This window comes from Populus trichocarpa, chromosome 11 (assembly GCF_000002775.5).
Source record: "Populus trichocarpa isolate Nisqually-1 chromosome 11, P.trichocarpa_v4.1, whole genome shotgun sequence".
In the NCBI taxonomy this organism is placed as follows: domain Eukaryota; kingdom Viridiplantae; phylum Streptophyta; class Magnoliopsida; order Malpighiales; family Salicaceae; genus Populus; species Populus trichocarpa.
The window spans coordinates 2,501,272-2,641,699 of record NC_037295.2 but is presented as its reverse complement, the minus strand read 5'-3'; the positions used below and the strand labels follow the sequence as shown (position 1 = coordinate 2,641,699).

General features: G+C 32.2%; 20 protein-coding genes and 1 pseudogene across 25 annotated transcripts in view; 10 read left to right on the top strand and 11 right to left on the bottom strand.

The window, feature by feature from the left end:
• The first annotated feature begins 1,588 nt into the window (after positions 1–1,588).
• Positions 1,589–3,233, top strand: LOC7495289 (uncharacterized). Its single transcript, XM_002316663.4, has one exon. It carries the CDS (start codon positions 1,876–1,878, stop codon positions 2,938–2,940), a length of 1,065 nt encoding a protein of 354 aa, XP_002316699.2. The 5' UTR covers positions 1,589–1,875; the 3' UTR covers positions 2,941–3,233.
• A 3,221-nt stretch (positions 3,234–6,454) lies between these two features.
• Positions 6,455–7,831, top strand: LOC7497034 (uncharacterized). The gene is made up of 2 exons (XM_002316664.4): positions 6,455–7,068; positions 7,550–7,831. Exons 1-2 carry the CDS (start codon positions 6,636–6,638, stop codon positions 7,603–7,605), a joined length of 489 nt encoding a protein of 162 aa, XP_002316700.1. The 5' UTR covers positions 6,455–6,635; the 3' UTR covers positions 7,606–7,831.
• A 4,039-nt stretch (positions 7,832–11,870) lies between these two features.
• Positions 11,871–16,124, top strand: LOC18102944 (pentatricopeptide repeat-containing protein At3g13160, mitochondrial). Its single transcript, XM_006377208.3, has 3 exons — positions 11,871–13,215; positions 15,152–15,548; positions 15,839–16,124. Exon 1 carries the CDS (start codon positions 11,922–11,924, stop codon positions 13,092–13,094), a length of 1,173 nt encoding a protein of 390 aa, XP_006377270.2. The 5' UTR covers positions 11,871–11,921; the 3' UTR covers positions 13,095–13,215; positions 15,152–15,548; positions 15,839–16,124.
• Positions 16,125–16,625: 501 nt separating this feature from the next.
• Positions 16,626–18,131, top strand: LOC7497035 (pentatricopeptide repeat-containing protein At3g13160, mitochondrial). Its single transcript, XM_024581371.2, has one exon. The coding sequence runs from the start codon at positions 16,721–16,723 to the stop codon at positions 17,864–17,866; it is 1,146 nt and encodes a 381-aa protein (XP_024437139.2). The 5' UTR covers positions 16,626–16,720; the 3' UTR covers positions 17,867–18,131.
• Positions 18,132–21,222: 3,091 nt separating this feature from the next.
• Positions 21,223–22,793, top strand: LOC18109029 (pentatricopeptide repeat-containing protein At3g13160, mitochondrial). The gene has a single exon (XM_024593561.1). It carries the CDS (start codon positions 21,270–21,272, stop codon positions 22,458–22,460), a length of 1,191 nt encoding a protein of 396 aa, XP_024449329.1. The 5' UTR covers positions 21,223–21,269; the 3' UTR covers positions 22,461–22,793.
• A 1,205-nt stretch (positions 22,794–23,998) lies between these two features.
• Positions 23,999–26,624, bottom strand: LOC18102943 ((3S,6E)-nerolidol synthase 1). The gene is given in 8 exon segments (XM_006377207.3): positions 23,999–24,437; positions 24,550–24,677; positions 24,680–24,797; positions 24,903–25,041; positions 25,142–25,360; positions 25,453–25,819; positions 25,921–26,182; positions 26,341–26,624. Coding segments are annotated over 8 exon segments (1,719 nt in total). The 5' UTR covers positions 26,536–26,624; the 3' UTR covers positions 23,999–24,146.
• Positions 26,625–32,695: 6,071 nt separating this feature from the next.
• Positions 32,696–38,220, bottom strand: LOC7495290 (uncharacterized). The gene is made up of 3 exons (XM_002317229.4): positions 37,875–38,220; positions 37,252–37,420; positions 32,696–36,644 (listed from the first exon to the last, which is right to left on the bottom strand). Exons 1-3 carry the CDS (start codon positions 37,986–37,988, stop codon positions 32,923–32,925), a joined length of 4,005 nt encoding a protein of 1,334 aa, XP_002317265.4. The 5' UTR covers positions 37,989–38,220; the 3' UTR covers positions 32,696–32,922.
• An 11,393-nt stretch (positions 38,221–49,613) lies between these two features.
• LOC7495291 (BTB/POZ domain-containing protein At3g22104) lies at positions 49,614–52,516 on the bottom strand. Of its 2 annotated transcripts, none has more exons than XM_024611771.2 (3): positions 52,043–52,516; positions 50,294–51,394; positions 49,614–50,173 (listed from the first exon to the last, which is right to left on the bottom strand). In XM_024611771.2, exons 1-3 carry the CDS (start codon positions 52,103–52,105, stop codon positions 49,727–49,729), a joined length of 1,611 nt encoding a protein of 536 aa, XP_024467539.2. In that variant the 5' UTR covers positions 52,106–52,516; the 3' UTR covers positions 49,614–49,726. The 2 variants fall into 2 exon arrangements, with proteins under 2 accessions (XP_024467539.2, XP_024467538.2); XM_024611770.2 differs by lacking the exon at positions 52,043–52,516 and adding an exon at positions 51,497–51,741.
• Positions 52,517–53,907: 1,391 nt separating this feature from the next.
• On the bottom strand, positions 53,908–57,448 carry LOC7495293 (uncharacterized). 3 transcript variants are annotated; one of them, XM_024581494.2, is made up of 6 exons: positions 57,009–57,448; positions 55,777–56,767; positions 55,504–55,697; positions 55,117–55,153; positions 54,761–54,828; positions 53,908–54,616 (listed from the first exon to the last, which is right to left on the bottom strand). In XM_024581494.2, the coding sequence occupies exons 1-6, from the start codon at positions 57,107–57,109 to the stop codon at positions 54,136–54,138; spliced, it is 1,872 nt and encodes a 623-aa protein (XP_024437262.2). In that variant the 5' UTR covers positions 57,110–57,448; the 3' UTR covers positions 53,908–54,135. The 3 variants fall into 3 exon arrangements, with proteins under 3 accessions (XP_024437262.2, XP_024437263.2, XP_024437264.2); XM_024581495.2 differs by having other exon boundaries at positions 55,777–56,758; XM_024581496.2 differs by having other exon boundaries at positions 57,013–57,448.
• A 7,388-nt stretch (positions 57,449–64,836) lies between these two features.
• LOC7495294 (alpha-farnesene synthase) lies at positions 64,837–68,074 on the bottom strand. The gene is made up of 7 exons (XM_024580863.2): positions 67,811–68,074; positions 67,349–67,616; positions 66,787–67,156; positions 66,143–66,361; positions 65,912–66,053; positions 65,521–65,772; positions 64,837–65,313 (listed from the first exon to the last, which is right to left on the bottom strand). The coding sequence occupies exons 1-7, from the start codon at positions 67,964–67,966 to the stop codon at positions 64,996–64,998; spliced, it is 1,725 nt and encodes a 574-aa protein (XP_024436631.1). The 5' UTR covers positions 67,967–68,074; the 3' UTR covers positions 64,837–64,995.
• Positions 68,075–78,179: 10,105 nt separating this feature from the next.
• LOC7495295 (anthocyanidin reductase ((2S)-flavan-3-ol-forming)) lies at positions 78,180–80,662 on the bottom strand. 2 transcript variants are annotated; one of them, XM_024580866.2, is made up of 6 exons: positions 80,390–80,662; positions 79,534–79,727; positions 79,228–79,428; positions 78,970–79,129; positions 78,642–78,855; positions 78,180–78,538 (listed from the first exon to the last, which is right to left on the bottom strand). In XM_024580866.2, the coding sequence occupies exons 1-6, from the start codon at positions 80,604–80,606 to the stop codon at positions 78,397–78,399; spliced, it is 1,128 nt and encodes a 375-aa protein (XP_024436634.2). In that variant the 5' UTR covers positions 80,607–80,662; the 3' UTR covers positions 78,180–78,396. The 2 variants fall into 2 exon arrangements, with proteins under 2 accessions (XP_024436634.2, XP_002317270.3); XM_002317234.4 differs by having other exon boundaries at positions 79,534–79,700; positions 80,390–80,655.
• Positions 80,663–82,511: 1,849 nt separating this feature from the next.
• LOC7495296 (protein HEAT-STRESS-ASSOCIATED 32) lies at positions 82,512–85,502 on the bottom strand. The gene is made up of 5 exons (XM_002317235.4): positions 85,209–85,502; positions 84,330–84,521; positions 84,005–84,215; positions 82,924–83,147; positions 82,512–82,832 (listed from the first exon to the last, which is right to left on the bottom strand). The coding sequence occupies exons 1-5, from the start codon at positions 85,341–85,343 to the stop codon at positions 82,719–82,721; spliced, it is 876 nt and encodes a 291-aa protein (XP_002317271.2). The 5' UTR covers positions 85,344–85,502; the 3' UTR covers positions 82,512–82,718.
• Positions 85,503–87,105: 1,603 nt separating this feature from the next.
• LOC7495297 (protein DESIGUAL 2) lies at positions 87,106–88,067 on the top strand. The gene is made up of 3 exons (XM_002316667.4): positions 87,106–87,314; positions 87,410–87,615; positions 87,706–88,067. The coding sequence occupies exons 1-3, from the start codon at positions 87,216–87,218 to the stop codon at positions 87,920–87,922; spliced, it is 522 nt and encodes a 173-aa protein (XP_002316703.2). The 5' UTR covers positions 87,106–87,215; the 3' UTR covers positions 87,923–88,067.
• A 4,580-nt stretch (positions 88,068–92,647) lies between these two features.
• Positions 92,648–94,610, bottom strand: LOC127904041 (disease resistance protein RPM1-like; annotated as a pseudogene).
• A 142-nt stretch (positions 94,611–94,752) lies between these two features.
• Positions 94,753–95,917, bottom strand: LOC7495298 (oxygen-evolving enhancer protein 3-2, chloroplastic). Its single transcript, XM_002317237.4, has 3 exons — positions 95,491–95,917; positions 95,102–95,397; positions 94,753–94,977 (listed from the first exon to the last, which is right to left on the bottom strand). The coding sequence occupies exons 1-3, from the start codon at positions 95,798–95,800 to the stop codon at positions 94,879–94,881; spliced, it is 705 nt and encodes a 234-aa protein (XP_002317273.3). The 5' UTR covers positions 95,801–95,917; the 3' UTR covers positions 94,753–94,878.
• Positions 95,918–97,336: 1,419 nt separating this feature from the next.
• On the top strand, positions 97,337–103,122 carry LOC7495299 (kinesin-like protein KIN-14C). 2 transcript variants are annotated; one of them, XM_024611802.2, is made up of 17 exons: positions 97,337–97,578; positions 98,044–98,289; positions 98,378–98,522; positions 99,045–99,154; positions 99,237–99,356; positions 99,482–99,685; positions 99,773–99,982; positions 100,061–100,135; positions 100,213–100,359; positions 100,446–100,584; positions 100,723–100,832; positions 101,253–101,414; positions 101,496–101,701; positions 101,896–101,977; positions 102,070–102,174; positions 102,257–102,361; positions 102,547–103,122. In XM_024611802.2, exons 1-17 carry the CDS (start codon positions 97,534–97,536, stop codon positions 102,736–102,738), a joined length of 2,403 nt encoding a protein of 800 aa, XP_024467570.1. In that variant the 5' UTR covers positions 97,337–97,533; the 3' UTR covers positions 102,739–103,122. The 2 variants fall into 2 exon arrangements, with proteins under 2 accessions (XP_024467570.1, XP_002316704.1); XM_002316668.4 differs by having other exon boundaries at positions 100,720–100,832.
• Positions 103,123–104,120: 998 nt separating this feature from the next.
• LOC7497039 (thioredoxin-like protein CXXS1) lies at positions 104,121–104,994 on the top strand. Its single transcript, XM_052456936.1, has 2 exons — positions 104,121–104,351; positions 104,658–104,994. The coding sequence occupies exons 1-2, from the start codon at positions 104,253–104,255 to the stop codon at positions 104,820–104,822; spliced, it is 264 nt and encodes an 87-aa protein (XP_052312896.1). The 5' UTR covers positions 104,121–104,252; the 3' UTR covers positions 104,823–104,994.
• Positions 104,995–107,320: 2,326 nt separating this feature from the next.
• Positions 107,321–109,658, top strand: LOC7497040 (transcription factor ILR3). The gene is made up of 5 exons (XM_002316670.4): positions 107,321–107,660; positions 108,464–108,526; positions 108,639–108,716; positions 108,796–108,958; positions 109,132–109,658. The coding sequence occupies exons 1-5, from the start codon at positions 107,500–107,502 to the stop codon at positions 109,396–109,398; spliced, it is 732 nt and encodes a 243-aa protein (XP_002316706.4). The 5' UTR covers positions 107,321–107,499; the 3' UTR covers positions 109,399–109,658.
• Positions 109,659–109,725: 67 nt separating this feature from the next.
• Positions 109,726–112,866, bottom strand: LOC7497041 (sulfite exporter TauE/SafE family protein 2). Its single transcript, XM_024581558.2, has 4 exons — positions 111,891–112,866; positions 110,656–110,790; positions 110,389–110,538; positions 109,726–110,293 (listed from the first exon to the last, which is right to left on the bottom strand). The coding sequence occupies exons 1-4, from the start codon at positions 112,704–112,706 to the stop codon at positions 109,985–109,987; spliced, it is 1,410 nt and encodes a 469-aa protein (XP_024437326.1). The 5' UTR covers positions 112,707–112,866; the 3' UTR covers positions 109,726–109,984.
• Positions 112,867–129,459: 16,593 nt separating this feature from the next.
• Positions 129,460–130,623, top strand: LOC18102942 (cysteine-rich repeat secretory protein 38). Its single transcript, XM_006377205.3, has 2 exons — positions 129,460–130,245; positions 130,433–130,623. The coding sequence occupies exons 1-2, from the start codon at positions 129,489–129,491 to the stop codon at positions 130,507–130,509; spliced, it is 834 nt and encodes a 277-aa protein (XP_006377267.3). The 5' UTR covers positions 129,460–129,488; the 3' UTR covers positions 130,510–130,623.
• An 8,767-nt stretch (positions 130,624–139,390) lies between these two features.
• LOC7495300 (cysteine-rich receptor-like protein kinase 25) overlaps positions 139,391–140,428 on the bottom strand; it is a 7,184-nt gene continuing 6,146 nt past the window's right edge. The window contains exons 5-7 of the mRNA XM_002317239.3: positions 140,292–140,428; positions 140,028–140,178; positions 139,391–139,936 (exon numbers count right to left, since the gene is read on the bottom strand). The exon at positions 140,292–140,428 is cut by the window's right edge and continues 101 nt beyond it. Coding sequence (XP_002317275.3) covers positions 139,622–139,936; positions 140,028–140,178; positions 140,292–140,428 — 603 coding nt within the window. The 3' untranslated portion in view covers positions 139,391–139,621. The remainder of the gene's footprint in view (positions 139,937–140,027; positions 140,179–140,291) is intronic.

Below are 140,428 nucleotides of genomic sequence, written 5' to 3'. Positions count from 1 at the left end.
TTCACATTCATAGCAAGGACCTATGGCCAATGCTTGACATGCTTTAAGAATCTAGGCAGTCCTTTCAGCGTCTGATTTTCTTTAAACATTATCTCCATAGAAGTCTGCATGGAAACCAATAGCCTCAAGAAGGTTGAGAGCTATGGAGGAGCGAAAGTCAAACCATTCTCGTGGTTTTGTCATACTTTCCGCTGAGGACCAAACCAAGTCCTTTCGGCCCATCTCCATCTAGATAATTGATCAATAATTAAAACAAGAATACAAAATATTTAAAATGGGTGGAAGTAACCTGTAAATGTTAGCTTTAAATTTATAAGTTAATTCTCTCTAAAAAAAATAATGATAATAAAGCTTGCATGAGGTTTATAAAGTTTCAAATAGGTAGAATTCTACCTCAACTAGAAAATAAAAACTAAAATTTAAGATTACAAAGAAAAGAAATAAAAATCCAAAATAAACAACAAATTTGAAAATAAGAAGAAAAGTTACAAAAATTATCAAAACCTGGAGCGTTGGTGAGATTTTTTATATTTAAAGATCCAACGATTCATATAATGACGTCGTGAAAACTATATGAAAAACAATTTTTAAAAACTCATGTAAAAAGTTAAATACAATGCAATTGTGAATAAAAAATTATGATCATTTTAAGCTGTTATTCAGACTTGTCATGACTATAACTTCTTTTAGGTCTTGACCTGTTCCAATAATTCATAAATACATCGGTTATGTCATATATATAATCTGTTTTGAATAAATCTTCATCTAGTTATAACAGACCTACATAAAACAGCTCAGAATCACCTATTAACACAGACCCGACTGCATCATTATTCTGGAAGCCACAAGAATGCAGCTGTTGCTGCTGAGTATGGAGAAAAAGATCATGAGCGAGGCATCATGTTCTCGGGCTATCTCCACCACTCAATGAGCTACAACATCAGCTATTATCCAGTCTGGTGATTGATTGCATACGAATTGCTTGCTTAGAGGAGGTTGCAGGATATTGATGCAACTTTCAAGTGCTGAATTTCTAAGCTGGTAAAATCTGTGGTGTCCTGTATGGATGCAGCCTGTATATAAATTTGGAATTATTATTGAAATGGAGATCTACACATTGCTCTGAACCAGGAAACATGGCCCATATAAGATCAGTTGATGACAGATGCACAACTAGTTATCTAGTATCAGCTCTCAAGACTGCTGAAATGTAAGAAAAAGAGGATCCATCCTTTATCAAAGGCAGGTGGCTTCACCATATAATGTCCTGCTAGGCTTACAACAAGGATGATATAGTGTTTTGTATTTAAAAAAACTTTTTAAAAAATATATTTTACACAAAGTGGAATAGACACTTAACCACAAGAAAATAAAGTTACTCCTTATAAATTTCCTAACCTAATAAATTAGATTCTTTTTCTGTCACATCCATCTCTAACTTTCACGTTTGTGTTAAAAAATTCTTGCAAAGCAAACTCACAATCATACGACCTTGAATTGCTTGTCTTTTTCCATGGACTAAACGCAAAGGCACATGCTTCTTGTCTCGAGATGGCTTGGTGGTTGGCGCATATCTGAATTGTTTCCGTATCTGACAAACACAAAGGACAAATTCCATGATGTGGGCTTTTAATCCATAGCAATTATAAACTCTTATCAGATAGGGATTGTATGGTTCTTGTACATAGGCAATTGCTAGGTCTTGTGAATTGATCAGTTCAGATGTGCTGATAAGATTGGTTTCTCTCTTGTTGATGTTCTTATAGAGAGCTTTAAGTTCAGGTCATTTACTTTTATGTGGAAAATGATTGCTGCAAACACCATAGTATAACTATGCTTTAGTTGCTGAAGAGATTACTTGAGGTAGATTCATCAATGGCCTACTATAGTTACAGCTATGAAGATGATTATCAAGGTGAGTACTATACTGGAGAGTACTCGATAACCCCTTATAATAGCAGCTATGATCCTTCCCCAGATCATGATTCAGTGGCTTATTCCAGCTACAACTACAATGAGCACCAAGTTCTTGCCTATGATCCACCTTCTTATTATGCTGCTTATGATCCTGTCTCAAGTTACTCAAGAACTGCTTACTCTGCATCTACTTTCAGTGAGCCTGTGTGTATTGAGTATGATCCGGGTCATTACTATAATGAACAGACGCGATTCATTGTCTCGTATAATGTCTCAGAGTTTAATGAGCCTGCGTACGAAGAATATGATCCAACTCCTTACGATGGTGGCTATGATCTCGCTGCAACTTATGGAAAACCTCTTCCTCACTCGGCCGAAACTTGCTATCCTCGTTCAACGCCGGATCCGAATGTCTCATCACTGAATGGTTTCTCTTATGGATCGATTATAGCACCTTATGGAAAAGATGAAGTCAATGAACCTGCTGCAAAACCGCAAAATGAAAGCAAACCAATTAGCCCTCCTGCTATTGAAGCAGCGCCGGTGCCCGTGCCCCTTGAACTTAGCAACGGCCGTGGAAATTCTCAAGAGAAGTTGCAGAAAGGTGAAGAAAGTGAGGAAAAAGGAGTTGATCATCCTGATCCCTCGCCTGGCTATGATACCGGAATTGCCAATGGATCATGTGGAGAATTTGGTTATGAGTATGGCATGCCAGGGCCACAAATTCCACCAGGTTATGGCTTGGAAGCAATGGACCTTTGTGAAAGTTTATTTGGTTACTGGCCTTGTCTATCTCGGTATGCTAGGAATGTCAATGACTGTCAAGAAGCTGCTGATTGTGGAAGCCGTGGGAATCAATGGAAAGGGACTGCTGATTATCTCTTCGGAAGCTCAAATCCTTATGGTGAAAGGGATGATGGAGGCAACAGCTACGGGAACGCTATATATGGCTATGAAAGGCATTATCAGGAGGAACCTCTCTCCTATCAGGTTAAGTATGTTGAAGATTCATGGTCATCGTAATCATGTCGGGCATTCGTCTGTATATATATCTTCTTGAATCATTCATCAATTCCGTCCAAAAAGGTGGCTACAAAAATGGGTCTTAAACAATGGACCTTGATGATTTGCAAAAGCATCATCATTGATCATCACATCTTCAAAATCCAACAGTGGAAAAGTTGAGGTTGCTGTATGCATTTTCTTTGCTGGCTTCTGTAATTATTGCTGTGGTGATTGCTGTTTAGGCATAGGCCAACCAATTTTCCATGGATCACGAGAATTGTTATAATGGAAGCATTCATCATTAGAAGTAATCGATGGAAGCATTCATCATCATAAGTAATAGATGGTTCGACACATAGTTGTCATTCCAGGATTTACTTACAAAAAGTTCTGGCTTGTTAGGTAATTGGCTTAATTTGTATTAAAACACAGTTTTTTTCTTTTTTTTCCCATTTGAATCAGATTAATCAATTCACTGAAAACTTGGCCGAATCAGTAGTTGTCTTTCTCACCCAACAACCTCCAAAAAAGAATTTCCAATTGAAATTTGGAGATTATACTGTTCATAGTTCAACCTACATGGTCTTAATTGACGAAAAACAACTAATATAATGATAAAATTGGCTAAATATTTTCAGAAGTGAATCATTTGTCGAATTGATACAAATACAAGGATTAAACTATAAGTTTTTCCACAAACCTTATTTGACATGCAAGGAAAAAGCATGGCAGACAAAAGATAACCTCGTAATATCCACCATGGTCTAAGCAGCAGTTTCTCTCCATCTCCTTCTTTTTCTTGGCATTGCTGGCCGTCTGCCAAGTGTAAGCTTTGAGGTTGGATTCTTCTGCCTCTTCTGTTGTCATGCACACCAAAAAACTCTTTGGTCTCAACCTCACTTGACCAGTTACCAAATTAGCTAACTCTGCATTTACCACATCACCCCTTCTTTTTTCTTTATTAGTTATGTTGCAATTCATCTCCTGCTTTGTTTTCTTGACCTATTTACCCTTCTAATGCCGTATATTAGCGTTAGTATAACAATTTAATCTGAATTCGAAAAATGTTAACTCATATAATCTGAATAAATAAGTTTGTTTTAGATAGTTATCTTATTTGATGAGTAATGAATAATAAAGTATAGATATTTAATAGAATATAGATATTATTAAACCGACTTGTAATTAAATAATATATATATAATTATATCTTTTATTAAATAATAAATAATCATTGGAGTTAATAAATATCCAAAACTTGATAAATAGAGTATAAATATTTAAATTTTTTATTTCATAATTAATAAGTATGATATAAATATAGAAAAATCCAACCCGAATATTTATTGCAATCTCTACTTAACATGTCTCCAATTATTATTTTACTAAATGAGAAAAATACTATGTCCATGTATTTCATTCCCAGATACTCACCATGTGTAGTTTTATTCTTTCCAAATTTTTTATCTAAACTAAAACTAAAATCATTATAGATATATTAATAAATAAAGAGAGTTGGATTTTTTTCTCTAATTTTATAATTATTATACAAAAAACTAAAACACTTGGGATTTTAATTGTAAAGCTGTTACTCTTCGTCCATACCCAAAACACTATGGATGGCACTATGTATTTTTTTATAATTCATTTCGATCCTCAACGTTTTATTTTATACGATTTGATCCTAATTGAAGGTCAATTACTTCTAATTTTTTAGTCAAGAGTGAAATTAAAAGAACGGAGACCAGAATGAAAAGGACGTCAAACATGGATAGCGTGCCAAAAGTTTTGGGAAAGATACACCTTGGTCCTCAAACTTTAAAAATAACACAAATTATACCATTTCGGTACCTTAATAGTTTCCAATTCAATTTAGGTACCAAAGTTCATTTTTGTTCTTTTTTAGTTCCTGGTTGAGGAGAGAGAAAAAAAATATTGTTGACACCGATTTAGGCCACAAAAATAGTCGATATTTGTGTCAAATGTTTACATTTGATGGAGGGTTCGTATTGGGTGTTTTTTTACCTTTAAAGTTCATAAAAAATATATTTTTTGATTTCGGGTTGATTTCAATTTTTAAGATGGTTTTTTGAGGCCATGGATAGATTTATCATAGTTCATAAGGTGTTTTGAGTCAAAATGGGTTGGAAAACATTAAATCCTGATTTTTTAGTCTCTATAAATGACTGAAATTTGAGCAGACACATCGTTTGCATCAGCTGATGACATGATGCAACAAAAAAGGAACCTAATTGCACAGGCATGTTAGGAAAGGCTTGCTTAGGCCTTAACAAAATAAAATGGGCTAGACCCAACAATATCTGGCTTTTTTTTTCTAATTTTTTTAATTAAAGCTTCTTTTTATATTTTTTAAATTTATATTGAGATTAATACTCATTCTTTCTTTTATTTTTATTTAGAGAGTCTCTTTTAAATGACAATTATTTTTTGGTTATGCATGTAGTTTTTGAAGAGGTTTTTATGATTCATCTATAATTTTTCTTAATCTTTTATATAGATGAACTTTATTTTTTAATATAATTTTTTTATTTAATATTTTTAATATGTGCAACCATGCATAATATTTTTCTCCTTCTATTTTATTCAATTAATTTAACGTGTGTGTCTATTTCTATTATTATTTGTTGAATAAAAAAATTTAGCCACACACAACTAAGTAAATGTCCCGTCTTACGAGATTAAATATCTTGATTTACACGTCTCTTGAGTTTTCCAGTTTTTTTTAGTTATTGTTTGTGATTTTTTTTATTTATTAACACATGTAGCTCTCAATTTATTTAATTATATGTAAGCATAGACTTTTTGATTTTTACTTAGAACTTTTGTAACTACAAAAATGCTTTGAAAAAGCCCATGTATAAAAATTTTTATTGAAAAAAATATCTAACTCGTGGCAAAACACGGGTCAAGTATTTAATTTAGACTAATATGGATCATATTAATAATGTATAACCCAGTCAAATTCAAACCTTTATAAAACTCCCTCAACACTATTAGGTTTTTCTACCACCGATAATATTTCTTTTATATTTTTATGTAAGCTAAAAATTATTATATCTAATAAAATTTAACAACTTAATGCATGTGTGTATGCATATATATGATAAAAATAATACTATTCTAACTGGGGTGCAAAAACTAAATCTTGTCCTATCTCTTATAGAGTAAGAGTATGCCTGTTTTTGCATTGATAAAGTATTTTTAATTTTTTTTGTTTTAAATAATTTTTTTTATGATTTTAAATAGTTTTATTGTGTTGATTCACAAATAAATTTTTAAAAATAAAAAAAATATTATTTTAATATATTTTTAAATAAAAAATATTTTAAAAAACAACGATGTAACAATCTTAAATATTACCTAAAACTCAAGTTGTTCTTCGAACCGAATCATAACGATAATAAAAAATTAAGGTCATTTAAGTAATTTCTTACAATTATCATTTATTAATCCACTAAAACTAGGTTTATCAATCAGGGGCAATTTGGACAACAGATTTTTCCAGGGCCTCAATTTGTACTGGTCCTGCGAACCCTTCACTCGCTCATCATCACCTCAAAGGCGCACTGCCCCGTAAAACACAAACTGAAACGAAAGTTCTGAAACCTTAAAAACCTCAAACAACATCCATCTATTTATCTGTCTGTGTCTCTGAAACTCTGTCCTTCAGGTATAGCCATAAACCTTAAACAATGTCTCTGACCCAAAAATCTTTCCTCCCTTTCTTTCTCTCGCTTATTTTCCTCCTCTCCACCATCACCACAACCACTTCCACTTTACAAAACCTCCTTCGAAGCCAAGGCTTACCAGGTGGTCTGTTTCCAAACAATGTCAAGTCCTACAATCTTGATCAAAATGGTCGCTTAGAAGTGCAGTTAGATGGTCCATGCATGACTAAGTATGAGGCAAGAGTGGTATTTGACAGCGTGGTTAGAGCTAATCTTAGTTATGGTGGACTTATGGGGCTGGAAGGACTTATTCAAGAAGAGCTTTTTCTTTGGTTTCCTGTTAAAGGTTTTTTAGTGAATGATCCATCTTCTGGGTTGATCTTGGTTGATATTGGTCTTGCTCATAAGCAGCTTTCTCGTTCTCTCTTTGAAGTTCCTCCTGTTTGCAAGCCTCGAGGTAATTAGTTGGTTAATTAATTAAACAATTTATCTTTGATTTCTCTTAATGGGTTTTGCTTAATTTATTTTAGTTTTGAGTGGATTGATTTTGATTCTGACGGGATTTGATTTTGAAGAATATTTTCCTTCCATTCTGCAGTTTTTGTCTCAATTTTTTTTATCATGATTTGGTGGCTCGAGGAGAAAGATGAAGAATAGTAAAAAAAAAATAAACAAATTATAACCCTCTAATTCTGGATCATTAAAAATGAAGTATACATTTAACTTAATGTAATCAAGCAATTAATTGTTCATTTAATGAAAAATAAAAGAGGAAAATATTTTATTTTTATACATGGGATTTTTTTTAGGGGGCAAAATGCAGCATTTTTGTTTATTTTGAAGGAATAAAAGAAAATTTTCATTATTATTCTTCTAAAAAACATTTTTTCAGATGAATATTGGGAATCAAAATTGAGAAATATTGTGAAATATTGCAGAGGCTGATCTGTTGGAGAATCTTGGAAGGAAGATGGGATTTCAAGCTCAGAGATGAGAGCAAATTCAACTCCATCAAATTGAGACAGAAGTTTTCCATTTTTGTTTCTTGTTTTTTTTTTTTTTTTGCCTGTATGGATGGATGTTATATAGAGGGCTGTAAAAAGAAAGAAGGAAACTTGGGGGATGAAATCAAGGAATCAAATGACAAACTTGCGGGATTTATAGAATCTTATCTGTTAAATATTTAATTATTAATGAAAAGATATTAAAGGATTGTGATAGTCTGTTGTCTTCCTATCTTTTGTTCAATTTGAAAGGAAAGGTTGTTGTCGACTGAAGAGAGGGAAGCCGATTGAATATATAGGTTAAATTTGGTGCCCTATATACCTAAATGCATTTACTTCTTCGTATGATAAGGAAGAAATCTTGCTTCGTTAATTCAGCCGGATATCCAGAGAATGTTTGGCAGTATGATTATAATTGCTTTTTAAATAATTTTTCGTGCTGAAATATATATTAATGATTTTTTTTAATTATTTTTAACATCAGCACATCAAAACGATCCAAAACATATTAAATTTTAACCAAAAAAAAAAACAATTTGGCATAAAAAAATTTTGACATCCCAAACAGTTTCATAGTCTGCTTCTCTCTCTCTTTAATTTTTTTTAATTTTTTAGGTAAATTTTAATTATTATCTTGAAATAAAAAAAATGAAACAATGTAGATTTATACATGTTTTCATGTACCTCTAGTTATGAAAATAAAATAATTCATTTAAAAACCATCTTAATTACAAATTAACAAATTCATTTTATATTTGAATTTTTCTAACCAAACACTTTTTTATTATTTATGTATCTATTTTTTTAATCATGAAATATTACCTAAACACAATCTTAATAAATTTTAAACTATAAAATTAGAGTATACGCTCTTCATTTATAGATTTCTACTTTATTATTTTTATTATTGATTTTATTTAAAACATGGCTATTCGGACAGTAGCCATAAAAAAGAAAACAAAAAAACTTACATTGAGATATAAGAAAAAAAACAGATAAAACAAATCAAAACATCAATAAATCCTATGTTGGATTGTCCGAAACTTAATACCATCTGCGCTGGTTAGAAAATCAAATCCCAAACATAGAAATTGATGATTATAGAACTCCAGCCATTAAAAAAAACAGTAAATAAACAAGCTAAAGCAGGAATCAAGATCTGCAATTCCCTCTTGAAAGAAGACAATATTATTCCAACATTTCTACTTTAAGATTTGGTATTTATTGAGAGTTTTAGAATAAAAAACCTAATTTTGATTTGGAATATGAACGGCAGCAATGAAAATTGAGTTACAGTATGGTGAATTTAAAATAGGTACAAGGTTTTGCCAGTTTATGGCAGAAAAGTAGGCATGGAGTTGTCGAATTTCAACAAATGAAATGATTGTTAAAGGAAAATAAATAATAAATACAATTAATTAATTAGAAGAACAATTGTCCTCGATCCAAGTGTGCTCTTGCTCTTATTTTTTTGTGATTATAAAGTGTTAACCAGCTTGGTTGAGCTAGAACTTCCAAAACCATTTCACATGCATAGGGCTAAAGAAATATTTTATTAATGCGAAATATTTTTATATTGAAATAAATTATATGGAGTCCATAACGTACGGTTGTTGCAGTCTTGTTTTGTCTTATATTTTGAACTTAGTGCCTTTGGGCTTTTTTGGATTGTTATTGCATTATTATGGTGGATTTTTGTTCTTGGTTTTCAATAAAATATGTTAGTGTTTGAGAACATGATGTATGTTTAAAAATTTTAATTTTTTTTTGTTAAAAAATAATTTTTTTATATATTTTGGATCGTTTTGATGCACTGATCTCAAAAATAATTTTTTTAAATAAAAAAAATATCATTTTGATTTATTTCAGCATAAAAAATACTTTGAAAAACACTTTGAAAAACAACTAAAACCACAGTCCCAAAGAGTCCTCTCAATCTTTACATTCTATATTCCTCTTCAGTCAAGTCTTTTCCTCATATTTTTATAATATATTTATTTGGGATCGGGGTAATTTTTAATTTTTATTTTTTTAGAAACACATTTACGTTGAAAAATTATTGAATTAATATTTTGTAGTCTTTTCGATAATTTTAAAATATTAATGTAAAAAATAAAAAAAATTATTCAAATATATTTTAAAAAGAAAAACATATTACTCCATAATATTAAACACATACTTAGTTTTTATTTCAAAATTTATTTAGCTTTGTTGCTGCATATGGTTACCGACAATGAAAGAACCATTTTAACAAAAATAAAATAAAAAACTTAAGTGATTGAGCCAAATCTTAAAAATATTTTTATATTATTCTTTTAAGACATCAACTCAAATAAAAAAAAAAGTAATCGTGTTCAAGCAGTAAATACTTACAATATATAAAAGAAATAAATATCAAGATGAGATATATAGAAACTTATATCCAAATCCATCAAAAAAAAATAAAAAATTCTCTCCTATTAAAAAATATTTTTTAAAATTTCTTAACCGCGACCTTAAACTTATTTTTTCATTAATTTAACTAGATAGAATAAATTTGATGATATGCAAAAACCACACTTGGTTGTTTCCCTTGCCCTCAATTTGGGTAACTAAACTAATTATAATTTTCGACATTCATAGAGATCAAATGCAGATTTAAATTTTATTTTCTTATAAATAGAACGAAGTTTTCATAAATAATAAAAAAAAAACAAAGCATTTTACTGCAGATAGATTGACAACATTCACATCATCATGGTATCAGGTTCTCAAAAGTTTCCAGGGAAACTTTTTCCAAAACCCTATACTTCAGTTTTTGCTGAATCTAACTACCCAATAGATACTTCCCGACTTCCAAATCCTTTAAAGATAGAGAATAATTCAGCTACCATGGAATTGATTTCGTCACAACTTAACTTTTGTTAAGATTTTTAAATAAAATAGATTTGAGAAATATATTAGACTCAAGATACTTGTGTTTGATAATTAACCAAGTTTAATATAACGTGAGTTTGACAAACATATTAGATTCTAAAAAATTAAACTGATCAGTCAATCAAATTCAAAAAAATATAGGTATGGAGAACATGCTAAATTCAAAAAACTTGAACTTGATAGTCAGTCAAGTCTAAAAAAACATGAATTTGGTGAACATGTCAGACCCAAAAAAATCAGACATTACCAAGTTCTAAGTTTATATGCATGATCTTGAATAATCTTTTACAATATAAGTATTAAGAACATGATAAACTGTCATGCCTCTCCTTCTAGAATAATCATTCATATTAAAGTAATGATTTTTCTATAATAATAGGTGCATAAAAAGTTTTTTTAAGAAACTTACTATTCTTACTATTTTATTAATGATATATAAAAAATGTTTGTCTTACTCTCTCTCTCTCTCTCTCTCTCTCTCTTTCTCTCTCTCTCTCTCTCTCTCTCTCTCTCTATATATATATATATATATATATATATATATATATATATATATATATATTACATGTAGTTCACCTCCATGTCCCTTGCAGCATGGTTGAAGAGAAGAGACGAAGTCATAAAATGAATATATCTATGAAACAGTTTTTAAATTAATTTTTATATTTTTAAAATAAAAAATATATGGCGACATATCTCCATTATTTTTTTCTCTTATATTCTAAAACAGTAACCAGACAATTCTTTATCAAATTACTTTTGTACTTCTCCTAGAGATTATTCATAAGAAGTAAGCCAATTCTTAGACTAAAAACTTTCTGCTTAAAGCTTAAATTTTAATTTTTCTTTTATAATTACCTTTTTTTTTTTTGTGAAATACGCTCATTATCTAAATGTTTTCAATAATAATAATAAAAAAAAATGGTTGACGCAATCTAAATCTACTAAGAAAAAAAAATTATTATCTTATGAATACATTGATAAGTAGAAACTAGAAAGTAGATGCTTTTTGAGAAAAAGATAATATCAATGTTTTTATACAAATTATATGTACCAAAATAATAATAATAATAATAATAAATAAATAAATAATTGGTAATAATTTATTATTTAGTGGATTTATTTCGTATTTAATTATTTAATATTTAGATTTAATTCAGAAAGACATTAAAAACTATGCTGGTTAATATAAAAAGATTGGTGTGAGCTCAGTGAAGTTTAAGCTCAAATTAGAGAATCAAGCCAAAGTCCCAAAGGATCAAACGACATGCTTTCAGTGAAAGATGAAGCGACAAGTCGTCTATGTCTTTAAGGGTCAGCCAGAGATACTCTACAATCCCCCCACTCCCGACTGCACTGTCCAAAAACACCCCCAAAACAAAAGAAAGGGATGTCGTCTCTTTCCCGCCTTCTCCGCCGCGCATTCTCCACCGTTGCTACTGCTGCCACAACCATCACCTCCGACGCAGCCCCTGACACCGCCAAATCACTCTCTTATCTAATCTACAAAGAACGTAACCACAAGAAACTCGTCAAGAAATTCAAAAATGCCTCCGTAAACGAGCACTTTCGCACCAAAGTTGCCATTTACAAAGAAACCATTCGCCGTCTCTCAGTTTCGAGGAAATTTGACTACGTAGAAGAAATTCTAGAGGACCAAAAGCAATACAAGGACATGTCAAAAGAGGGTTTCAATGCTCGTTTGATTTCTCTTTATGGTTCGGTGGGCATGTTCGATCACGCACGCAAGGTGTTTGATGAAATGCGTGAAAGACAATGCGCTCGGACGGTCATGTCTTTTAATGCGCTGTTGGGAGCTTGTCTTAGTTCGAAGAATTTCGATGAAGTAGAAGGCTTGTTTAGAGGGTTATCGAAGGAGATAAAGATTGAACCAGATTTGATTTCGTATAATACGGTCATCAAGGCATTCTGCGAGATGGGTTCATTGGATTCGGCAGTTTCGTTGCTGGATGAAATGAAAAGGAAGGGTCTTGAGCCTGATTTGATTACTTTTAATACACTTTTACATGGGTTTTATGCGAATGGAAGGTTTGTTGATGGGGAGAGGATTTGGGACCAAATGAAGGAGAGGAATGTTGAACCAAACATAAGGAGTTATAGCGCCAAGTTGTTTAGAATGGCATCAGAGAAGAGAATGAAAGATGTGGCTAGGGTTGTTGAAGAAATGAATAGCAAGGGGATTAAACATGATCCCTTTAGTTACCATGCTTTGATTAGAGGGTTTGTTAATGAAGATGATTTTGACGAAGCTAAGCGTTGGTATGGCGAGATGTTGAAAAATGGGTGTAAACCGCATCGTTTGGTTTTCGAGACACTAATTCCTTTTTCTGTTGAGAAGGGTGATTTAGCTTTCGCTTTTAAGCTTTGCATGGATCTTATCCATAGCAAGTTGGTTGTTCAGGAGGCGTTGATACAAAGTGTCGTGGATGCATTGGCTAAGGAATCAAGGATAGCAGAAGCAAAGGAGCTTGTTGGTCACGGGGAATCAGGTCGTGCCCATTCTTATAAGTTGAAATTGCCAACGCCAACTTGCAATGCATAGACCTCTCTGGTTTCTGTTTTTCGTCGGGTATAGCTGCAGATGTCGAGGAAAGGAGGGTTTTTTGGAGCTAGGAGTTAGAAAACTCACAAACTCGTAGCTTGGTGATGCTTTTTGATCAGTGGTACTCCCCACTACTTTCTTAGTTTGGTCTTTTCTTTTTTCTTTTTTCTAGCTGCAGTGCTAGTCAATCTGTGTCCTCACTTCTGATCTGCATATGCATGCTTCGTTTTCATTTTATGTCAAGTTTGTAACCCTTATGTGTGAAAAGGCTCCCATTTTATAATTAAAGGGATATTACATTTACAAGGAAAAAAGTGATAAAATCAACAACAAGAACTAGACTCTTTGTCAATTCGGAATTATTATTAGAATTCATTTATGATCGCGTGCCCTCTAATGCATGATTGTGATTGTACTTATTTATAATAAGAAAGTTATAGCTTTTTATTTTTAAAAAACATCATTTTTTCATTCATTGTATTAACTTAAGAATTTCTATACATGGTGTTTTAGGTTTCATCCTCAATTTTAGAGAGTAGTTATGTGTAAAAGATAATATCAATGCATTGGACAGTCATTATTGGACTTTTTTTTTGTCACAATTTTTATAAATTAGATATTCATATGAAATTAATAATAATAATAATAATAATAATAGAATGTCCTAGAGATAATTACTAAAAATATTTAAAGATTTGAGGTGAAAAACAGGTGTTTACACTGTTCATACAGTAAAGCACTTAACCCTCTTTTTTTTTCATTTCTTTTCATTTAATTTAATCCTCTTGTAGCTTTATTAGATAAAACTAGTTTTGAAATTATTGTAAAACTATCAAATTAAAAAAATAGGATTTGAATGTAAAACTCAAAAAAATATATGCCTAATTTTAAATTCTTAATAGTTTTTATTTTTATTCAAAAATTTATTTTATTTATTTTCCAGTTTTTAGTTTTAAAAAAGAATAAAAAAAGTTTGAAAATAGAAAGGGAAAATAATCAATTCCTTACAATTTATTTATTTATTATTTATGAAATGACTATATTATCTTTATATAAAATATAACACTATAGAAATTTGGTTATCTTTTTCTCATTTCTCTATGTAGAAGAAGATCGAGATGTACTCATAGGCTTTTTTCTTCCGTCCTTTGTAAATGACTACCACGCCTGCGATGGTGACTCCTCCGTTGTAGCCTCTGGAGATGGAGCGAGAGACGAGTTGGGTTTCTTTTTATGATAGTTCAAAAATGTTTTCATTTTGTTGAATTATTGATATATTTTTTCTTAAAGTTGTTTTTTTTTTGTTTGATTCTTCTTGTAGAATTGGGGTAGTTAGGTTTTTGATTCGGTGAAATTTAGGAATTAAGGTTTTTGGGCTAACAAGGGATTTTTTTCTTTATTAAGTTAGGGTTTGTTTGTTACAGTGAGTTAAAATTTGTAATTAACGATGCTTACTAAAATTAGATTTTTTTTCCTGAGATTTTCTCTAAATTTATGAGCAGATTAAAGAAAATGTGGTTATATAGAGGTGTATATTTCCTTTATTTTGTCTTGATTTATTACTGGTGATACTTAAGAGGGGGGGTTGTGTGGAAAAGAATGTCTTGCATGGGGATTTACAGCAGGAGTAAAGAGGAAAATTCACAGAAAAAAGGCTTTGGTAATTATTAGGAATGGAAGGAAGAAAAGAGGGAAAATGAGTGTTTCTTAAGATAAGATTCTCTAATGGAAGATGACATATGCTAGGATGCTGAGAGAGGAAAAGGGAAGAGAAACTTTTGGTTTGTATGATTATGCAGCAGAGGGATATAAAAAAGATGCAGTATTTTTTAGTAGGCAAATGGTAGTAGAGATATTAGAGTTTTATTTGTGCTTGTCTTTGAAGTTGATGTTTCGCAAGTGCTTTCATTGTAACTTCTTTAATACATAGAAGACCTGGAAATTGGGTAGTGAGTTGTGTCTTTCATTTTGCTAGTTAAGACTAAAAGGTTGCCTTTCAGGTATTTCAATATCTACCGTAATTAATATACGTATTGAAATTTAATTTTTTCACGCAGGTCTTCGTGATCCACAAAACAGAGCAGTATATGACCAATATGGTGAAGAGGGTTTAAAGGATCAAGTACCACCACCTGGTGCTGGTAGTGCTGGAGCTTCATTCTTTTCTGCTGCAGATGGGCCCACATCATTTAGGTTCAATCCTTGAAATGATGATGACATTTTTGCTGAATTTCTCAAGTTCTCAAGTCCATTTTGTGGGATGAGAGGTGGCAGTAGAGGGATGAGAGGGACAAGGTTCCCAGGTGGGATGTTTGGTGATGAAATCTTTATTTCTTATGGTGAAAGTGGAAGGTCAGTGCATCAAAGTGCTCCTAGAAAAGCTGCTCCAATTGAGAATAAGCTGCATTGTAGTCTTGAAGAGCTTTACAAGGGAGACTTTTCATGCTAGTGGGTGTGAGTACTAAGAATTTCCTTTTATGTTAATTACCTTTCTCCTTGGTTTCTATCTGAAGTATAGTCCCTTCTAGTTTGAATTTCTCCAAGGGGTTTCTGTTTTTTTATATCAAATTGAGCATCAACCTCCCATTTGATTTTCAATAATCCATTGCCTACTGGGATTTACTTGGTAGATTAAAGAATCAAATGCATGTTAAGAAATGTTCTTTTAATGTTTTTTTTTTTCCAAATCTCTAGTTGCTGCTGCTAGATAATTTCACCGAACTTGTACTTTTCTTGTTTTGCAGCAAGCTCGTGCCGGTGGAGGAGATTCTAATCGTTGACATGAACCCAGGTTGAAGAAAGGCACAAAGATCACCTTCCCTGAGAAAGGGAATGAATAGCAGCAACATGTTATACCAGCAGATCTAGTCTTCGTTATTGATGAAAAACCCCATCCCCATGTTCTTCCATGATGTTAATGACTTTATCTGATGCTAACTTCAGAGTAGAAGGATTGAATCAAATCTCTCATGGGACCTTGAGATCAATGTCAGAATGTGGTGCACCTACCTTGAGATCACTTGTTATTTATGGCGTCAGCTTTTGATAGTTTATTCATTATATTAAAAACAAAATAAATTAAATTTTTGGATTAAAATATATATTACCGTCCACATTTCAAAATATTAGACAAGATAAAAACTATTATTATGTTGTTCATTTTTATTTAATATCTACCATAAATAACTACCATAAACTATGACAAATTATTCCGTTCAATACACTTCAAATATTCATCAAACATATTAAACATTACCTTAATGTTTATATATATATATATATATAAAAATTACAATTTAATATTTTTAGAAAATCTTTAAATGTTTATGCCACATCGATAAAAGATTAATATAAACAATTTAAGTATAAATAATAAAAAAATTGAAAAGTATAATATAAAAATAATGTTATGTTATATTTATCAGCAATAGTTTATAATAATAATAATAAGAAGAAGAAGAAGAAGAAGACATGGAAAAGGTTTTTTTAGATGAATATTAAAAAGGTTAAACGACAAAACATTTTAAAAAGAAAACGATGGGTCGTGTATTTCTTTTTTGGAGCCCCTTAAAACCCTCCATAAACCTCTACAGCGAACTCTCCAACACCACACCCGCAAAATAGAGATGTCGTCTCTTCGCCGGCTTCTCCGCCGTACATTATCGACCGCCACCTCTGCCACCGCCACCGACAGCACCAAAGCCAAATCTTTCTGTAAAGAAATATATAAAGAACGCAATCTTGAGCAACTCGTCGAGAAATTCAAAATTGCATCTGTAGACGAGGATTTCCGCACAAAACCTTCCGTTTACAAAGAAGCCGTTCGCCGCCTCGCAGCCGCCAGGAAATTTAACTATGTAGAAGAAATTTTAGAGGACCAGAAGCAATATAAGGATATATCTAAAGAGGGTTTTAATGCTCATTTGATTTCTCTGTACGGTTCAGCGGGCATGTTCGATAATGCACGCAAGGTGTTCGACGAAATGCTTGAAAGAAAATGCGCTCAGACGGTCGTGTCTTTTAATGCGTTGTTGGGGGCTTGCGTTAACTCGAAGAAGTTTGATGAAGCAGAAGGGTTGTTTAAAGGGCTATCCAAGGAGTTAGAGATTGAACCAGATTTGGTTTCGTATAATACAGTCCTCAAGGCTTTTTGCGAGATGGGCTCAATGGATTCGGCTGCTACATTGCTAGATGAGATGGAGAAGAAAGGCTTGGAGCCTGATTTGATTACTTTTAATACGCTTTTACATGGGTTTTATGCGAAAGGAAGGTTTGTTGACGGGGAGAGGATTTGGGAGCAAATGAAGGAGAAGAATGTTGAACCAGATGTACGAAGTTATAATGCGAAGTTGCTTGGATTGACATTGGAGAAGAGAATGGAAGATGTGGTTAAGGTTGTTGAAGAAATGAAGAGTGAGGGGATTCAACTTGATACCTTTAGTTACAGCACTTTGATTAGAGGGTTTGTTAATGAAGGGGATTTGAAGAAAGCTAAGCATTGGTATCATGAAATAGGGAGAAGTGGTTGTAAACGGGATAAATTGACTTTGGAGGGCTTGATTCCTTTTGCCCTTCAGAAGGGTGATTTTATGTTTGCTTATGGTATTTGCAAGGATGTTCTCTGTAGCAAGTTGCTTGTTCAAAATGCTTTGATACAAAGCGTGGTGGATGCATTGGCTAAGGAGTCAAGGATGGAAGCAGCAAAGGAGCTTGTGAATCTTGGGGATGCACATCATACCTATTCTTATAAGTTGAATTTGCCTTCTATTTAGCTATGTGTTGTCCTTTATGGTTTTGACTTTTTATCTGGTAAAGCTGCAAATGTTTAGAAAATAAGTAGTTTACTAAGCATTTGGAGTTAAATAATTCCAAACATTTTAGCTTGGAGATGCTTTTCAATAAGTAGTACTCCAGAATTTTCTGTTTGTTTGGTTTTGTATTTTATGGTCGTGGTAGTCAATCTATCTTTTAACTTGTCAATGACATTTGCAAGCTCTGCTTTTATTTTATATCAATTTTATATTGTTAGATTTGCTAGATTTTGTTTTCATGTTGTTACGCATCATTTCACAGTTGAGTGCCTGTTATGAATGCACCAATGAAGTCCTAAACTATTTCACAGTTGAAATTGCTTTGAGATGCAATTTCTTGTATTGTACAGTTCCTCTATCTGTCTGAAAATTCATCTTTCAGCAATGAAGGCTTTGGATGGTTGTCGCCTTTGTATATGAGCCCCTTAGTACTCAATCTACATGATTGTTAAATATTTAGTTAAATGTTGTTCTTTATCACTATGTTAGCCACAGATCATGGAGCAGATTTAGAGTGTTTACTTGCTTGCATCGAGATGAAGCTGAACATTGAAGTCTTAAAAGATTTATGATGCAGTAACACACACATGCAGTGCGTTTGAAGCATATATTAGAAAGTTCAAATACAGGGGAGTGAATAGCCTTGAGGAATACTGAAATCTACCCCACACTCCCTGTATTCTATCCTTTCTAGGATATGAAATTTAAGATCCATTGGAAGGGCAGGTGAGTATGATCATCTGTGCATTCTTAGGCATATAATATGTGTTCCAAATATGTTTCAAATGCAGATGTTAACTACTAGTTTAACGAAGTTGGAAGCTTGGTAACTTCAAAGATATTGTTTAGAACTGATAAAGGGAATCAAATGAGAATGTGGTGTTAGTTGGCTTTATCTGTTTCTCTGGAAATTCACTGTTCTCAAATCTGAAGTGTTCCAATTTGACTAAACCCCGGAGCAAGAATGTGATTTTATGATTGTTGTTTTAGTTAGGACCCTTGAGAAATACTCAACAGCTAAAATCAAACAAAATAAATCCGATGGAAATGTGCATGGACTGGAGTTTCCTCTTTATCCTGTTGGCATGACTTAATTTCACTTGTTGGAAATTTCAGTGTATTACTTCATCGATTACATCTTGAGTTGCTTCTAATTGCACTGGCTGTTTTTGTGAGAAATATAGGAACAGAAAATGTTGTGCCTCTCTGAATGTAAAGTTACATTCAATTAAATATTAGATCAAGTTCTATGAAATGAAGTTTATGGACCGTTTGTGTTCTTCTTTTGTTTAGTAGCCAAAAAAGTTTGAGTCTGACAATGGTGTGTGGACAGCATATGCAAGAGATTGTTTTACTCTTTCTTCCTTGTGTGCATGGGTGCGCAACTCTGTATTAGGATTGCTATGTAGAACTGCCTTCTTCTTCTTCTTCCTTGTGCTCATGTGTGCGCTTGTCTGCGGGTGTATTTGGATGGATGTAATGAACAGGGTCGCAGTTTGCAACAATGGAACAAGTTGGATGGATGAAAGTACCCAATATATTGTGTGCATTCTGCAGGAAATTCATTGAATCCATACTTGATTTAGGATTTTGAACTTGTGATTAATTGTTTTTGGGTGTTAGAACTTTCAAGGAGGCTCACTGCACAAAAACTAGTCCCTCCTCCCTCCATCCCTTGTCTGAATATTTACTCGAGTCCAAGTCACTTGAAGAACATGGAAAATGACTTCACACTTGTTGGCTCATATGCTAAGGTGATTGGTTCCCACACCATTATCAAGGTTGGAATTCAAGGGAGATTACTGCCTTTTTCATTTTCTTTTAGGCATAAGCAAACAGGTGTGAGTGTGTACAATCTGTTTCAAACTTGATTAGAAAATCTGATCATCATATGGGGAGACTGGCTCGCTAATACTCTCGCCATTAAAACCTAAATACACTAATCATGGACAATTTGTTTAAGAGTATGATGCTTATCTCAAGTAGATTATGCCCTGTTCTACCATTAACAATCAAGGTAGGCATTTTAGGCCACTATTCTAGTGAATTTTTGGCACAAAATTTGAGCTCCTAAATTTTTTTCACTCTAAAAGCTCATATCTAGGTGTAAGGAGACTTGATGCAAAGTCTCAAATGTATCCATTTGTTGTCAACAATTTGTGCATTAAGATTGATCAAAATTTGAATAGATGGGGACTTAGTTGATCCAATTAATATATATGAGGGCAAATTTATTCTTTCCCTTTTCAAATTTGTATTGAGTTATATATATATAAAAGCACTTTTTAGCAATGTAAAAGTTTAAAATTATTATTTTTTATTTAGTTAGTTTCATAAATTTGATTTTTATTATAAACCTAATATAAATATTTTTTTTGAGTTAACAATATAACTTTTTATGATGATTTTTAATTTAATTTAAATAAAATTAATATTCTACAATTAGATTATAAAAAATACAAGATATTAAGATGATTATTATAAATTATGATTTTGATTTTTTTTAATGAAAAATAGTTGTAATTTTGATGTATTTCTTATTTTTGTGAATTCCTTTTCATTTTCAACAAATAAACATATTTTTCAATCTTTTATTGAAAAAAAAGAAAAAACAAACTATTTTCTGTTATCAAACACACCTTAAACTCTATGTTAATTCAAGATTATTAAAGTTCATTAATGATTGTGTCCTCTAATAAATGATTATGATTATATTTATTTATAATACAAAGTTATATCTTTTTAATTATAAAAATCATCATTTTTTTCAATAACGGTATATAATGAATTTATATACTTTGTATTTTTAGTTTTATCCCTAATTTTAAAATTTAGTTAGTACATGTAAGATAAAATTAATGTATTTAATAATCATTGTTTTACTTTAATTTTTTTTTGTCATGGTTTCTACAAATTAGATATTCATCAAGATGATATTATTATAAATCTCAAATTAATAATAAAAGAGTATGCTAGAGATACTTGATGTTTATCGCTATATGGTATGATTTTTATTTTGGATTGTAATATATATATATATATTACAATCCAAAATAAAAACAATTCTCTAAGTAAACATGCCACATCACTTCGATCAAAATTCAGTAAAAACATTTAAGTATAAATAATAATAAATTGAAAAATTTAATATATTAAATTTATATGAAATAGTTTATAATTAGAAAAGACAATAATAATAATAATAAAAGACATTAAAAAGGGTGTTTTTATGAATATTAAAAGAGTTAAACGACAAAGCATTTAAAAAAGAAAACGACGTGTCGTGTATTTCTTTTTTGGAGCCCCTTAAAACCCTCTGTAAACCCCCACAGCGAACTCTCCAGCCACAACCCATAAAATCGGGATGTCGTCTCTTCTCCGCCTTCTCGGCCGTGCATTACCCGCCTCCACCTCTGCCGCGGCTTCCGACACCATCAAAGCCAAATCTTACTGGACAGAAATCATTAAAGAACGCAACCTTGAGCATCTCGTTGAGAAATTCAAAAATGCATCTGTAGACGAGGATTTCCGCACAAAAACTTTTGTTTACAAAAACTCCATTCACCGTCTTGCAGCCGCCCGGAAATTTAACTACGTAGAAGAGATTTTAGAGGACCAGAAGCAATATGAGGATATATATAAAGAGGGTTTTAATGCTCGTTTGATTTCTCTTTATGGTGTAGCGGGCATGTTCGATAATGCACGCAAGGTGTTCGACGAAATGTTCGAAAGAAAATGTGCTCGGACGGTCGTGTCTTTTAATGCGTTGTTGGGGGCTTGTGTTAATTCGAAGAAGTTTGATGAAGCAGAAGGGTTGTTTAAAGGGTTATCCAAGGAGTTAGAGATTGAACCAGATTTGGTTTCGTATAATACAGTCCTCAAGGCTTTTTGCGTGACGGGCTCAATGGATTCGGCTGCTACATTGCTAGATGAGATGGAGAAGAAAGGCTTGGAGCCTGATTTGATTACTTTTAATACGCTTTTACATGGGTTTTATGCGAAAGGAAGGTTTGTTGACGGGGAGAGGATTTGGGAGCAAATGAAGGAGAAGAATGTTGAACCAGATAAACGGAGTTATAACTTGAAATTGCTTGGATTGACATTGGAGAAGAGAATGGGAGATGCGGTTAAGGTTGTTGAAGAAATGAAGAGTGAGGGGATTCAACTTGATACCTTTAGTTACAGCGCTTTGATTAGAGGGTTTGTTAATGAGGGGGATTTGAAGAATGCTAAGCATTGGTATCTTGAGATAGGAAGAAGTGGGTGTAAACGGGATAAATTGACTTTGGAGGGCTTGATTCCTTTTGCCCTTCAGAAGGGTGATTTTATGTTTGCTTATGGTATTTGCAAGTATGTTCTCTGTAGCAAGTTGCCTGTTCAAAATGATTTGATACAAAGTGTGGTGGATGCATTGGCTAAGGATTCAAGGCTCGAAGAAGCAAAGAAGCTTGTTGGTCTCGGGGAATCGTGTCGTGCTCATTCATATAAGTTGGAATTGCCAAAGCCACCTAGCAATCCAATGACTTCTCTGGTTTCTGTTTTTCACCGGGTATAGCTGCAAATGTCGAGTAAAGGAGGGTTTTGTGGAGCTAGGAGTTAGATAACTCGCATTTATCTGTTTGGTAATGCTTTTTGATCTGTGGTGCTCCCCACTTCTTAGTTCGGTATTGTTTTTTAGCTGCAGTGGTATTGCATCTGTCCTAAATAGATGATGCGCCTCATGTATTTTATTTGTTCTTCACAAGATAAGCACATAGATTCTTCACAAACAATTGATTGCTTCCTGAATGTCTCCAACACATTTCTTAGATGACTAAGGTGTAATTCTAGTGTTAAGCTGTACATTAAGATGTTATCAAAGGAAACCAACACAAACCTCCTCATAAAAGGTTCCGGTATGTGATTCATCGAAGCCTGAAAAGTTACAGGAGCATTAGTCAAAGTTAAATGGCATCACTCTGAATATGGAATGCCTTTAGTGAGTTTGAATGGTGTTTTTTACACGTTGTTGTCATGCATCCTTATTTGATGGTATTCAAACTTCGATAATAGTAAAAAAATTAATTTGAGGTAAAAAAAAAAAAAAACTTCTGAGGAAAAAAACAAACAGTGCCATATTATAAGGTGTTAATGTTAGAGTTATATTTCTTTGTTATTTTTGTGTTTTAAAAATGTTTTTAAAAAAATTAAAAAAAATATATTTGTTTTAAATTAATATTTTTTAATGTTTTTAAATTATTTTGATATACTAATATTAAATAATTTTTTTAAATAAAAATATTTTTTTAATATATTTTTAAATAAAAAATACTTTAAAAAATAATCAAAAGGTATTAAAACGGTTGTTAATTTTTTTTTTGATACACTAAAATTAAAAATAATTCTTTTAAAATAAAAATATTATTTAAATATATTTTTAAATAAAAAATAATCATATCTATAATTTCAAATGCATCTCTTGACTTTTAGTGTTCATGATTAAAACATTTTCCACCACATATGCAAAAATATCACGCCTACATTTTTATTTTGAAATAAATTCCTGGGAATGTCAACGTCAAATCATTTTTTATCAGAGAAAGAGACGTGGAAGAGATTACATAAAAACCTCGGAAACTAATATACCAACAAAATATGAAGAAGAGAGGTGGAAATTAAATTGATTATTAATACTCTCGTGAAAAGAATATTGAAAGGAATTTATTCTGCTGTAATGTCTTTTGTTTCCATTTTTCGTACTATATTTAATAAAACCAGGCAGCTCATAGGTTGCAGCACAACCATATCCATGGTCCCTTCACTAGAAATTAAAGATCCGTTTATTTTACATAAAATATTTTATAAATAAAAAGTATTTTATATAAAAAATATTTTCTTGTAAATATTTTTAACTTGAAAAATATTTTTCTGCTAAATATTTTTTTTATATTCTATTAATGATTATGGTAGAGGAGAGAGAGAGAGAGAGAGAGAGAGAGAGAGAGAAGGTGATTGTAACTGGTCATGATAATAATAAAAGATAAGGTGATGGAAGAGGAGGAAGTGGTGGTGGAGTTTAATTTCATTATTAATACTCTCGTAGTAAACAGAATATGAAAAGGGCAGCAAAAGCAAGTTACTTTTTATTTATATTTTTTGTACTGTACATATTAGTGAAAGCAGCTAGCACACAGGCTGCCTAACCATGTCCATGGTCCCTCTGGAACTATAATATGGAGTCGTGGGCTTTTTTTTTCTTTTTTCACGGAGACACATTTTCATAGAGGAGAGATTTCATATGCTCCTCAAGACTCGGAAGGCGATGGTTGTCATCTTAATCGTACATCAAGGGGACCATTCTTGCAATATTTAGAGAAGCCTTAGAAAAAGTTGATGAAAATGGATTTGGAGAGAGGCATTCCTGGTTGAGTTGTTTCCACGCATCAGAAATCATGTGCAGAACCTGCTTTCGTGCGTCTTCGAACGATGATCCTTCGTTTTCTCTCAGATAGCATTCGACGTATGATCCATCATGGCCATCTTGATTCTCGTCCTGCAGTTTTGCTCACACACGCTAATTCAAAGAGACTTTCGATTGCCATGGTCCCGACTTGGCCCAAAAAAGAGAGACATTAAAATAGGAAGATGATAGACTTTGATGTTACCTTGGCGCTTCCCAAGTCATCCCACAGGCGCAGAATTGTGGCTGTGGATGATATGATGGGTGGAAAATTGCTAATAAGTTCTACATTGTCCTTGCTTATACTTTGGCCCAGTAGAAAGAAGATGTGACCAGAACTACATGTACACCAGAACTAACAATCCCATTCTTCAAGTACTCTTCACCGCTCGGCAACTTCCCAGAAGCAAACCATCTTGCTTCCACAAGAAACGCCCTGCACAAACTAGCCCACTGCAGAAAAATCAACCAAACAATCATTAGGTGTGTTAGAAAATTAAATTCTTATCATAGCTTAATTTTAGATTTTTGCACGAAAATTGTTGTGGGATATCGTACTGCTTTTCGGAGAGAGTCAACTGGGTTCCACCCGTGTTCCTTGTAGATCTTGTAGCTGATTTCGTTTGTAATATTGTTCAGAGCCTTGAAACATATCTTCATGTAGTCCGGTAATTGTTCAGCGGCAGCAATGTCCCATCTAAAACGATGATGGGAGAGAGTGAGAATTAAGAAATCAACTACGTACGTACGTTCAAACTTGATGCATGTGAATAATAAATCCTAAAACTGATGATGACCTGTTGATAACTTCTGTGAAGCAAACGAGCTCATCGAGAGTGCCATGAACATCGAAAATATCGTCTATTATGTATATCATAGAGACGGGTTTAGTGAGCTCAATCCTTTGTTCTGAAAGACTTGGATCCGTGAGGCATGACATTGAGCACATATACCATTTAAGCGGTTGATCTCTAGCAAATCTCAATTCCGTAGACAATCCGAGGTCTTTCCACCATCTAAATGAGCACATTAATGTAAGAAAATACGTGAAAAGGATTCTGTGAATGATAGCATGGATATAAAATCAGTTACTCACAATCAAACTCACTTCAAGATCTCAACAATTTCGTGTTGATGTTGGGATTGGACCCTCTGAAACTCGGTCTTTGCAAGTTCTTGTAGCTCACTAATCCATCCATTTGGGTCATCATTAAAATAGTATTTGGCCGTGAAACTCGCCAGGCTTTTGTGATGTGGATGGTCCAAAGAATTCCTAACTAATCTAGCTTGATTATAGTCTAGATGTGTCAAACTTGAATGTAGAAGCTGATAACTATAATCTCCAGCTTCATCCAGCACATCTTCACCTCTTATACTTAGCTGTGAAGCTTCATATAAACTCACTAGGCCCATGATGTCACTACTTAGTTGTTGCTTGAATCTTCCCTCATTGTCCTTGAAGGTGTCAAATACTCCTACCACATGTAAATTTCGAGATAAACAAGCAATCGTAAGGATCATAACCTCACATAGATAGCATGAAAAGAAGATGGGATAAACATTAAAAATTAACAACCTGCGGATACGTGGTAACCTTGTTGTCTCAACAATCGAAAGCGAAGCGCAACCTCATAGAGATTGTTATCACTATGAATGGTGCTTAATAGCATAGATTGCCTTGTTAGAATCGAATCAATCTCCTCTTGGAAATGATAGTCAATGCTAAGGCGTTGGATAGCATCAATCATGGCCAGGCCTTGAATTGGCTCCTCTCCTTCTTTCCTCAAAATATGCTTGAATGTCTGCAACTTTTCTGCATACCCAGTGTCAGAATCATCCTGCAAGAGTAAAAAAGCAGTTCCAATGACATTAAGTTTTCATAAAGCAATAAAGGCCAATAATTATTATTATTATTTTAAAAAATGACAAACATCTCGTTAAAAATTCCTTGATAAACACAGTTACAAGTGCAAAATCCATATACAAATATAATTACATTATTAATAGTTATGGGGTACTGTTTTGTGGGACCAAAAGCCAATGTCTGTTTCTGTGAAACGCTCCATTTTTTAGTGCTCGGAAGGGTAGGCTTAAATTCTTTGAGGATGGGCTTCACTCTTTCTGAATTTCGGTTTTGAGGAAATGGCCAGCCAGAAGCAGCTGTCAAGGAAACACTGCAAGACAATGCCATTGAGAGAGAGAGAGTGAGAGAGAGAGAGAGAGGAGATCAGAGAGAGATTTTTCTTGAGGGAGTGATTGTGTTTGAGTACACTACGAGATTTCAAGCTGCCACAACTTATAAGATATGGTCGAATAGCAAGCGGCCCTCACGAGTCTCACAAACAGTAGACTCAACACGTTTTGCACATAAAAGACATTCAATGATTAATTAGATGAGATTTCCATGTAACCCTTTACATTTTTATGTATATTATATTTTTTAAAAGCTAAATGAATATCATATTTATTTTTTTAAAATTATTTTTGATATTAGTATATTAAAATGATCTAAAAATACTAAAAAAATAATTTAAAATAAAAATAAAATAAAATTTTATTCTTTTAAAAAATATTTTTGAAACGCAGGTTTTATAATGAACCTAATGATATAATAATTAAATTGTGTTTGCATAACAGAAGTATTCATTTCCTTCACCCAACAACAAAAATTATCAAAAGAAATATCAAGAACAGCAATTCAACGACTATGGAACTATTTTTGTCATTGTAGATTTGTACAACCTCGTAGGGTCTCCCTGGGCTGGACGTACGCTTGGATTTGTTGATACTCTACCAACTCTTTAATTTCCTTTCAATCCTATAAAATCAATTTCCCTTTCGGTGGACAAGGTCAATTTTCAAATTCGTTTGTATCATTTAATTTGCATTCTCTGAAATAAAAAATAAAAAAATTGGGTTAATAATTATAAGAACTTATTACTTTTTTAAGAAAAATATTAATTCTTTGAAAGTTACGAAGACAAAACAAACATTAAGAGAGGTTGGCAAGTGTTTTTGTTTACTCAAGGAGTAATTTGCATAATTAAAAACTTCTAGGACTAGAATATGCTGGTCCCTTTGTGTGAGATGCATGCAAGTGAGGTGAGGGGATCACTTGTGTTTTTGTTTGCACTTGAATTTGTTTTTTAAATTATTTTTTAGTTAAAATAAAAATAAAATATAAAATTTTTATTTTAATATATATTTAATTAAAAAATATTTTTATAAAAAGATACCGCATCACCCACACGCAATGAACACGAAGTGGAATCTTACATGAGATTCACGTAAAGTCTCTGTCCTGTCTAAATGGAGACCAAAATATTGTGGTAGGCCATGAAAAAAAAAAAATCGTGAATTGCATGTGTATAAACAGAGAACGACGTACATGTTAGTTGACGTTATTTGATCATTCTGCTTTAAGATATATGGCTTTTTGGATGTTTTAATATCTCTACTTTATTTTTATTTTTTTATAAAATCCGGTTTATTTTTGTATTTTAAAAGAATTTTTAAAAAAATTTAAATTTTTTTTATTTTTTTCTTTACTTTAAATTAATATTTTTTAGTGTTTTGAGATCATTTTGATGCACTAATATCAAAAATAATATTTTTTTTAAAAAAAATATTATTTTGATACATTTCTAAGTGAAAAGCACTTTAAAAAACAACCATAACCACACTTCTAAACAGGCTTTAAGGCCTCTCTCATATGTAGGTTATTTTTTCAACTATAGAGTTCATTTTTAATGGAAATAAATTTATCAATTAGATCTCAAATTTTAGCCTTACCAATATCGTTGGTCTTTCTCAACCTTTTCTTTTTCATCACAGGGAGATTTTTAAATAATATGTGAAAAAATATTTTAACTACTGAAACAGTTATGAACAATATAGAAAACAAATATTACATTGAATATCATGAAATTAGAAATATAGCTCCTTGAATGATTTATATTTTTCAATAATTTATTTTATATGAAAATATATATTTTTTAACTTAATGTTTATAATTAAATAAACAATGGTAAGGATTGTCGTACCCTCCTCGTAGGGTGCGACATCGCGACGATCCTTTCTACAACAAACAAATCCTAGTTTTGTAAGTGAAGAACTTGGTCTGAAATGGTGAAATATTCTCAATTATCATTGAGGTTTTTTTCGAGATAAACTTAGAATTTTTGGCAATTGCGTTATTCCAAATAATATTTTGGATAAAATCCCTTGTGATTTTTTTATTTTTATAATATAAATAAATGAATTGTATTATTCTCAATCATATTTTGGATATTGATCTCGTATATGTTTTTTTATCTTTATATTAAAAGTGAATAATATTAAATTATTATTTCTAATAATATTTTAGATATTAATTTTTTTATAGGTTTTTTATCCTTTTATTAAAAATAAATATTATTTATATATATATATATAAATAAATTTTTAACAATTTTAAAATATAAATCAAAATCCTTTAAAATTTTACAAATTAATTGTAAAGGCTGGACACATTGCCCACCTCGCATGAAAACACATTGTAACCACCAATTGATTGCAAGAGACATGAAAATATATTCTGTTTAGGAATGCGTGTAAATTATATTTTTTAAAATTTAAAATTTATTTTTGTTTAAAATAATTATATATATATTTTTAGATCGTTTTAATATATTAATATTAAAAATAATTTTTAAAAAATAAAAAAAAAATATTTTAATATAATTTTAAACAAATTATATTTTTAAACCATCATCACCGTCACATTCTTGAAGAATCATGTTTCCCACCAGTCCATTTTCTGCTTGGCAGCTTGTGGTGTCGTACGCCCTCAGGAAGCCACGTCATCTTTTCTTTCCTTTTGTTTTTTTCCCTTACCACAAGAGTTTTCAAACCGATATTAAATACTCCCATTGAATCATCTTAAAATTATATATATATAATTTTTTTGCAATGAGTAAAAATTAGCTTTAATCCCAAGAAGTTGGTTTTCTAATAAAACAAATCTTTTTTATTAGAAAACCAACTTCTTGGGATTAAAGCTAATTTTTACTCATTGCAAAAAAATTGTTTCTTATTTTATGGATTGTATAAACTTAAGAAATTGAGAGAGAATAAACATTTCTTCAATTCTTTGGATTTAAAGTTTTTTTTATTATTAATATTAGTGTCTGAGTCAGCTTGCGCGCACCTCGACTAATCCAACAGACCCTGAAGTTAAAAATCATGTAAGTCTCCAATGGCTTTCAAGGAACTCGAACTTGTGATCATTGAGGAACAAACTCAAGACCTGACCAGTTGAGCTACCCCTTAGAGTTTAAAGTTGTTTTTTCTTCATAAAATACGACATGTAAAATGGACATTAATGATTAAAAGATTAAATATTCAATGAAACTCCAAAAATAATTTCATATTAATTCCTCAACTTTCTACCTTTCAAAGTAATTATTGGTCCTTCACACAATTAACCAGCATATTCCATGTTTTACTTTCTTTTATAAATAAAATCTTTGTTATTTTTACTAATTAATATATGTAAAATCTACTATTTAGTTCTATCTCTACCATTAGATTTATAATACTTTTTTTTCTCATTAAGAAGGTTTTTTTTTAGTTTTAGCATATTTATTAATTAATAAAAGTTTATGTGAAAACATAATACAGCTAGCAATGAAATCCTAAAAATTGACTTTTTATATGTATATTTACAGTAATATTCGACATAAATAAACTCACCGTTTTCAAATAAAATATAAGGAAATGACTGGAAAATATACTAGTATGTATATCATACTAGTTTCATATCGAATTTCAAAATTGGCTCCTAGTGAAATTGACAATTGGAAACTCCTTGAAATTTCTAACTCTTCATGTTAAATGAAAAACTATATCTCCATATGATATTAATGAAACTAAACTTTACAATATTTTCCATTTGTTATGTAAGAACGCTGACTAGTATAAGATAATAAATGTAATTTATAATACAAAGAACATGTTTAATCATATAAAAAATAGATAGGTAGGTCGGTAGATTTCACACATATCGTGTTTGAGAATGTGGTTGTGGTTGTTTTTCAAAGTGTTTTTTACTCGAAAATATATCAAAATAATATATTTTTTTTTAAAAAAAAATTACTTTTGACATCAGCGCATCAAAATGATTTAAAAATAAAAAAAATATTAATTTGAAGTAAAGAAAAAAATAAAAAATTTTAATTTTTTTTAAAAATGATTTTAGTAGTTGAAATCTAAAATCAATTTTTTTGTCAAAAAAAAAAAAACAAAAACTTTGTGTTCATATGAAGCTGTTTTGGCAAACGTTTTACACAACATGAGAGACAGTATTATAGGGGAAAGAATTCAAAGCTGTTTTGGAAAAAATAGTAAATCTTTTTTTTTACCAAACTTGTTGTAAAAGGATACGTAATTTGATCATGTCTGGCATCGTAGTCAATATACCTTAAATTTGACCACATTTATTGTTCTACTAACTATGCTTTGTTGCGTGTTTTAATTTTTTTTAAAAAAATTATTAGGTATGCAAGTTATTTTAATGATTGTGTGTTGTAATTTTAAAAAACAATACTCGGTATGCTGACTATTTTGATGTGTTTTTTTACATAAAATTTTTTTAAGTATAAATCAAAAAGTTTATGCAAGTATCTAATTAAATAAATTGATAATCATTTATGTAAATAAATAGAAAAAAGTAGTTAATAATAAATAAAAAAGAATTGAAAAAATAAAAGATTGATGTAAATCAAGATATTTATTGAAACAAAATGAGACATTTACCTCATTATGTTTACTGAACTTGTTTATTTAAATCAATAAAAAATAAATTCATATATTAAAAATCTCATGACCTAAAATATAGTTACAAATGAGACTAATTGAATAAACACACGCCTTTAAAAAATTTTCACGCAAGGCCCACCACATCAACAATATTATTTAAAATAAATATTTTTTTATTTTTAGAAATAATATCTTGAAAAATCAAACACAAACAAAACAATTCTAAAAAAACTTGTATTTAAAAATAGCATGCAAAACTCGTGACCTAAGTTATAAGACCGTGATAAACCTATTGGAAAAATAGGTCACTAAAATAATAAATGTATTTTTTTTATTTATTTAAAATTCTTTGGAAAAGATATTGAAAATGATGCAAATATGTTAATAATTTATTTTTTGGTTTTTTTTTGTTTTTTTTTAGCAATTTTTTATTTTTTCAAGAATTTTTTAAAAATGAGGTTAAAAATTGAGTAGCAACAAAATTAAAAATATTTAAATTAGAAAGAATTAAAATAATAATATTCATATTGTTTAGTTATTAAATTTTTGATAGCCTGATAAACAATTATTTTAATCTAAAAAGTTTAAATTATTTAATGAAATTCAATCAATAACCTTTTATTAATTTTTAACAACAGCAAGCAATAAGATTTGTAGATGAACAACAATAAAAAGATTCTTGAAAGTTCTGCGAAGAGGCAAAACCATCATCAACTTTACCATAAAATTAAGTAATTTAAACATTTTGAAAAATCTAACGTTAAATCCTGGTATGGAGACTGGATTAACTTAGGTTAATTATTTTTATTAAAATTATATGTTTTTCTTTTAAGAATTAACTCAAATTAATCTAGTCAACTAGATTACTAAAAACATAATTAAGTCCATCAAATTTTATTGAATTAATATTTTTTTATTTAAAAAAATATACAGAAACAAAATAATGGAAGATCTTGACTGTTGCTTGCAATCCATTAGTGGAGGAGGATAGTAATCTCTGCTTCTTATAGCAAAGAGAACTAGTCTGACATGGTGCATAAAAAAATATTGAGATTACAACTGCGGTTTATTGGGATTATAAGCTCAAAGATATTATCAATTTTCGTGAACTAGAACTCTTGTTCTTCTGCATGAAGCTTGAATTCTTCTATAGAAAGACATGAAGATGAAGACTATATGGAGATGAAAAATATTAAGCCTGGGAACAAATATCGGAAAAGATTGAGCCACTGGAAAACGCAGAAAAGCGACCAGCATAAAGTTCATGCATTGAAACTGAAGTTAATAATATAAACTCGTTTGTCATTTCTACAGGTGCTCAAAGATTCTCCAGGACTTCAAAAAGTCTCTCATTTTCCACACAATTCATTGTCTGGCAACAGTTTGTCAACATGAAAATCATTGGTTGCTAGTGATAGAATGATCAAATCTGCAATATTGTTTGAGGTTTTGAGCAAATAGCCATCATGCAAACAACTAGAGATGAAGGCTCAGACTTTGTTTTCCTTTCAAAATAAATAAATCACAGACAATACAGTAAAGAGAGGAGAACCTGCTTTCGAACCATTTGAGAACTCTCTTTCACTCAGTCTCATACCATAAAGTAAACAAATTCATGTGGTACAATGTCACTGTAGTTTCTATAATACAACTTAGTATGGATGTAATGGGGGAAAGGAATTTTATTTATCTCTAATTAAAATGTGTTCCATTGACCTCACACAAACAATATTACTTGAAATATAGTAGGGAGATTCTCTCAAACCTTTATTTATCAAATTCATGCCAAGGAATTTAGTTTCTTTTCAAACAATTTGGATCGTCGGAGAGCATCCAAAGCTTCAGCTTGCTTCCCTGCACGTTTCAAATTTACTGCCTTTACCTTCTCTGCCTTGATCCGTTCTTCCAACTGAATTCTTTCCTGGCTATTGCTTTCACTCTTGGTAGGACTAACTTTCACAGGCCCTGGTCTCTCTGAACCTTGTGATATAGTACTGGTATCTTCAATTCCGATTGCTTTCAAGGCAGATAGAAGTTGAGGATCGAGAAGATCTTCAACAACTACATCATCTACTGGTTCTGCTACGTTGGCAGAAGACATCTCATCCAACTGGGCTTCAAGAGCCTTGGCCAATTCAAACTCAGCTTCTGCTTCTTCCACCCGGCCTTCTCTTCGCAGCTTTAGGGCCTGACGTTTGTGACTCAGTGACTCCTGTTGCAATTTAAATCGATCACGCCCAGACAATGGTTTTGGAGCCAAATTTGGGGCACTAGGATCCTTTTGTTGAGCAGATGGAGCATTTGACGCAGATGTTGACCCATCATGGCTATCACCTACAGGTCCAGGTGTCTCTACCTCAAGACTCTTCTCCAACAGCTTTGCCTGCCGAAGTTCCTCTCGAGCTTCTCCCAGTTTTCCTTCTCTCTTTAAAGCAACTGCCTTCCTCTTACGAGCCAAAACTTCTTGTTGAAGGGAAATTTTGTTGTCCTGAGAAACCAATCCTTGGACAGAATCTGTTTCATCTACATGTGGTTTCTTGCCTACATTAACTGTTTCTTCGCTCAGTTCTGTTCTAGCATTTTCTTTGCTTCCAAAATTTTTGGGTGCATGCACATGACCATGGGGCTCAGAAGAAAGGGAAATATCTGAAACAGAACTGATTTCTTCATCCTTGCCTCTGACTGTGTGACTTCCCAAGGAGCCAACATGAACATGATGCTCAGGCAGACAGGATGCATCGGAACCAAAATTGACTTTATCTTCTAGTTTTCCAGCTGGTATTTGAGGACTGTTCCAATCATCTCCTGTCAGCAAATCCATTACATTCACAGACTGATGGGCAGGAGGAATGAAATCATTTCCATGATTTATTCCTGAGTTGCTTAGGGATCTGATTTCACCCATGAGATCCAATTGTCCTACAGATGGATGCTTGCCTTTGTTGAGCTCAAAGGACACTGAATTGAAAATATCAGGACTCCGTAAAAGAGGAGCAATTGTATCACTTTCCTTTCTTCCTGAACAAACAAATGACTCCACAACTTTTTCATTGGGATCCCCTGCTGCTGATGCAAACTTTTCACTAGTTCCCAACGCAATTTTCACATTATTCTGCTTTTCATGGTTAATTAATGATCCAGAACAATGAGGTTTTTTGTCCTCAGAATCATCAATGAGAAGCTCCTTTGGACCTTCCGGTTCTTCCATTTGGGACTCCAGTACATTGGCCATCTTCAACAATTCCTCAGCTTCTTCAGTTTCTCCTTTACGCCTAAGTGCAAGGGCCTTTCTTTTCAAACCCAAGAGCTCTCTCTGGATTTCACCTTTGCTTCTTTGTCTGGCAGCTGAAATGCTGGACGAGAATGGAATTGTGGATGGGTTAGTAGAATTCACAGAACTATCTGAAACTTGTTTAGATGGCTTTGCTTGTGCAGTTACAGCTTCATCTTCATCATCCTTCCACCCTAAATTCGTTAGCATAGAGATAAGTGATGGGTCATGCATATCTTTTTCTGTAATATCATCCATATCTCCTTCATCCGCTGCACTGATAACAGGTCTGATAATTTTGTCCTTGAGTCTGCTAGACTCGGTCTGAATTTCTTTTTTGGGTGTTTCCATCTCTTCCATCTCAGCTTCTAATGATTTTGCTGCTGTAAGAACTTCCTCTGCCTCATTAGTCTTTCCTTCACGTCTTAAAGTAAGAGCCTTTCTTTTCAGGCCTATGAGTTCCCTCTGTATTTCAGCTTTACTTCTCCTTGGTATCTTCATCGAGATATTGGATGTAGAATGAGTGACCAAGATATTGGTGTTATCATCTTCCTTGGGAGGGTTAAATGAAGAGTTTGGATGCTCATCATCATCATCTTTCCAACCCAAGTTACTTAGAAGGGAAAGGTATGCTGGGTCATGCATATCTTGATCTGTTACATCCTCCTCCTCCTCTCTAATCAGTGGACCTCCAGAAATAACAGGATGTTCATATTCCAAATCTGGGTTCTTAACTCCACCACGGGCCTGTTTCTCCTTGACAATTGAAGCATTTTCCATCTCTTCAAGTTGTTGTTCAAGAACCTTGCCTTTCTTCAGCTCTTCATCTGCCTCATCCAATCTACCTTCTCTTCTTAAAGCAAGAGCCTTCTTTTTCAAAGCCAAGAGCTCTTTCTGAATCATTAATCTACTCTTTGGTGCGGGTTTAGAACTCACATTGTTCTTTTCCTTGGTATTTTGAGAAGGTGAACCTTTCTTCATTATTGTGGGATCATGTGCAATTAAGCTGCTTACTTCACCCCCCAAGCTTTCCAAGTCTCTCTCAAGTAACTTTGCCTTCTTTAGATGTGCCATAGCCTCTGTGACATTACCTGCTCGTTTGTGATTAAGTGCTTCTCTTTTGAGCGAAAGAATTTCACTTTGTAGTGTTTCCCTGTCAATAGGGACAGACTGAGTAGCAGTGGTTTCTGAACTACCAGAATCATCAGTCCAGCCTAACGATTTAAGTGTGGCAGATAATTCTGGATCCACCAGATCCTCGTCAGTCACTTCAAAGTTACTATCCACACCAAGATCATCAGATGTGCCCACAAGGTGATCAAAATTAAAACCATGATCTGGCACTCCCTCAGCTAATAGTTTGTCTTCTGGATCATTGTCCATACTACGGATTAAAGCAGATATCTCATCATCAGATTCTTCATCCACACCCAACAGCTCCTGTTCTTCAAGCTGCTTTTCTAAAACTTTCGCTTTCTTCAATTCTTCCTTGGCTTCACCAAGCTTTCCTTCACGTTTCAAAGCTAGCGCCTTTCTTTTAAGTTCAACAACCTGGGTTTTGTCAATGCCACTGTTTCCCATGTCCTTATTAGTTCTACCCGAGATTTCTCCAAGAAGAGAAGATAGTTCACCCTCTAAACTCATTTTCACTGGATTTTTGTCTTTCTCATGGAGATCCATGTCAGACCACCCCAGTCCTCTGAGTTCAGCAGTTAGGTCATCCTTTTCATTGACATGAGCAAGGCATTTACTTTTTCTGACAGATTCTTTGATGCCATCTTCATTCTGAATCTCAACTGTGTTGCCAGAAGACAAACCCTTCCTACGATTTTTTCTAATGGACAATTCCAAAGCGTCAGCCTGCCTCTCAAGTTCCTTTCCTCTCTTAAAGGCTTTCAGAGCCTCCTTGGACTTCCCCTCTCCTTTCAAAATTTTATACCTCTTCTTTTCATCCAAAGCTTGTTGACGTAGTTCCTCAGGAGTGGCTGATCCCACCTCACTATTTACATGATTGTGCTCATCAACAGAATGACTTCTACTTATATCTCCTCCACCATCCAGAGCAGTAACTTGTTTAGTGTTTGAGTATGAAGCACTGCTACTTGCCCTTTGAATGCTAGAAACCAGGTCAGTGTTGAACTGTTGTCCTGATGAAGAAGATTCCTTTCCATCATTGTCTAGAATCTGGTTTAAAATGTCATCCTCGTTCTTTGATGTCATTCTTGAACTTCCTACAAAAAAATATATCTAGGTTTAGACAGAGTATCATTTCACATGAAGATACCTTATATCTCACCGTGTACATATTCATGAACATCAGATAATGTGTAAATGCATGTGTCTACATGTCCAAACACCATTGCAAGCACAGAATGGACAGACATTGAAACTACAAAAGCCCATGTGACAACACAATATTCTTAAGCATTCCAACAAACTACTCATATATCTGAGATCCAACAATTTCATGAGCTAGAGAAACAAACTTCAAAACAAAATAGCAGATTTTCCACAGATTATAAAGGCAAGGAAAAGAAGGAACAAGGGGGAAAAAGCTCAAAACAAAATAACAGATTTTCCAAGAGATTCAAGGAAGGAATGAGGAGAAGAAAATTAACATTTCTACAAACTTGAGTAGCCTACCAACAATCTTTATACATGTATATATATATATACATATACATATATATATATATATATATATATATATATATTGAATGAATGAATGAACTAGAACAACAGTGAGAATTTTGCTGTGAGGCAACGAGGGAAACAGTAAATGATCGCCCATGTAATGTAAAAAACATTAATAATCAAAATAAAAAACGAAAAAAATACCTTTTGCAGCTCTATTCTTGTGTCCATACCGCATCTCAAAACGTGCAGCTTCTTCTAACGTCTTACATGGATCACAAATACGCACAGGTGAATCACCTTGACCACGCAAAACCATTCTTTGCTGAGTGCAATTTCCGCAAAACAATCCCCCACATCTTCGGCAATGATGCTGAAAATCCAATTACACATCAATAACTTGTAAAGTCTAAGCAAGATAATCCCATATTGAAATCAACAAGCATCCCATTACAAAATCCTCCAAACAAACTTACATACGCACTAAGAACCAATAATAAACTTACAATAGATCTTTAACGTACAATTAAGTCAAGTGCTAAAACTGATTACAGTTGACAATCTACGACTAGAACAAGTCCAAGAACTACCGAGTAAATTCAAATTATGATCCGAGTTATCACTAACTAACCATAAGTGATCATTAATACTTAAAAAATAAAGAAATAAACGATCATCATCGAGTGAATATAAAAATATAGAACAAAAAAGAAAGGATTTTGAGACATGGATATCGAAGAAAAATCAAAAAACAGTGAAAAGATTCAATTTTCACTTGAATAAAAAAAAAACTAGCAGATTAAAAAAAAAAAAAAAAAGAAACCCACCTTGCGATTGATGAAGGTGAACTGAGAAGAACATCCTTGACAATGTGACGCATCAACAACCCAATTGTTCCCTCTTATTGATGGCTTTGCTGGTAATCCAATCTTCTCCAACATCTCTCTCTACAAGTACAAATACAAAATACAGATCAATCTCTCTTCCTCTCTCTCTTTCTCCGTTCTCGTTAATGGTTAAGAAAACATCAAAGGCAAAAGCGACCAAAAGGGCTATCTGGGTCTTGTTTATCTGTGGTTTTAATGGAGAAGTAAAGGAGATAATGGAAGTTTTACGTGTGTGTGACTTTTCTTTTCTACGTTTTGGACATTGATGAATTGAGGAAGATGACGAGAAAAAGACTCTGTTCTGTTAAAGCAACCACCAATATGAACGACTTGTCGTGCATACGGATTAATGACATCATGTAGGTTTTTCATTTAGTTTATTGGTGATTAATTATTGAGTAAACTTTTTATCATATTTTGATAAATAGGTAAAAAAAATTATCCTATGAAGATAATAACATTTATGTAGACTCAATTTAGAGTTTGAGCTCACAAGAATCATAAATCGAGTGAGTTGATCAATCCAAACCGTATTTTTTCTATAAAAAAAACATCAAATAATATTATTTTAATAAAAATAAATTAGATTAATATCAAAATAGTAAGTCATTAGGTTAATGAAATGAGCTGGTCTTATAATAACGGTTTTTATTTTTAAAAGATTTCAAATATCTTTTCTAATAAAAAAAATTAAGAAAGAAGATTTCAGTATCATCCTTAATTAAGACCTCGTTTGTTTGACAAAAAATGATTTTTTGAAAACTACTTTTTAAATTTTTCTGTGTTTGTTTATCATTAAAAAAATTAATCAATAGAAAACACTTTTCAGTCAAAGGAAAATTTGGTTTGGTTTCCAAGAAAGTGTTTTCCTTTTATTTTGGACGGAAAACACTTTCCAGAAGTTGTGAAAATTTTAGAAATATCATATTATCTGCTGATTATAACAAATTTGATCTTCAAACTTTTGATTGCTATATATTTTGTTTTGAATCTTTTTTTTTTCAATTTCACCCCTTAGAATTTGATATAATATGATTTTTATATTAACTTTGGTCCTTATTTTTTATTATTGTTATTTTCTTTTCTCTTATTATTTTTTTAATTGAAATTTTTTATCTATCAAATTTGGTCCTCATTCTTTTAATTATTAGTTATTTTATTTGAAATCATTTATGAAATTATAATTATTATTATTTTAATTTCATCATCTTTCAATTTTTTTATCTATTAGATTTGATCTTTATTATTTTGATTGTTATTTATTTTATTTGAGATAATTTATGAAATTAGATTTTTCTTTTCAATTTCATTCTCATTCAACTTTTTAATTTGTAAGATTTGTTCCTCCTTATTTTAATAAACTTGAAAAAAAATATTAATAAGTTATTTTCCAACTCATTTTCCATGACATAACCAAACACTGGAAAGTGTTTTCCAACTTATTTTCCATGACACTACCAAACATCGGAAAATAATTCACTTTCCAGAAATTCACTTTTCAAAAAAAAAAAAATACTTCCCAGCAAACAAACAGGACCTAATTGTTTTATTATTTTTCCTTTCCTTCTCCTCCTCTTTTTCCTTTCAAATTTCTAAATATTTGGGGTGGTTTAATCAATGACGTAGGTTTTGTATTGTTTTAGTAATATTTGAGAATTTTTTGATATCTTTTAGTATAGAATAAAAAAAACAATATTAACACTTTATATTGAGAATTTTATGATGCAATAGTCAATAATTCAATACATTAATTATCATGTTAAGACATATATTAACATAACAATTGATTTGCTAATCTACATTGCTCTAGATATTTTCGCAATTATAATGTGGTATTATGAATTTATGATATTTGTATAAAAATATTAAAAACAATACTTGAGAATATATAAAAGTGGATTCATCATTATATAAATATCTTGTTTGTGAAAATTATGAGTATACTTTTAGAAATTTTGGAACATTAAAATTTTTTCAATTTACAATGGTAAAAAAAAAAAAGATATAGTTTAACTTTTTGACGATTGGTGAAGGTTAACATTGTGGTAGTTTTTGTTTTTTAAATTGTTTTTTATTTGAAAAAAATATTAAATTGATGTTTTTTTAGGTATTTTTTATGGTTTTGATATACTGATATCAAAAATAAAAAAATAAAAAAATTATTTTAAAGTATTTTTAATTAAAAAAATATTTTAAAAAAACATTATACATCACAATATCAAACACACTAAACCCGTAATATTGTAATCTTAAAGCCCAATAGGTCCTAATAATTTTAAGAAGAAATGGGTTTGAATTTCCAAATTAGGCTCCTTATGATTAGCCATAGAACTTTGTTGGCAGCACTTCACCACAAGCATGGCAAAAAAAATAAAAGATTTGACATAAAAAAACAAAGTTAGGTTAAACAAAATCCAAGACTTGAGTCACTTTTCAATTGGTAATTTAAATAATACAATAAATAAACAAGAATAATAAATAAACTGAAAAAAAATGATAATGAAAAAAAAAGATAAAAAGAACATGACCTGAGCTTATCTAGATTATTAAGCAATTCAATGTTGAAAGGTAAAATTATTAAAAAAAACTTGTTAAACTAGGTAAACCCATAAACTTCGCAACCATGGACATAAGATTTGGATAATCTAATAAAAAGAAAAGCATGAAAAAAAAGTTTGAATAATGAAATTGAAATAAATCAAATTTAAAAAATAAGAGAAAAATAAAAGTCAACTCGTGTTAACCTTTGAAACCAGCAATTCTGGTCATGAACTCGGGGCTAACCCCATAAAAGGCAAGTTGTAAAAAATAACTAAGAAAAACTAAAAACAAAAACAATTAAAAAAAACAAGCAACCATGGGCGAACCTCCTAAACATTGTCTAATCTCTAAAACTCACGACACATAAAATTTTGGATCCAAGTTCAATTAAGAAGGTTAATTCTCAACTAATTTAATTTTCAAGGATGAAATCATGAAAAAAATACTAATAAAAAAAACTTGTGAAAGCAAAACACATGGCAACATAAAAATGGGGATGAAATTTGATAGAAAAAAAACCATGGAGGATGAAATCGTAAAAACATTAATTTTAAAAATTATTACAAACAAAATAAATAGCAATAAAAAGAATGAAAGACCAGATTTGAAAGATTAAAAAATCATAAAGGGGTGAAATTGAAAAACATTTATAATTTGATAGGTTATTTATAGATTAACAAATGGTGGGGGGCGAAATTGAAAAATATTTTTAATTTTATAGATTATTCAAAATTAAAAATATAATAATTAAAATTATAGAGACCAAATTTGAAGCAGAAATAAATTGGAGGGGTTAGTATGAATTGTTTAAGGGGAAGGGGGGGACCGATCCGCATTACCAAACTTTATGCGTGTTAGGGGCATGTGCCATCTCATTGTGTTGGCGGCACCAAGATCTTCCAAATACTGCCCCTGAAGGCGGTGTTTGGTGGTCGCATGGCCTCACATGCGCTGCCTATACGGTGCGATGGTCATCTACATGTTAATGCATGCTGCACACGCCCCAATAGCTTCTTTTTTAATAATATTTTATATATGTCAATTACAATAATGCTCTTGATTAACCTTTAAATTTACAATAAAACCAATGTAAAATGATATAAAAGCTCTTGTGAGAGAGTTATGCTAATTTTATCTATAAGAGCATCAAAATAATTACATTGTTTTGAAAAACATAAAAGACCAAAACATCCCTTAATAAAAGTCATTATGCTTTTTATTCAATGGTTAAATTAGTAATTTTAGTGTGAAAGAATAAAATGATCAATCTAATCTCATATAGCTTGTAAAAGACAATTATGTTATAGTGAAAAGATCATCTTGCCCCAATATTTTGTTAAAAGGCTTAGGGTGTGTTTGGTATTGCGGTAGCTGTTGTGGTTGTGGTTTGAAAAAAATTGTTTTTGTAAAAAGTACTTTTAGTTGAGGTTGGGTTGGAAAAATATATGTCTGGTTAAAATTGTGGTTGAAATTGAGGTTGAACAAAAAGTAGTTTAATTTGTTTGGTTAAGAGCTTGTTTGGCAGTGTGGTTGCGGGTTCTTTTCAAATAACTTTTCGTGCCAAAATGCATGCCAATGATGTTTTTTGATTTTTTAAAAATTATTTTTGACATCAGCACATCAAAACGATCCAAAACGTACAAACAATATTAAATTTTAGCAAAAAACAAAAATTCAAATTTTTTGGGAATGTAAGTTGAACCGCGTTCCCAAACGCTTCCTAATAATGCTTTTGAAATTGAGGTTATAAAATAATTTTAAAAAATATATATTAATATTTATGGTTTTTAATTTAAATATTATAGATTTAACTATTGCTATTACATCATGAAATAAATCATACTTGATATAGATTTTTTTTATTGTTCCATTAAACTATCTACAATTCCATTACATACAAAATTCATCCGACAAGAACTACAAAATTATGTAAAATATTATCAGGAATAAAATTGAGATTACAGTACGAGTAAATTTAATTCACCTTAAACTATTTTTAAAAAAAAACAAAAAAAAATTGTTGTTCACGTTCACGTGAACAGTGCGAGTGAAATCAATTAACTGCACTAGTTTTTCAAAAAAAAAAAATGTTCACGTGAACAGTGTGACAGTGGAGCCATGCTCCACTGTTCATTGGTAATCACCATGAGAAGCAGCAAATGCTGCTTCTCCAAACCTGCGGCACGCCAGTGAAAGTTGGTGGGTCCTACCAAGAAAAATCACATTTTGTTTTGTTACCAAACGCTAATATGTGTGGCTGTGGGTGAACCTCACCCGCAGCCACATTACCAAACATCATCTTAATAACTAAGGTGTTAATTTCATCATTACACTGTTACTATTATAATAAATAGAATTTGAGTCTCGGTGAAAAGTAATGAAGGTGAAGAGCAACTTCATTAAAAGAATTAGGTTTTTTTTAATAGTTTTACCCTAATAATCATGGGTTTTCAATGAAACTTAACCGCAGTAGAAATAAAAGAGGATGCTCACCATATTGAATTGATGTATCAAGCAATCTGAAGTTGTCATCTGTGTGATTTAAATTAAAGAAAAAAGTGCTAGAGTTTTAAAGTTTTGAATTTTTATATTTTATAATTATTTTTTACTAAATTTAAAAGCAAAGTGAAATTGTTTGTTTATGTGATATCACCAAATTAAATCTTGTGTTTCTTTGTTAATGGAACAATTTTAAGCAAGTATTATTGATAAGTAGATAGTATTAAGTACTTTAATATTTTGGAATATTATTCTTCCACTAATATGAAATTGAAATTCATTATGATAACTATACCTTTGTTATTATGAGTGGAGAAATGTATAGTTCTTAAAATAAATTAAAAAACACTAAGAGGATTCAATGTTTTACTATACATATACTCAACATTGTGAATTGTTATAATATAATGAATCTTTTTCCCTTTGCAAAAAAATTATGAAAAAAAAACTAAGAGGACTTAGTGTTTCATTGTATACACATACTTAAAACATTGTAAATTGTTATAGTGTAATGATGTTTTTTCACTTTGTATAAAAAAATCACTAAATTGCCTATTGGGGATAGTAAGGTATTTTTTCAAGGTTTATAGTCAATATCATATTGATTGGGAGTAAATCGATTTTTTACTATTTTTAAAGTATGATGAAATGATTAAATTATTTTTAAAAGCAATTTTTTTTAAATGGAGTCCATGGGCTTTTTTTTTTTGTATTTTCATTTTAATTTTTTAATAATGAAGTTGATTGGAGGCAATTTGAGATTTTAATAAATATAAAATATAATAAAAAATAGTGGCCGGTGAGTGTGATACACGCACCAGCATGTGGAGAGCTTCTGTTGTCTTTCGTACGACACATTAGGTTATTGGAGCTTGAGCTTCATGATTGTTTTCACTTTCCTTTCTATGAGGTAATCTTAATCTTATATCCTAAGTTGTGGGTTAATCGAGTTAACCCAAGTTTATTCGAGTTTTTTTTATATTTTTTTTGTTGATTTATTTTCAATTTCGCTTTTATCATTTAGTTTGCTTAAGAGTTGAGCTCTATTATTTTATTTAATTTCTTTTGTACAAGGTTATCCTAGTCTCATGACACAGTTACAAATTTGGCATGCTAACTCGAGTTATGTTTTTTTATTTTTATTTTTTTTTAAATTGATTTTTTCCAGTTCATAATTCAACATTTGATTTGCTAGTTATTGAGCTTCAAATTTTTCTCGATTTTCTATTTGTGAGGTTATTTTGTTCACTTTCAATTTTTTCTTTATTATTAAATAACATTGTTGAGAACTTTAAAGAATATTTAGAAAATATTTTTTTTATAACATAGGTAAGTGTTTAATTTTTTCATTATATTATTAAATTATTCAAGCTTATTGAACCCATTCCAATCAATGACCCAGGTCTCAAGTTTTTCTTGCTCCTTTAAAGACGTTGTCATTGCTTGGGTATTGAAAAAACATCTTATGGCCTCATTTTTATTCAGATTAACCAGGCCCATTAATTGTTTCACTTGATTAGAGAATTATTAGGTAACTAAAGAAACCTAGCAATTTATCTATCAATCATTGTCCAAAAATGTTAGATGTCTAGAGCTCTAAAATGGTTAGAAAATGAGAGCTAAAATCAATTACAAAAGTCCCAAGAGCAGAATCCCCCGAGGAAGAGCCTCTTCACCCCTCATTAATGCTCACTACTTCCAACAAATTGGTAAGCTGAAAAGTGAAAATTTACCATCTTCAAAGATGTTTTCATGTTACAAAGATACAGTGATGGTTTCAAGAATGGTGGCCTCAAGAGCTCATGGCAAGGTCATAATAAATGCGTATTTTGATATTTTCTAACCTTCACCTCTAATCTGTGTCCTTGCCACATTGGTAATCATTAAATCATTATTTTTCACACCCTGCAGAAGTAGAGTTTGAAAAGTATGTAGTTAATTACAGAGACATTTTTGTCAAAATTATTAAATCCAGCATGTCAAGTACTATTCATGGGTTAATTTAGGTCAATTCAAAACTATATTATTTTATTTTTTAAAATTAAAATAATATTATTTTTAAAATAAAAATAAAAAGTTAATTTGAATTTTAATTCAACCATGTATTAACTCGTGAAATCAACTTTTATCGAGTTTAATTTGAATTAACCGAAGAGTTATCAAGTTAACAGTGTTGTGGAAGCTGAGTTTAATTACATTATTGATTTTTGTTTTTACATTTGTCTTTTACAAGAAAAACATGCTTTGGGTTCTGGAACTCCATTACTATAACTTGGTACTTCGGGGTAAGTGAAACGAGCCTCTCAATTAGGGTTCTATAAGCCGGATAGGTCGCTGATGAAGTCCATTGTGAAAATTCTTTAGAAACATCCATTGATTTTCTTAATGCTCATTTATGGTTCTTGGTTTAAGCAAGGGATGCAGAGATGCCTACATCATCTTGGTTTGTTCAATAAATTCAAAATAGAATATTGTCCTCATTTGACATAACTATGATGATATTTGAGCATTGAATTTTGCAATGGCAACCCTTTTCTAAATCTTGAACATGGTAATCAATGCTACTCTAGGGTTTTCTCCATCTCTTCTCTATTTTTTTTTCTTTGTTTTTACCCGTAATGTGATATTCTTCTTTGGCCAATTTTTATATACAAAGATTATGTTAATATTTCTTATATAGTCAAAATAAAGTCATTCTATTTATAAAAAAAAAATTAAAAAAATTGCCCTCCAGCCGATCATTATAGTTATTGGATTGAATTGCTAAACTTATGTTTGGCCGAACTAAATTCAATTGATTATAGCGAGAAAAATAAACAAAATTAAATCAAATTCGCAAGAAATACTATCGTGATTTTAGGAAGCAATTCACATATGCTGCTTTGAGTGTTGAGAGTGCGGTAGTTTTTGTATTTGAACATGTTTTAAGAGTGTATTTCATTTAAAAATATTAAATTGATGATTTTTTAGTGTTTTTTGATAATTTTGATGTGTTGATGTAAAAAATAAAAAAAAAATATTTTAATATATTTTCAAATGAAAACACTTTTAAAAAAACACTCTACGTCATAATACCAAACAACAACCTACTAGATTTTTTGTGTTGTTTTTGATAACAAGGAATGCAATAGTTAAATTTTCTTTCTTTAAATGGTATATTATTTATATTTATTATATATTAACTACTTTTATAACCATCACTAAAAGTGGTGATAACTTTTTTTTTCAAAAATATATATTATTATTATTATTTCACTACCATTTTTTCACCACCTCCTGTACTCGTCACAATAATTCTTTCTGAAATATATATATTCAACATAACTTAAAAATAGGGATATTTTGTTATTAACGAACTAGAGAGTTCGTTTCTCATAAAGAAGGCTAAGGTTAAACCTCTCCCTAAAATAAGATGGTGGGAGCAAATTCAACTTGGCATGGACTCGGCTAAGCGGTGAGCCCAAATGCCAAGAGGACCTGTCTCGGGTGAACCCATCTTTGCTTAAGCTTGGCTTAGCGTTGAGCTCAGGTGCTAAGAGAGGCCCCTGACAGATGCCAGTTAGGAATGGTTCATTTTTATCTTCAGAGATCCTCAAAGGACGAGAAGAAATTCTAATATCTTTTCTCTTGATAGACCGCCATGAAAGATAAAGTCAGAGATATTTGTTCCTCGTTAATATTGATGTCAAGGATATTTATCTCTTATTAACGATAATGTTATAGATATTTATAACTCATTAAATGTCTATATATATCAGGGACGTTTAAAATTAATATTATAGTGAAAATATACACTTCTACTCTTCCCCGGAAGAGGGGATTAATGTATCTAAAAATTATAAATACTCCTCGGATCATTCAAGTAAGAGGTTGAGAACTTCTATTCTAAAAAGATAAATACTTTTGAGTATTAGAATATGTATTACATCAAAACAAGAACAAATATTTTTGTCCTTGAAATTTAATACTCTTTACTTTATTTATTACTTCTTCTCTTTTAAAAATTACTAATTTTACTATTAAAAAATCCTTAATTTTTTTTTAAATGACTTTTTATAGGTTTTAGAAAACACTCATCATCGAATCATTTTTATATTGTGGAGAATATGAACTTTTGAACAACAATATTTAATTAATCTATAATCTAACCATAATTTTTTTTTTATTCCCAAGCATATTAAATTTTGAAGCTTCTTCAGTTATTATTCAATGAATAGATTATTTTTTTTATAAATATCAAGAAATAAAAACAATACTTTTTGGATAAAATATTAGTAATGTCATGAGTGAAGATTTTTAATAAAAAAGAAAAAGTCAATTTTTAAGTGGAACGGAAAGACCGGTGAAACACCTTGGACATCTCAATTCGTTTCAGCTCGTTTCAAACGGTATAAATTGAGATTTTAAATTAAATTAAATAGTTGAATTTGAATATCTTTTTTCCTTTTTTAAGTGGTATAAATCATCAAACACAGAGTCCCATCATAATAAATGTCCCAGATTCCAACAAATTGGAAATATGGAAAGTGAAAAATTACCATCTTCATGGATGTTTGTTCAGATAAACCCATGTTTTATGCAGCATAGAAGCAATGGTGATATCAAGAATGTTGGTCCAAGGAGAGCTCTAATGGCAGAAGAGAAGAAGCAATGGTGATATCAAGAATGTTGGTCCAAGGAGCTCTAATGGCAGAAGAAGAGAAGTCACACTCCTCACTAGAAAAGAAAAATACTATTGCTTAGCATTTAATGCGCAACTAGCTCTCACATTTTCCAAACAAAAAAGACATCCAACTTTCTTGAGTACCTCGTAGTTTTTCCAAAATTGACTTCTGCTACTAACTTCTGCACTTGCTATTTGTTTATTCTTTCTTCTTCTTCTTTTTAACCACTGGTTAGTGAGTATCTATGAGTGCGGAAATCTCTGTTTTTAATGAATTTTAAAAATGTATTTTGCTTGATAGATTTTTTTATGGTTTTAACTCGTTGAAGTCAAATTTTGAAAAATTAATTATTTTGATGTATTTTTAAATAAAAAAACTTTTAAAAAAATCATGTACCATGATATAACACACATTAGTTGTCGTCGTCGTTGTTATGGTTAAAATATTATTAGGAAAAAATATCAACATTAAGTTGATATTTATGATATATATTGTAAGGTGAGCATATTTTAATTCAACTATTAAAATAGATTGATAAACAATTAAATTACTTTTACAAACAGTATATCATCCAATAAAATCATATAAAAAGATGATCATAAAGAGATTTTTTCCTACTTTTCTAGTAATTCACTAAAACTATCATTTTACATGTAAGTACATTAATGTTAGTTATATACCTTATAGTCAATCAGTTGATTACATGTACTATTATTATATTCATGTAAATACATACGTATTATTAATAAAGGTTTAATTTATCTTTAATATTCATATAATATTAGATTAATAAATCTAATATTTGATTTATGAATATAGAGTAAAGATAAAGTTTATGAGACAAAAATGCTTTGCAAAGAAAATCTTAAAGTTATTATAATTATCAAATTCTTATTGCATCTAAACATTCTTTCTAAAATGTTCATAATCAATACTCTCTTAAATACTAGATATTTATTAAAGTCGTAGAGACCAATACATATCATGTTTTTTTTTTATATATATATAAAAGGAATCAATTGTTCTCATAAACTGATGTATAAGAGATACATGAAACTAATATGTAAGTACTTGTTATAAGACATGTATATTGAACTAACTCGTATAAGAATTTCATATGGACAAATCACCTACATTCATGGAAAGGTTCACGTAACAGTTGTGTGAATGATCCTTATATTTGAGATCATAAAGTTATCACATATAGAGAATGTTATGCTTTGATCCTATTACATGTTATCTTAATCGAGGTTATAAAGGAGTAGATATTGGGTATAATATGAACTATATGAAGGTACTTGAATGACCAAGAGAAGATTCATCACCCTAAGTGAATTAGAAAAAAAAATATTTTATCTATTCTCAAATAGTATTGACTAAGAAATATAAGAACCCAACATTTAAATAATTATTCAAAGTCAAATAAGATCAGATCTTTAGGTAATAAATTCATAGATAACTCTAGATCTGTCTAATGAGATTCTAGGGACTCCCAAATAATTTTATTGTATTGTTTATGCAGAGTGTATGATATTCAAAAATCCAACAATTTGTACCACATAGGCTCTTAATGTTGATCAAATTTTATATTAGTTATTCATCTTCATGTAGGTACATAAAAAAGATTTTCTTAAACCTGAAAGTAAAAAAAAAATGAGAATAAAAAAAAATAAGAAGGAAAGCTTAATTTATAATGAAGGGTGTAGATATATAAAATAAAAGCATGGGACATTTTTTATTTATACATTTGTCTCGTACAAGAACAAAAATGTATGGTAAAACATGCTTTAGTTTTTGGGAACTCCATTAATATGTCTTTATGTTTCTTCGGGGCTCTCAAATTATTGTTAAATGCAGTGAGCCCCTCAACTCGCATGCTGTAAGCCGTAGAGGTCGCTGATGCAGTCTACTCTCAATATTCTTTAGAAACATCCATTGATTTTCTTAATGTTCAAAGCGATAATGTCCCATGCAATTGAGAACGAAAGAAAGAAATGTCGTATATACATCAACCCATGTTTCAAACTATGCACATAATTGGCCGAGGCAATAAGAGATAAGCATAAGAATTTTGAGGCCTCATTCGTATCATGAGCAGAGTTTTGGCAATGATCTAGCCTTTCCAAGGCCATGCAAACTTGGTTTTGTCACAATTCTCTTCTCTGAACACATCATTGTACAAACTTTCTCCCATTCAGCCACCCTTTTCTGCATTCCTTGCAATTCTGTTTCAAGATTGTCAATCTTCTTTGAATGTCCATGCCTTCTTGCATAAATAAGGATTTGTTCAAGGGCCTCTTGCTCTCCCTTCGCATCACTATGAAAGGTAGACTGACTCGAGTTTTTGAGATAAGAGAAGTGATCATGGATTGAGATATTGATCTTGGATTGTTGAGTAATGAAACTTCGGAGTGTTTCTCTTGATGGAAAGTTTGAGTTTTGAGCAAGGTGTTCCAAAGCTTCGGCCGAGAGCTTGTCGCGGTTGACTACGGAGCAGAGTCTCATCTTTTCCTCTTCAGATAATTGGACATGGACCTGTGTTAAGCCAAAGTCAATTCAAGCATTCCAAATTTGAAAAAAAAAAACACATAGATTAGCTCAGAAAAAATTTAGATAACTTTATGCTTTTTAAAAGCCATAATCTAACTAGCATACCTGGAGATACGTGTCAATGGCTTGATAGAGTCTGTCACTGGATTCTCTAGCAGAATCTGGCAGAACCATTACTAATGCTGCAAACTTGGCAGGTTTCAGAAGGAAATCTGGAGCCACTTCTATAAGGTATGAGTCCATCAAGCTAGCAACCTTACTCCATTGATTTCGAGACATCTTTGAACCTTCAAGGAGAAAGGCTTTTGCAAGCCTCAAAACTAAATTCACATCATACACATGATGGTTCCTTTGTGGAGATGGAACAAGTAGACGATCCAAAGTTGATTGATCCAGCATTGAACCTATCAGATGCTCTAACTTGAGTTTATAGAACTTGCTTAAATTTTTCAACCTTGCTGCCAGTAGAATATCAAATAAGCCTTTGCAAGAAAGAGAACTCCTATCGAACAAGGAAAGCAGATTGATTGAAACCGCTGTGATTCTGCACTCCTCAGCTGGTCTGACCCTGATATATATCGATTTTAGGCGAAAAACAATGAACCTAAAAATGGTAGCATGCTCTAGTTTCTGGGACACCATCATCCTGATCACCTTCTCAAATGAATTGGCATTCAAAACCAAAAGATCTTCAAACCACCAAGTTGTTTGAGACCAGTTGTTCCTCATACTACACGTGCTGCTTGTATCACAGGATAACTGAGAACTTGAATTGTTTGACGAACATGTAAATGGGCTTGCCAGAGTAGGCAAAGTAAGCCTTCCTACAAGGCAATCCAAAACTTTCTCAAGCAAAAATGATGAATTCGTTGCAGGAAGTAAATCTTGGCACTGTTTCAGAGCTTGTAGGAGCTCAGACCAAGTCCAGTAATTGATCCCTTCAAGAAATTTCTCAGTCTGATCTCCTAAGTTAAGCTTTTCTGAGCTATTACTGCCAATCTCCATGTAATGAGCAGCACAGTTTAGCAGGACAACGTTAGAAGGAGTAATTTCAATGGTGCCATTGTTATAACAAAACCTTGCCATGAGCTCAAAAACATGTGAACCTCCTGGAAAGTTGTCAAATATTACTTTCAGTTTTCTTGAACTACTAGCCAAATTACCAAATAATTTGCCGAGTCTAGCAGAGAAAGATGAAAGAATTTTCTGCAAAAAATTACACAGTATTAATCACATGGTTAAAACATAATATTTGTAAAATTCAGCAACAAATTTCAATGAGAAAAGGAACGTTGTAAGCAAATCAACCAGAAGATATTGAAACTTTCTTTGACCAGAGCAGGCAAAAAACAAGAAAAATTGACAGCAAAACACTTCGTTCATTGGATCCTTCTAATCCCATGTAGCTACCATCAAGAGAAAAAAGCATTAAATGCATCAAACAGAACTATAAAATCCTATACGACGACACTGTGGATTCCTTTATTTATCAGAAATTATGGTAAGAAGTTTCTGTCAACAATTAATGATGAAGACCCTATTACAATTTGTGGAAGGAAACGAAAGCATGGGTGAAATAATCATTAATGGAGACTTGAAATATCATGAAAAGCCCCACACCACTGTACAATAGTTTCAAAGTAGATGACAGGCAGCAGAAATATTTATTGAGAATAAGTACAGGAGTAGTTGTATGTGACCCCATATATTGTTTTCAATAAAATTATCCCAAGAATTGGTAGTAGGATCAAGCATTGAAAATTGCCACTATTCAGTGCAGAAACCACCATGAATATGGAGAGAGAGACCTTAATAAACATGAAAGGTAGGCAAAGGGCAGTAGAGTGTTCTTACCTTGTCCACTATGAAAATTTCTTCTCCATTGACATCCACTTCAAGACTGTTAACAACTTCCATTGTTGGCTATAAAACAATAATAAGAACCTCCTCCAATCAGACTGACATGCAACTGAAAAGGCCTTTTGCCAGAAAAGAACTTTTCTGCATAACTCAAAAGGGATAGTCGAGATATGATTATGAAGAGCTCATTCTCTGAGAAGGGAAAGAGGAAAAAGTAGAATGGGTGGTCAATGGGCACGTAGACAAATTATTTATAAAGTAATTAGACAGTAAAGGTACTTTAAAAAAGAAGAAAATCAACTAAGAATTAGAGGTGACAGCAGACAATTTCAAGAAAATAGGAATTGTCTAGTTTGCTATAAAAGCTCTCACAACTTTGCATACGCCATGGCAGCAAGCATTCATCACTGTAGTGACTATTCTCATGTTCTTTTTTATGTGACTATGTCAACTTCATTTAAGACATGATATAAATAACTAGGGATAGCTGGTAAAAAGAAAAGAAAAGAAGACTCTAAATTATAGGTATATTTAAACCTACTTTAAATTATATATATAAAAAAACATTTGGTAACGTTGGCTTACTTTTTCGAGATAAAAAAACATAGAAAAAAAAAACAATATAAATAAATAGGATAGTCTCAAGTACTTCTTATTTTAAAATAAAAAAAAAATATAAATTAATTTCAAAACCGTAAAAAAATCATGTCTATTCAACTAAAAATATATATATTTTTTTTTTCAAGAATTACCTGAAATGGGGCCATACCCAAGAATGAGTTATGACTTGTAAGAGTTTGGAAGAGTTGGGGTTTTACTCGCTCACCTGGACCCATAAAATACGCTTTCTGGAAATGAAGTTTCCTTGAATAAAAAAAATAAAGTATTGTACAAATTATTTTTTTTTATATGAATTTAATTGGACTAGAGCTGCGTATACTTTCGCATTAAATTCATAATAATAATAATAAACCCTTCTTGCATTGCATCAAACAGCAATGTTTAGGACCAGTGAATGAAACTTGAGGGGGGGGGGGGGGGGGCGGGGCGGGGTGTCCAAGAACATGAAGAAGCTCGAAATCCGAAATTATTTATCCCGAGTCTTTATTGGCTTTCCTCAAGATCCATGATGTTGTCTTTATTGGCTTTTCCCATATGAAAACTTCACTTGACCTAATCGCTGCCTTTTCCGTCACTTATGCCGCCTGTTCTTGTAGTGGCTTGACTCCAAGAACTCCATTTCTTGAAGGATATTGGATCCACCAAAAAGAATGGAAGAAGAAGCTGACCAGGATCCAAAAATTCAACTGTAAGTGCAGCATACACGTTTTTGGATCCTACCAACAAGAACAGAAGAGGAAGCTGACCAGTATCGACCAATTCAACTGTAAGTGCAGCACACACGTTTTCTCTAGTTCCATACCCATTGCTTGAGAAGCGAATTAAACTGGGCGAAGTAGAAGCTGTGAGCTCCTCCTGGACAAACCTTCACTACAAATATCAGTTTATCCAAATTTTGATAAACCTTCCTTATTGGGCCTGGTTTTCCCAAATTTTCATTAGGGATTTTTAGTACATGAGACAGTGTTGTCCTGTCTAGTGCCATCCTGTCTCATCCAATCTAGTCATGTCCACAGTTACATCTGCTTACCAAACCCATAGTATGATTTTTATAGCTTAAGTTTCTATTATAAATGAAACTCCATGCTAATAACCACTTGTGCTGAATATGAAAGTAATGATCATAGATAGTCAGCAATAAACAGCAAACTATTATTTTGTCAACCATGCATTTTTTTGTTATCCGATGATTTGCACAACAGCCCCCCCACTCGTATACTGGATATGCAAATGAACCATGTCACAGAACACCTTTTCCTCTCAGAAAAAAATGAAGAATACAGATGTCAATAAAATAAACAAAAGGGTGACGAAGTTAAGGATATGGACCCAACACATTCTATGAAATTGCAATCAATTTTGAATAGTCATCAATATTCATTCCTCGGGAATGTTGAAATATCAACAGCAAGGACTAATCCATTGACACTATCTTCTTCCTGCAAACCGATAATATCAGTCGCAAATTAGTAGCCATTTATCTGAGGCCTAGGAGTTGGGGCCATCAGTCGGGAAAAAGGCATCCTCACATTGCCAGGGAGGTTCCTTTGGCCAGAACATCGATCAGCTAATTTTCGATCAGAAAATGATCTTGAGAATGCTTGGGCAAGCTCCAGAGCTGAAGCTATTTTCCCAAAGCGCAAACCTGTATCAGGGGAGGCAGGTTTTGGTTGCTCAACATGTTTGCGCCAGGTCTCTGGTGAAGGCTGTCTTTCCTTCTGCTGCTGATTCTGCTGCCTCCTCCCAGTCTCCCTATTGTTCCTCCAGTTCTCATTATGCCAGTTTCTTCTCTGGTCATCCACTCTCTCAGTGTCTACCTGCTGATCCTTCCGCTCAAATTTCTTTACAATCCTTTGATCCGGAGGAAGAGTGTCTGTTCTTTGACCATTACGTGTAGGAGTTGCATGCTCAGTAACTCTCAGAGTCTTAACAACATCATGCTTGGTCCTTCATGCATAACATGAATAATTGAGGAAACAAATGAAACTTACACTATTGTTAGACAAAATAATAAAACCTAACCACATGAGAAAAGTAAAGCTGCTACCCAACATAATCACATTATAACACTGAGAAAGGTAATGCTGCTACCTGTCTAAATGCCGAACCAAATCATGGTTGATCATGGCAGCATCATCTATTCCTCGCTCTTTCAAAACCTGAAAAGTGTATTGGCAATGTCATCAAGCTCAACATGAGAACTAGAGAGGCAAAACAAAATTAAAGGCTTTAACAAATAAATTGGCTGAAGAAAGAAAGGGTTTCTTTAGGCTTTTCCCCTTTATCTTTCCTGTGTAATGAAGGTAGTAAGTGCAACCCAAAAATCTTTTCAGGGCAACATTTGAGTCGAGAATAAACAGATCAACTATCTCTGTAAATAACAATGTTAAAATCGATCATGAATTTCGATCCTGAACTCCCAGCATGGAGAAAACAAATCAACTCACCACTTCACGTGGCCGAGCACCACCAAATAACAGTTTCCTGCATCAATCAAAGAATCTGTTATTGCTTATAAACAGAAAGCACCAACCACATTATGAAAGATACTAAAAAGCCATGGAAAAAAAAGAATTGCATCAAATTTCTGTGAAATGGAGATGCATATGGGACAGCGAATGAGTTCAACCAAACCAAGTATTGGGATCATCACATTCAGATTGCACACACTAAGATGGGATTCAAGCCCTGCTCACGTTTGAGTTGAGCTCAAGGAAATCATAAGCTCTACTTCTACTAAGAATAAAATTATCATTCAAAACAGTTTGAACATTTAGTCTTTTCAATAACAGACAGAGCAGCAATAATACAACAAAACAAAATGAAATCCCTACCTTTCCCTTTCAATGTTCCCATCTAACTGTTCAAGAGGCTGTGACCGTGGCTTCAAATTCAATTTTCGCCGCTCTACCATTTGATTCTCAGTCTCAACACCAACTGAAGGAAGTTTTGCAGCATTAACATTTGGGTGCAACTCTTCACTAGTAATAGCATAACCATGAGCCGGGTTGCTTGGCAGTTGGTTCTCCTATATTCAACAGCTTCACAGAAGTTACCAGAGTGAACTTAAAAGTAAACCCACCATGGCTAGGATGTTATGAATCTACCTGCATATGATGGGGGACAGGAAGTTCTGAAACCTCCAATGGCTTTATTCTTGGAAGCAACTTCACCTTAGGTCGCTCTGATGCTTCAAGGCGCACAGGGGGCTGCACTATAGACCCACCAAATTTGGCATCCGAACATGGCAGTTGAACCCTGTCAACATGAGTTAATGGGTTTCTCTCTTTCAATTCCGAAGGCAAAGGAGCCCTGTCCCTGTCACGATCAGCAAACTCCTTTCTATGACCCGGGATCCTATCCTCAACAGTCAGACCCCTTTCCACATGCCTTGACAACATTGCAGCAGAAATTTCTGTCTCACCTGCCACGTTCATCCTATTATATGAATAACCATCAGAACCCATGTTCCCTATATCTTTCTCCGTTTCCAGATGTTCAACAACCTCAGCATTTGTCTGATTATGCATTGAATGATTTGTCTGCCATCTTCCTGAAGAAACCTTTTCCAATGCACTTGCATGAGCCAACTTCGACATGGCACTTGTTTCTGACCAGGTCGACTGCAGTGGCTCATTAATGCCCATGACCAACTCCTTCCTAACTGTCCATGCATTTGCATATGACCCACCAACTCTCAAACCAACAGTATCTCCTACATTCTGCGAATGCACCTCCACATGAGCTCTCTCATGAACCCTCCTTGCATTTGACTCTGCAGTTGAAGCTGCCATATATGAAGCAGTTACCTCCCCACTCAAAGCAGCCTCTGGCATCAACTCTACCTTACTTGGTGCAACTCGAAAACTCTCATCACTGAAAGTCCGGCGTGGACCTGAAAAACCATCCAAGGGTTTCCTTTCCTCCTCGTCAAAGTGACGACCAATGCATACATTGCGACTAAGAAACGGAGTTTTATCATCCCAATGCCTCGTGGCTGGGGATGAATGGGGCCTAACCCAGTGATCAGGACGATTCATTCGACCTCCCCATGAATTCAGCCGGTCATGACCAGGCCAATCATTAGACCTAACAATTCTTATCAAAGACAAACCAAAATCAATATAAAGATTGCAACTTTCACATCCAGCACTTACAATTAGTGACAACTAACAATAAAGACTCGACATTTATGTGAATGCAACATCAAATAACTAAAGATCCCATCTGGGTTCACCTCAAGACTTCAATAACATAATTACAATGGTGACAATAAAAATAAAAAAAACAAAGCAATAATGAAATTAAAAATAAGAAAGAAGCAAGAATTGGGACTTACACACCAGGAGCAGAAGGCAAAGGGAGATTGGTAGGGATAGAGCCACCATGAAAGTCCTTAAGACTCATTGTATGGCCACTAAAAGCTTTCTTCTTTGACATTATCTCTCTGTTCCTTTCTCTCCCAATTATATGTTTTTGTTTATGTAAAGATTTCAAGGCTTTCTACCAAAATTTGAATGATATCTTTAACAATTTATGGGGAAAAAAAAAAGGGTGCAGCAAAGAATAAGAAGAGAAACCCACGATTCTTAAGGCAAGAAATTGTGAGAAAAGCAGCAGGATTTCGAAGGTTGCCTTTGCCTGCCCTCTATCGACGAACCTCGTGGTTGCTTGCTTTTAAGCTTCTTTCTGCTGCTTCTCTCTAGATTTGGTTTTGCTTCTACCCTCTGCCCGTACAGTTTTGTGGGATCTGATTCCACGTTTACACACACACACACACACGGACACACATATACATTCAAGAATTTTGACATTTCAATACAAGAAATTAAAAAAAAAAACATATCCTTGATATATTATTAAATTCGGCTCAATTTATTATCAAATTAAAGTTTAGATTACGGTTGAATAGATTAATTTATTTTAACTTTTTCAGATAATTACAAAACCTTCTTGATCTGAGTTTTATTTTTTTATTTTTATAAATTATATATTTTATTAAATATATTATATATTAATAATATTTTAAATCTTCAATAATAAATTATTTGATTCAGGATATAAAATATAATTTATATAAAAAAAAGTTATATCAAACTAAATGATTTTGCCAATTATTCCTAAATTTTTTTAAATAAAACTATACTATTTTAAAAAATATAAAATTAAATTAAATTTTAATTATTATTTTTTCTCCTGCCCTTCATCATCCTTCTGGAAATTTGTTTTCTATTGTTTTAATCCTTTATGAATTTGTTTTTACAAACATCAGGAATTTGTAGTTTGTAAAAATTGAAGCCCATTTACATATTTAAAAATGGAAGCCCAATAAGTAATAACAAAAAGAAAGTAGAACCAGCCCACGCAAATGCAACCTCTATATACTAGGGCCTGGCTCACTGAACCTATAAGAATGCGAATCCCTAAGAATATCCATGATTAAAGTCCATAGTCGAAGATTTAATTGTCAGTCTTCCACCTCCCAAACATGCACTACCATATTCTATATTAATAAATAAGTAAAATAAAATTATCAAAATCATTGTTATTAAAAGTGTAGTAGATCAACCCAAGACTTAATTGACTCACTCGTTAGCCTAAATTAAGTGTCAAAAACAAATTAACACAAAGTTGATCTGGATAACCTAATAAATCAACTTGAGATCCGTTTAAAATCCAGTTTGTTTTTATTTTTAAATCAAAACAATGTTATTTTTACTCTTTAAAAAAATTGATTGGCCTAATTGTAGGGAACTTAAGATATATTTTTTTTTTCAGATTTTAAAACTTGATTTGATGTAAATTTAATGAGTTGTATTTTGAATTAGTAGTTGAGGATATAAATAAAAAAAAATGATCAAACTAAAACACAGGAGAAAATCATGTTGCCAATTGTCATAATCCTTTTTTAGTTTTTTTTCAAATTCATTTCCTTTCCTTAAAAAAAGAAGAAAAACCAAAACAATGTCGTTTTGGATGACATTATTTTCCTTCTTTCCCTGCGTACGTAGAGGCAAGGAAGAAGAAGATTTTAAATCATTTTTCCCGCTTTCTCTCTTCCCTTGCCTTGACCACTCACCCGACACAACCCATACCCCCACATATCCTGCCACCACGCTGAAAAAAAGACAGGGGTGTCACGCCCTACAAACGTGCTCTGGGGCGGCTGCACATAAGCCTCCCCATGCCACCATGACCTGTACCATGACGAGACAGGGCAAGGTGACCCTCTCTCCCCTTGCTTATAAATACTGAGAGGCAGAGGAGAGAAAAAAAAAGGGGAGGGGAGGAAGATTTTGGGAAGGATAAAGACTAAAAACGAGGGAGGGGTGGTTGGAGAGAAGATTTAGGATGAACGAGAGAGATTGAAAGAAGAAACAAAGGGAGAAATAGAGAGAAAGAAGAGAGGGGAGAAACGAAGAAAAAAAACAAAACATAGAGAGAAGAGACGAGACTTAGGGGAAGAGAAACCAGAGTTGAAAAACAAAGGAGGGAACGAAGGAGAGGTAGAGAAATTTTGGGTGAAAGAAGCAGAGACGAACAAAGGCAGGGGAGAAAAAAAAAAGAACCAAAGAGGAAAGGGGGAAGAACAAAAAAACAGAGAGGGAGAGATTGTTTTTTAAACCAGAAAGAGAGCACAAAAACAGGAAAAAAAGAGAGAAAGAAAAGCAGGGGAGTAACAGGAGTGGCAAAAGTGAACAGGGGAAAAGCCATCGCGAACTGTCATTTGCCACTGCGAAGCCACCACTGTGAACCACCGAGAATAGCAGCACCGCCACGGAGCCACTACAGAGAGGGTTGAACATTGTTGATAGATAGAAGAGAAATAGAAGCAAAACAAAGAATAAAAAGGAAGAACAAAGAGGGAAGAAGCAAGAACAGAAATAGAGGATAAGGAAAATGCAGGAAAAAAAAAAGAACCACTGTTTGCGCCAGCACCACTCCGCCATCAGCACCGCCGCCACAACCACCACCACCACCGTGAGGACAGCTCCTCTCCTCCTTCATCTTCATATTCTCTTTCGGGCGCCTTCCACTGTTCACATTACATGTGAACAGTAGGGAGCTACTCCATTATTCCCTAGGCCGGACAGCACCGGCCCAGACCTAAATACATTGGGCCGGGTCCAACTCAGTAAAAATAATTCAAACAATCCTTTCAAAAAAATTTGTGATTTTCTGCGTATTTTTCTACTGAATTTTGCTTAATATTGGTTTGTATTTTTATACCATAAAGATACAAATCCAGTATTGAAATACCCGGTTTTCATCAAAATATTGCAAAAGTTAAACAAAAAAATTTCTTATTTTCATGCATACGACCAAGTCTCTAAAAAAAAGGCATCATAACGTATTTTCATACAACAAAGAAAATCTAAAAAATATATATTAGCATGCATTTTGGCTTTAATAACCAGTTTATTAAAGTCACAAGAACTTAGCTAATATTTCAAAAATTTCAAAAAAAATATTTTGTTTTCTTTTAATATTCAGAATTACGAACTTGCATGTAAGACATATTTCTAATATTAAAAAGGTAGTTCTTTTATGATAGATTTTAGAGTGGTTAAGTTTTACTCGATAAGATATTGATCTCCTTATCGAGGAGAACTTCTCTTAAACCATAGATGAATCAACAATTAGAAATACAATAACACCTTAGTATATATATCAGACAATCAAACAATACAATTTACCTTAGGTAGGGTGTATTTGGGGTGCTAATACCTTCCTTTTATGCAATTAGTCCCCGTGCTCAATCTCTGAGACCAGTTAGGGTTCCTAATGACCAAAATACTAGGTGGCAACTTTCATTTTTGTTTTCCACTGATAAAAGAAAAGAATTCCTTGTCTCCTCATATTTGCCAGATATACATTCACATGAGAGTGAACGATTCGCCACAACACCGCACGCGTGCGACACCAATGATAATTTGGCGTGAAAATTACTCTTTTGTTCATATACTTTACTTTGACTGGTTTTTTGTCTCTTTAGTTTTTGAACTTTTAGTTTTGATATGAAACTTTTATTTTATTTATTTTTATGCTCATGAATTTGAGAGAGAAGAGAGAAAGTTGATGAAAAATGAGTAAAGAAAAAGAAAGTTATCAATTGATCATATTTTAGTGACAAAAGAAACCAATCTTGGTGTTAATGGATTTCATTCAATAAGAGGAGTTCTATTGAAGTATTTTTTATCCTTCATCAAGTAAAAAAAAAGTAGATTGAAACTCAGGAAACTTTTTTATTTCGGGTTGATTTTTAAAGTATTTATCAACTCAATGTTGATTTAAGACTAGAAATGAGTTTATTAAAATGTATTTACCAACTCAATGTATTTACCAGTTTCTATGATGTTTCTTAGATATTTTCAGATGAAAAAAGGATTGAAACTAATTTCTTTTAGTCCTAGAAGTTGGAAGCCTAACCTTTTTCAGACGCCTTAGGTGGGCAAAGTTGAACTAGTAGATGGCAAGTTATCTCTCACTACAGATGACATGTCGTATGTTATGTTCTTTTTAAAAAATACATAATGCGATTGACATGTAGCCTAACCAATTTCTTTAAAAAATAATAGAGGGCTAGAAATGCGAGCCTTGACTTGAAAGTTCACGCACGCCTTGCCTTATCTGTTTTGGGCTAGGGGATGGCCTATTCAGGCTTATGCGCATTGGTTGATCTTATGAATGCTTTGTTTTTTTTAATATTTAATATCAATTAAAATAAAATAACTTTAATAATATTTAGGAAATTATTCCTTTAAATACCTTTTAGTTTTTCATTTGTTTTCAAATAAGATTATAATATTTTTTTTGTAATATTAGCAAACATTTTTGTTTTGCAGCCATTTATAATTTTTGTTTTAAAGTTTAATCACAATCAATTATAATTAAATAAATAAGATTGTATTTAAAATATTATTTATTAGATATCATTTAATTTGATATTTATTTTCAAATAAGATTATAGCTTTTTATAATGTACTCTATCATTTCGTTATTTATTATATATGATCTAGCTATGTAGACTTTTTTTTTTTTTTTTATGTTTGTTATTGTAATCTAATTTTTTACCCCATTTTTATATATTTTTTGAAAAAAATCCAAAAAATAACTGAAAAAGATAATTTGAGATTAGGAGTCAATTTGGTTTAAAAATAAAGACTAGGCCTAACTGAAAAGGCAATTTGAGATTGGGAGTCAATTTGGTTTAAAAATGAAGACTGAAAGAACCAGGATGATTTTGCAACAAATAATTAAATCTGGAGGAATAAATTGATTCAATTAAGGATACAATCAAAAAGGAAAATGAGATTAAAGGTTTTTGAAATACTAAAGGCTAAATTGAAATTAGAAAGATCAATTATTTTAATTTAGGATTTAAATTAAAAAATATTCAAGATTAAATATCTTAAACTAAATGAGTAGGGAGTTTTACTATACTCCTCCTCTAAAGCACTATTAATTAAAATAGTGTTTTGATTATTTTTTTAATTAATATTTTTTTAATTTTATTTTTTAATATTACATTTTTTATTGAGCTATCACACTTTCGTGATATGGATCATGGGTTTAGCAAGATAACTCGATTGACTCAATTATTTTTCTTAATTAACTTTTTTTCAATTTTATTCTTTAATATTGTATTGATTAATAATTAGACTTTATGATTTGTTTTGTTTGCTTTCTATTATGTTATTTTGGCCACATGACTCAGGAATAGTATTTCAAATGTTAACTTGAGTGGACTCGAGTTGTTTTTTGTGTCTTATTTTTAATTGTTTTTTTCTTCAATTTCATTCTTCAATATTGATTCGATTGATAATTATGTTTCATAATTTATTTTGAATTGCTTTCTATAGGGTTATTATAGTCTCATAACCCGGTTAAGAGATTTAACATTTTAAACCTAGGTTGATCCAATTCAATCCAATATATTGTTATGTTAATATTAAAAAAAGATGTCATCTTGAATTTTTTTTTTTAATTAAACTATACTTTTACGAATTGTATGTATTGCTTTTGAACTAGCAGATTCGACCATATTATATTGGGTTAACCATCACATAATTAAAAAAATTTCTGCTAGAAAAAAAATATTAGTAACAATTAAATTTTTTTTTGATATGGTCCATAGCTTACCGCGGTTCAAAAATGCAGTCTATTCTAATAGTAAATTATGCTTGGACAAGTGAACAAGACATTTATTTAGCTAAGTAGCATTATTTCCCAAATTCCACTTTACGTCACACCAACATCTCATCCTCTTACCTTCATTACCACAAGGCATTGATCACCCACTTGTTTCTCTTAAAAAATCTCTAGAGTTTATGTCAATAACTTTAAAGAATTCACAACGATTAAACTTTCACACAATTTAAATATTTTTTTCACTAAAAAATATTAGCAATATTGCAATCATAGATTTAGTAATGATAAAAATCAGGCATTCTCTAAGCATATAAACCACAAATCATTTCTAAATTTCTATCCCTGACCTTGCAATAACTAAAGACGTGACCTGAGGCATTTTTTTTCTGGGAATAGAGCCACCCACCATGCATCAACGTACGAAGAAATTGACAAAAAAACCATTCAATTCCAAGTTTGATGTATTAATTCGACAGGTTCAAATCAAACAAAAGCATGGCAACATGTCAGATATCAATCAATTTTACAAGCTAACAATGCAGATGCAAAGTAAAACACTCAAATTCATAATAAAATCATATCGAGATCAACAATGACGTCTCATATAACACAAAATAGACCACATCTCCTCCTCTTACCTTACCTTCATCACCACAAGGCATTGATCACCCACTTCTTTCTCTTCATAAATCTCTAGAGTCTAGGGAGTGAACTTAATGAATCAATGCTTACACTATTTAAATATTTTTTTTTGTTAATAAAATATTAACAACAAAAAAAACATTAGAAACATTTAAATATATTTTTACATAAGACGGATAAATTATTTAGTCTAATATTCTAATATTGATAAATTATGCTTGGACAAGTGTATCAAGACATTTATTTAGCTCGATCAGCAACCTTCTCTCCCAATTTCCACTTCACGTCACACCAACTTAATTGGCTTTCTTTTTCATCTGCCCCATTCTTTTCCGAACTACGTAAGTTTTCTTTCGTTTTCCTCTCCTCCTCGTTGATCAACATGTTTAGAGCACTAGCTAGCAAAACACGTAATGGCCTACGACTGTTCTTAATGAAGGCAAGTGGCGAAGAAATATGCACAACAAATGTTATGCTCTTTATATTTTGTGGTCCTTCAGAAGAAAAATTAATCTCTTCTCGTGTAACAATGTACATTCCTAAGGGTGACCCACTCTTCTTGTCACTTGGTCCAGTATGTTTCCTTGCTTGCTTAGACATTTAGAGCACACATGAGCCGATGTTGGCTGGTCGCGGAAGGTAAGCTTTGATGATAATTATTTTTGTTTTTATATTAACTTGGTTTAATGGTTCAAGAGTCTGTCTTAGTTGTGAACCGTGTCTTGTTCTAAGTCAATATTCAAATTGAATTTTAAAAATATAATAATTATTATTTTTATTCTTACATTGATTTAAGTTAACCTAACCTGTGACTTAGATTTTATCCCAGATCGACCTCCGAGTTAAAATTTAAAATTAGGATAATAATTATTTTTATTCTAACATTTTTTAGTTAAACAATCTTATAATTTAGAGTTTTTCTTACAAGAATTTTTTTAGAATAACAAATAAAAAATATTGTTTATAGAGATATATCCCCTTTTATAGCTCCTGTTTTGAAAATATATAAATTTAGTCTAAAATTATTTCAAAAATAAAAATTTATTTTTATGTTTTTGTTTGTCTTTTTAATTAAATATGTTTCTGCTCTTCTATCTCTATCTTTTTATTCTAGTTACAATAACCAATGGCTATCATAATGTCTCCATCTACATCTTATAATTCTGAATTGAATATTTATATATATGATAAGGCACTTGAACGATTGAATTGCTCGAGGTTTTTAATTCAAGTCTGATTTGGTTTTTGATATCATATATGAACATAAAATTTATGCAACATGTCATACATATGTAGTCAGTAAAATTAAAAAGATTATTAGATGGATTTGTCCTTCAAAATCTATTAACTATGGTGAATGGATAGTAACTACATTGTGAAAAACTACCAATAATTGCACTCTTAAAAAAAGGGAAAGTAAATTACAATCACTTCATTTAAAGGATACATATTTGGCTCATCAATAATGATATTGTTGATGAGTTCACTTCTAGGTTCTAAGCTATATAAACCATCTAGGTATACACTCTACTTTAGAAGGAAAATTCTGGTAAATCGAGCTTGAAAGGTTCAACAAGGAGGGTGAGGATCTGCTTTTTATTCTCATGGCGATCTTGAACACCAAACCCATCTCCATGTTGGTAGAGGTTATGGACCACCCGTGCCATATTGGTGTTGATATTAACAAGCAATTGCAGCGTAGGAGATTTTGCGAAGCAGTGTCCATTTATTTTCTTCCATGTTTTCTTTACTATGTTATTTATATGATTCCTTGCAACTTCCTCCGAAACATTCACTTCTCGCATATAGCACACTACTGATGAAGCAGCATCTCCTCTCTCTTGCTCCGCCTGTAGCAAGACATTGTATATTTTAATGATTAGTCCCTTTCCTGCTTGTGTAATTTTTGTTTTTCAAAATTTCCCATGGTGGGAATTATTGAATAGCTATATAATTAAACCAGGGTCTGCATTTGTAACTCGCCCAAAATTTGAAAGGATAAAAAAATGAATTCTAGTATAGCCTTTAATTGGAATTAATTAGGAAATAATGATTACCACAGAAGTCCCAAGATCATTGCAAAGCCGAATTATGAGAGAAATGTTGTACACCAAATCTTGATTTTTCTCGAGAAAATTCGATATCTCTCCTGTCTCTAGCTCAGTCATTACAGAGAAAAATGAATGAACTGAAATCACAGTGCCTGATGATGAAACCCATGCATTGCTCAAATACTCTTGCAAGGAAGGTGTGTATCCTTCATTGAACCATTTTGCCTCCATGAACATTGCTTTGCAAAAATCTGCCCACTAAAAAACCATAAAGGAATCAAATGGTGCCGATAGACATGGAAATGATATGAAAGCTTACATTCCGTTTGTTTTTGTGTAAAATATTCCACTCATCGAAAATATTTTATGCAAAACATTATGTTAGTGAGATAATTACCACTTTCTTTAGGTGAGGTAGAGCTTGACTCCCATCTTTCTCCCTTTGCATTTCGAGAGCCATTTCATTAGTTATATCATAGAGGGTTTGGAAACAAATCTTCATACATTCTGGCAGTTCTTGAACTTCTCCGGTATCCCACCTAATCAATTTATAATGAATGATTAGAATTTGGAGAGAACCATAAACATCATCTATAAGTTCTAATTCTGTGATGATGTCAATACTAACCTGCTAACAGCTTTGGTGAATTGCTGCAGCTCGTGCAGAGAACCATAAACATCATAGACATCATCTATGATTAGTATCATGATTATGACTTTAGTGAGCCACTTCCTAAAGCTGCTGTACTTAGGCTCAAATACAAGTCCCACTGTGCACAAGAAGCTCTCAACCAGTCGGTCCCTTGTGAAGCTTAGATTCTCTATTATACCCAAATTCCTCCACCACCTACAAATGCAACAAGAACAACGAAAACCTTAATTTTATTGCGTTGTTGTAATCACAAAGGTCCATTGTGTTAATTTTGTACATCAGCCGTTCTTGCATGTCTGCCCTTGCGAGATTTGCATGCACTTGGACTCTTTTTTTTCTTCCTCTGGGGTTATCCATTGAGTCTAAGTTATGACGTAACCATTTTCTAATTTTGCTAAATATCACTTCATCAAATTAGAGATAATATAAAACCCTTTTTAGGAGTTCATCGTACACTTAATTAGTTTTGGGTAGAAAAAAAAAGTTATGGATATGATATAGATTCCATTTTTTAGCTTTTACTTGGAGGGTCCCATGTATATATGTATGGACATTAATAATTCTACTCCTTGATATAAAAAAAGAAGTGAAAAAAGTGAGGTGCTTTTGTAGAAGTCTACCTGGAAACATCCCTCAGATCTTTTTGGAGCGTGGCTTGGACCATGTTGAAGTTCACTTTAGCCAAGGCAAGTAAATGCCTATTTGTTTGCTTGTCATTCTCGTACGCGTTGATGTGCCATTTGACATCAAACCACATCACTCTCCAGTGGGAAGGAAGTTCTAAGACATGCACCACATGTTTTGCAAGGTCGCTTTCAATGGCACTACAATTTATACCGGTTAAAATTCTAGTTGAAAAGGCTTTAGCGTCATCCAGCGTAGCTTCACCCTCGTAAGCTAAATGTGAGGCCTCGAATAGCTCGATCAAGCCCCTAACATCTGTGCATTTGCTTTTGTCAAAAGTGCCGTCGAAAAAGCCATTGAAGACACCTGAATTCCAGATAATCAAATTCAAGTTAGCATAATTGAATAATTTCTGCATGTTAATTAATATAATAAGACTATATTATGATGACGTGAAGGGTTCATAGATACCCCACTAGTCTTTTGAATACATAAAAAAAGAAATAGATATCTATGGTCAGTTTTGAGAACAAAAGGAACCTCTCCCAGTATTTTCACCTTGTGAAACTTCATATCCGTGCAGCCTGAGGAGCTTGAAGCGTAAGGCAGTGACATAAAGATTCTCTTCCACTTTGAGATTTTTATTCTTGATCGAAGCTGCTATGATGTCTAGAGATTGTTTGATTTCTTCCTCAAAGTAACTCCCCAGGCCGAGCTTTATGACGCTATCAACAAGCTTCAACTTAGCCAATAAGTCCACTGCTTCCACAAAAATGCTCTTAACTTCCTCCCTCAGCTTCTCAGTCACCCTTCGGTATTGCTCTTCCTGCAAAAACATCACATTCTGAAGCTTAGTCTTAACCATTATTTGATTTAATTACAGTCATAGTCTTTAATCATTTAAGACATTAAGCTCAAGTAAATGCACATTAAGTATATATAGAGGCACCAAGAATTCTTTCTTTTTTTAAGGTAACGTTTTTCAAATATTTTAAAGGAGAAAAGGGATTAAGATCTCACATCATATTTGCTAGAAAGAGATTGCAGGAAATCATATTTCCAAATATTTGGTTTATAATTGGCAGACCGCCTTTCTTGTCTCATATCAATGTCTTCAGAATTGTTCTGGCATTGCAAAGAATTTTGCTCAACTTGCACTTGTTGCTTGTATTCCATGATTGTTGGAAAGAGTGTGGGAGGAATCAAAGGATACGAGAAAAAAAGTTTACATAAAAAATGGCTGGATTTTGGGAGAAAGAGTGGTTGGCTTGAGATACTTCAATCTTCGGACGAGTATATATAGGCAGTAAAGGACCCGCAGTGACGAAACTGAACTTTGCGTCACTTCATGCAGTTTGAGGCTGCTAATATTTTCATTTTCCATGTATACAAAAAAAAAAAAAATCGTAGATCTTTTCTCTCTGTTTTTTTTTAACACGTATATATATCCTTTTATATTCAACACGTGAAGGCGAAGTTGGACTTGTATTTGACAATAAATATTTTTATTATTATTTTTAGTTGATTAGAGACAATAGAGAACGTACAAATTGCAAAAAGTTTATTTTGTAATTTTTAAAACAGTTTATTTTGTAATATTTAAAACAATAAATTAATAGAAATTATAATTAATCATTATTAATTTTCACTTTAGTTTATAATGAAGATTGATTTTTTAAAACTGATTTAAAATTATGACTTATCAACTGATTAAAATCATATTAAAAAGGATTTGTAATTATTGTAAAAACATATTCACTTCTAAAAAGATAATATAATTAAATTATGATTTATTCAATCATTCAATTATTTCTTCAAATAAATTTAATAGTAAAATAAAAAAATTAAACCAATTATATGTCAAACAAAATATTATACATGCTTTAATCATTATATTAATTTTCAATAAAAATATTCATTTTCTTTTATAATGTTAAAAAAACCCATTCGTTGAATAAAAAGAATTCTTCTTAATTTTTTTCAATAAAAATAACTCTTTGATTAATTAGTTTTATAGAAAAAATAATATAATCTAATTCATAATTTTAATTGTTATAGATCATTAAAAAGTTGACTAAAAATCATATAATCTAATTCTAATTAATTTTAATTGTTATTTTAATTTTGAGTCCTTCGTTCCCGTTGTTCCTTCCTCTTTTTAGAGGGATAAAGAGTTGGCTAAAAATTGTCACACAAATCAATATCTCTAGAACTTGTATCCTATTGTTATGACGTCAATGTTATGACCTCATTCTCGTGTTGCTCATGAATATTGGAAGAGCGACAGTTTTTGTTTTGTATGATGATATTTTTTAGAAATATTTTTTATTTAAAAATATATTAAAATATTATTTTTTTTATTTTTTTAATTATTAAAAAAATAAAACAAATACTAAAAAAGTTTATTTGGTGTTTTTTAAATAAAATATACTTTTAAAACACACTAAAAATTAAAAGTTACTGTTCTTCTAAACACTAATAAAATCGTCTACATATAAAAAAAAAACAAAATTTTAATAAAAGAAAATGAATAAATAAGAGACAAAAAGGATATTTTTAAAAAGTAATTTAAATAACATAAATTTTTTCTTATTTGTTAAAGTAATTATCTTTAGAATTTGATTGGAATTAAATTTGGAGAGAAACAAAAAACCATCCTTCTGTTGTTGAGTTTTATAACTTAAAAGTGTGTTTAGTTATAGGAAACACTTTTTCATTTTCATTCTCAGTTTTTCTTTCCTTTTTTCCTTTTTTGTTAGTAAAAAATTAAAAACTATGTTCATTTATTGAAAACAAAGATAAGTTCTTTCACAAAAAAAAAAAAAAAGAATTACATCAAAATCACAACTATGTTTCATAAAAAAATAGAATCATAATTTATAATAGTTATCTTAATATTTTGTATTTGTGATAATCTAACTATAAAATATTAGTTTTATATCATTCAAATTAGAAACTATATAAAAACATTATATTGTTAACAAAAAAATCTTTATATTAGATTTATAATAAAAATTAACTTTATGACACTTATTAAATAGGAAAATATAAAATAAATAAATTTAATATTTTATATTGTTAAAAAGTACTTGTATATAAAAGGAAAAAAAAAAAGCCTAGTTCACGTTTTTTTTTTCATTTGAAAAACAGTGTTTTTCAAAATCACTATAAATTTGAAAAACTAAAAAACTAATTTTCTAGTTTTTTGAATGAAAAAAATATTGTGTTTTAAGAGAACGTTCAGTTTTTCTTTTTCTAACTTCAATTTTCTATAAAACTGGATTCTTACTATGTTTTTAAGTAGCTAATAAGTGCATGTTTGATTTGTAAAAATACATTTACATTGAAAAACATCGAATTAATTTATTTTTTTAATGATTTCTGATGATTATGATATATTAATGTCAAAATACAAATCCTAAAAAAATTATTTTAACATATTTTTAAGTAAAATATATTTTAAAAAACATATTATACTACAATATTAACACACACTAAGCCATCCATAATGATAATGTTTTTTAGATGGTTAGACGGTTTCGACGATCATCTTTGTCTAAGAGCACCTCAAAGAGGAGAAGCTATTTAGAAAAATCAAATTGGTAATATAATTTTTTTAAATAGTGTATATATAGCATTTTTTTCATACATGCACTTCAATGTAAAAAAATCATTTAGAAAAATCAATTATATTTTAATATATTTGATACTGAAACAATAATTTATTAATTATAACTAATTAATACAACTTTTGGCTCTTTTTTTATAAAAATATATTAAACAAACTTATAAAATATATAAGAGAAATGCTATTTTAGCTCTTCAACATAGAAATCCTTAGAGCTATAAAAATAAAGGATGGAAGCCGAACTTCCTTTTCTTTTGATTTTTTTTTTGGAGATGCCCTAACACGTGACATGGGTCCCTCGAAGGACCCATTTAACAAAGGATGAAAGCTAAACTTTTTTGTTTTTTTTTTTGGATCCTTTTCTTGAAAATGCCCTAACACGTAAGCATTGTCCCTCCCATGGCCCATTTAACTTTCCAATGACATGGCATTGGGACCATCATGAAAGCATTAAAGAATGTCATCCACAGCATCAAATCAATATAAAACATCCTGTAGGGTTTACTGCCCTTAGACAGGGTCGGTTTTATTTGGTGGGGAGGAAGACATCGATGAAGATTTCGAATATTGATATGGTATTGCAGCCACAACACGGAAAGGGAGACGAACGTAGTAGGCCAAGCTTATTGATAATGATAAAAATCAGGCATTCTCTAAGCATATGAACCACAAATCATTTTAGCATTCAATAACTAGAGACGTGACCTGAGGCATTTTTTCTGGGAATAGAGCCATCCACCATGAACGTACGTAGAAATTGACAAAAAAACCATTCAATTCCAAGTTTGATGTATTAATTCGACAGGTTCAAATCAAACAAAAGCATGGCAACATGTCAGATATCAATCAATTTTACAAGCTAACAATGCAGATGCAAAGTAAAACACTCAAATTCATAATAAAATCATATCGAGATCAACAATGACGTCTCATATAACACAAAATAGACCACATCTCATCCTCTTACCTTACCTTCATCACCACAAGGCATTGATCACCCACTTCTTTCTCTTCATAAATCTCTAGAGTCTAGGGAGTGAACTTAATGAATCAATGCTTACACTATTTAAATATATTTTTTTGTTAATAAAATATTAACAACAAAAAAAACATTAGAAACATTTAAATATATTTACATAAGACGGAAAAATTATTTAGTCTATTCTAATATTGATAAATTATGCTTGGACAAGTGTATCAAGACATTTATTTAGCTCAGCAACCTTCTCTCCCAATTTCCACTTCACGTCACACCAACTTAATTGGCTTTCTTTTTCATCTGCCCCATTCTTTTCCGAACTACGTAAGTTTTCTTTCTTTTTCCTCTCCTCCTCGTTGATCAACATGTTTAGAGCACTAGCTAGCAAAACACGTAATGGCCTACGACTGTTATTAATGAAGGCAAGTGGCGAAGAAATATGAACAACAAATGTTATGCTCTTTATATTTTGTGGTGCTGCCCAAAAATCAAATATAATCTTAAATTCCTCCAGAAAAAAAAAATTAATATCTTCTCGTGTAACACATTCCTAAGGGTGACCCACTCTTCTTGTCACTTGGTCCAGTATGTTTCCTTGCTTGCTTAGACATTTAAGAAGGCAAGCCCCAGATACGTAGAGCTAGGAGATACCTTTTCTTCTAAAGAGCTTACAACCGCATGTATCTTCTTAGTTCTTAACCTATACCTATCCATTCAAATATAAATCCAATTTCTTTTAACTTCAATAAATATTGGTAGTGTTAAAAGAAACAAAAACACTAGCAAAAAGATTTAAAAAAAAAAGAGATAAAATTTGTATTTGGTAGTGATATATAAGAAAAAAAAATTATTATCTCTATATCATGTTTGGTTATGATGCACAAGACAAAATAAAATATATTTTACCTTTAATATGTATTGTTATCAAACTTACATATTTAAAAAAATAATTAGATAATTTTTTTTTACTTTAGTTATGTTAAGTGTTGAAATTAATAATATTATAATTATCTTATTTATAAAACCAGGATTGACTTAACGGGTTAACCTGAGGCCTAAACTGGTCCAAGTTTAAAAATAAATAGAAAAATAATTGACTCGACCTGACCCAGTCAAAAACTCAAGTCAACCTAAGATAAAACACAGGTCAAGAACCTATTAATTTTTTTTTGTTAAAACAAGGTTGCTTTTATTATTTTTTTAAAAAATTGGGTTAGCCACGTTGATCCTCCCGACCAATGACCTTAACCTTGCATTGGGTCGACTCCCGATTTAAAATTTAAAACTATGATAATAACCACTTTTATTCATACGTTGACCCTCGTGACCCGTGACTAGGCCTTGCCCTAGTCGATTCCTAAATTAAATTTTAAAACTATGGTAATAACAACTTTTATTCTTATATTGACCCTCTTGATCAGTTACACAGGCCTTGTCTTAGGTTGACCTTCAAATCAAGTTTTTAAATTATGATAATAACCATTTTTATTTTATGTTGAACCGGGTTAACCCAATTTGACCCTCCTGACACGTGACTCGAGCCTTACCCTAGATTGATTCTCGAGTCGGGTTTTAAAACTATGATAATAACTATTTTTCTTCTTATATTAACCCGGGTCAATGGTTAACCCCACTCTTGACTCAAGCCTTGACTCAGGTCGATCCTTAAATTAAGTTTTAAAACTATAATAATAACTATTTTTATTCTTATGCTTATTCAAGTTAACCGGACTCATGACCGTTATTTGATTTAATTATAGTCATGGTATTTAATCATTTAAGACATTAAACTTAAGAAAATGCAAATTAATTAAGTATAAATCGAGGCAACAAGAATTCTTTTTTATTTTTAAGGTAACGTTTTTCAAATATTTTAAAGGAGAAAAGGGATTAAGATCTCACATCATATTTGCTAGAAAGAGATTGTAGGAAATCATATTTCCAAATAATTGGTTTATAATTGGCAGACCGCCTTTCTTGTGTCATATCAATGTCTTCAGAGTTGTTCTGGCATTGCAAAGAATTTTGCTCAACTTGCACTTGTTGGCTTGTATTCCATGATTGTTGGAAAGAGTGTGGGAGGAATCAAAGGAAACGAGAAAAAGTTTATATAAACAATGGCTGAATTTTGGTAGTTAATTAACTAACAGGGTTGGCTTGAGATACTTCAATCTTCAGACGAGTATATATAGGCAGAAAAGGACCCGCGGTGAAGAAAGTTTGATTTGATCAAGGAAAAATAGAAGAAGTTGCGTAATTTAATTCAGTCACGAATCCTCGTTTAATTTCTGCAAATGCATTGAAAAGAAGGGTAAGCGATGATCACTTGTGGCTGTTACTATTGTTGACTAATATAACATCAATCTTTACATTTAACTCATCTCACCTGCGACCCGATTATTACAAAATTAAACATTAGAAAAAATGCATTCGGGTCCATGAAAACCTTAAAAAAAACGTGAAATTAATGTATGCACAGCGTCAAATCAATGCAAAGCAGCCTGTAGGGTTTATAGCCCTTAATTACACGTACGGGGTCAGTTCTGGTGGTGGGATGGGCGACATTGATGAAGATTTCTAAATTTAATAATTGTTTTTTAAAAAAATATTAATATATTAAAAAAAATATTTTTAATATTAATATATATATTAAAATCATCTAAAAATATAAAACAATTATTTTAAAATAAAAAAAATATTTTTCAAATATACAAAAACAAAAAGGTACGAATTTGATGTAGTGTTGCAGCCATAGCATGGAAATGGAAACGAATGTCGATTCGTCATCAAACTTATTAATCATGCTAGTGCAACATGAACCATGGTCCCAAATTTTGGTTGTCATAGGCCAAGATCTAGATGCAGCTTTCTGCATAGGCTCGCAAGCATAGATTTAATAATGATAAAAATTACTATTTAATTAAAAACTAATGGATTCCATTCTTAAGAAATTAACTTGTTTACATAAAAGAGGTGATCAAAATCAACACTTCGATCATCACGGTGAGTATAACATTAGTAATTACAAAGTAGAGTTGTAGTTCATTGATCACATCATACTGATTGGAACTTTCATCGTGCGGGCCGTGAGCAGCCTGTAAGCTTGCAAGAGTTGTCTTCGAGATGAACTATTTGATTCTAGCTACTAGTGTTGTAGTAATTCGAGATGAACTATTTGATTCTAGCTACTAGTGTTGTAGTAATTCGGGATGAACTATTTGATTCTACTAGTGTTGTAGTAATTTTTATTTGATCACTTTCCTTTGTGTTTCTATTTCTAGAACGAAATATGGTGAGATATATCGCAATTGTTTAGGTCTTTTTTCCATGTGAATGTAGTAATAAAGGCTTAAATGATCTGTTATTTGAACTTCCATGCATGGCGTTGTTGTTATGATGTCAATCTCAAATGTTTAGGTCAATCTCGTGTTGCACATGACTATTGTCCCTCTCACGATCGGCAGAGAGTCTTTGGTCGTCGTCTTATTGTTCCCAAAAAAAAAAAAAAAAACCCAGTAAAGGATAGAGAATAAAATAAGTGAAGAAAAATTTAATATATATAAAAGTTTTCTTATCTTTTCTTATCATAAAAGAAATTAACTTTAAAATTTATTTTTTATTAAATACAACCTCATTATTTGAGTGATTAAATCCTTATTTGGAAGAGTAGTAAATGTTGTTTTTTAAAATGTTTTTTTATTTAGAAATACATGATGATAATATTTTTTATTTTTTAAAAATTATTTTTAATATAGCATATTGAAACAATTTAAAAATACTAAATAAATTAATTTATAACTAAATAAATTTTAAAAATATAATTAAACCACGTCAATAAACACCAACTAAATACTCACTCATCCTTGTCAATAGAAAAAAACAAATCATCATTTTTAATATAGCATATTGAAACAATTTAAAAATACTAAATAAATTAATTTATAACTAAATAAATTTTAAAAATATAATTAAACCATTAATTTATAACTAAATAAATTTTAAAAATATAATTAAACCACGTCAATAAACACCAACTAAATACTCACTCATCCTTGTCAATAGAAAAAAACAAATCATTCTTCTATTATTGAGTTTTGACTTATGGTTACCAGGAATTCAATGATTGCTTGAAACATAGAAGTAATCATTGCATCTTAATTTTTTATTTTACATTTCTAGCAAAAACCAATATTTTATATTGAGTTTGGAGTATTTATTGTAAAAAATAATAAAATCATCCTTCTATTATTGAGTTTTTTACATTAGAAAAAAAAAATAAGAGACACAATTTAAAAATTAAATTTGTTGGAAACTCACCCCTGAGATCTTGCAGTCGAAGACACGGTAAGCCTATGTATTATGTACTTGTCAGCTAGCTCGCTCACAGTTTCCTGCGCCATAAAACAAATTCCAAAAGTAATAGCTACGTATTTAATATTTTTTTTTATTTAATGTGGGTGTCCGGATCAGTTTGCGCGTATCTTGACTAATCTCACGGGCCCTGAAGTTAACGACCATATAGGTCTCTAGTGGCCATCATATAAACAACCACGGAGCTTGAACAACTTCTATAGTCCCAAACTCCAACACGTAACCTCCAGTGACTACGTATTTAATATTAATACGTTGATATGTTGATTCATCTGACAACTAAAATGAATGGATTATAGTATTAAAGCAACACACGACCATGATTAATTATTCCAAGCAAATTTTCTCCTCCAGCCATCTTAAGTTCAATAATGTTCATACCTTTACTCGAGCGAATCTTCTCTATCTGGTGCCATGGTCAACAAGTTAACATCATCCAAGCTTTGGTCATGGGAACATCGGCGGTGGTGGCTTTAACTACTGAAGGTTTCTTCTGGCTATAAAAACTTCTGTGGTCCTTGTAGGCTCAGTTTCTGGTGTCTTTCGTAAATGTTGTTTTCTCGATTAATATTGACCTTGACTACTCCAACGTGTTGCACCCTGTAGGCACCTAGGATTCAATTCAGGTCTCTTTCAGCAATGTTGGTTTCTCAATTCATTTGTCTACGTGCTAATTTGGCTTGAAAAAAGATAAATGATTGTTATTATAACCTCGTAAATGAATTCTTGAACCCAAGAAGTATGTGGATAACAAGTTTTTCATTAACTAAAAAAAATAACCAAAGAAACAAATTATATTTATCGTGAATAGCAAAATCAGATGGATACAATTCGTGTTGATCATCTTGATGAATTGGATCGGTTTTTTATGGATTCTGATACGAAACTTTTAGAGATGTATTTAAAAGTATTTTTTTTATTATTTCGTCCAACAAGAAGAGTTACTTGAACTCTATTAGTTTTTCTAGAACATTCTTTTTCTTGAATATCATTTAAATTTTTTTTGAATTTATTAGTACTTCACCAATTAATAATCCAAGATCCCAGAGCTTTATTAAAGGAGACCAACAATATTTTGAATTTAAACTTTTGTTATAATTTTCACTGACACTTAAATTAGAACTATCAATCTGATTTGAGAACAAAGATAATATTTGTTTGATATAAATATTTCATCTATATTTAGTATCATATAAAGAATAATCGTAGTGGGAATCGTAACTTCTAAATCCCTTATTTACATAATTAGAATTCTAGTTACTAGAAAATTCTTTTTTCTAATTCACTAAAAAAACAAATAATTATTATTAATCCAAAAAAGTAGATTTTTAATATCAAATATATGAAATAACCATCTTTTTTTTCATCCCTACCTAAAACTAAAAAAGTGGTATCCATGTTTAAATTATGAATGTCCAAATTGGATAACATCAAATTGAACCAATAATTTTTCATAGAGCTTTATTATCTTTATTTACATCAAAATAAATAGATGTAAATTCATGTGATAAAAAATCATTTTAATATTTTATTTCCTCTAAGAATAAGTATATAATCCAATCACTACGATTATTCTTCTTCTTCAATAATCAGAAGGCCAATTATCTATGGATTTCAAATAAGAGAATCTCCCAACATTGTTGCTTTTGCTCCTTCCTCTTTCTCGACCATCTTTCTGTGATGTGGAAAACTGATTATTAGATGAAGCTCATAAAGCTTTCTCCTCCTCGTCTTACCGATTCATTTTCTACTCTTGAACCAACAAGAACTCTGTAATCCATAAATGAAGAATTAATTAATATCCTTAATAATTCATGAAAGATAATTTAATGACCCTTTCAAATTCATCTTAATAAATTTGAATTCCATATGAAGTGCTTGAAAAGGTTACCGCTTTTTCCTAGTTGTTCCATGGTACTTCTTTTTAATGGAGCCCCAAATATCCTTGGTGCTGTCCTTACAAATAATGATTTTCATGATTGATCGCACATTTGATTCAAAATGGTCGATCTCTTCCTTCAAATCCTTCAATCACTTCCCTTTGATCTCTGTTTTTATGCATTTTTTTTATTATTGTTCCAATTGTTGGTTTTGCTATCCCATCAGAGATAACTTGCCAATACTTCCTAGATCCTAAGAAGTTCTCCATTAGCATGCTCTAGTGATCGTAATAATCATCAAAGCGAGGAATGGCTGGTTGCACAAAGTTTTTAGAAGCCATGGATTAATTTATTACAGCAGCAGCAGCAGCAGTGGTGGAAGTTGATGTTGTCGCTGCGATTGGAGGCTGTTATTGTTGCTGTTGTCATATAAAAATTGTTGTTCTTGCTGCTTCTGCGTGGAAGAGAGAACCAAGGAGGTAATTAAATTAGAGGCTTATTAAGGTTGCTGCTTCTGCGAATTCTTGAGTGTTGCTTTCGAAAATCAAAGCAGGTATTTTCAATTAGTTCTGTATGTGAAAGTGCTGCCTGGAATAAAAACACAAAACTGCTTCAAAATGATAGCAGGACTACACTTAACATAAGAGATTATTCTTTGATGCCAAATACAGCCAACCTAGAATATCTCCGCAGTCAAATGCCGATCCTTCTAATGGGAAGAGACATTTAACTAGAAATCTAGACCTCTTCAATTCAGCAATCCATTGGCCTTGAAGTATTCCACAGTTTGGTCATAGGTCTCTTCGATTCCATACTTGAAACTGAACCCCTCACTACTAAGCTTCTCTGAAGTGATGATCAGCTTGGCCTCGGAAGGGAAATCCCCACAACTGTATTTTTTTTGTTTAACAAAAAAAATAAGAGATTAAGAGGCAGTTCAGTTTTTACAAAATGGGAAATTTTGGGAGTAAAATCCTGAAGCGAGTAGCTTACTCAGTTGGGACTTGATACTGGGGGTATCGTTTGTTCAAGAACTTGGCAAGCTCAACAACACTGGTGTTAACACCACAGCATATATATCTACCAGAAGCAGATTCTTTCTCAGCTAAAAATATATGGGCGCGACAAACATCCTCTACGTGTGTAATAGAGATCGAACCTGACAGCATTTGCATACCTTTCAAACCATTTATCAGGAATTTATTCCCTGCAATTTGTTGGAACACCATAAAAAAGCCAGTTATGTTTTAATTTGAACAAAAAGGAAAACACATACAAAATGCACATATTTTAGGCTCAGGATTTCTGGCTGGTTTAGCACCTGTAATCAATGACATTGCCAGGTTTATGCTGTCGGGAATATGCGGTGTGAAAGAAGGACCAGTCATGAGACTAGGGATGACAGTAATGAGATCGATGTTATTTTCTTCAGCAAATTTCCAGGCTGCCTTCTCAGCTAGTGTCTTGGACGCAGGGTACCCCTGCATATTTCATATAATTCAGTTCAATTATGTTGGCCTACTGTATTCGATAATCAAGGATAATCTTGCTTTAGACTGTTAAGTATATCGTTAATTACCCAAGTGGGTGGTTTCTCAGAAGTTAAGAACTCAACATCAGTCCAGTTCTTCTCATCCATGACCAAACCTGTGCCATTAAGCTTATTGATTGATACAGCTGCAGCAGAGGATGTCAAAATGACCCTTTTAACTGTTTTAGCTTTTGCACAGGCTTTCAACACATTATGCACTCCTTGAATTGCTGGCTTGATCATGTCATTCTGTATTCACAGGACAAAAAATGCAAGCAACCTCAGTACCAAAAAATGCAACGAGATTATAATTTCAAGTATATGGTTACTAATATAGTTCTAATATTTTTGTACCTCTGGATCCTCAGAAGCAAAATTAACTGGGGTTGCAACATGGAAGACAAGGTCACAACATGCTATGGGAGCATTGAAGCTTTCTTCATTAGTCAAATCTGCTCCAAAAATGTTTAGGTCCCCCAAATTCTGTAGTGCTATTAGGTGAGCAATCTTCTTTTGATTGTCTGCATGCAAAAAGGACTGCGTTGTGACTGTGAAATTTGCAGTGTAGCACAAGTTCAGTTAGGGGCCCAAATAACCATATCCCTACTCTGACCTCTTATTTCAGTCTATGGACTCCATTGACTTGCTGGCAAATTTAACAACTCTAATCCTTTTGTTATGCAATTTTATACTTCCCTCAAAGACCCAAATGAGAGGTCAGAGTAGAAAGAACAGAAGCCGCTGATGATAAAAACTTGTGTTTATCTTTTTTTTAGATACAAAGAAGTTCGAAACTAGAGACTTCTTGAGAAAAGTAAAATATTAATACGAGATGAGTTAAATCGTAATCTGTAAATACACTAAGTTTAGACTTGCGATACAGGATCTAGTCTGATGACCAGATCAGTCCATTCAGAATCTGGCCTGACTTGTGATTAAGTTAATTGAGTTAGTTTAACTCAATCAAAATCTAATTTAATTTAAAAAAAAAATTAATTAATCTAGATTAATTCATTCAACTTGTAAGTCAGACTTTTCGACCCCAAATTAGATTTGATAACTAATGCACTACACACAAACAACAAATTAAAGAAATATTAGGACAAAATCTCATATATCTTCAAGGAGTTTGGCAAGAAAAGAGAGAGAAGATCGAGAAACAAAGGGCAAGCAGGAGAAGAGAAACAAGAAGAGAAAACGTAGCATCAACCTGGATCCCTGACTGTTGTGTTAACTGCATAGCCTTTCTCAAGCAACAGCTTGATAAGCAAAGATGCCACAAACCCTGTGCCGCCTATCACACAAGCTGTATTTTTCTTGGTCTGGGATGCCATGCTTGACGAGAAGATATGGATCATATGAGAATTCTTTCTTGCAAGGTTAAATATGAATTTAATTTGATTTAATTCTTCCATAGGAGGGTGCATTAATTTATATAGACGTTTCAATTAATGCTAGGCAGAAGGTAAGCCCGTTACCTCCACCTACAACTCAAACCAAGAGCTCATCTGTCCACTTGAAAAATAAAATAAACTTCTTGAGGACTCATTTATTTGCTAAAAAGTAATTTTTTTTAAAAAAATAAATTATGAGAAAGTGAATTATTTTTTTATATTTGGTAGTATAATGGAAAAAAAGTTGGAAAACACTTTCCAGTATTTAGTTATGTCATGAAAAATAAGCTGGAAAATAACTTATTAATATTTTATTTTTTTTAAGTTTATTAAATAATGAGGAAAAAATCTTACAAATTAAAAAGTTGAATGAGAATGAAATTGAAAAAAAAATAATTTCATAAATTATCTTAAATAAAATAAATAATAATCAAAATAATAAAGATCAAATCTAGAAAATTAAAAAAATTAAAAGATGAAGAAATTAAAATAATAATAATTAACATTTCATAAATTATTTCAAATAAAATAAGTAACAATCAAAAAAATGAGGACTAAATTTGATAGATTAAAATTTTCAATTAAAAAATAATAAGAGAAAAGCAAATAATAATTATAAAAATGAGAACCAAAGTTAATATAAAAATTAAATTTTAAGGGATGAAATTGAAAAATAAATTTTTAATATATATATATATATATATAGCAATCAAAAGTTTGAGGACCAAATTTGATATAATCAACGAATAATATGGCATTTCTAATTTTTTCACAACTTTTAGAAAGTATTTTCCGTTCAAAATAAAAGAAAAACATTTTTCTGGAAATCAAGCTAAATTTTTCATTGACTAACTTTTCTAATAGCAAACAAACACAAAAAAATTTAGAAAATAATTTTCTAAAAATTACTTTCCAAAATCAAACGCACCTAAAGCTTTGAATTTGAGAAGAATATAGCAAGATCAAGATTTAGATATGTGAGAGTCCTTATCGCATAACCTAGTGTGCTTTTAACTTCTTACTGTAAGAATATATTCTAATTAAATAAAATAATAAATACTAATATTCACAAGAGATAATAATTTTTAATTTTTTCATAATTTTCGAAAAGTATTTCCGTGTATATATATATATATATATGGTAAGAAAGTAGGTTATCATCTGTCCAGCTACCACACAAAGCGTGGCATATCCATGAGAGGTTAGGTGCACACTTATAGCACAAATGAATTTGTTGCCCTGCACTGCATTATTCAAAGAAGCAAAATATTCTGTGTTCAATGATAAATAATAGGCATAAGGATTATACCTTTTATCAAACACCTTGTGAATGAAAAATTGTTAGCAACTTTGATTCTAACAATTCATCCATTTATCAATAACCATGAAGTTATTCTTTCTAAGCCCTAAATACATATCTATAAGACCTAACTAAGGCTCAACCCGACTTAGGTTTGGGTTGGGAGTCGGATGGGTTGTCTATAGATTGACAGGTTAACCTAAATTATCATTTAAAAATAAAAAAGACATCATTTCAAAATTTTTCTTTTAAGAAATGAAGTTGTTTCGGTAAAATAAAAAAAAAAAAAAACAATAACAACAACAAATAATCGATGGCAAGCAATTGAGGTAACAACCAACCCAGCACAGGTTTTACAACTATAACTATGCCTAAATAATACTAGAATTCAAACCTAGAACTAAGCCCACTTATCAACCCAAGCCAACACAACAGGATTCATGTTGGGGTGATGAGCTGTTGGCCTTATATGTCGAGGTTAAAGGTATTTTTATTTATCAAATCAAATATTCAGTCGAATTCATGTTATTATATGTATTTATCCAATCTCAAATAGTTGTATCCTATCATTACGCATTGTGAATGACCAAGCCAAGAGAAAAAAAAAACGATAAAGGGCCAGATTCTGACACGGGAAATGACGGGAAGAGGAATTTGATATTTTGATGAGCTAAAAATCAGCAGACATCTTACATTAGAACATGCACGATTGAGACATGCATGCAACATATGATCAGTCTCACACATTTAGCATTACTGACATAGATATCACAAAGTAGGAAGACATAACATATCAAGTTCCAGCTTACAACAGGGAAAATGCTGTCCGTTCGCAAAACAACAGTTCAGAAGAGAAAGTATGAGGAGCCAAGAGCAGAAGCTTGTCTTCTACCCATGTTGTGGCCGCCTCGGAGGCATTCTAGACCAATTACTTGAGAATGATCCACAAAGAGGTTCACCTGAGAAAGAATACATGCCATTAGCAACAGTTATATCAAAGTTTGATGCTTGATTTCACCATAAGATTAAGGAGAGACGGAGGAATATTACCTTTGGGCCATAACGTTTGATAAACCAGTCTGCAGTTTTTGTATTTGATGCTTCAAACATGGTCTTCTCAAGACCTAGTCGTCCAATTACTTTTGCAACTATATCTGCTCTCAGAGAATCAACATCCTTGCAGATGTCGTCTGCATCAATCATAATCATGTCTGCCCCAGCCTCTAAGCATCTCTCGGCCATGTTAATCAGGAGATTAACATCTTCAACCAGTTCTGTGAAACAAAGATATAGATCCTTATAAGCTTGGATGCAATGGTCACATTTCTGTTACACGCATATTTCAACTCTAGCCCAAGCATCCTTAGAAATAATGCATGCTTCTCTGAATTCAAGTGCTTCAACATCTTGTTGTCACTTGCACCACCATTTACTAGGGCATACACTAGTTTTTTTCCATAATTGTTTGAACAACTGTGTTTTAATGAGCAGTCATTAACTAATCCATTACCTCCCAAATTATGGCAATTTCTTTCCACCATCAAGATCTCTCTGATGGTAGTTGGATTTCCACAAACAGTGTTCAACACTTCTTTAAATCTGAATGATGCCAATTTCATAAAGAAAAATTGATAATCAAAGCCTTCAACGGTTTGTAACCATGAAAATCACAAACATGTGCATGAGCATAGCAGTAATTGCTTATTAAATTAAACTTAGAACATTGACTGATTGGAGTATCACATCAATGCCTTCAACTGTTTAACATATATTATGATACTGAGAACCTTAATTTGACCATTGGCTACAGTAATGACTCAGTGGATGGCAAATGCTTTACACATTCAATCAGCAGTATCCTGCATTACATTTCCAATTAATCAAGTGGAGAGATTCTGAAAATACTTTAGGCTTATTTTTTATATCCATGGATCAATTATCCATTTGAGCTAGATATCTAACTATAGCTCAGCCTGCATATCCTGCAACTGAATGGCAATATATGACTTGAGAGTTTCGGATGCACTGTGTTCCCTAGTTCATCAGCCATTATGCTATACTTATATCCCTCCATTTTCACGCAATGTATTTCCAAAGAAAACAAACAAGAAGCTAATTGCTGCTTCCTTACCAGAGCTTCGAGGTGTTGGGGGTACATAAGCCCCAAATGCTCTATGCCCACCAATCGGAATGTCTGACCTGTTAAACTTGACTGCAAATTGAGGCTTGGCTTTCAAACCACCACTCTTAATCAAGCGCACGTATCTCAAAAGTGTTTCTTCAGGAACTCCAAGCGATCCCACATTCAGCTCAATTGTGTCAAACCCCATACTTTTACATTCCTAAAGAGCATCACAGTAGCAAAACCAAATCACTGTCCAATAAAACATTATAAAACAATTATAAATGTGTGTGCACGCACACGTGTTATAATCAATCTCTCTTCTCTCCCTCACCTCAACATACTCTTTGAAAGCCGTTGGACCTTTATGAAGCAAATGCTCAGCCCAATCACCGGTACTAACATACACATCATGTTTGTGGGCCATGTCAACCACTTCTTTAATAAAAGACTTAGGCATCAAACTATGAGAACCTCCAGAGAATTTCAGTCCATCAACAAACTGCCCCATTGTCTCAAAAACATCCTGCCAAGCTCTGTGTGAGTATGCATAAGTAGAAGCAAAGTAGAGACTCAAATTCCATGACTTTACATAGTTAGACTTCTCCAATAAGCATTCTACGAAAAACAAAATGATGGCATTGCAGAAACACCCCTTAGAACAAATCGTAACAAAATGCTCAAAACTAATTTTCAATTCTTAACTTGCAAATCTTTCTCGATATTTCTCACTTTTGAAGTTCCTAGCTAGACTTAGTAATTTTCAAATTATTATTGCTCTAACTCTATTTGGGTCAATCAAGAAACACTTCAAATGATTCTCTATCACCCTAAAATTAACACATCCCCTCGGGGGAAAAAAAGATTCCTAACAAAAAGCCACAGCATATTGTTAAACTACATCAAACACATGGTGATTCCTAGCAAAAACACACAGAGCTAGCATTTCATTTCCTTAAATTCAGTCAATAATAAGTTAGTCCACCAAATGACAAGATGGACATCCATCAAAATCAAAGAGCTAACTGAGACTGTGATAAAAGTGTTTTTTAAGAGCTATTTGATAAAGCATTCGGAACGGTGTTTTTCAAAACATTTTAAAAATAACTAAAAAAAAATATAAGAAAGATGTGTCAAACATACAAAAAAAAAAAAAAAAAAACTTTGCAAGTTAAAAGACGAGGGAAAAAAATGGTAGATTCTTTAAACATACTTGAAGCATGTTCTGGCTTAAAAGAGTATACTGAGGGCCTCTCATCTCTGTAACTCCAAATCTACGAGGCTTCTCTGGTCGATCTTCGTCTTCCTCGAAGCTCTTCCATTGGTAATACACTGAGGATGATGACATCTTCCCTTCTCCTTTCCCTTCCCCTTACTGTTGTGAAGCAAAAGAAACTCTGTTTCCTATTATTCTTCCTTGCTCTCTCAGGAGAAGTGTCCGGCTTCTTCTAGAGAGAAAAGGCGGAAACTTGATTTGTGATCAATTCTCTGTGCAAGACTCCCACAGACTGACAAGTGTAGAACTGATGTGACAGCAATCCAATCCATGTCTGGACTTCACTTTTTTGGACAAACCTCAAAAGAGTCCTCAAGCTATAATCTCAATCTTAATTAGATCTCTAACTTATTTGTTGTCTTGATTAGATCCTCAATATATTAAAAAATTTCAATGAGATCCTTTTTTAGTTTAAGTTAACATACTTGTTAATTACTTTAAATTTAAATTTAGATTTATATGATTTCTTTTTTATTTTTATTACAAAATCCATCAATTTACATAAATTTATCTCAAAATAGTTTTAATTAAATATATATATATTTTAAAATTTATTTTTTAAACCCGTAATTAAAAATATTTTTCTTAAACTTACTTTTATAAGAATGATTGAGATATTACTATTATGTTAGGGTGAAGTTGAGGACATTGATACCATTATCCTTAATTTTTCTTTTATTTTTTATCAATCTTTTTCTTTATAGTAATTCTTCAATTCTTTGTGTTTGTTTTGGATTTTTTTAAAAAAATATTAGTTAATTATAATTTGATTAAATTCATATATTTAAATATGTGAGGAAAAAAGGAAGACAAGTGGTTATTATACTATGTAGTTTTGTAATTGTAAAAATAAAATAAAAAATATTTTTTTCTTAAGCGTAAATAAAAATGAAACGTTGCTTCATTTTTTTATATATAAATAAATTTTATTACACATTCAATCTTATTAATACTAATATTATTTTAACCTTTTAATTTAATTTATATAAAAGATTAAGGATTACTTAAAAGCACAGCAACAAATAAAGATAAAACACCTAGTCACATCCTTTTTTAGTCATTTTCTTTTTTTTTCTCACATTTTGTTCTACATTACCTTAAAAAATACTTAAAATACAACAATATATATATATATATATATATATATATATATATATATATATATATATATATTCAAAAGATATAGATTGATTTGTAAACTTCATGGCATTGTGTTATTTTTTTAAAATATTTTTCACTTAAAAAACATTAAATTGATGTTTTTTTTAATGATTTTAATATAATAATATTAAAAATATATAAAAATATATATTATTTTGATATATTTTTAATTGAAAAGTACTTTGCACCATAAAAATACCAAATATACACTTAATTATAAAGATAATTGAGTTCTTTTGGGAATTACATATAAAATATTGTGAAATTTTAAATCATAGGAAAAAGATTGGAACATTGATGTATGGATCTATATGGACAACGCATAAATTATTCTTGAACTTCACATGAATGAGAGGCTTTTCACCATAACCTCAAGTTCTTTTCCTTTTGAAATAGATCTAGAACATCACTTTTAGTATTGTGTGAGTTAGGATTTCGAGGTAGGATCTCTTCTTAGTTGTCCTGCGTGCACATCAATGCTAATATACCTTGCTGGTGATGCCTCAACTTTCCTTGTCTCCCATGAAAAGAATCAGAATTTGGAAAGAAGCAGCAAAAGAAAGAATAAAGAGAAATGTCGAGACAAAAGAAACTTTTTCACTCATAACTCACAGCTAATCCTTCTCATATCTATTGCTAATCTCAACTTTATTCTTATTATGCCTTTCATGAAGCTTGCTTATAAAGAAAGACAAATTCCTTATAAAGATTTCCCCTGCCTGTCTTCTCCTTGTTCACAAGCTTCTTTAAAACTGTCACCTCTTGTCAATCTTGAAAAGAAAAATGGCCAAAAACATTGGCTTTCTGGTTTGTCTCTTAATCATGGCATTGGATGTTGTTGCTGGCATACTTGGGATTGAAGCTGAGATGGCTCAAAACAAGGTAAACCAGTTCGGATTTGAATCCAAACCTTGTATCAATTTCTCCTTCAGCTTTTGGTTTCTGATCATTTCTTCATTTGGGTGGTCTTAATTCAGGTGAAGCATTTAAAGATGTGGATTTTTGACTGTAGAGACCCAAGTCATCAAGCTTTCAAGCTAGGCTTGGCTGCGGTGATACTTCTTTCCCTTGCTCATGTCGTTGCTACCTTGCTTGGTGGCTGCACTTGCATGTGCTCCAAGGAAGAATTCAACAAGGCATCTGCTAACAAGCAACTAGCTGTCGCTTCCCTTTTCTTCTCATGGTATGTACTGTCAAAACAACAAAACCTACACACTGCACAAACTCAAAACTTGATTCTGACATACACATACTTCTGTTCTGAGCATATCAGGATTATACTGGCAATTGGGTTCTCATTGCTGATCATAGGGACAATGGCGAACTCAAAATCAAGAAAATTATGTGGACTATCACATAATCGTGTTCTGTCAATTGGAGGCATTCTGTGTTTTGTTCATGGACTCTTCACAGTTTCCTATTATGTATCCGCCACTGCTACAGCCAGAGACAATTCTCGGCATCATGACCGTAATGCAACTCAAGCTTAGCCTATTAATTTCCAGTTTTCTTTAATTTGATCAGATCCCTCTTCTAGTCCTCCTCAATTGGATTGCATTCTTCATTCAACTTATAATCATGTAATAAGATTTTAAGCTTTTTCTTAATGAGTTACCATTTGATTAACTTCTTGGACGCTAGAGTGTGTTATATTCCTTTTCCTGGTTAGATTCAGAATCACGAATCGAGTCAAAAGATCAATGCAAATCTCTATTAGTTCATTTTTCAAGTCATGATGAGATTCTATCATGTTAATTAAGCTTCATAATTCCCAGCCAATAAAGATTTAAAACTCATATTTAGAAATGTTTCATCATTTTTATCCCTTTTTCATCGTTATTAAAGCTGACTCAATTAAACACAAACAATTCAGCTAATCAATTCACAACGTGATTACTCAAATCAAACCCAGTTAAAATTTAATTTTACTATATATATATATATATATATATTCAAAACAACATCATTTTATTTTTTTTATAAAAAAAATTAAAAATATATGATTTTAATTAACCAAAATTATCTCAGCAACGTTTAACCTAGCTTTAGGCCAAACCAAATAAAGATTAATAACTTTTTTTTTTCTTTTGATACAAAATGAAGATCCTACTCAAAACCTTTTGGATAATAAAAATAAATAATATAAATTCAATTACAACACTATTTCAACATGGTCAATCATATAACTACTCCACCAACTAATCACGAAACTTCTCAAGACACAAAGAAGAAAATAAATACCATATTTCATTTAAGAAATCAAACAAATTACTTCTAATTAACATCAAATCAAGCTATTTTCACTAAAAACTAGTACTAATCCATGATAAAAACCACAAAAATAACAAATTAAAAACATGCTAAAACATAAAGCAAATTTATGATGTACCTAAACATATATAACTATTCCCCACAATAGTATAATTATCATTTTACCCTTTCTAAAAAAATCAATCAACTAGCTATTAGGGACAGTATAGTCTTTTTCAAAGTTCATTAGTCATTTTCATATTGATCGGGGGTAAATCAATCTTTTTAACTTTTTCAAACATAACAAAATGATTAAATTACCTTTAAAAACATAATTTATTCAATTGACATCTAGGGTTTTTTTTTTACTTTTTACTTTTTTAACATAGTAAAATTATTAAATTACTATTAAAAGCAAAAAAAATTTAACTGATATTTAGGGTCTTTTTTGTATTTTCATCGTGATTGTTTTTACTATAATCAAGTATTAACTGATATTTAGGGTCTTTTTTGTATTTTCATCGTGATTGTTTTTACTATAATCAAGTTAACTAATAGTCAATTTAAACTTTGAATAAATATAAAATATAATTTAAAAACAAAAACTTGTTAACGCATAATGCATCCACTGCTCTAAAGTTCTAAAGTGATGCATGCGGAGCGTTACAACCACCAAAGATGCCAATAATATGGTTTGCATAATCTCAATGACCTATTTATTCCTAGGTGATACATGTGACCAACAGAGCTCCAATTTAGTGTCAATAGCCTTTCTTTTTTGTCTTTCTTTTCTCTTCTTTTATATACTCCTCAATTTTCACGTTTGACCTTTCAAATTCTCAAAGTAACTCTTCAATTTATTTTTCCTTTAAATTTGATCTATATTCATTTGATTACTATTTACTTTATTTAAAATAATTTGTAAAATTAAAAAAACAATTTCATTCACTTTCAATTTATTTCATCCATCAAATTTCAAAGCACCCCCTTGAATTTGTTTTATCTTCAAATTTAGTCAATATTCTTTTAATTACTATTTGTTTAATTTTGAATAATTTATAGAATTAGAAATATTTTTTTAGTTTCGTCCCTCTTTAATTTTTTAACCTTCCAAATTTGGTTCCTATTTTTTTTATTGTTGTTTGTTTTATTTGGGATAATTTTTATTTTTTTTTATCCTTCTTCAGTTTGTTTTCCTATCAAATGTGATTCTCATTCTTTTAATCATTGCTATATTTTTATTTTGAATTTTATATTTTTTTTATTTCATCCTTGTATATTAAATTAGTTGATAATTGAGCTTCTTAGTTGAATATAAATCTAGGATTTTATGGGCTACAAGTTTTAGAGATCTTTTCTTAGCTTTATCCTTTAACATTTATTCAATTTGATACTAGATTTTGTTATATTTATTTATTTACTTTTTGTAGAATTTTACACTATTTTTAAAATAACCTGGATTATCTTGGGTCTTTTTATTTGTCATTCTTTGTTAAATTTCTTTTTGTTGCTAATTTCTTAAACGAATGTTTTCTTTCTGATCTCATCCTTCAATATTTGAAATAATTTTTTTAATAATTTATAAAATTAAAACTCTTTTTCAATCTCATCCCCCTTAAATTTTTTAATCTTTCAAAATTAGTCCTTATTATTTTGATTGTTATTTTTTTATTTAAATTTTTCTAATTGTTTTTTTTTTTACAATTTCATTCTCCTTTGAGTTTTTTTCCTATCAAATATGATCCTTATTCTTTTTATTGCTATTTTATTTACTTTGAAAAGAATTTAAATTAATATTTTTTTTCAGTTTTATTTTTCAATATTAAATTAGCTAAGAATTAAGCTTCTTGATTGAGTTTAGATCTAGGATTTCACGAGTTGCGAGTTTTAAAGATTAATCGAGATTTAGGAGGTTCGCCCGAGTTCGCTTTGTTTTTTTTTCAATTCTTTAAGCTCGTGTTGTTTCAGTTTTGTCCTTATGCATTTATTCAATTAGAGACCGAGACCCATTATTTTTTATTTATTTTTTTTTGTATATTTTTTTCTCTGAATTTGAAAATGACCCAAGTTATCTTAGGTTTTTCTATTTGTAGTTCTTTGTTAAATTTTCTTTCGCTATTTTTTTAATTTGATTTCATTTCATCCTTCAATATTAACATGGTTGAAAATTAAGTTTCTTGGTCCAGCTCGGGTTGAGGATTTCATTGATTACGAGTTTAAGACATTAGTCCAGGTCTAGAAGGTTCATCCATGTTTGCTTGGTTTCTTGTCATTTTTTTAAATTTATGTTTTTTTCAATTTCATCATTTATATTATTAGTGATCAAACTTTTTTCTTTCTTTATCTACTTTCTATAGGATTTTTTTTTTATGAAATTTCAAACTGACCTGGATTATCTCGAGTCTTTTTATTTGTTGTTTTTTATTGGATTTATTTTGGAAAATTTTTTAGATTAATATTTTTTTCCAACTTTATTTTTCAACATTATATATCTTGGGACTAAATTTTCTTTTTGATTCCATCCTTCAAGGTTGATGGTTTTTTAATATTTGAATTTGTGATTTTTTTCAATTTCCTTTCTCCCATCACTTAGAAATAGGACTTTGTGGGTTGGCTCTTTTTTTTTTGGGTTGCTTTTTTCAAATTTAATATTGTTTGTTTTTTGTTCTTCAACATTAGGTTGTTTTAGAATTGAGCTTTGCAATGTTTCTCTGTTTGCCTTTCAGTGGGTTATCTCATTCACATGATTTGGGTTGTAGAATTTAGTTTATTGTGTATTTTTTTGGTATTTTTTATATTGATATTCTTTTAGATTTCATCGTTCTACATTATATTTTTTAGAATTAGACTTCAATTTTTTTTTTCTATTGGTTTATTCTTTGACCTTTTTTTTTTTCAGGTTACCATAATTTTTTTTTAAGTTGATTTATTTACTATTATTATCTATTTTTTATTATTTAATTAAATAATACCATTATTTTTTTCTCAATCAAATCTACACCCCAAGTTTTTTTTTAAAAATACACTTGCACAGAACTAGTTTTTTTTTCCTGATAAAAAAATGTTATGGCATGCAGCCTAGCAGGTAAACAAAACTAGTGAAACCCTAGTGTGATTACACATCGTTTGGCGAAAGAACTAGTAGGAAATTGTGAATCCCTATTTAATTGTGAGAAAGGAGAGTGCATTAATTAAGCCAAATGATTAGAATTCGACTGGGTTTGAAAATATCTAAAGGCGGACATTTCTCTCTATTAATCTTTTGTGGAAGGTGCACGTAAGTTTCTATAAGAGTTTTTTTTTTTTTTTTTTCCCATGTTCTTATGAATACAAATATATTAATTGAAATTATATCTCTTAATGTCATGTTAGGGACTGCTATTTTCGTTGTATTCTAGTTCGGAATATTATGGTAAAGCAACTCCATGGATGTCTACAAACATATTGATCGTTATACATATAATAATTACGTAGATATTATCTTCTTGTTTTGAAGGCTTGCTTATCATTTTGTTGAAGTTAATTTTTCATGGAAACTCTCTTGTTACGTTGCTGTCACTGTTCAGTTCTGTAGCTAGTCTTTCAAGAACTCTCTTCCATTCCAAACCTGTTTTTTTCCTTCTTCGACAGCAGGCCTCCTATTGCTAGGATAGCAAGTGGCAACCCCTCACACTTCTTCAAGATATTTCGAGACATCTCTTCGAGTTCTGGAGGGAAAACAGTCTTATGTTCTCCTCTAAAGGCTTCCGGTCAAAGAACCATCTCAACTCAATAGTTTAAATTGTTAGATGAGATCCCATAATATGATTTATATTATTTTCTAACATACCCTCTCAAGTGAAAGCCCTTTAGGTTTGAAACTTGTACAGACTCACTTTACCTTGTGCTTAATTTTTATCAAATAAATAATGATTATGAGATTCAAACTCGTGACTGTTTAATCATTTTAAGGCTCTGATACCATGTCAAAAAACCATCTTAACCTAATAATTTAAACTATTAGATGAGATTTTAGAATATAATTTATATTATTCTCTGACATATTCAGAAGACATTCCAAGCTTCTTTCTCTGGTAAAGGTTGGAGTTGATAAACATGGCCAGTACTGTCTATAGATTCAGGCAGTTTGCTTAAACGAGTGGTGAAGATTACTCTGCTGCTACAGTTACAAAATGCATATTTTATTGTTTCCCAAGCATTTACACTCCATACATTATCGAAAACAATGACTACCTCCTTTGTTGTAGATGTTTCCATAGTGCACCAATCAATTGGAAGTCGTTCATCGATTCCAATTTCTCTGGGGCTGGTTCTTTAGTTGCCTCCAGTAAGCTTACGGGGCAACTCGTAGAAGCTCTGTGGGTGAAAATGACTTGGAAACAGTAACCCAGGAATGACAATCAAAGCATCTTCTGATGGCTTGGCTATCAAAAACTTTCTTGGCGAGGTTTGTTTTTCCCAATCCTCCCACCCAAGATACTGGTGAGCTTTTCTTCTCCTTCTACTAGCCATGAAATCAGCAGATGTTTAGGGTTCTCAATTCCCACAACAGCAGCTTCATCTATGTAAAGAGAAGCTAACCGGGGGTCATGCCATTTCTCTACCGTAGGGCTGGAGGTTGTAGCCATGTCTACTTTATTCTAAGAAAATGCATTTCTACTTTCTTCTCTCCGAAATGGCCTTTGCCCTTGCCTTAATGCTCTGTAACTGGACTGCCTGCCGATGTTGAGCCCTTAATTTACGGATGTAACGATAGGAATTGCAAAGAGAATGGATAAAACCACTTCCTTGAGGTGGTGCTGAGCGGAGCTCGAGAATGTCTTCAGCATCATAAGCCACATCTCTCACTTGTTTCACCCAAATTTGCAGTCCTTGATCACTCTCACTTCTTGCTTCTGCATCCTGAAGGAAAGATTTCATGCTGTATAAATCATCCCTTAGCTCATCGATTCCTCCCCAAGGTCCTCCTAGCAACCGAGTTTCTTGTGCTACAAAGGAAGCCAGTTTCTCTAGCACTCTCTTCATTGCTATCATGGCCATGGCTTCTTGCTCCAAGAATCACCAATCTTCTCCTTCCTCTAGCCCAAAAATTGATGAAATTTACTCACTGAAAACAACAAAACACCCTTGATTTACTTTCAAGTTTAACAATTTCTTCGGGTTTAACAAGTCTTAACAATTTCTTTCCAGCGCTCTATGTACAAGAAAGTCAGAAGTCATCGGAGTCTCTACCTATGAGATTCCAGTTTTGTTTAATTTTTTGACTGATACCCCACCTCCATTGACCTGAGAACTAATCTAAAATTACCACTACTAAATTAAATTGAAGTAAATGCTTTCTTTCATACGATAAGTTGAGTTAATTCTCTCTTTTATCTTGCAGTCATGGTCCTCCTAGGCCTTACCCTGGTAATTCTGAAAGGAATGCAGCAAGATCGCTAAAGTGTGGGTAGTTTGATCCTTTCTTTAGTCTACTTTCTCGCAGAATCATTACGATTGCTAATGTACAGTTCACTTCATGATGTTTTACTTAGAATTGCTAGATAAAATGGCTAGGAAACAATCATCATAGAAGTTCTGTTCTGTCAAACAATAATGTTCAAGTTCTTGATTCTGACTTGTTTTATGAATGCTGACAGCTACTTTCCTTTGCTTGATTATATAGAGATTGGATGTATTGCTATGAAGCTCACCGGTAGAAAAATTAACATAACTAGGTCTGCGGCCGGATTTCCTGCTTTCGCTAATTGTTTCCTTATCTGGAGCATCCATTTTATGATGATATAGTTTATGAAAGCTTGTAGAAGCACTCTTCTAGTAAAGAAACCAGATGTCATTACTATTTGATGAAGTCATTATGATCTGATATTCATGATTCTGCTTTCACGACCTATGATTTTCATGCTCCGAAAACATCATTGCCTGACAAGAGATATAGCAGTTTTTCAGTGATCTATTGCCCACAGGTTTTCTTCTAGTATGAGATTTCTTCTTGTGCTTCCATTAGTTACTAATTGGCCTTTTTATGTCAATCAATTCATCTATTTAGCATGTTCATGATTGCCCCATAAACAGAAAATGAAGGCACTACTTATTCTTTTGCACAACTAGATTTCCTTCAAAGAACATCCAAAATGAAGTGTCTCACAAAAAAAAAAAATTCACAAAAGCTGAGATCGAAATACATGAATTTCTCTTAACCAAGCTTAGCAAGAACATCATTCAGAGCAGATACAGTCTGAGCATAGTACTTCTCTGCTTCAGGGGTGCTCTTAATCTTTGCTGCATGGTCCAGCTGAAAAAGAAAAAGGCAACTCTTGAACAACTGAAAGTGTTTGATGATCGAAACAACTTAAGCTGATGGTGTTTTTAATGCTATCAAAATCAACAAAATCCAATCAAATTAATCTATTGCTCACATTGCCGATGGTATCAAAGAGCTTTCCAGTAAGTTCCTTGAGGGATTTCTTCTCATCCTTGGACTTAGCAGATATAACAGTGTTGAGATCATAACGAAGATATGAAGACTTGAGGCGAAGATCATTTTGGACATAAGGCCAAGCCTTCTTGTCAATCAAACCTTTCACACCAATAATCTCCTTAGCTGACTCCTTAGCCCTTGCTGCTGCCGCAGCTGGGGGGAGTGGTTGCAAGAAAAACCTTTCTTTCAATGGCAGGACCAAGTCTCTTGCTTCATCAGAGTTCAACGTCCCAGCTGCCACCACACCAATGTGGGTCAACATACATAGTTGGATATATTTTACAAATAGCAAAATAACCAAGGAGGATTACTAATTCATGAACTTACGTAGTCCGCCAGAAGGAGCGGGAGGAGGGCCAACTTTGATAGGGAGAGCGGCAGCAAGAACAGCTTGAACAAAAGAACCAGAAGCCAAACCAGCAGCAACAAGACCCAACATCCCCCTACGGCTAGTTTCAGGCTCAGCAGACACTTGTTGTTGGGCTTTAACAGTAAGACCAGGAAGTGCCACAGCCACACGAGCGGTGTTGCTAGGCACCTTCAACAACCTGTTTGAACCACTTAGCTGGAGGCTACCTTCAAGGACAGCCTGAGATGTTCCACGTAGGCCAGCCATTGAAGCCATTGCTTGTGCCATGTATCAAATTTTCTCTAACAAGCTCTGTGCTGCTCAATTTGATTCACTAAATATACTTTTTTGGAGAGCTGATTTTGCTTGTCAAATTTTGTGTGTGTTTGTGATGTAGATTGGTTCTCGAGCTGCCATACCTTATCTGCCCGATTTTCTACTTGGATAAGCTGGATATGGTTTTAACCAATCATTGTTGTACATGTGTAACTTGGGCTTTTGTAATTAGACATGTTGGTTTGGTCTCTACTTTGGACTAGTAGAATCATGCCGAGTGAATTCTAACAGGATTTAAATTCTACCGTTAAAATTCTTCAATCCTTGGGTTCCATTCGAGAATAATTGAAGTTAATTGGACCCAAAATTTGTCTGGTAAATGCTGTAAATCATCAATCTATTTTCTATTGGATAAAATAGTTTTTTCAACAACTTGATTTTTATTTTTAAAAATAAAATCTAAACTTAAAAAATAAACTATATTTCCATTCATAAATTATAAACTATATAATGGAGTCTAAATTTCAAATTCATGCACAAATTTATAAAAAATGCTGATAAAAATTCATTGAAAAATAAAATTACAACTCTATAAAATAAAAAAAAATAAAAAAATAAGGTGGGGATCAAATCAAATAATAGGGTGAGAAAATCCCTCACCCCTCGTCATACCAACTTCAACAAAACTGATTAGATTTTCATGCAAGTGGAAGGTAGGTAGAATAATGACAACACAAAAATCATAAGAAAAAGACACAAAAAGTTTAATGAGTGAAAAATATTGTAGATGTGAACCATGAATTCATAATTTTTTTTCTTAAAAAATAAAGAATATAATAGTTACCTTCTTAAAAGGTTTATATAACCTTTAAATAGACTATCTCTACTAGAAAATAACTAAGAATTCAAAAACATTAAGACAATAAACAAAATATCTGAATTAAAACACAGGATTTAGAAAAAAACATAAAAAAAATCATAAAATCTGTCATAGCATAAGCATCAATGTTTAAAATTTAACTATCCGTTTAGCAATGTAATGACTATTAAAAAAAAAAATTACCCTTAGAATCACCTGTAAATATTTGATCTCGATCCAACAATCAAATCTTCTGTTATTGAAATTTGAAGGAGCTGTTTAGTCTCGACTGATTCATAATTTTGTTTTATATCTAAACTTGTCCTATTAATTTATAAAAACATCTATTTCATCATCTATAAAATTTATGTAATCAAATCATCTAGTAATATCATATTATCACCCAAAAACTCAGAAACATCTATGTTTACTGCATCAAATTTTCTTCTTCGATTTCTAGTCAAACCTAATAAAAGTCTGATTCAACCAGATCAATTGACATCGAATACTTGATGGATTGGGTAAAATTATCATCTCTAGTTGGGCTATGGTTTACAAGTTTAGTGATCTTCCTAAACTGGGCCTGGAGTAGTAGTTCAAAATTTGAATTTTGTGAACCAAATTAGGGCCCAGTAAAGTACACTTTTCGAAGAGTGAAGGGCAAAACAGTAAGGAAGTACAGGAAGCGCCACTTCTCCCAATTTTGAAATCAACGACTCATTTCAAATTTCACTCTCCGCCCAAAACTCTCTCTGTCTCTCTCAGATCTCGACTCTCTCTCTCTGGTTAATCAAACAAAACCAACGGTCCAAATCCAATCTTGGCTTCTTCCAGTACAACGTTGCTGAAAATCAACGGCTGTGATTGACTCTGCCTTTTGATTCCGATGGCTTCTAGGAACCAGAATCGGCCTCCTCGTAGTCCTTCTTCTGTAAGTAGTCCTGCTTTTTTTTTTTCCTCTTTCTTGTTGCTTTTTTTTTGTAAAGGGGCTGTTTGGTTGCTGAGAAAATAAGAAATTTTGGATCTAGGAAAAATTGAAGAAATTTCGGTGATTGTAGTTGTGTTTGAAGAATAATATTGATGGGTTTTTATGGGTTTTGTGTTTTATACTGTAGGTAACTATGCGAAGCGATTTTTATTTTATTTTATTTTAATTTTATGCAATAAATCTTACGATTTTGCCTTAATTCCTGTTCTAATTAGAATTTATACTTGATGCTTAATTTTTTGGTAATCTCATTGTTTTTAACTGGTTTAGTTTAGTCTGTAATTTTTCCTTCTGGGTTTCGAATTTGGGTTCTGCTAAGTTGATATTTCTGTTTTAATTGACATTTACTGTGTTTAATTGAAAAATCATGGCGCTGTTTGATTGAGTTTTTTTATTGGGTTTTTGTAGAAGAAGGAAGGGGTGGAAGGTATTCCTTTAGATAAGCGGAGGAGGATTGCGATGGGAAGAACAGGAGGAGCTACGAATGTGGAGCGCAAGCCATTTGGTTCTGTTAACAGGAAGCTGGATGTTACTGCAACTAGTGATGTGGGGAGCTGTGCTGAGGGTTCGGATTGTGGCAATGTTGAGTTTACCAAGGAAGAAGTTGATGCGCTGGTCAATGAGAGATTGAAGATGAAAAAGTTTGATCACAAGGTTTTGTTTGGTGATTTTGGTTTAGTGAAGGATACTGTTTGTTGGGTTGGTTTTTCTAAAGTTTGGTACTGTTGTTTTGTTTTGGCAGGGGAATTTGGAATTAGTGAGTGAACTTAATGCTAGGCTTAAGGTTTGTATCAAATGGTTCCAGAAGAGAGATGAATCCCATGTCGAAGAGGAAGGAAAGCTTCAAATTGCTTTAGACGCTTTGGAGAAAAAGTGTACCGAAACTGGTATTTTGTGTTCTTTTAATGTTTCTTTCTAGTACTGCATGATCTTATGTTTGTCGGCAAGTGATTGACAATCTAATCTCTTGCACACACCCACAAACATTGACAGAGTTGATATATCATTCATAGGTCAGTTCCACTCTTGACAATAAATTGATAATAGAACCCGATTGTAGTTCCCCACATCGGCACATCCATCATGTGTTTCCACGAATTCCATACATAATTTAGTGAACCATTAATTTAACTCTAGGCAGAGCACGTGATGTCCCTTGGGAATTGATATACCTTTTGTTCTTGTGTGAAATAAGATGGGTTCTAGTGATTGTTAACTTATGTTTCAAAGTTTAGCTAGTAATTCATCTGTACTAGATTACATTTTAACTAGCATGCTATTTTGATCACAGAGTACCATTCAAAAGTCTCCTTTCGGTTGGTATTTTTTTTTTTTTATTGTTCGACTGAGATGTAGGAAATCATGAAGACAAAACAGTTTTTAATGTTGATTCATATGTGTTCTTCCAGAGGCAGAGATGAAAAACAAGGAGGAGAGATTTAGTGCAACTATTAGTGAGCTGAGGCAAGATAATGCTTGTTTACAAGAGAGACTTTCAAAAGAAGAATCAGAAAAGCTGGTAAATTTTCAATTTTTCACTTTCTGTTGTGATATTTTCTTCCTGTTTCAACTTTATTTTGATTTTGTGGTTTGGCAACTAGGATGCAATCGCTTGTCATAGAAAGGAAAATGAAGCACGAATTGCATTAGAAGCTTTGCAGGCTTCTCTATCAAAAGATCTTGAGAAAGCCCAACAAGATATTTTAGCTGCCAATCAAAGGGTAATTCCCTTTAGTAACTCTTGCATCTTTATTTCTCAATGCTAATTCAATATTTTTTCCCTTTATGTGTCTTAAATCTTAATGTTGCTTCACTTAATGATTGATAACTTTGATGAAATTTGCAGGCTTCCTCAGTTGATGATATGTACAAGCGATTACAAGAGTACAACTTGAGTTTACAACAGTACAATAGCAAGCTGCATGCTGAACTTGAAGTTGCTCGCGAGTCTCTAAAACGTGTAGAAAAGGAGAAGTCTACTATAGTCGAGAACCACAGTACATTAAGGGGTCGCTACAGTTCATTGCAGGATCAATTAAATTTAGCCAGGGTATGTTCCTTTGAAGTAGTATCAATTTAACAGCTTGCAAGAATTCTTGGTTTCTTTAATTGTTCTCTTACATGCTGTATTTTCTAGACTGCTCAAGATGAGGCTTTGAATCAGAAGGACACATTAGCAAATGAAGTGAAATGTCTCCGAGGAGAGTTGCAGCAGGTTAGAGAGGATCGTGATCGCCAAGTGGCTCAAGTGCAGGCTTTAACTTCTGATGTGGTGAAGTATAAAGAAAGTACTGGTGAATCCTGTGCAAAACTAGAATATCTGATGGAAAAAACAAAATCCTTGGAGGTTTGTTCATACTGACCTTCTTATTCTGCCTTTTATTCGTTATTTAGCAAGTATTCTAAGATTAAGGTTTTGTTGCAGGAGACATGTTCTTCTCAGAGGGAACAAATATGCTTGTTGGAGCATCAGCTCACTGCTGCAAATGAAATGCTGAAGGTAATGGAAGTTGTTAATCTTGTGCATCAAGGATATACTTAAGGAAATCTAACAATATCTTCATTTGTTTGTTTTAGATGTCTGATTTATCTTCTATAGAAACAAGGACAGAATTTGAAAAGCAAAAGAGAACTGTACGTGAATTACAAGAGCGCTTAGCAGAGACAGAAAATCAACTAGTTGAAGGAGAGAAATTGAGGAAAAAATTGCACAATACCATTTTGGTAAGGTTCTTTTGTGCTAACTCATTTATACACTCAAAAGAAGCCTTGGATGATGGTGCTAACAATTAACAAATCATGTGTTGCAGGAGCTAAAGGGGAATATTCGAGTATTTTGCAGAGTGCGTCCCGTGTTGCCAGATGATGGTGCTGGGTCTGAGCCACCAGTCATTTCTTATCCTACCTCAACAGAAGCTCTTGGCAGAGGCATCGATGTAATACAAAGTGGTATGTACATGTTTCTCATCAGAAATGCACCTAATAATAGGTAGTTTACATTTTCATTAACATATTTTTATTCGGTGAAATCCGTGCTTTCTTTTTGAGATTTTTTTTTCTAAAATTTCTGGCTTTTGTTTTCAGCAGGACAGAAATATCCTTTTACATTTGACAAGGTGTTCAATCATGATGCTTCTCAGCAAGAAGTTTTTGTTGAAATATCACAGCTTGTACAGAGTGCCCTTGATGGCTATAAGGTGATTCTGCTGTCTCTTTCTCTTGTACTTTGGGATATTTAAAAAAACAGATTTAAAAATCTCTCCCTTGCTGGATTGAAAAGTTGAACAGAATTCAGCTGTAATTGTCCAGAATGAAACGGTCTCTTGGCCATTATTCTTTAAAGAAATTGTAGAGGAATGTAATTGTATTTGTGAAAGATGTTTTAGGTTATTATGTTGATTACAAAAACAAACTTTTATTTTAAAGTTTTAATCTTGATTGTCTCATACCTATGATTTCTTGGCTTATAATGTTTAGACATATTTGAAAGTGAGATTTTAAGTCGAAATTAGTCTTCCCATTTTATACCAAATGATTTTGTTCATCTGATAGATCTAGTTGGTTTTAGCCATGGTTAAGATATGCACTAATCAATGCCAATATACCACTTTTGGCAGGTATGCATCTTTGCTTATGGTCAAACAGGTTCGGGCAAAACCTATACTATGATGGGCAGGCCAGAAGCTCCAGAGCAGAAGGGGTTGATACCACGCTCTTTAGAACAAATATTTCAAACTAGCCAGTCCCTTATGGCACAGGGTTGGAAGTACAAAATGCAGGTATTCATCTAAAACTATTTTACAATGTCTAACACTGACTTCCTAATCTAATAACTGTTTGTTTTTGGTTTAAATTTGCAGGCTTCAATGCTGGAAATATACAATGAAACCATTCGTGATTTGTTGTCGACAAATAAATCGAGCAGTACAGAAAATGGAGCTCCAGGAAAGCAGTATACCATCAAACACGATGCAAATGGAAACACCTATGTCACTGATCTTACAATTGTGGACGTTTGTAGAATGGAAGAGATTTCCTCTCTACTTCGGCAAGCTGCACAAAGCAGGTAGATAGAGTAATTGCTTTGATACCTAATGACTTCGCCTTGTCATGCAAATTTGTAGAGTTGAATTAAGGTTATGATCTATTGCATCGTTTTTGGCTTAACAAATTTTGTGAGGAAATGCTACTGCTCAATGCATCGTATTAAAGATTATAGTTAGAGTTTGAAAAGTTTTGTTTGCCTGTTTGTTTTTCTAGGTCCGTTGGTAAGACCCAAATGAATGAACAGTCTTCAAGAAGCCATTTTGTGTTCACATTGCGTATATCAGGAGTAAATGAGGTGCTTATTTGTCTAATGTTGTAGTCATGGAGGATCTTAAACTTTCTTAACTTTTTGATTCATGTGCTTGCTACCTTTTCTTTTGTTGCCAGGGTACCGAACAACAAGTGCAAGGAGTTCTAAACCTCATTGATCTTGCTGGAAGCGAGCGACTCTCGAGGAGTGGGGCAACTGGAGACAGGTTGAAGGAAACTCAGGTATGCTCCATAATAATCCATTATTGAAAACTCTTTGTGATTTTCCTCAATGTCGTTATGCTAACTTGTTCTACATGATCAGGCCATCAACAGAAGCTTGTCATGCTTGAGTGATGTGATATTTTCTTTGGCAAAGAAAGAGGACCATGTTCCGTTTAGGAACTCAAAATTGACTTACCTTCTGCAGGTAACATGACTTTCAGGGCCCTTACAAACTCTATGCATCTTTACTTGAACGAAAATACTTGTTCGGATGAGAGTAGGAGTCAGCGTGTACATGTAGCCTAGTTGATAATTGATACTTCTAATTATGTTAGTTGTTTCTGGATGATTGGCTAAAGTTTAAGATTTTTTTTTTATATTTTATTACAGCCTTGTCTAGGAGGCGATTCCAAAACCCTGATGTTTGTCAATATTTCTCCGGACCCTGCTTCAGTTGGGGAATCTCTGTGTTCTCTTCGGTTTGCAGCCAGAGTCAATGCTTGTGAAATTGGTATTCCTCGACGTCAAATGCTAGCTCAAATGCCAGCTCGACCTGCAGATTCGCGCTTGAGTTATGGCTAATCTCAATTGCTTCTGTTGTGTGTATCACCACACCTTGATGCTAACTTCTGTTTGTGAGGGTCATTGTTGTGCCATTTGGGGGGGGGGGGGGGGGTGACAATGAGTTTGGTTATTTCTCTGTAGATGTTCCCGAGCTAATAATTTGTACCATTAGAATTAAATGTTGAGGTTAGGATCTTGCGTTAGTTCCTTGCTATATAGTCATCAATTTGTTGGCTTCCTGACCTTGATCCTTGGATGTCAGAAATCCATCAATTGGTGAACGGGGTGCTATATTATCTAACTAGTCTGAAGCTAAAAGATGAGTTTCATTTTGACAATGTTATGTATATCACATTCATAGCCTATCTTTATAAGATATTGTATTATTAGTGTTTTGATTAATTCACTTCGATTTTTCTCGTTTTTTATTTTTATTTATATTGAAAACTCTCAACCTATCTCCCTTTGTTCGAAATCCTCCTACAAAGTGGTTGCGTACCCGACAATTTAAAGGGTAACTCTAGCTTCCTAGGTGTTGATAAATTTTGGTTTTTGAAAAACACTTTTCAATGTTTGATTATATCATAAAAAATGAGCTGGAAAATAACTTATTAATATTTTATTTTTTTCAAGTTTATTAAAATAATAAGAAATAAATTTTACAAATTAAAAAGTTGAATGAGAATGAAATTGAAAAAAAAAATTAATTTCATAAATTATCTCAAATAAAATAAATAATAATCAAAATAATAAAAATCAAATCTAAAAAATAAAAAGAATTGAAAGATGAAGAAATTAAAATAATAATAATTAACATTTCATAAATTATTTCAAATAAAATAAGTAAATAATAATCAAAATAATAAAAATCAAATCTAAAAAATAAAAAGAATTGAAAGATGAAGAAATTAAAATAATAATAATTAACATTTCATAAATTATTTAAAATAAAATAAGTAACAATAAAAAGAATGAGGACCAAATTTGATAAATAAAAAATTTCAATCAAAAAATGATAAGGGAAAAGTAAATAATAATTATAAAAATAAGGATCAAAATTAATATAAAAATTAAATTCTAAGGGATGGAATTGAAAAATAAATATTTAAAACAAAATATATATAACAATCAAAAGTTTGAGGACCAAATTTGATATAATCAGCAAATAATATGACATTTCTAAATTTTTCACAACTTCCGGAAAATGTTTTCCACTTAAGAAAAGGAAAACACTTTCCTGGAAACCAAGCCAAATTTTTATTTTACTGGAAAGTGTTTTCCATTGACTAACTTTTTTAATGACAAACAAATACAAGAAAGTTTGAAAAGTGATTTCCCGAAAATCAGTTCCGAGAAACAAACACAGCATGTTAAAGAAGAACCATGAACGAGCAAGTTCAATGTTTGGTGTAATCTGGTTGTAAAAGGAAACAACAAGAACCAGCAGGTTCTAGATTCTTAAACAGGATTGAAAAGCATAAGCCAAGACGTTAAAGAAGAGAAATAGTGAGGAGAAAAGGGAAGGAGGTGACATGGAAAGCGAAGCCACCAATAAGTCAAGAGTTGTAATGGTGGAGTCAGGGGAGTCTTGGGACTTCTATATCTCCCAAGCCACCACTCAAACCTGCCCTGTAAGTTCTTTTTCTTCATCATCTAACTTCACAATTTGCGTGCAAAGGATTCAAAGTGTAAAGAAACAAGATTGACAATTCTATAAGGGTATAAATCAAAGTGTTTGCAGTTGAAATATTGCTTTTCTTAAAACTGTGCTCGTTGATTTTGTGTTTTGAGGAGTAAAGCATGTGTCTTCCATGGACTTTGATTGATAACCAGTTAGAGTTTTTCATGAATTTGCCGACAAGTGTGAGATGTCAAGATGAGAGGGTCTCTTGGGCGTGGAATATTTTCCTTACTGATGCTGGGGTCCCATGTTGTAGATCGCTGTTCACTTTACTGCCTCATGGTGTATGCCATCAGTGGCCATGAACCCAATTTTTGAAGATCTGGCTTCAGCTCATCCAGATATCCTGTTTCTCACTGTTGATGTGGATGCTGTCAAGGTAATCAATTCATTGTTCGACCCAAGAATTGCACATATCTAGCCATCCATGCTTACCTTTCTGCATATGAAACAAGTCTTTGAATATGTATGCATGCATGTATGCTGCAGATATTTGTTAGTGCTATCTTTACAAAGATACGACTTCAAATATTTGGTGATTTGATTCCTTCACATGAGGCTGGGAATGAGCACCGTGTGGTTTCTAGTGGAAACTTTATTCTTATTGTGATTGATATGAAAGATCATCACTAATAGCCTTTGGTGTAAAGATGGGCACATCTTCTTCATATTGGAACCTTACCAATATCATACAAAAATACAAATTCCCACTGTCATGTAGCCACAGAACCTTGGGTGGACTCCTTGACTTATCTGAACCTTTCCAAGTTTCCATAAACGCCAAGTAAAATTTATGCCATGAAACCTCTAGCTGAGAATATGATGGTAGCCTGAAGGCATCTTTGTGGTGACTTCTTGGTCGAGCAATAAACTTCTGGTTCTGACGTGGGCTGTTCAAGTTTCCTCTTTTGCTGTACTTTTGATGATTTGAACCTTTTTTTGTTCCCAAGTATCGATTGCTTTACTTGCACAACTTTTAGAATACTTTAATTGATTTCTAATCATAATTACAAGACTCAACCTAGTCTGAGATCATGTCAAGTTTTGATTTTTTTCTTCAAAAACCTAACAACATCGTTTTGGTAAAAAAAAAAAAAAACCAAGTTTTTGTATGCCAACATTTGTGCTGATGAAGGATAGTGCTCAAGTTGACAAGATAGTGGGTGCAAATCCAGAAGAGATAAGGAAAAGGATTGATAGTTTTGTTCAGTCCATTCCTGCAAATATTGCAGAGTCTCTGTGATCTTTGTGCATACATGTGTGTATGTGCCTGTTGTTGTCCACTGCTACTTCAAGTGCCTGTGGCTTGCAAGAGCGATTGAGATCTTTAGTCATTTCCCCCTTTCATAAAGTTTATTGAAGTCTACTGCCTACCTACCTTATTCAATGAAGCTCATTTATATGTGATTAAAATTCCCTAAATTATTATATGGAGGAGAGTCGTATAGATCAAAATTGACTAATTTATTGATGTAGTGGTTGTTGTCAAATATTTATATAATATGATTGGTTTGATACACGAAATTCATATAATATTTTTTTCCTCCATAAAAGTGGTATTTGGCCATGTTTGATTAGGATAGGTGACAAAGATAATGTAATTAAATAAATTTATTTTTAATTTGTTTCTAAATAAATCTGTCATTTTAACTAAATATATTTTTATTTATTTTGTATATATCTTTTATATCCTAAAACACTAATAAAATGTAAATGAGATATGTATGGTAAAGCTCTTAGTTATTTTCTAATTTTAGTCATTTATTATTTATGGGTTTTCCTGAGTATTATGCATATTTTTAAAACTCGGCCCGGCCTGACAGGTTGACCCGGGATCCAGGGCTGGAATCGGATCAGGTTTATGAAAAAATAAAAGTAGTTAAAAACCTGGCTAACTCGACGGGTTGATCTGGTCAAAACCCGATTACAACCCGTTGAGAATTTCCACAATTTGATCCAATCTTGAAAAGTGCTAAGTTTCACACAGGATTATGCATGAGTTCTTTCTTTATAATATCATATATCAAAATAATGGATACCATCATAAAAGTAAATATACAATTCTAAGACTTCACCAAACATAATAATAAAAAATAATCCACAAAAAATCTATAGTCTTGGTACTTCCTTACATATCATACCATAACCATTATTCTCAAAACTACCAAACCAAAAACTAAGAAAATAAAAATAAAATCCAAAATTGCCAAATAAAAAATTTGAACTCCCCATAGCCCAATAGTCTAAAAAGATTAGCATTTTTTTTTTTTGGATTTTTCAATTCTAAAACTACCAAATATTTTTTTTAGTTATATTTAATTCTATGATTTTGATTTGATAATCATTTTCAATGCTTAGTTTATATTTACCTCTATAGTTTTTATTTTTGGTCATATCTACTTTAGTTTTTAGTCATGTTTTCCTCTATAATCTAGTTTAATTTTATATAATATAAACAATAATTGTAAATACAAGGGTAATAATGATAAAATCAAAACTAAAAATACAAATATAATAAACAATCCAAATCACAAATACTAATTATATATTTCACCCTCCAAAAAATTGCAAGCTTCTGTCATATATAATTGTAAGTCCTTGATTGGTTTGACATGTCAACATGATATTTAAAATAGTTTAGATTAAATAAAAAAATAAAAAAATTAATTGAGAAGATAAAAAAACAGGTTTATTCATTTAAATAGTCAAAGCTCAATTCATTAACTATATTTTTTAAATAATATTTTTTTAATTATTTAAAAAATTCTTTTTGAGGAATCAACTTGAGTCAATCCTCTTACCGATAACACGAGCAGTGCCACAGGTCAACCCGAATGCGGTGTGGCAACTATGGTGTTATGTTGCTTTCTATATTTGCTTGCTTTACCTTTTTCTTGACTTGTGCCATGTGGTGCTAGTGGAGCATAACAGAACGTGACACTTGAAAATAACAAATATATTCTTTTTCCTTCTTTCTTTTCCTTTTCATATCTCAACAAACCAAACCAAATTCACTCGTGTCCTTTTCAACATTTTCTTTTCTTTCCACCACGGCGGCTTACCGGAACACACGCCGGGAACCTTGAATTCCGGCGGAGATGGTGTCGCCTAATGAAAATGATAACTGGGTTTTTGATTGTGGGTTGATTGAAGACATTTCGGTCCCTGGTGGTGACCTTCTTGGTCTTGAATCTCTTGATGAAACCCCGAATGGGTCTCTTTGGTCTTCTCATAATTTCACTGATTCTGCCTTCTTAAGGTGCCTTTTTATGTTTCCTTTTGTTTTACTAGCTCTTTTTGATTGGTAAAGTTCAATTCTTTTTTCCTTGGTAACAGCATGTTGGCAGCCTTCTTGTTGTTTTGTTTAGAAATGTGGGTTTGATTTGTGAAATTAGTATACTGTGCTGTCTGGAAACACTAAATTGTGTTGCTTATGAGAAGACTAGAGATGTCAGTAGCCAAATGAGTTTTACAAGTTCTGTTTAATAGCAACTAATCTAAAGTTTGTATAAAGAATAGGACTTAGTGGATTTATTGATATATTTTTGAGTTTTGTAGCAATATGATTGTTCTTCTGCTGTTACAGGTTACCTCCTTTCTGAGGTTGTAATGATAGCATCATCAAATTCTCTAAAATGTTTGGAATATTGTTAATTAGTTATTGTTTTTTAAATATAAGAAAGGGCTGTTTTTTTTTTTAATTTTTTTTATTCATGCGTTGGCATATTTATTCTGGTTATTGGTATTGCTATCAATGGTTTTTTTATTACTGGGATTTGGATTTACTTCTTTTCAGAAATGTGTAGCTAATATGGTTGAATGGCTCAATGTACTTTTTCACTGGGACTCATAATTGCATGATTAGAGGTTTTCAATATGAATTTAATTGCTAATTACTTGCTTTTTAGTATATCTTTTTCGATGCTGCTCCAGGATGTTTAGCAACACTACATCTATGAAAAGTTATGATTTCTGGCATGCTGATTTTGATGTAAATGAATAAACTAAATCTTTTTGATAGGCATGCTAATCATCTTCTCTCTCTACCCCATTTGTTTTCAGTGTGGAATTCAATAATTCATATGAGAATTCGGATGGTCATAAGGAAAGTGGGTCTCGGAAACGGTACGGTGTATACAGATTAGTCATAACTTGCTAGTTATTCCTGGATTTTTCTCCACATCTGCTTTTGTTGTGAACTAATCTGCTTTTTATTTTTTATTTTTTTGTATGAAAGAGTGAGGCCTGGATCAAGTAATGCAACTGGCTCCAAAGCATGTAGAGAGAAAATGCGGCGGGATAGGCTGAACGACAGGCATGCTGTATTGCCCTTCTAATGCTTATATTCTTCTCTCTCTCTGTTATTCTGATGTTTAGTTTGACGTGGACTCCAGGTTCACGGAATTGGGTGCTCTTCTAGATCCTGGAAGGCCTCCTAAAGTGGACAAATCTGCTATATTGGTTGATGCTGCTCGAATGGTGACTCAGTTACGAGATGAATCTCAGAAGTTGAAAGAGTCTAATGTGAGTCTACAGGAGAAGATCGATGAATTAAAGGTGTGCCATGGATTTGGTATTCAGTAATTTTGCATTATATTTAATACATAACACCTAAAAAAGGTTTGAAATACATGTTTATAAATTATATGTAACCTGTTATTCTTAATAGTATGCAAAGGAACTAGGCAAGTGTGGTTGTCATTTATGTTCATTAAACTTTGTATACGCAGGCAGAGAAGAATGAGCTTCGTGATGAGAAACAGAGGCTAAAGACAGAAAAGGAGAACCTAGAGCGGCAAGTGAAAGCCTTGAGTACTCCACCAAACTTCCTGCCTCATCCCTCTGCCATTCCAGCTCCATTTTCTGCCCCAGGCCAAGTTGTTGGCAGCAAGCTGATGCCCTTTGTTGGTTATCCTGGAATTTCTATGTGGCAGTTCATGCCCCCTGCTGTTGTTGATACCTCTCAGGATCATGTTCTTCGCCCTCCAGTTGCCTAAGTAATTCAGGCAGGGATTTTATGTCTATGTTCTCTCAGAACATGAAAGCTTTTGTTGCCTTTACTAACTATGATTCTTGTTAATGGTCACAGATAATGTTTGTCTTTCAATCATCTTTCGCTCTCATAGATTAGTTAGTATAAGAGTGTATGAGTGCAATCACAGATGGGAAACTCGGAATTCCTAGCGATCGCTGGAATATCTTGTAATTTTCATTAATCAAATTTGGTAATTTTGCTTGCCAGTTTTTATCTTTCAAATATGTTGCTCATTTCTCGTTTGAGAAAGATGTTTACGTGCACTGATGTGTTAAAATTGGAAAATATCTGCTAAAAAAACAGTCATAATTTTATTTCAAAGGATCTTATCTATCCTGGCTTCTCTTGATGACTTATCTAAACATTAGAAGGAATTGCATCGCAGTAGGGGTCGGAATGGTGTTTGGTAGACAAAAGGAAACTCTGCCATCCAAGGCTTTCAGGAATTACTACACTAAATTGCTTTTGCTATATCTAGTTCTTTTTATTCCAAGCTTGGCACTCAAAACTGAACCTAATCTAGGAGCTAATTACTAACACAACTTTCTTCAACAGGGCAGTTTGAACCCCATGTTTCTCCCAGAATTATAATCCCTCCAAACATTAAGAGCTCCAAAGCTGGTCATCAGAACAGTACTCAAAGCCATTACTGTACTAACTGAGAATACAATCATGGAAGCCCTGCCATATTTTACTATGGCCCTCTGTACCACCAGCAACCCAAGAAGTGACGCAACAAAACAAATGACGGAAAGGATGATGGCGGTATCAACATGTTCCATGCCCAACAATAGATACTGTAATGCCGACATTGAAGATGAAAAGAAAACCATGAACGAGCAAGTTGCTGCAGTTATCTGCACAGAAAAGTGATGGTTTGAAATAGTTATAGCTGGAAATCAATCTGCATTTAGTAGGTAACTGATTCAACGTAACATGAGTTGTAATTTACCTCAGGTGCTATTCCAACATGAAGCAGAAGTGGGCTGATAAGCATTCCACCTCCAATCCCAAAAACTCCTCCCAACATCCCTGCTAATAATGCCATGACTGGGAAAATCAGCTTATTTGATGTTCCACCTCCTGTTAGGTCTTCCATGCCCTTCACAGATAACTCTGATTTTTAGATAATTTTGCTCTAATTCTTATCAGAACAGAAGTGACATTAAAACTATCGACTGCAAGTGGCTAAATATTTCTACTGTGGTATGTTAAGCACCTGCTGGTTTATAGTTTGATGTTGGCAGCTCTCTTTTCTGTACAGTATCCATGCTGTGAACATTATTGCAAGAGGAATCTGAAGTGATGAGACAACCCAATATCCAAATCCACAGGACTCCATTGGTATAATACCCTGCATGTACTCTAAACTGTCACATATGAACAATACTCCAAAGGATAATGCCTGTATAGTTTGAGATACTGATCGCATTTGACAAGGTAAAATCTACTGTTTAATCTTCATTCAAATCAAGAAAATCTTCTTTATCTGCCTAATCATTAGTTCGTGACTAGCAAGCTGTGCCTGCTGTTTTAAAAAAAATTATCTTATCTTCCTAATCCTTAGTCAGTGACTTGCAAGAAGCGCCTGCTATTTTCCAGAAAATCTTCTTAATCTGCCTAATCATTAGTAAGTGACTTGCAAGCTGTGCCTGCTGTTTTCAAGAAAAATCTCTCAATCTGCCTAATCATTAGCTAGCGACTTGCAAGCTGAGCCTGCTGTTTTCGAAGTTCAGAAGAAATCTATTGCATCAAATACATTGATGATGCTGTCTTTTATCATTGATGATCCAACAGAAGGGAAAGCCAAATGATAAATTAATATCATTATGGCAGAATTATTTGTTTTCTGCTTGCATATCCTGTTCCAGATTCCACCATTGTTGAAGTCCAAAATGAAGTAACTTTGAACATGGCTTTCCTTATATTCCCACTAGAGAGAACCAACTGGAACATGATATAGCCTGGACTCATCCATAGTTCAGCATGAACTTCCACAAATAACTCTTACAAAGTTCCTCTAGGAACAAAATTAGAAGAATGGTGTTTTTCATGAATAATCTCTAGACTAAATATGTCCTTGATGAAGAGTCTGCTGGGCATGGCTTATGAGAAGTCATTTTTTACTTTTGAGTTATAATTCAGTAGTTTTTATTAAAAAGATATGTAATATAAGTAGAATCTAAAAGTTAAAATTTTCAACTTTTGATTAAATTAAAATCTTGACTCAATTTTATAACAAATTCTCGATTTCAATTAAAAATTATTTTAAACCATATGAAGTCTGCATCCAGAGAGAATCACTAAAGTTGCAGAAAAAGGACCACAGAGCTATCGGAACAATTTCAATCATCAATCTTATGTAAAATCATGTAAGGAAATACCAATCTTATGTAAAATCTTGCAAAGAAGAATAAACTCACAAGGAGAATTAGAAACAGAAATGAGTCATACCTCTCCGTACCGATTGCCTCGAAGAAGATAGAGGATGGAGAAGGAGAACCAGATGATGAATAATATCCCCAACTTCATCCATGGAAACCTCAATACGGAACTAGTTAATTCTACACCCAAAAGAGGCTCCTTGACACTGCTTATCACCTCTTCACTTTCCTTAGTGCTAGTCTCATATTCAACCAACCCATTTTCCAAATTCCCACTTTCATTTCTATTCACTTCTTCCGATTCCAACTTCCAATGAAAAACACCATTCTGACAAGTCTTAAAGGTAGAACAAGCAAGAAAAACAGCGAACAAAATTGTGACAAGCCACTCTGGGAAAACAAGATTACAAATAACCCCAACACTAACTCCTAACAACATGCACGGTTCAGACAGAATTGCAATATCATAGTCTACCAAGGTCTGACCACCAAACTTCGCACTTCTTGTAAACATGTTACACATGACATTAGCAACAGACCCTCCTGTGACCATAAAAGCTGAGAAACTTGAGGCTGTTTTCAGGTCTAGACTTGCCACTATAGTTAGTATTGGAATATACAACCCCCCTCCACCAATGCCACCTGCACTAGATACAGAGGCAGCTATGAAACATAAAACTCCTGCTATCACCATAGAGGGTGCTAGTTTCAATCCTGTTTCTTGAGACTGTATCTGATGATGACTCCACTTACCAATTTTGTCAAGAAAAAGATCGATTTTCAGATTGTTTGAAAGGGGTTGTGTTTCTTCTGCTCTGGACTGGCTAAGAGCGATCAAAATGGCGAGGGAGACAGCTAGCCATGTCAGGATGGTGTTGGCCTTCATTTGCTAAGAATTCTGGGTGCTGCTGTGGTGTGCCAAAAAAGGGTTGTATAGGTGTTTTTATAAGAGAAAAGGAGGATCTTGTGTCTGCATGGATTTAGTGAAGAAAGAAACAAAATCAGTCATCATCAACAATTAGTAAACAGACACCTTGAGCTAAATCTATTTCCACTAGGCAGTAACCTAATGGTCATGGCAGGCAGGCAATTAATGAACACTTGATCAATTGTCTTATTCTGAAGTTGGAATCAATCAAAAATGACAAACTCCATCAAAGGGATTTAATTTTTTTAAATGATTATTTTTTTATTCAGAAATATCTTGGATAGAATTTGGTAAGATTTTCCTTTCTGTTAGAGACGTATGATCATTCTTGATGAGTCAAATCCTCATACAAGATCTTTTTTGGATAATTAAGGATGTATTCAAATTAATTTGTACATAAATTAAAACTAAATTTTATTTTTGAGCTATTTTAAAGACATACCTTCATATTTATCTAATATATTTAAAAAATAAAATTTCCTAATTATTGATTCAAGATTCAAATTCTTTGAATTAAGTAAAAGAAAAACAAAGAATAAATATAGTTAACCATCGAGTCCTTTGGATTTCTCAAAAGAGCTTTCGAATGATATTAATAATTATGTGGAATTTATGGATGGAGCCCGTTTTATAAAGAGTAAAGGACTTGGAAAACCATATCAATCACTTCATGGTTGGTGTTTTATAGAATTCAGTAAATGAGTCACTTTAATAATAGTTAAATATCATTGGAAAAACTAATTAATAGATATTTAATTTTTCAAGTATTATTATAAAAAAAATAGTCGTTTTGTCTTTTGAGATGACCCGAAGGCTGGAAATGCTGTGGAGGAATCTTACAGAGGTGGCATTTTCTATATCCAAAAGCGTTTATCGAAGAATATGTTAATGATAACTTTGTTAAAAAATTTAATACTCTAACGTAATCAGGTTTGAAAGTAGTTATATTTCTGTAATTAATGGAATGTAAAGAGAGACAGTGGTTATAATCCATCGTGTGTAAATTAATGTGATCATGTGATCATATTCCTCTTTTTTTTTTTTTTTTAATGAGATAATTGCATGCCATAGGTGAGTGAAATTCAAACAAGTATCCCCATATTATTCGTCATCGTGTATATTACTAGAAAATTAATAAATACTAACAAAAACCTTGATGAAAATTATTTGTCAATAATTTCTAACTGAAATAGTGACGGAACATTTCCAATGGCAATTCCCAGTGAAAATTGTGATAGGATAAAAAAAATAAAATAAAAAAATAAATTTTTATTAGCAATTTAACACGTTAACAATGCTGACAAAATTACCCATGGAAATTCCATTGGCAAATATAAATGAATTAAAACCCTATAGTTCTCTTTTCCCTTATTTCTTCTTCAACCTTGCGTCAAAAAACAACCCCTCCCTATATATTTTCTAGCGAATCTGGCCACCCTCCTTACAAATCCGGCCATCTATGCCGCCGACATCGTCCTATATTTGTTAGTAGAGTTTGCTTCCCTCTTGTTTCTATTTTTTGTGAACTTTCACTATATCAAGCAAGCAAGCAAACCTAACCTTTTTTTTTAACCTATTTATGTTTTAGATTAAATTATTGAATTTTTCTTGTAGTATAACAAATGGCTTAGGTGACTTGTTTAACCCATCCAACTTGACTGGGCAATACAAGCCCAACCATAACATGCCTGATTGAGTTGCATATGCATAAATGAGTACCCTTCTTGGATAGTAGTCAAACTACTATACCTCCTTACCTAATTTGTATCAAATAGTAGACATTCACATATTCTATAGGAACAAGTTAGCTCATAAAATAGTGTCCATGACAACTTTCTTTTCACTTAACAATAAACCACCAACCATTATGAATTATTATCTCCAATGATGACCTTTAAAGACATTTATAACAATGTTTTCCTCTCTTTACCCTTGTCTCCATGCAAGCTGATATGATTTATAGCTATATAAATGTTCACAAGTTATTAGGTAAAAGATTCTAATATCTAAAGGCCTAACTCTCTTATTCATTCTCACCTCATCTTTTCTTTGAACTTGTGTAACATATATAATTATTGACATAGGTCTTTTCGACCACTCAAACATAAGTTATGGCTCTGCTAACATTATTATCAGATCCTCCACTCATTCATCCTTTTATTACATAAATAAAATTGTTATTTAAGGGAACATGGCTTTTCAAGGTGTGGTAGAGAGCTGAAGGAAGCACCATCACTCTTCTAGTTATCATAAAAGTCATTTCCACGATCATATAAGGTGTTCCCTAAGCAAAATATCTATAAAAGGGAGAAAAGACCTTAATGTATAGCCATATTAGGAGGAAGAGCCACTATAAGGGTTATAAGAAGGACCGCCCACCTTTCTAACACTTTATCAGCTAGCTTTAAGCTGAAACACTCTCAGAGTGAAGTGAAATTCATGATTATAAATCCAACTAAATTGAACTATTATGATATTTACCAAGCAAGGACCTTTCTCCTAGCCCATCATATTTTGAACATTAAGCTGCCCAAGAAATTCATTGCTATAAAGATAAACTTTGATTATTGTAATGATCGCATTAACCCTTAAGAGCATGTTCAAAATATAATGAGTATCTTAGAGTTGATCCTCTAAGATTAAGATACCATATGTGAAATTCTTCTTAGAACGTTTAGAGGGTTGGCTAGATCTTGATATCATAACCTTAATCCTGGCTCTATCTTGAGTTTTAAAAATCGATATGAAAAATTCATTGCTAGTTTTAATACCAACATCCCTGTTAAAAATTGTTTAAACTACGCTTTTCACCATCTCTCATGAGGAAAACAAAAACAATAGGGCTTACATTTTTAGATTCAATAAAGATGTTAGAGGTGGACAACCTCCTAGAGCTAGTTACTACAGAGATCTTGATCAATAGGGCTATGCCTTGGCCTTGTAGAGAGAACTATATGCTCTCTTGAGCAATTACCCTTTTTTTTTTTAAAGTAAAGTAAGTGATAAGGAGCAATATTTGAGTGAAAGAGAATAATATAGTTTAATAGGCTCATCCTCTATTCTAAAAAAAAGAATAAGGACAACGTCAAGAGGGGTAAACCCTGCAAGCCTTCTAGGAGAAGGAAAATAACATAAATGAATTAGTTCATAGTCAACTAGTTTTCCTTGAACTTTAAATAACTTTCTTGACCACCACTCGAACTGAAGTATATATTGTTACCCAGGGTAAGGATTATGTAAAGAGAAATCCTCAAGATCACAATTAGAAAAAACACTACTTATTCTAATATGATAAAATATATGATATTGATTAGTGCTTCAACCTGAAGAAGGAAATAGAGAGGTTGATGAGCTATAGCTACCTCTAACATTTCATAAAACAAGATCTCCATCTTTAGCAAATAGGGAGAAAAATAGTGTTCAATATGAAACTTTCATTAAAATCAACGTGATCTTATAAAAAACATAAAAAAAAACATATGAAAAATAAGTCCTTGTAACCTTCTAAGTTCCCGACCCCTAGCATGAGCCTATCACTTTACTTTAGGGGATAGAGAATGAGTAACTTATTCTTATGAGGTTGCCTTTGTGATCACCACGATATTTAGTCACCAATTCAAGGTACCACTAGATCTTTATGCATCTAAAGGATGATTAATAAATTTTCTTTATTATAGATAGGGGTATCCAATGCTACAAAGCCATGCCTTTTTACCTAGAAAACACTTGCACTAATAAGTTGGGGAATAAACATCTTTCATTACAGATAGAGCCACCTTAAACTTCCTTTATTTATATGCATAAAATCATTATGAATGATATGAATGCTGTTAATATACTCTTTATAAATGTGTTTAACCAAATAGAATAGACAATACTGAACTCACTCTAGTCAAGACCTTACCAATAAGTATTAAAGAGAAAAAAATTGTTAGTTTAGGTAGCCATAAGCATATCGGTCACCTTCAGAACTTTCCCTAGGTGCAAGACTCTTCATTAAACCTTATTGATTATCATATGGATATGACACATAATGTCAATACTTGAAAGACTACTTCTTTATGAGATCAATGCTATCATTAACACCATATATCTAGCTATAAAGTTATCTATAAATAAAGGTGTATCTATAGAGAGAAAAACTAGTTAGCCTCTTAAAGAGAGCCCTAATCATAAAAGGATAAGAAAGGAATGTGTTTAAGAGAATAAAGACACATATAAGTTGTTGAAAAACTCCAATAAATGGTTTTAAAAAGAAAAGAACCTATAATACATCATCAATTTTAGGTCAAATTTGACCTTTAAAGATAAGGACACCCTCACCATGCTTTTGAAGATTCAAATCCCTAACTCTACATTCATATCGACCAGCATGCCAACATTAGCCTAGAAGTGGACTTTTATAAGCTAAAAGTTAATCTCTATTTCCCCTATACGCTAAAAGAAGAGAAAATTTGAGAGATGAGTAAAAGAAAAAAAGCTATCTTGAAGAATGTGGATAAGCTCCTTGAAGTGGGATTTATAAAGGAGGTCATGTATCCTGATTGGGTCATCAATGTGGTCATGGTGCAAAAAGCCAAAGAAAAGTGAAAGATGTGTCAACTTCACCAACCTCAACAAAGCCTATCCCAATAATAGCTTCCCCATTTCTTAGATAGATAAGTCAGTAGTCTATATAACTGAGTTTCTCCTTAATCATCAACTCAAGGTATGACCGGATCCACATGTATCTAAAGGATAAGGAACAAACTTCCTTCATTATAGATAAAAGTACCCATTGCTATAAGGATGGCTCTTGAACTAAAAAAACATTAGGGCTATATATCAAAGAATGACAAATAACTCTATTGAGATAAATTAGAGAGGAACATAGAGGTTTATGTGTATGACATGTTTGTAAAAAACATAAACTTTAAGGAACATGTCATAGATCTATAGGAGGTGTTTTTAATCCTTCATAAATGCTAGATAAAGTTTAATCCCCAAGTATATATTCACCATACAAGGAAAAAGTTCTTATGAGGTTTTTTGGTGAGCATTAAAAGGGTTCAATCCAAAACATTAGAAAGTTCAAGCCATTCTAAACATGCCCTCCCTTAAGTTTGTCAAAGACACGAAGGGATTGACTAGCCACCTTTAACTAGTCCATCTTTCTTCAGGAGAACAATGATTACCCTTCTTTAGTATTTTTGAAGAACATTGACACCGGTTTTATGAAAATCAAGCAAGCAACGCACAGTTGCTCGCTCATCTACCAAGGCGGAGTATAAAGCCTTGGAAAATGACACTGCTGAGGTTATCTGACTTCAGTATCTATTGAGAGATTTGTAGATTCTTTCTAACTCTGCTTCTACTATTTGGTGTGATAATCAAAACGCTACTTACTTATTTGCAAATCCTATCTTTCATGCTCACACTAAACATGTTGAGGTTGACTATCATTTTGTAAGAGACATGGTTGCGAAGAAAGAGATTCAGATTTGCTTTATCCCCTCTCACTATCAACTTGTAGATGTTTTTACTAAATCGCTTCCTATTGCTCCGTTTATTGCTTTTCGATTCAAGCTTCAGGTCGATTCTCCACCCTTAGTTTGAGGGGGCGTATTATAGAATGTACCTATATAGAAAATATTATAGACATACTTTTATATTGTAATCTCCACCATTACCATTGTATATTGCCCAACACATATATATATATATAGAAAAGGTTGGCTAACCAATAGATTAAGCTCCTAATTATTCTCAACTTATGTTTCCAAGTAAATTTTGGAACCCATCATGATCTTGGGCCTCCCTCGGTTCTAAGCCCAAGTATGCAAGAACACTTATGGGCTCGGTCCAAGGAGTGCATAACCCGGAGTTCATAACCTGAGCCCATCACAATTGATGTGAAAAACATTTATATTATACCAAAGCTCAAAATGCTGGCAGTTGATGCCTTGGTACTAGAGGAAATTGAAACAAGATATAACTTAAGTTCAATTGTTGTCCTTGTTAACATATGGACCAGCACGAGCGCACACAGACATGAAAGCTCAGCATGAAATTAAAACATGCCCGTGACATATGGGTAACCCAGTTAGAAAAGGCTTTCAGCTCAGTTACTAGGTGTATATATAATTTATGAAATAATGTTGAAAAAAAACATGAAATCTGTACGAAGTTTCATTGCCTAAATCATGAAAGAAAGGACTGAAAGAAAAGGAAAAGATAGAGACAAACCAAGAACATTAACGACAACAACTGGGGGGGGGGGGGGGGGGGGGGGGTTGGTTTCTAATGTGTGTAGTGAAGTGAACATCAACGATATGGATGGTTTCTAATGTGTGTAGTGAAGTGAACAATCAACGATAAGTGATGGAAACAAGATATAACTTAAGTTCAATTATTTTCCTTGTTATCATATGGACCAGAACGAGCGCAGACATGAAAGCTCAGCATGAAAAACATGCTCGTGACATATGGGCACCCCAGTTAGAAAAGGCTTTCAGCTCAGTCCTTTCTTTCATTGCCTAAATCATGAAAGACAGGACTGAAAGAAAAGGAAAAGATAGAGACAAACCAAGAACATTAACGACAACAACTAGTGGGGGTTGGTTTCTAATTTGTGTAGTGAAGTGAACATCAACGATAATCCACTACACAGATATATTATTTTTTTACAAAGAAAATAATCAAATTCACATTAATATATTGCAATTATTGAAAAAAAAAAGCATTTTATGTTGCGAAACTTGATAATTCTCTACTTGTTGGATATTTATTTGGCAACCGGCCAGGTGCTGACATGACCTCTTTCTCTTAACAGATGAGGGAGACAACTTGACGTTGAAGAGAATGCAAATTGCAAAGAGATCTTTGCTTCTCCATTTATCATTATTAATGGGTATGACTTTAATATTCCTTAAATAATATAAGTTCTATATGTATGCACCTAGATATATGTATGCGAGCCCAAGTATGGATAAGAATGTTAATTTGGTCCGGCATGTCCTTACAATCAATTTGAATTTAATCCAAACAAGGGTGGGGTGGAGGAGGGGGGTTGAACCGCTATCTGGCACTTGCCTTGCAACTCAACGTGACGGCGCTACTAGGCTAGCAAGGTTATAATATGTTATTTTATTAAAAAAAATCTATAGCAAAGCTTATATATAAAAATATTATCAAATGATGTGACAAATAATGGATTTTGTAACCTTTTGCGTAAAGGGTTTTTGGAATCTTGGTCTAGTGGATGGTAGGTATCATCCTAATACCAAACTAATTATTTCGTTTTGACGTGGTATTTTCTAACGTAGCAGTGATAACTGACATGGAGATTATCTTTTACTATATCTTAATTATTTATTTTTATTTTTCTTTAATTAATTATAAAGAGGTACATTCGTAGGTATGAGAATCAATTTATATCATATAGTTACCTGTTTTGCTGAAACTGGATGTTTAAGATTTGGTAACCATTTAGACATAAAACCAGTTGTTACTATGGCAGTTCTAAAGCATTTTTGTCTAGAAATTAAAAAAAAAAAACAAATTGTATATGTAATGTTTTTTTTCCGTGTTGTTTTTAATATAATCCACTATTATTAAAAAAAAAAAAACACTCGGGTTATCATCTTATCGCCATCTCCCTGCGCCTTACACCAATAATATGATCATGGAGATAATATAGATTATATGTCACTTCTAATAAGGCCAAACTACTGCTGTCTTCGATTAGGTTTTTATATATATATATATATATATTATGTTAGGTTGGTATTATCTCTCAAGTTTTGTCTCAATATATAATTTGGACGTCAAGAAATATGCTGCTCAGTTTGTTTGAACAAATTGTATTTACAATCATTTGTAAAACCCAAGTGGGTAGCCATGAGTGGATTAATGTAATGCATAAGATCCATATGTGTTAATACTTTCTTTGAATTTTATACACATCCCTATCTCACATTGATCAATCTAGTATACATAATTGACTTGCATTTTACTTGATGTGGTTGGTTTTATTGACTTTTCAGTTTTTAAAAGTGCAATTTCATTATTCTTTCTGAATATGATATTATGATATATAGTGTAGTTGGTCATCCATCTCATTCATTACTTGTAAGAATAACAAAGAAGTGGAATGCGAGGACTACGAATGCACTTGTGAAAGCAATACTTAGAGCATATTCTTACTTGTGAAAGCAATACTTAGAGCATGCTCTACTTCTCTCTCTCTCTTTTTGATAAGCAAAGCAAAGCCTGTTAAAGGCAACCAAAAGGGTTGTGAGTTTAACAAATCCAGCATAACTTAGAGCATGCTCTATTGCTTTTCGGATTTCTCTAGAAAAGTAGAGTAGAAAAGTGACCCAAATTCAATTTCCAAAAGTAAATTAAAAGTGTTTTAATCAAAAATATATTTTGTGCTGTCTAGACCTTGATATCAAATAGTTGGATTCCTGGGTTGGATCAAATTTTCTAATATAAACATTCATATTCTCGAATCAATTTTATATATCAAAATTAAATTTATAAGTATGATCAAGATCAGATTAATATGAAGCAGTTAAAAAAGTTAACCATTAAATGAAAATATTGTTTGTTGTATTTCTTGGATTCTAAAAGGAGGAGAAATAATTTACTTTTGACAGCCAACCAGCCATAGAAATGGACCAGACATGCTTTAATACCTTCATATCCACGGAATCTTTCTTTTATCAAAAGTGTATCTAGACAAAAACATAAAAGTACTACCTACCTCGTATACTTCTCCCAATCATGCTCTCCGTGAGTGCTTAAAATGAATCTTCTTCTGGTGCTACCACCAACGAAAAGGAAATGCATGCATGGTCTGTGTCACTAGCTTGCAACAAAATATTAAAGCCAATTTCAGTATGTGGCTCATCTTCGTCTGGGATTCACAGCAATGTTGCTACGACAATGGGACTGACCAACTAACGGGTTGCTTCCAGTATTATTGGTACGGAAGTGTCTTATGCTCCTTTTTTTTTATTTTAAGATTAACGTGGGTGTCCGGGCCAGCTTGCGTGCACCTCGACTAATCCTACGGGCCCTGAAGTTAACGACCATGTAAATTTCCAGTGACCCTGATGTTAATTTGTGAGACTCGAACTGGTGACCTTTAGAAAGCAAATCCAGAACTTGATCAGTTAAGTTACATCCCTAAAAGTTATGTCTTATGCTCTTTTATTACATCTGTACTGTTCTTTGTTTTTCTAAAAATAAAAAGGAAAAAAGGCAAATGTGTTTTGTTACATATGTTAAGTGTAGATTTAGGTATAACTATATAATTCTTCTCACAATGCTGCAATCAAAGTTTTTGTTGAACTTAGAAAAAAATATTCAAGTATTTTTAACATAATTTTTTAGTAGAAACAAAAACTATAACGATATTTTTTTATACCATTTGAGCTTCTCTCATCAAATAAAACCTGTGAACACCAAAAGTGATTTTCATGCTATCGGAATCGATACTAATCAATAATTTTCTCTCTTCAATGGAATCTAAGGACTCTTTCTCGTATCTTAAACTCAAAGACTTAAAAATAATAATGAAGTTTTAAATTAGAAGTGAATTTTTAAAACCTAAAGGGACAAAATGTATCCATTGAAAAATAGGAGGACTGAAATTTACTTTTTGCACTAATTTTGAAATTAACACCTAGTTTTCTTGTGTTTTTATTTTGGTATTATGTCTTTTAATCTTTCCGTTGCATAACAAATTGAAACAATTGACCATCAATTTAATCATAAATTAAAAAGTCAAATTGAAAAAAATATATTTAATGATATAAAAACAGCTCTAATCCATAATGAAAATATACAAGAGAGGGTGAACAGTAATAAAATTGTATAGAAATTGCAATACGTCTTAGTTTCTTTAATAGTGATCGATGCTCTTGTTATCTCTCACGATTAGCAATTTTCCGTGTGTTAACATATGCACATTTTTTTCTTTTGCATTTTATTCTTCAATCACTGAAATTCTCAAGATAAGTGTAAATATTAAAAATAAATAAACATGTTCTTAATTAGAATGGTTTGTAATTAAAATACACTCTTTATATTGATATTATATCATGCTCTCCGTGCGTGCTTTAAAATGAATCTTCTTCTGGTGGTACCAACAACGAAAAGGAAATGCATGGTCCTGTGTCACACCAGCTTGCAACAAAATATTAAAGCCAATTTCAATATGTGGCTCGTCTTCGTCTGGGATTCACTGCAATGTTGCTACGACAATGGGACTGACCAACTAATGGGTTGCTTCCAGTATTATTGGCACGTAGTAAGTGTCTTCTGCTCTCTTATTACACCTGTACTGTTCTTTGTTTTTCTAAAAATAAGAAGGAAAAAAAGGCAAATGTGTTTTGTTCCATAATATGTACGTAGTTTTAGGTATAACTAGATAATTCTTCTGTACTATATGCAAGTTGTATCAAAATTTTTGTTGAATGTAAAAAAAAATATTGAAGTATTGTTAATGTATTTTTTAGTAAAAACAAAAATTTTAAAAATATTTTTTTTATATCATTGAAATTCCTCTCATGAAATGAAATCTGTTAATATTAAAATTAACTTTTCATGGGGTCAGAATCGATACTAATCGATAATTTTCTCACTTCAACTAGAATCTAGTGACTCTTTTTTATACGTTAGACTCAAAAACTTAAATAAAATGAAGTTTTGAACTAGAAGTGATTTTTTAAAACCTAAATAGACAAAATGTATCCATTGGAAAACAGGAGGACCAAAATTTAATTTTTGCACTAATTTTGAAATTATCATATAGTTTTCTTGTGTTTTTACTTTGATATTCTGTCTTTTAATCTTTCCATTTCATAACAAATCAAAGCAATTTACCATCAATTTAACAAAAAAAAATCTAATCTAGAGAAAATATTTAATGACATAAAAAAATAACACAGCTCTGATCCAGAATGAAAATACACAAGAGAGGGTGAACAATAATAAATTGTATATAATGAAATCGCATTACGTCTTAGTTTAGCAAAAGAAACAAAACGGAAGGGAAAAGACCAAGAAAACCACAAGAACAGAGCAAGAACCATAGTATGCAGCTTCGCCTCCATACAAAACAGAACTGCTAAGCTAAACAACCATCTATCATTGACTATTCCAAATCAATAGAGGTCTTGAGACCAAGCCATTACCTCTTTAGAATGCAAAACAATCAAAACCTGACAAAAACAAACCATCTTCACCAAGAGCCCGATTAACAATTGTCCGTGTGTTTCTGTTCTTCAATCACTGATGTTCTCAAGATAAGTGTAAATATTGAAAATGACTAAATATGTTCTTAATTAGAATGATTTTTAAAAGACACTCTTTATATTGCTATATATCATGTTAAGAAAACTCATAAAATTATCCATTGAAGTTGTTAATGTAGGCACAAACTCTTATATTTTTCTCTCCATGCATCTGTTCTTTGTTTGTAAAAAAAAAAGGGAAAATTAAGGAAAGAAAAAAAAAAGGGCCAATGACTAGAGATTAAAGGAATATTAAAAATAAAATAATTGAGATTAAAGGAATCCTAACTAGAGAAGGGATGGCTAAAGGAAAGGAGAAAATGCCAATGACAAGCATTTAACAGTGTTATGGGCCATGATGGTAGTTCTGGGTCAGCTGTTTTAGCAGCTCAATGGGCCATGCACGATGATCCCCCATCTCGGCTATCTTTTAAGGGAGCAAGTGGTATTCTTTGGATAAACTTGGGATCACACTGTGGTGTAGCCATTCTCCATTTCTAAATCCAATCTCAACATTTTCTGAATTTTCAGTTGATCAGTAGAAATCCCAAATCTTATATGGTCTGGTTGATATTACGTATATAGTATGTTTGGAGATGAAATATCCTTCGTCATCTAAATATTAAAGCACCGTTCTTGCAATTCAATGAAAAATGGTCAGAACAATAAAATTTATGTTACCTCAGCACTTACTGAACCTTATAATTTAATTTAATTTAATAAATTAATTCAATATAGGAGGGTAATTATTTAATATCAACAAAGAAAATGTTGATATGGATGATATTGCTGAGAGCATTGTACAAATAGTGGTCAAAACAAAGAAAATGTTGATCCATAATTAGAGCCATATACTCCAATAATGATTGTCAAAAGATCTTCCAAGACTATCAGACCTCCATAACTTTTCTCACCATCACTTAAATACATCTTGAGCAAAAAAATCATGATGAAGCTATGCATGCTGAAGAATCAAGCAAGTAGAAGTTGGCTATGAAAGATGAGATGGATTTCTTGTTAAGGAATCAGATATGGGAGCTAAAAAGAAGAATATAAAATAAAATAAACCCTGTAAAAATACAAATCTACCAGTTCAATGGGTTTTTTTAAATATAAATCCAGAATGATTCATGTTTATAGTAGTTTGGTCACGTGAATTAGGTTCTTTAAATACATAAGCATCATCAAATGGGTTCTTATATATGATGTCTCGTTTAAGCCTATCTCGAAAAAAGACAAAAAGAAAAGGAAAGAATAAACTCATCGTGGAAGCAACTTTGACCATGTTGATTCATAAACTTAGTCTTTAAAAAAAAACTCAAAGAAATTAAAAATATCATATTAAAAAATAAAAATAATTTTTTTTATTATATAATAAAAAATATAAAAAGTACTGATTATAAACATAATATTAAAGAATAAAATTAAATAAAACTCTATATTAAATGAAATATGTGGGAAAAAATAAATAAAAAGACTAAAAAATTCAAAGAAAATAAAAGTTCATATTAAAGATAAAATTTAAAAAAAATTGGCAAAAAAAATCCAATAAAAAAAAGGCCATGAGCCTCTTAAAAAAAACAAAAACTGTTGCTCAAGCCCCACGCACTTTAATCAATGAATTACAGCATAATTTATTAAAGTAACGCTTAAAATAATATATCAAATTAGTTAATTTACTGTTTGTACAATCGTGTCTCTTTTAATTATATTGATAATTATTATTAAAAGCAGATCTTATCCTGTTGAATATAAAATATAATTATTTATCCAACCAACAGTTTGAAAAAGACTCCTCTTTCCTATTGGACTTTTAATCTACGGATCCAGCAGCTGTCATCCATTTAATTAGAAAAAAAAAGAATTTTAAATTTGAATCCTCGCATATTTATATTTATTTATTTTAAGAATAAAATTGATTTTATCGGTAAAGAAATAGTAAATGAAAATATATACAAGCTTATTTTTATCAGCTAATTTTAATAGAGTTTTAGTATTTTATGATTTACATTGCTATATATATTATTCTCTTATATATTCATTTAAATGTAAGCTATTTGAAAAATTTTATTAATTTGAATGATATAATGATATTCTGAATTGTAATATACCATGTCAAAATATTAAGTAAGATTTTAATATATAATTTACATTTATATTTTAATAATTTGTTTTTTCTAGAGAAAAATTATTCTCCAAACCAAAAAATACATTGGTATTTAGTAGATGTTGATTGGGAATAGATTTGTGAATGGACCATGGACTCACATGCTGTACTATTCAGTTACGCGATAAACCTCTCCCCCGAGTCAGAAACTTGGTAAAAATAATTCACAACTTTTTTTTGTTTACTTTGCTATCCAATAATTAGAGATTCTATTGTTGATTAATTAATTCACTTATTTTTTTTCCTTTAGCATTTCTTTTATATAACATGTATCTAAAAATTATATTTGATATGATACGGTAGATGTTAATCGAAAAACAAATTTAGGATTCATTACAACTAAAGTATCATCAGCTTTACTATTTATATGAAAAATAAAATTTTTTTATTTTTTTTAATTTATCCCCTTATCCTTTTGTTTTCATTTTCAATTTTTTTTAAAAAATTATTATTATTATTCTTTTAAATTTCATCCTCAATATGTTTTAGAAATAGATCAGGTTGTTTTTGAACTGATCAAGTTGACTTGATCACGTCAAAACAACTTTGATACAATTTAATTTTAAACCCGGGTTAGGTAAGGAGTCAGATCAAGAGGTTTTTTTATATTAATTTCATTTTTTATTCTTAATTTTAATTTGTCCTAAGATTTTTTTTATCGATGAACCAAGTTGTCTTTAGACTAGCCAAATAAACTGGGTCACGTAAGGAAAACTCTAATATTATTTAATTTTAAACTCTAGTTAGGAAAAAAGTTGGGATGTGAGGTTTATTTCTTGTCAATTTTATTATTATTTTTTAATTTTACCATCATATTATTTATATAGGTCGGCTGAATTGTTTTTAAATTAGCTATATTGATTACGTCATGTCGGGCTAACTTTCATAAAATTTAATTTTAAATTCAGGCTAGTAATAAGTTAAATTAAAAGGTTATATAATTAATATGCTAAGTTAAATTTAATAATGATATAAATAATTTTTTATAATCTATATATTTTTTTTTGTTACATTAAAATATTTATTTTGATGTGCCTGTGCAGCGATGTATAAACTAGTATAATCTAATGATTTCCCTCATGATGTATAAAAGCATTCTTACAACTATCAATTTGGTCAAATCAATAAAATTCTTGTTAGCTGCAAGTAGTTACACGATATATTAAAAAAATTAATCATGGTTTGATTGATTATAGTGTTTGAAAACCACGAGGAATCATGCATTAATTATCCTCAGAACATTCAAATATTATTAAAAAAACAACTCCAATTTTTATATTGCTAATTAAGCATATACGTGATCTTGGGATATGACTGGGTGCAATTAAGTTCATGAGTTGACTTCAATTTTGTAATTATGGACAAGTTTATCCCACTTTCACAAGCACTATTGTTACATCAAAGCATAAATAGTTGACCTTATCTGTTTTTTTTATATAAAAAAAATGCAAAATATGCTACTAGAGAACATAGCACATTTCACAATCTCTCCACCTTCCCTGCTTCTTAGATTTCAGAAGGGATGAAGAAATCCAATTTGAAAGCAGTAATATTGTTAGTTAAATTACCAACTCTTCGGTTGTTATCGAGCCCTTGTCATGCTGAGTATTTTGGATTTTGGTTCTCTATGTTCAGTGTCAGATAATTCTACCATGGACAGCGAATACCATGCGAATCTCATCAATTTACTGAATTCCCTAATTGCTACAAATGGGCCTACCCAAAATGGCTTCTACAAGACAACCGTTGGAAAAGGTGCTAACAAGATTTATCGTCTTACACAATGTTGAGGTGATATTTCTGCCACAGACTGTGCACCCTGCATCAAGAACGCCACCATGGCTCGTGAGAGTTATTGTTCAGATAGTGAGGTCCCTAGGATGCGGTTCAGTTGGTGTTGGCTACAATACTCAAACTTGAGCTTAATTTTTTGGTGAATGGGAAAAATCAACAGTAGTAGCTATAGTCAGACTGAAGTTATGTTTATAACCCAGCAGGGTCATTAAAAAAATTAAAAAATTAATTAAACTGATTAGAATATTTAAAAAAATATTCGGTTCTGTTTCATAACTCTGAAACAAAAAAATCTCAACCAAACTGGTTTAGTTAAAAAAATATAAAATAACTAAACTGAAACCAAATCCATCATAAAATCCATTAGAAAGTCCAAAAAAACAAAAAAACAAAAACAATATAGTTTTCGGTTTTTAATATAAAATAACCAAATCAAACCGAAACAGAACCGAAACTAGTGGGTTGAGTTTTGGATTTTAATATAAAATAACCAAACTAAACCAAAACTGGTCGGTTGGAACCGGTTTCGGTTTTATTTTTTATATTTTATAAAATTTAAGTGTGATTATTTTTATAGATAAAAACTGAACCAAACAAAAAATATTCACCCCTATAACTTACCTATAACTTATGGTTAGATGCATTACATTAATTTTGACCATTTATGCCTATGACTTTAGTTAAATTTGTGGATTATACTGGATCGGAGGTCCTGATGAATTGATGAGTTATTATTTTGTAATAAGGTTGGAGGCTTTTTTTATGCATTATCCTTTTCGGAGCTTGGACCCATCTAATTTTTACCCTTGTTTTGCAGGTTATTAGAAACCCTCCTTCGTTGGGATCCATATACATTTGCATACATGTTTAGGAAAATTGATATTTTTGGGTTGGGTTTGTTTGAAGACTCTACAAGTCTCAAAAGAGGTTAGTTACATCAAAATAAATGAAATAAATTAAAACCCCTAATTTCACACCTACCTAGGTTCTAAAGATGATGTTACGACACAATTCCAAATCTATTCATCTTAGGTGATTAGCTTTTCTTTAAATATATTCAACACACAAAATGGGACTAGAACCAGATGGATTAATTAGGCTTGAATCTATTTCTCAAAAAAGATCTCGAATCTCTTTCTCCATTTCTATTAGCTTTTCTTTTGTTTGACTTCAATTTTTATATTGCTAAGCATATTCATATGGAGCTTAATTTAAGCAAATGATTTCATCCACATCCATTTTCTATTGCCAAGCAAATATGTTATGAACAAGTACAACTAGGTTTCATTGACTTCAATTTTGTAGAGCTAAACAAATATATAATAATGCATTTACGATATGAACAAGTACAACTAGGTTTCATTGACTTCAATTTTGTACGTAGTGCTAAACAAATTCAACACGGCATGATTACATTCCCCACAAATGCAACGATCTGATAGTTTTGATTATGATATGAACATAAAGATATGAACATAAAGAGAACATATCCCATTCATGACCTCTGCCCTTCGTTTCCCTTGGACTCAAAGTATGGAATTGTTAATATTCATTTTATTTTCAACTTTTTTGCTGTTATCTAGCCCTTGCCATGCTTACAGTAAGTCCGATCTCGGTTCGCAATGTACTGAAGTTGAATACCAAGCCAATCTGAGCGATCTGCTGAATTCACTTGTTGCTAATGCGCCTATCCAAAATGGCTTCTACATGACCGCAGCAGGTAAAGGTGCTAACAAGATTTATGGCCTTACACAATGCAGAGGTGATATTTCTGCCACAGACTGTGCAGCCTGCATCAAGAATGTTACCGTGCTACAAGGCTGCTCAAACAGTAAAGGTGTTACGCTTTGGTTTCAGTGGTGTCTCGTAAGGTATTCAGACCGGAGCTTTTTCGGTGAATGGGATCAATCAGGAATAATGGCAATTTACAATGACACCAATTTTGAAGATGCAGAAGTGGTTTCTGAAGGACTTAACTTCACAAAAACGCTTGCTTCTAAAACTCCTAACCAGCCTTCGATGTTCTATACCGCAGTATTGGATGTTGGACAGAGTGGGAAGAGGTATGGCATGGCTCAATGCACTAGAGATCTCAGCAAGAGTAACTGTGGCAAGTGCTTGTTCCAATTGGTGACATCTTTAAATATTATTGGAAATTATATGAGAAGTTGGGATATTTCTGGATCTAGTTGTAGAATGTGGTACTATGACTACCAGTTCTACTTCAACTATTCAACACCTGCAGCAAAGGGAGGTGAGTTTTGTGAATTATTCAATTGTTGCTCTCTGTGTCTCTTTGTTTGTTTGAAATTTGATATTTCTTTATTTAAAAAAAAATTCCAGAGTTTTTTATTTATATTTTTTTTTGAAATTGTTGGTCCAATTCCTGATTTGATAGTAAATTGGAATTCAAATATACTTGTCGCTTGGCAAAATTGCAGGTTCCACAAGATCCTCATCACATCGAGTTGCAATTGGCGTGGCCTTTCCAGTGCTTGTGTTTCTGTTAGTTCTTTAATATGTTATTGAATACCTTCTTTTGTTCATGGAGAAATGGAGATGTTGTTAGTATTGAAATATGTATTCATTTAACTGTACATTAAATATTATATAGTATTTCTTTCCCTTTGCATTTTTTTTTGGAGGAGTTACATTATATGTATTTCTTTTAGGGTGTGAGTCAGTGAGTTGTTGTTATTATTTTAAATTGTGTTTGGTTTTAGATTAAAGAGGGATATAGATTAAGCCTCTTTAACCTTATTGGTTCATTTTTAAGAAAAAGAGAGAAAACAATTAGGGGGCATTTAATTATTTATTATGCCCTTTAGGGTACAAACATCCATTATATAATTTTTATGATTATATTTAATTTAAACATTGATTTACTATTTATTGAACCTTTTACACACATATTTTTTACACATTTATCAAACATTCATAACAATTTATTTTTTTAAATTTTTCTACACCCTTAACACAATATATGTTTATTAATTGAAATTATGTTTGACAATGGGAATTTTTTATATTTATAACAAAAGTAGTCATGTTTTTTCTAAGCTTTTTTCCGAGGGTTCATTGAAGTTTTTCTAATAAATTGCAGAAAATTGTTAATGGTTACTTACATCAAAAAATGTATGTTTATTGTTAAAACATAATCTTTTATTTTTTTTTATAATTTTTACAAATCATCAAAAAATTCTTTGAATATTTTTAGAGATTCCTTTTTTTGTTATAAAAACCTCCTAGTATCGTTGTCTAATTAATCTCAAAAGTATGTTTTGTCGTAGTCTAATTAATGACATCTAGTATTTTCTAATTGATAGAAAATAATAAATATTTAAAGATAGTATTATTAACAAAAGCTAAATATGGATTGAAAAATACTATAGTAGATTTATTTTCACTGTTTATTAATGTAATAGTATAATAATGTATTTGTCCCACCATCAAATAACTTAAACCTAGTTATTAGAGACTTAAAATCTTTTCATATAACACATTAGTCATTATCAAATTGATCAGGGGTAAATTTTTTTTTTTGCATTTCAAAAGCATAGTGAAAATACCAAAATACTATTAAAAGTAAAATCTTTAATACTAGCATTAAGGGGCAATTTAATATTTTCAAAATGGTTTTTATTTTATTATCATGTAAGATGAGGAACAATTTCGTACTTGATCAAATATAAAATATAATAAAAAAATCAAAAGCATGGGGAAATGACCAAAATGCCCTTGAAAATAAAAAAAATGGCAACAAGAGACTTTTTTGTTTTTTTAAAAGGCTTTTTTCTTGATTAGCAAGGCAGTTTAGGGCAATTGAGTCTTTTCATAAAGAGAAAATAATAACATAAAAAAGATTGGTACGCATGCATGGAAGGTGCCCACGTAGTTTAGGCGATGCCACTCGGCATCCAAAAATTCCTTTTCGTCATGTTGTTGAAAGCACCATCATGTTCTTTCCTGGTTGGACGACGTGTGTCAACGATGATGATCTGGTTTGTTGCTGGTGGACTTTTTCTTTTCTTTTCTCTCTCCTCCTCTAAAAGCTACAACTTGCCCTCTTTTGTTGTTGATATTTCTACTTCAGTCCTTAATCTTTTGATTTATAAGTTTTGTTCTTCGCTTTTTTGTAGAAGTTTTATTTGTTTTCAATTTCATCATTCAATCTTAATTTACTAAATATTATATTCTCCAAGATCCTCATTCTTCTGATTTTTTAGGCATTTAATTTGTTAAATTCATTTTTCTTTTCAATTTCACATTTCAATAAAAAAATATGTTTTTATTTTTTATTTTAATTTTCATCCTCATTATTTTGATTTTTTTTTTGGTCTTTTTATTCAATTGATTTTTCTTTTTAAATACACCCTTCAATCAAAAATATTTTTTTTTGATATTTTAATTTTTATCCATGTTCTTCTAATTGTCATGTTTTTTTTTTGGATTGCTTTCTATGAGGTTATCAGAGTCTCATGAACTAAGTCAAGGTTTTGACGGGTTAACTTGGGATGACTTAGTTTTTTTCTTTCACTTTCATCGGTCAATATTGAGTTGATTGAGAATTGAGTTTCATAATTTATTTTAATTTGCTTTCTATTGGGTTATCTTAGTTTAATGATCCAGGTTTGATATATTAACCTGGGTTGACATAAGTTTTTTTTTCCCTTTTTAATGATTTTCCCAGTTTTATTCTTCAATAGTGGATTGATTGAAAATTGAGCTTCAATATATTTTTTCTTTTATTTACTTTCTATAATGTTGTTATGTTCTTTTGACCGAGATCATAAATTTTATATATTCACTTGTGTTAACCCGAGTCAATCTAATATGTTGTCGTTTTAATATTTTTTAAAATTATATCATCTTGATGTTTTGTTTTACTTGATTGTCCCTTATTCATTTTTTTAAATAGACCACCATTCACTTACTTTACTAATAAGAATACAATTGTTGCATGCTTATAATTTATTTGAACAACTAGTATGAATAAGAATACGTATTCTGACGAAATATGTATAGCAGCATGTTGGTGTCTAAAAATATGATTTTTTTTTCTTAATCACGCTTGCAATATCATAAAATAGTCCTGTGAGAAAGCACGAGTGGACATCTATGTTCATGCTATGTAGACACAAACAATCTTGAAGCCAACAACAAGGGGTGTTAGCAAAATCAATATATTATTATGGAAAAAGGAGTCTGTCATTTCTAAGAAAAATAACTAGGGAGTTGCAAGATTTCAAAAGCAAATTGTTTTCAACTCACATCAAAATAATTTTTGTTTCTAAAAGGCAAGATCAAGATTTCAAGATTCATTATAGATAAAGATTCCTTTACCAAAAAAAAAAAAAGGAGAATGAAAAAAAAAGGTTACTCAAAACCATTATTTGTCTGAGTCGCTAACAAAGCACACTTAGGGGGCAATGACCTATAGAAGGGGGCAATATTGTGTTTATAAGGGGATTTGATCTCTTCGGGTAATGAAAAAAGAGGAAAGAAAATTTTCTACAACGAGACAAGGGGGCATTCTTGCTTACAAAATGCAGTTTGATCTTTTCAACGAGTGACACCGAATGTTGTTGGTACTGAGGCAAGGAATTAATGATCCTTTCAAAATGATCAATAAAATAGAGAATTTCCAGCGAGTAAATGGGTCACGATGGATACCATAAAGGCCGGGCTGTGTAAAATTACAAATATTCTGGAAAAGACTTACATGATCCAACTCGAGTGGGCTAGAAGCCAAATGACAAAGATGACCCAAATCAGAAATAACAAGTCCTCACCAATCAAGCAATAAGAAGATTGAGAAGAAATTGAGGCCTATATTTCAAATTAGGTAAAGATGCATGCATATCATCTAACTCTAAAACATTAAACAATGTGTTTTGTAGGAGAAATCCCTGACAGGATCCATAAAAAAGAAAGCCACCTTGAATTGAAAATAGTTTTGAAAATTTCATTTTTTGAGAAATTTTTGACCTAGGCACGTCACCAATGAGAATTAAGCCACCCGAAAAATCTTTGTATTTTTCACCTGGGTAGGTCACCTATTACAATAAGACTCCTTTTGAAAAATCTTTGTATTTTTTCACCTGGGTAGGTCATCCATTACAATGAGACTCTTTTTGAAAAATCCTCGTATTTTTCCACCTACGCAGGTCACCATTACAATGAGACCACTTTTGAAAAATCATCGTACTTTTCCAATGAGACCCTTTCTGAAACATCTATGTATTTTTTCACCTGGGCAGGTCACCCATTACAATGAGACCTCTTTTGAAAAATCCTTACATTTTCCAGGTCTTCCATTATAATGAGATCCCTTCTGAAAAATCTCTGTATTTTTCCACCTGGGCAAGTCACCTATTCCAATGAGACTTTTTCTAAAAAATCTTTGTATTTTTCGACCTTTTTATTTCCCATCTGTGTAGGTCACCCATTACAATGAGACCATTTCTAAAAAACCTACTTTTCAACTTTTTATTTTTTTCAACTTCTTTTTTGTATCTACTTTTCTTTATAAATTTACTACGCAAATCCAAAAGAAAACAAAACTTTCCAATGTCTTTACATCGTAAATATTATAAAAAGAGGGCAACTGTCATAACTTATTTTTTTACTTTTTTATTTTTATTTTATTTTTATTTTATTTTCTATAAAAATAATAGAAAAAATAAAATAAAATAAGTGATGATAAAAAAAAGAAAAAATGAATGAAATAAAAAAAGAAAAAGAAAAAGAAAAAAATGAATGAAATAAAACAAAATGAAATGAATGAAGAATACATTGAAATTTGGGTCAAGACAATATAAATTGGAAGTTTGGGGACTTAATTAAACTTTGAAGTAGTTTAATTAATCAAATCAAGAGCTTAATTGAAGAATTGATAAGTTTGGGGACTTAATTGAACTTGAAATTAGTTTAGTTAATGAAATCAGGGGCTTAATTGAAGAAATACCAAAGTTTAGGGCTGTATCGGGTTAAAATTGTAAGAAATTAAAATCTGAGGACCAATTTGTGAATGACGCTGAAATGAAGGGGTCCAATTACAATTTATCCAGGGGCTTGATTTCAAAATGTGAATGACCAAATCGAAAATGGCCATTCGAAACCTAAAAACGGTGCCGTTTCTAAAAGACACTGATCGTCTTCTTCACCTTGTCAAACTAGGGGAAAGAAACGCCGCACCGCGCCTGCTAAATGTCCACGAAGAGTCGCTGACCATTTCTCCTGCATTAAAGTCCATGCAAGGTCGCCTCATTATCTGGAGGCGATCGCATGACATTCTCTAGCTATAAAAGCCAGAGAAAGGCCATGACAGAGGGGAGAGAGGAAGAAAAAAAATAGAGAGGAAGACCAGAAAAAAATCCAGTAGAGAGAGAAGCAAACAAACATAAACAGGGACATAAACGAAGAGGGAGAGGGACCAGAGAATACAAACAGAGAAAACAGAGCCGAATAAAAGAACAACCAGAGGGAAACAAATGAAAAGAGGAGCAGAGAGAGCATCGTCCAATACACCATCATCTTCGGCTTCGTTCCCATCTACACAGGTAAGCTTCCGTTTTCCTTCCCCTTAGAAATATAATTACCCTGTCACTGTGCAAAGCATGCGTGAATAATTCATTTATACATGCACAGTGACCAGCCAGGTCACTGGTGTGGACCAGTGATCACCCTGGGCCGGCTAAGTCCAGCCCAACTCATACGGGTTGGGTTAGAACCAACCTAAAAAAACAGCCCAATCTGTTTTGGGTCAAGTATGTTTAGCAAAACACATTTTTATGTCAATTTTCTTTATTTTATTCTTATTTATTTTGATATTTGATCAAACAAGCTTCTTTGTGGTATCCTTTAAGAGGTGATAATATCTTCTTTTTTACGTAACCAGTTCCGTACTATAGAATTTCTACTAACTAGTTAGGGTTCTGAATAATCATAATAATATTAGGTGTCTACTGCTTAAATAAAACTTTTCTCATCTAAGAATGAGATACCAAAAATCTTTTTTTTTCGCTGATTAGTTTTTTTTAAGGTTGTCGCAATATTAATTGCAAAAATTATAATAAAATATATTTAAAAAGATATCATCTCCCATATCCACGGATACAACACACTCGTAAGGAAGGAGAATCATACCTGTCATAACCCAATTCTGGGTTATTCCCAAAAATTCACTTTTTTTTTCAAAATAAAAATCAAAAAATAAAATAAAGGTTGGCAAAGTGGAGAAAGCAGGCTGGGAAATCAAGCTGTAATTTTTGAAGGAAATCCAAGGGCCTAATTGTACCCCATTATGCTCAAGAATGGAAAAAAATGCAAATTCAAGGTCAAATTAAATGATTATTGGACGAATTTGCATAAAAATTAAGTCCAATGACATAATTAAATTTTTAATAGGCCAATTTGATTTAATCATGGGCCAAATTAAATTTTAATTTGATTTAAGAATTAATTTGGGCTTAATTGAGGAGATTGAAATTTTAAGAGACCAAATTTAATTTTTACCAAGTTAATTGATTAAAATTAGGGGCCAAATTGCAAGAAAATTAAAGTTTTGGGGTCAATTAGGGGTTAAATTGAAGAAATTGACAGCCAAGGATGTTTTTGTAAAAGGCGCCAAACTATAAGGGTGAAATTGACAAAACACCTGGGTGAAATTGAAGAAATTGAAAGTTTAATGGTCAATTAGGGGTTAAATTGCATAAATCCGAGACCAAGGACCATATTGCAAAAGGCGCGTAAATACGAGGCTGAAGTTGAAGTTCTGCAGGGGCCTAATTGCATTAAATCCAAAGTTTAGGGTCAATTAAGGGTTCAATTGAACGAAATTGAAAGCTAGAGGACTAAATTGAAAATCTGTTACAATCCCTAATTCAAACCCAAAACGATGCCGTTTTGAGGGAAAAAAAAGGGGACCAGACGACGCGTCGTCTGGTCACTGTTCATTATCTTCTTTATTTTTCTGGAAAAACTGGTTCAGTCACCTCCTTTGCAGGTGCATTTAATGCACCTAACGTCCACCAAATTTGCCAAAACTTGCACGAAACTAATCACCAGACATCCCTCTACGTCGGGGTATGGTCTTCACCAGCTCACTGGCAAATAAACGGACGTGGCACCACCCCAAAGAGGCCAACTCAGGCAGCCTGCAGCTGCAGATTTGATAATTTGACAGTGCACCATGCCTACTTTGAGCCAACAGTTGGGATCCTTCCCATCTGAATCAAGAGCTGAAATTTTTCTCCATTGTAGACAAGATTGCCCTCTTCCACCGCCTATAAATAGAGGTGGATTTGATGGCCTGGAGAAAAACCAGCCACCTCCCTTGTTTTTCTTCTTTTTCTGCCGCCTCTCTCTCTCCTTTCTCCTTCTCAGCCGTGCCTTCAGCCACCACCACCACTATCACCGCCGGCTGGACAACCATCCTCTCTACCACGCTTCTCCCTCTCCACTGATGTTTCTCCCTTTTTCTCCACAGAGGCAGCAGCTCATCAGCACCACCATTTTCGTTTTCTTCCTTCTCCAGCACCGGCAGCAGCAACATCAGCGCCGACCTCCACCTCCACAACCTACTTTACCACCATAATTTCCATCAACCTAGCTCCTCATCAGTGGCAGAGCAGCCACCGTGACCTTCTCTCTTTTCTCCTTCCAACTTTTCTCTCTCCTCTGCAACTTTTTCTTCTTCCTCCCACAGCCGACTCCGGCCACCGTCACCACAGCCGAAGCCTTCTGAGCCACCGGCCAGACATCCCCAGCACGACCAAAGACCCTCACCACCTCAGGTGGTTCTCCTCCCTGCATTGCCTCCTTCTTCGTCGAGGCCGCTGCATGTAGAATCCATTCCTGCATGCAGCAGCAGAATAATTAACATGCCTTTGGGTCGGGCCAGTTTTGGCCCAGCTCAAATGGCTAGGCTGATCCGGCCCGGCCCCCTTTAAAAAAAAAACAAAAACAAAAAAATCCAAAAAATTTCAAAAATCTTTTGAAAAAAATTTGTGATTTTTCTCGCATATTTTTCTACCACTTTTGTATAATATCGGGTTGTATATTTACACTGTAAAATACAAATCCGGTATTAAAATACCCGGTTTTCTCCGAAATATTTCAAAAAAAAATAAAAAAAGAATTCAAAACATTTTCAAAAAGAAGGAAAATATTTTATTGTATACAGCCAAATCCTAAAATTTTTCCAAGCATATTTTTCATATATAAAAAAAACAAAAACAAAAATTGCATCTTTTTCATGTTTTAAAAAATGGATATCGTAACCAGTTTATGATTATCCATTAGGATTTGGCCAACATGTCAAAAATCTTTTTCCAATCCTTTTTTAGGATCCAGATGTAGACTTTATATTTTTAGGGTGTAAAATTACACGATAAAGTACACCCTCAGATATTAAAGATACAAGGTATATAAATGCGATGCTAAAATTCAGACTTTAAAACGGTTAGGATTTAACCCAATAAGGTAGAGACTTTCTCATGAAGAGAGATCCGCCTTGAGCCTTAGAAAAAACAATCAAACAACAATGCAGTTTGCCTTAGGTACTGGGGGTGATACGTCTTCCCCTTGCACAACCAGTCCCTTACCCAGACTCTCGCAGACCATAGGTTCCTAGTGACCATAATACTAGGTGGCGACTCCTAAACATTAATCATAATTTTATGATTAAATCCAAAAACTCTTCCCAACACACAACACCTCACATCAGGAGGCACGAGAGAGAGCCTCCACCTCGCCAAACGCCGTCGCCCCCTTAGAATTAAATAAAAAAGGAGGTTGCCAGCGGAATAATTTTCCTTTAAAAAATTAATGTCATTGATTGTCTCATGCATGGTGATGGTAAAAATAGAGTAGATGTGATTATTTTCGGTTTGATTCAGTTTTTATTTATCAAAAAATAATCAAAACAATTTTTTTAAAAAAAACCGAAACGAAACCAGTTCAAACCGACCGGTTTCTGTTTGGTTCAGTTATTTTAGAACAAAAACCAGTTCAAACCGACCGGTTTCGGTTCGGTTTGATTAGGTTATTTTAGAACAAAAATTGGTTCAAACCGACCGGTTTTGGTTCAGTTATTTTATATTAAAAACAAAAAATTATATTGTTTTTTAGGGTTTTTTTTTGTAATTTCCAATGGGTTTGGTTTCGGTTTGGCTCTGTTTTTTCCAGTTTGGCTCAGTTTTTTTCGGTTCGGTTTGGTTTTTTGGTTTTAGGCTTATGGAACCGGAACCGAACCGAACCAGTCAGTTTTTTAAATATTCTAATCGGTTTTTTTTACGGTTCGGTTTTTTTGGTTATTTTTTTTCCTGTTTTCTCGGTTTAATCTGGTTTTTAGTTTTTTTGCTCATCTCTAAAATAGAGTAAGAATAACAAATATATGAAGAAATAAACATTGTAATTTAAACTTCTGATACATTGAGAACCTGATCAAACATATATGACATATATGATGAAGAGAATGTGAAGAAATGAAATGATTTAGAACATCACGAAAGCTTAAAGAGAAATCTACTACAATCATGAACGCACCAAAATTTCTGTCAGAGTATTAGTGTTTACAAAAACAAACCACACTTAGCTACAAAGACACCATGTAATAAATTTCTTAACTACCAAGAAGCACTAGCTGTAGATTGATCAGATGCAAGGAAACTTGATCCTGACACAGATGCTGAAGACTGATGAGACAGGATTGAAGTAAATTTAACCAGAGATTTTGGACCTGTTGATGGTTGGGGAAGGTTTACAGCATTACTTCCAAGCATGAGAACAACTAATGACATGGTTGGCCTACGTGCAGGATCATCTTGAACACAAAGTAATGCAATATGGATCCATCTCAAAGCCTCACTTACTGAACAAGAGTCGATTATATTTCTGTCTATCAACTCCTTTCCTCTGCCTTCATTCCACAGCTGCCAGGCCTGTTCAGGGTACATAAATTTCAGGATCAGAGATATTTTATACATGTTAATGTTGAATTGATAAAAGGTTCAGTAAGAAGAGAGTTTTTACATGTAAGAGGAGGCTTTGAGCTTGATATTGGCTGTAGAAACCTCTGTTCTTTTTACCAGTAATGATTTCTAACAACAGGATTCCAAAGCTGTAAACATCTGACTTTGTTGAAATTATTCCCTCCAGTGCATATTCTGGTGCCATGTATCCACTGCTCAAGAAAAATAATTACTGCATCAAATTGAGTGGAGGACAGTGAAGGTTACCAGATGATTCTCTTACTCGTATTATTTATAGAAATTAATATGAAGGAAATGGACTTACAATGTGCCAACAACTTTGTTAGTGTTGTCCTCAAGTTGATTCCCTCCGAAAATTCTTGCAGTGCCAAAGTCTGATATCTTTGGGTTCATCTGATCATCCAACAAGATATTGCTTGCTTTCATATCACGGTGTACGAT

Coding starts and splice junctions, on each gene's coding strand:
- LOC18102944 (XM_006377208.3), top strand. CDS start 11,922: ATGTCGTCTCTTTCCCGCCTTCTCCGCCGCGCATTCTCCACCGTTGCT.
- LOC7495294 (XM_024580863.2), bottom strand. CDS start 67,966: ATGGAATACAAGCAACAAGTGCAAGTTGAGCAAAATTCTTTGCAATGC. Junction 66,362..66,786: donor GATCTGAGGGATGTTTCCAG/GTAGACTTCTAC, acceptor TTGCATTTGTAG/GTGGTGGAGGAATTTGGGTA. Junction 66,054..66,142: donor TTCACCAAAGCTGTTAGCAG/GTTAGTATTGAC, acceptor TAAATTGATTAG/GTGGGATACCGGAGAAGTTC.
- LOC7495290 (XM_002317229.4), bottom strand. CDS start 37,988: ATGTTGGAGAAGATTGGATTACCAGCAAAGCCATCAATAAGAGGGAAC. Junction 37,421..37,874: donor TCACCTTCATCAATCGCAAG/GTGGGTTTCTTT, acceptor TTGGATTTTCAG/CATCATTGCCGAAGATGTGG. Junction 36,645..37,251: donor CAAGAATAGAGCTGCAAAAG/GTATTTTTTTCG, acceptor ATTTTTTTGTAG/GAAGTTCAAGAATGACATCA.
- LOC18109029 (XM_024593561.1), top strand. CDS start 21,270: ATGTCGTCTCTTCTCCGCCTTCTCGGCCGTGCATTACCCGCCTCCACC.
- LOC7495293 (XM_024581494.2), bottom strand. CDS start 57,109: ATGTCAAAGAAGAAAGCTTTTAGTGGCCATACAATGAGTCTTAAGGAC. Junction 56,768..57,008: donor TTGCCTTCTGCTCCTGGTGT/GTAAGTCCCAAT, acceptor GTCTTTGATAAG/AATTGTTAGGTCTAATGATT. Junction 54,617..54,760: donor TTGGTTCGGCATTTAGACAG/GTAGCAGCATTA, acceptor TTATGCATGAAG/GACCAAGCATGATGTTGTTA.
- LOC7495298 (XM_002317237.4), bottom strand. CDS start 95,800: ATGGCACAAGCAATGGCTTCAATGGCTGGCCTACGTGGAACATCTCAG. Junction 95,398..95,490: donor CGCTCCTTCTGGCGGACTAC/GTAAGTTCATGA, acceptor GTGTGGTGGCAG/CTGGGACGTTGAACTCTGAT. Junction 94,978..95,101: donor TCTTTGATACCATCGGCAAT/GTGAGCAATAGA, acceptor TTTCTTTTTCAG/CTGGACCATGCAGCAAAGAT.
- LOC7495299 (XM_002316668.4), top strand. CDS start 97,534: ATGGCTTCTAGGAACCAGAATCGGCCTCCTCGTAGTCCTTCTTCT. Junction 99,155..99,236: donor AAGAAGAATCAGAAAAGCTG/GTAAATTTTCAA, acceptor TTTGGCAACTAG/GATGCAATCGCTTGTCATAG. Junction 99,686..99,772: donor ATCAATTAAATTTAGCCAGG/GTATGTTCCTTT, acceptor TGTATTTTCTAG/ACTGCTCAAGATGAGGCTTT.
- LOC7495295 (XM_024580866.2), bottom strand. CDS start 80,606: ATGCACCCTCCTATGGAAGAATTAAATCAAATTAAATTCATATTTAAC. Junction 79,429..79,533: donor TTGCTTCTGAGGATCCAGAG/GTACAAAAATAT, acceptor CTGTGAATACAG/AATGACATGATCAAGCCAGC. Junction 78,856..78,969: donor GGCAATGTCATTGATTACAG/GTGCTAAACCAG, acceptor AACAAATTGCAG/GGAATAAATTCCTGATAAAT.
- LOC7495296 (XM_002317235.4), bottom strand. CDS start 85,343: ATGTCATCATCCTCAGTGTATTACCAATGGAAGAGCTTCGAGGAAGAC. Junction 83,148..84,004: donor CCCAACACCTCGAAGCTCTG/GTAAGGAAGCAG, acceptor TTTGTTTCACAG/AACTGGTTGAAGATGTTAAT. Junction 82,833..82,923: donor TCAAACGTTATGGCCCAAAG/GTAATATTCCTC, acceptor ATTCTTTCTCAG/GTGAACCTCTTTGTGGATCA.
- LOC7497035 (XM_024581371.2), top strand. CDS start 16,721: ATGTCGTCTCTTCGCCGGCTTCTCCGCCGTACATTATCGACCGCCACC.
- LOC7497034 (XM_002316664.4), top strand. CDS start 6,636: ATGTCTCTGACCCAAAAATCTTTCCTCCCTTTCTTTCTCTCGCTTATT. Junction 7,069..7,549: donor TCCTGTTTGCAAGCCTCGAG/GTAATTAGTTGG, acceptor GAAATATTGCAG/AGGCTGATCTGTTGGAGAAT.
- LOC18102942 (XM_006377205.3), top strand. CDS start 129,489: ATGACCTCTGCCCTTCGTTTCCCTTGGACTCAAAGTATGGAATTGTTA. Junction 130,246..130,432: donor AACACCTGCAGCAAAGGGAG/GTGAGTTTTGTG, acceptor GCAAAATTGCAG/GTTCCACAAGATCCTCATCA.
- LOC7495297 (XM_002316667.4), top strand. CDS start 87,216: ATGGCCAAAAACATTGGCTTTCTGGTTTGTCTCTTAATCATGGCATTG. Junction 87,315..87,409: donor CTGAGATGGCTCAAAACAAG/GTAAACCAGTTC, acceptor GTCTTAATTCAG/GTGAAGCATTTAAAGATGTG. Junction 87,616..87,705: donor GCTTCCCTTTTCTTCTCATG/GTATGTACTGTC, acceptor TGAGCATATCAG/GATTATACTGGCAATTGGGT.
- LOC7497041 (XM_024581558.2), bottom strand. CDS start 112,706: ATGAAGGCCAACACCATCCTGACATGGCTAGCTGTCTCCCTCGCCATT. Junction 110,791..111,890: donor GAGGCAATCGGTACGGAGAG/GTATGACTCATT, acceptor GAGTACATGCAG/GGTATTATACCAATGGAGTC. Junction 110,294..110,388: donor ATGTTGGAATAGCACCTGAG/GTAAATTACAAC, acceptor TTTTCTGTGCAG/ATAACTGCAGCAACTTGCTC.
- LOC7497039 (XM_052456936.1), top strand. CDS start 104,253: ATGGAAAGCGAAGCCACCAATAAGTCAAGAGTTGTAATGGTGGAGTCA. Junction 104,352..104,657: donor CCACCACTCAAACCTGCCCT/GTAAGTTCTTTT, acceptor CCCATGTTGTAG/ATCGCTGTTCACTTTACTGC.
- LOC7495289 (XM_002316663.4), top strand. CDS start 1,876: ATGGCCTACTATAGTTACAGCTATGAAGATGATTATCAAGGTGAGTAC.
- LOC7497040 (XM_002316670.4), top strand. CDS start 107,500: ATGGTGTCGCCTAATGAAAATGATAACTGGGTTTTTGATTGTGGGTTG. Junction 108,717..108,795: donor CGGGATAGGCTGAACGACAG/GCATGCTGTATT, acceptor CGTGGACTCCAG/GTTCACGGAATTGGGTGCTC. Junction 108,959..109,131: donor AGAAGATCGATGAATTAAAG/GTGTGCCATGGA, acceptor TTGTATACGCAG/GCAGAGAAGAATGAGCTTCG.
- LOC7495291 (XM_024611770.2), bottom strand. CDS start 51,571: ATGAACGAAGTGTTTTGCTGTCAATTTTTCTTGTTTTTTGCCTGCTCT. Junction 51,395..51,496: donor GAAAGTTTCAATATCTTCTG/GTTGATTTGCTT, acceptor AATTTTTTGCAG/AAAATTCTTTCATCTTTCTC. Junction 50,174..50,293: donor CCATTGACACGTATCTCCAG/GTATGCTAGTTA, acceptor GGCTTAACACAG/GTCCATGTCCAATTATCTGA.